Below are 138,767 nucleotides of genomic sequence, written 5' to 3'. Positions count from 1 at the left end.
ATCACTGCCATGATGGGCTGAGTTATTTTTCTCTTCCTGTGAAGAGACCTCTGAACTTAATTTGAATGTCTTCTGCACCCTAATGCTTAATCTTCAGACTACTGGTCTCACCTTTCCCTTTCCAGTACAGTCATGGACATTTAATTGTGTCATGCCTGACTGTGTGGGTGATAACAACTACTACAGCATTTTTAGGCTGCCTTGGATAGTGAAATCGCTTTAGAAATAAGGGAAATGGATTTATTCTCCTTTTAAGCATGGGGAAAATGAGGAGGTGCTCGGCCAGCTCGAGTCATCCCGGCTCGGAGCAGGGTGCAGGAGCAGGTCCGCTGAGGGGCTGAGCCGTGGCACGGCCCGTAGGATGTTGAATGTCTCCAAAGCCAGTAAAACCTTTCCAGAAAAAGAGCAGATAAGCCCGTGTCACTCACAGCAGTGGCTCAGGGATGACCTAAAGCCTGAAAGGTCTTTGCAAAGGCCAGAGAACTAGGTTGGCCTCTGGGATCTCTCCTAAGAGCGAGTGCTTTCCTCCCGCTGCAGCTCAACGAGTTCTCATTCGTAAGCAAGTTGAAATCTGGTTACCCGCAGCCCCTTGAGCTCCTCTTTTCACGCGGGTTGGGTGCTGCTGGGTGGAGGAGAGCGGTCGCCTTGAAACACTGTTCTTGTTCTGGTGGGGACGTTGAAGTCGTGGAAGAAACTCAACCTCTCCTGAAGTTTCCTGACCAACTTAACAGGCAGGAAAAGTTCATCTACTGTAATAAAGATTCCAACTGTTTTGGTGCTTTGCCAGGGTGAATCTGCGGCTCTTGGGTTTCATCTGTTTCTGCCCAAGGTACTCGGTATCTTGAAAAAGCTGGGAAGGAAAGGGGCTGGAGGACCGAGAACAAGGAGGTGTGGGGCACCTAGGTCATGCAGAGGACCTTGTGATGGAGAATGAAGTCTGGAAGACTTCAAAGCAGTGGGTTATAAAGGATAAAACCATGCACTGTTATTTTACTTGAACTTGTAGCTGCCAGGGTATAATTCCCTTAACATTAATTCCTGGGGTAACCGGTCGGTGCCATCTGGGAGCTGTGCATCAGGAGGGGGACAGTCTGGAGGGGCTCACGCCTCTCCTGAGTGTGCCGTGTGGGCAGCAGGAATTCGAGAAATAGCGCTTGAAAAAACAGCCGTTTCCTGATACGTTCCAGGAATGTATCTGAATTTTGGTGCTTTGTCCTCAAAACAGAATTTGCACTTGATTTACTGCCCGGGATGTGTTTGATCACAGCTTGAAGCACAACATGGCATGTGGCAGCCGTTCCCGGCAGCGAGGGAGCCCGAAGCTGTTTTTCTTTATCTAGCTCCGTCTTAATAGTCTCTCTTCCAGCATTTTGCCCTTTTCCTTGTAATCAAGCAACCTCTCTAGAGCTTCCTTAAAGTTTGCAGAAGAGTCCAGGTTAGTAGCTATTGAAACTGTTTTTTTTTTTATCTGAAGCAGCAGAATTGTGCATTTCCTCGTGCCAACTGAGCGAGGTGTTCGCACAGGCAACCCGCCACAGGGAGGGAAAGCAGCTGGCCCAGAAGCCTTTGAGTCCTTCGCATTTTCCTGTGAAGTGGAGTGATGTGGAGAACCATCCACTGGGATCACAGACCGGCTTTCCACATCTGAAACAGCCACGGGTAATTCCAGCTGGATCAAAAAACACAGCCAGAGCTGCCGTTCTTCCAGACGCTGGGCGCTGCCGTGGCTTAATCTGCTTTTGTGCGGTACCTGCCCTTTCAGCTCCTTGCTGTGGGCTCCATGCGAAACACTTCGGCATCGCGTCGGCCAAAGAGGACATGCTGTGTTTCCTCATCTGTTTCCAGTAGCGTCAGAAATCGCTAAGAGCCACTTCACAGAGAGTCCTGACGGGAATTTTTAATTCCCCCTCTTTGCAGCACGCGATATTTTTGGCCTGCGTGACTCTATTATGATGCTAAGTAGTCCAAAAACGGCGCTCTTTCTGCTTTCGTCGCCTTACATCCAATACAGAGTGTCGTCTCTTTGCTCGCAGATCGTGAATGGGGTATGAAAGTCGTACCCCATATGACGTCATGTGCCACGGCGAAACGCTCTGCGGTTATCTGGGCTTCAAGGAGAATCTCGGGCAGCTCTGACAGGTCTTGGGTTTATGCAGTTCGACTAATTCTCTCGTCTTCTTCTTCCTCCACAAATATTTCCATCCGGGCGGGGAGTAAAACCCTCTTTCTAGGCTCTCTTGCTGTCGCAGGTGTAGCTGAACGAATTCTTCGCAAAAGAATTTATTTCAGAATTTTAAAAGAATTTATTCTTTGCGAAGAGCTTGGCCTGCAGGAGTTGGGCGAGCTGCAGGCAGGAGGCGGGCAGCATGCGGGGCGCACGCCGCTCGCTCGCGCGTTTCTGTCAGGCAGCCCGTGCCGCCGGGTTTGGAGGAGACAACACGTCGAGTCGTCCGTCGGTAGTTTGGCAGCATCACAGTTACTTTTAATCAGCTATTTAAAGACCTCGCGGCTGGTGGCCAACCTCCTGCCGCAGTTTCAGTGGAGCGGTTGACTCTTCTGCTTCCCATCGCGCCCGTATCTACTGCGCGGCGGCACGGCGTCGTCCCAGGCGTTTCGGCAGAGCTGTGCTGGGGGTCCTGGGGCTGTTAGGCACGCGCCTGGATCCGCTGGCGTTTCTGCACGGGCGCGGGGTTGTGCAAATCTTTGGGGAATGTCGACGTGCCCCGAGATCCCCACTGCCCGCAGAGCTGCCGCTGGCAAAACCCCTGGGCCGGGGAATTCGTTTTGTTTTAACTTGACGGGCTTTTTTATCGTTATTGTTATTACAACCCTTAATCACCCGGCAGTCTTTAGTTTTCCTCACCGGGGAGAACAAAAGGTATGCAGAGGGGCTCCTGACGGGAAAATGTAAGTCAGTTTGACACCGAGTTCCCTCTGCTCCTAGAAGGTCCCGTAGCAAAACCGGTTGCCGCAGCTGAAGCAAGAACGGCTTTGCTGCTGCTGCCGGAGTATTTTTTCCCCTGCCTTGCCATCAGAGCAACGATGCGCAGCTCCGTTAAAAAGCCAGGTCTGGATCCCAAACTGGGGTGTCCCTCTGAATCCCCAGCTTGGAAACTGCTGGCGTCGGTGACTTGCCTGATGTTATAGCTAATAACGCACCATCTCCATGCTGTAAAACCAGAGCCCGCGTCTGTTACTCGTAGGCTTGTAGTCAGGCTACCTGAGCCGTTGCCATCAAGCCCCTAACAGTAATTTCCCTGAGGTCTGCTCAGGCAGCAGGTGAGGGCTCTTTTCAGCTGGCAACTGTGGCAGTGTGCTGCAGCTACTCCCTGGGAGATGGGGTTTTTTTTAAAAAAAAAAAAAAAAAAAAGGCTTTTCTATAAAAGTGGAGGAGCCAGCATGCATGTGGGACTATGCTGTAATCCAGGCAACACCTACTGAAGGTCCAGACCCAAGCTTGGTATTTAAACAGCTCATACTCCATCTTAAGGTATGTTGGCGGTATCTTTACATTTTTGAGGACCAGCCCTAATTTTTTCATGTTGGGGTTGCTATGTTAAGCAACGTGACTGCGGTTTTGCTGCAGCTGAAAAGCTTAATTTCTTTCCCCAAAACAAAAAATGAAGTCCTGTTTCTCTGATCCCGGGCTATTTGGCAGTGTGCGCGATATCACTGTATTCACAGGAGACATCATTACCAGAAATACGAGCGGGTTATTATTACTCATGCTCAGCCTGGGTTTTGATGGGTCTCTCCAGGATCCACTTCTATTCACTGTTTATTTTCATTAGTGGTTTGGATGACATAACAGATGATGCAGTCCCAAAACTTGTGAGCAATAGGAGCTGGAAGAGGTTGCGAGCGCTCCGGAAGGCAGGTTTGCGACTCGGGTTGACCTCGGCTCATTGCGTGGCTGCTCTGCACGAGATGAAATGCGGTATAAAGGGTAGCAAAGCCTTTCTCTTAGTAGGGCAAAGTCAACTCTACGAAACGGGGAATAAGTGACCTTGGCAGAAGCGTGTGCTCAAAGTATTTGGGGTCCATCGTGGATGGCAATAACAACGTGGCTCAGCAATGCAGTGCAGCTGCTGGGAGAAAAAGCAAATACCGTTCTCAGAGGGCAGGAGGGGTGTTGTACGGCAACTCGTTACTCTCTTTGGTTCGCCACGGGGTACACCGAGGCCGGGTTTGGGGGAAAAGCGGGTGCCCGTCAAGACAGTGGGACACAGGGATGTGCTACCTACGGATGCCGTAGGGTCTCCAAATGCGTTCGTGGGGGCTGGTCTGGGGGGGCGTCCCCCAGCTTTGGGGCAGGGGCTGGGACCGGGTAGACTCCGGAGACCTTGCAGCTCTGGCACTCGTGGTTGCCCGCTCCTCATGCCACCGAGGCGCCTGGCTCACAGCTCGGCGATAAACACATTTGTGCCGTTAGTATTTACAGCCCGGTGTCTAGATAAAAGCAGATATTTATATACTTGCAGTAAACTAAGGTCTTTATCTGGTTGCTGTTTAAGCCAGTGAAGAAAGAAGGTTTGGTGTTTTCAAGCCTTTAAGGGTTTTATTTAGAAAATAAACCTGAATCTCTTTGAATCTCTCTCTGAGGTAAATGAAATGCTAAATTGCTTCAGAATGTTTGAGTTTTGCTGCCTTAAGAAAAAGTATCTTTAAGGTAAGCTAGATTGAGCTTTGCTTTGGCAAAGCTAAGCCCTGATTTTTTCCCCCCCGCTATCAAAATCATAACCAGCTTATATTTGTTAGTGAGAAAACAAAATCAAAACTTCCTCCGAATTTCTGCAGGGATGGGTAGCCTGGACAGGTCACGTACATTTTTATTAAACTCAAACCCAGGTAACGTAGGTTTTTCAAAAACAAACCTCTCTTAGACTTTGTCCTAATGCTTGTAACCTTCCTGGACAACCCGGCTGCATCACTCAGATACATGGCATGAGGACTCCAAGGTGGCCAACAGCGTCCTGGCCTGTATCAGCACTAGTGTGGCCAGCAGGAGCAGGGCAGGGATCGTGCCCCTGTACTCGGCGCTGGTGAGGCAGCACCTCGAATCCTGTGTTCAGTTTTGGGCCCCTCAGTCCAAGAAGGACGCTGAGGTGCTGGAGCGTGTCCAGAGAAGGGCAACGGAGCCAGGGAGGTGTCTGGAGCACAAGTCTGATGAGGAGCGGCTGAGGGAGCTGGGGGTGTTCAGTCTGGAGAAGAGGAGGCTGAGGGGAGCCCTCATCGCTCTCTACAACTACCTGAAAGGGGGTTGTGGTGAGGTGGGGGTTGGCCTCCTCTCCCAAGTAACTAGTGATAGGACAAGAGGAAATGGCCTCAAGTTGCACCAGGGGAGGTTTAGATTGGATATTAGGAAAAATTTCTTCACTGAGAGGGTGGTCAGGCATTGGAACAGGCTGCCCAGGGAGGTGGTGGAGTCACCACCTCTGGAAGTGTTCAAAAAACATGTCGATGTGGCGCTTCGGGACATGGTTTAGGGGACACGGTGGAGTTGGATTAATGGTTGGACTTGATGATCTTGAAGGTCCTTTCCAACCTTAGTGATTCTGTGACTCGCCCCGCTTGTGCAGTAGATCTCAACTGGTGATTTCGGGTTGTGGTTGCAGTCCTCTGGGAGCCTTGGAGCTCCTCTGCAGACTTCAATAAGAAGGATGCCGATGGAAAATTGTGAAGGTCCACAAACTGAAAAATGGTTGCAAGCTTTTATTTTAGACTCTAGATCCATATTCAGATTTTTTAAAAAAATGATTTAACTGCATTGCTGGCATAGGAAAGCAGTAATTCCATGAGGTGGGCGGCGGGCTTCTCTCAGAGTAAGACAGCTTTTGGTGTGTTTCTTAGCTTTAGCCTGTTAGAGAAGGTCTCATTTCATCATGGCAGGATTGACCCTATTATTAGCAAAGTCTGTCTTCGTTAAGTTTCTGCTAGAATAAAATAGTGTCTGACCCCATAACAGATTCCCTTCCAGTGAACTACTGGCAAAGACCCTTGAAGGCTCTCTTTTGAATAATTTCTTGGCAGAGCTCTGGGTAACGAGATTTCCATTGAATAAGCTGTTAGCAGAGCACCTTTTAACTCAATTCAGATAGTTAGAGAGGAGCCCCGGGAACCGGGAGTCTCTGGTTTGGTCTCTGGTGGTGTCCCTGGGTGAGCGCCGGAGGTCTGTCCTCACTGCGGGGTGGGGATATCCTTGCCTCCGCGCTCAAGCTCAGGCGGGGCCTGGAAATTCCCCCAAAGTCGCCAAATCGCTTTATTGGGTGCGATGACGTGACTATTGAAGACAAACATTTATTTGCACAGGATCTGAATAATGGTTCCAGGTTTACTGTTTGATACGTGAAGTGAGGTGAGCTTGAGTATAAAATTTTGGGGTCACATCTCTGTGTAACTTCTTTAAGACTGCTCTTTGCTGTATTTCTGGAGATACTCAGTCTTATTTCTTCATTTGTGTCGTTTCTGAAAAGGTGGTAACCAGCGTCCAGGCATTGCAGGCAAAATGTACCTCGTTCTCCTCCCAACTGTCATTTGCCTGTTATTGCAGCTTTCCATCCAAGCTTGGGATTATGAGTGGTCGCCTTTCATGCTACAAGTCTTTATAACGGGATTAAGCGGATAAGGACGTGTAGAAAATGATTAGCGCTCTCCTGGGAGCCATTAATGGTTTGTAAAGGCCCTTACAGGAGCAACATCTACCGAGTTATGGTGCGCAGGAAGAAGCTTGCGCTTCCTTTAACACTAATTTTAGAGAGGCCGTGGCTCTTTGGGTAATAAGTATTGATCCCTCAGAGACCTTCTGAGAACTGTCAAGCGTATAGATTTAATCAGGAGCGGGATTCTGGCCGTAGTGCGGATAATACATCGAAAATCACACATTTCATTAACAAATGTATTTTTTTTGATGAACACAGGCAGGCGAGACGAAAAGTCTCTGTTCCCCTTCCCTCTGATCCTACACCGCCCGCCGCGCTGCAGCACCAAGAGCAGCATCTGCCAGACGACACGTTTTTGCGAGAAAATGCCTTGGGCGAGGTGCTGAGCCCCTCTCCAGCCATGTTGAGACAAGGCGTGGTGGCTGCGTTGGGGTCTTCCCAGGCCGGAGCGTCGTCTGATGCCGAGGTCTGCAGCCGGCTCGGGGCTCCCTGCCGCACGCGAGACACGTAGGAGCGCGGCGCGGGAGCGAGCTCCTCCGCAAAGGCTTTATTCACCGTCTCGAATGCCGCGGTGGCGAGCTCGTTCTCTGAAGGCACCGGCCATCCTGCTCTGCTGTAGATAAGAGCTGCGGGACCAGCTCCCCCGAAGGAAAACCCTCCTCTTGCTCCGAGGGTTTGGCGTTTCGCACCAGCCGCTCTGCGAGCGCCGAGACCTGCGTGCAATCCTGTTCGCGTCGCGGCCGACGGGCGTCCGGCTCGGCCCGAGTCCCTTTGTGGAGCCCGTCGGAAAGCCGTGTGTCTCTGACCCGTTCCCGTGCCAGCTGGGAATTGCTGCCGCGGTCAGCCGGCAGGACAGGGACCCCCGTTGCTCCCCACCCTGACGCCTTCAGCAGGCTCGACGTTGTGCCCGCTTCAAACAGCGTTACCGTGCAGAGCTCCTGTCGCCTCCTGAAGGGAAGGCTGATTATTCCAACTGCATTCCGGTATCGTCCCAGTTTACACTTTTTTACACTTTTTTAAACAAAGCAACTGTCTGCTTTACAGTGAAGGACGGCTGCACGGGCAAATAAACGCGCGCGTAACTTGGTGAAGAATGCTCTGGTTTAAAAGTCCGAAGAGCTGCCTTATTGGAAACGCTAAACTCCAGTGCAAGGCATGGGAAGAGCGAAGGTGGCTGGTGGTGAGCAGATAGCAGTAAATATCGTCCCTCCAGGTTGGGTCCCTGATGCTGAAAGTAGCAGCTCCTTGGGGAAATTCCGGGCTGCAGGATAGCATGGCTAGCAGCCAAAGTAGCCCTTGTTTCTTCAGATGCTTCCTAATTATGTTCTGGCTATTAATCTGTCCTCCTGGGTTAAAGTTCTTCTGTTAAATAACAAATTAAGGTGAAGTATCTTGAGGTAGAGTCGTGGGGTTGGTGTGATTTGAAATCGGGTGTCATCCAGCCCATTTGAAGTGGAAATGGGCTGGTTTGTGACTGAGGCATAATGAAAGCTTTGGATCTCTTTTTAATTGATCCTAAAGCTGTATGGGCTGCCTTGTTCTCCAGTGCACTGATTAAGGGTGATTATGGAATTAGCTGAAAAAAATAAAAGATACAGAGGGATGTCTTTGCCATCCAGAGATATTCTTGTGTTCCTCAGTTCCAGGCTTTAATCCTCAGAATGATTCATCCCCGTTACTATTTTTCATAAAGCTATTGACATTGCATTGTTATTTGCACAAATAAATCTGTTCATGGCAGCAGCATCCAGCTCCTCATTCGCCCTGAGCTCCTTTTGAGTGCAGCAGGGAAAGGCAGCCTTCCCCATCCATCAGCTGTGCCCAAGCAGGAGAAGGTCTCCTCCTTTGGTGAACTTAGGACTGAGCTTTTTGGGAATCATCGTGTCAAAGCTGGTGCATCAAACTCATGCTTGAAATTAAAGACGTGCTGGAGCTGAGGACCTTGAGGACCGGGGGAGATGACAGCAAGTGTGTCCACCTGCCTGTCCATGCTAAATATGAGTTCATCCACTTATTATCAAAGGATCTAAAAAGCTCCTGGGAAAAAGTGGGGTTGAGTTCAGGCCATAACTTGACCGCCTTCGGGCACCCCTGTCCTAAATCCCTCCTCCGAAGGGCCCTGGAAATGACAGGGATTTTTGATAAATGGGGATCTGTTTAGCCTTGAGGGTTTTGTGGGGTCAGGGGGACCTTGCTGAGATGTGAACTTGCTGTTCTTGGGAGCTCTCATCTCGAACCCCAGCGTGGCTGGGGGTGCTTTTGTCTCTTACGGGCGGCATGCCGAGTCTTTGCCACGGGGACGATGCTAATTCCTTTTGTCTGCTGGGCTCTTCACACCCCATTAGATTATAAAATATTTGGGGCTGTGGCTGTCATCTCCTTTTCTATACTATGTGCAGCAGGAACTGGATCTTGGTGGTGCTTCCTAGGCACCACCGTAACAAATGTGCTCAACGTGAGGCTATGACGCGACTTCTGTTTAATTTGGGAGTGGCTGAGGTGGTTAGGAAGGAGCGATTGGAATATCACGCAGCTTCGCAGCGAGCCCGGGTGCCGGGGTGCCCTCCGCTCTGCAGCAGCCACCCCTGCAGTGGTGGACAGAGCACGCGGCTTGTGTCGACATTCCCATTCCTGGTTCCCCTGTAGCCTACTGCAAGAAAAAACCACCTCGCCACACTTCAGGAGAACCTGTCTGAGTGCAATTTTCTCTAAACACATAATTTTCCACTGGGCCAATTGCACCTATTTTCTAATATGCAGCTGTGACACCGTAATGACTTGTAAAGCAGCGTCCTGGGTGCCCTCCTATCTACACGAGAGCAGTCACGGCATCTCACCGCTCCGCTTCATCCCTCCCTGACCCAACGACACCCTGCTTTTATCAGGCACGAGAGCCTCGCCGCAACTGGGTGTCAAAATCGGACGCTGTAGTCCATTAGCGACTGCCCAAAAGCTGGGCTCTACCTTCCAGAGTGGCTGAGCCCTCTGGTCGGTCGTTTTTATTAGTTTGAGATGCGACCTGGGAGACTCGTGAGCACAAAGACAGACGTTTTCCCTTGGGTTGAAAGCGTGGATGGAATTTAAAGCAGGTGAGGAAGGAAGCCATAAAAGATCTCGCCGTTATTCACCTTTATTGGGCGACACGCATGATGTGGAAGGGAGAGGAGGAAAATGCATCACCGGTAATTGAGACAAGCTGCATGGAGAGAGGAACCCACAGAGGCCGATAGGGATTCACGTGCTCACCTGGATTCAAAAAGCACATAAATAAAACCACCAGCAGAGGAACAAAATTAAAAATAATAAAATGGAGGGAAAGGAAATTAAAAATAGTAAAATGGAGGGAAAGGATTTACACATTTCTGCTTAGAAAATTAGCATTAAAGATATTCTGGACAAGCAAGTGTGATGTCTGGTATGTTTAGCAGTAGCTTCGTAGAGCGGTTCCCGGATCCTGTCTGTGCTGCGGGACGTATCCTCGTAGATTTACCAAGCGGAGTTACTGAGGAAATCACAGCAATCAAGAGCTGAAGAGCTGGCCCTGAAAATCCTACTTCTACTTCCTCGCCCCTCCAGTTCGGCCCCTAGAAGAAGAGGGAACAAGTCGGCTTCTCTGTAGCCCCGGGGTCAAGCTGACGCTGGCGCACGCTCGTCTTTCCGGGCTGCCCACTGCCAAGGCTCCTCGTTTCTCTTTTTCTTCGTCGTCGATGGGAGTCGGACGCGTGTGGCTCGAGCCAAACCAGGGCGAGGGGTCAGCGCGGTGCCTGCGTGCAAACGCGTCGGCGCGCGCCGGGCGCGCGGTGGGGAGCGGTTCCGTTTCCCCGCTACCTCCACCTCCCCCTGCTCTTCCCTTCCCTGGTCGAAATCTTCTGCTGAAGGAAATGCGGGGGCAGCTTGGGGGAGGTGGGGAGAGATGGGTTTTAATAATAGGCCAATTGAAGGTTTCGCATGTTCTGCCTAATCCTTTGCTTGCCCTTGTCCCGTATCGCCCCGGCGAACGCAAGCGCTCGGTTTAATTAGCGGGCAGTAGGTAGCGCAAAGGAGGAGCAGCAACAGCGAGCTCTGCCCGAGCCTCCCCGCTCCCCTCGGGTCACTCCCGCCTGCCAGGCCAGGCTGGAGCTGTGTTTGAACTTTGGAGAACGTATTGGGAGACAAGATAAAATGCAGGGCTGCTATCCGGTGCGGCTTTTAGCTTCGGCTGCAAAGCCGTGCGCGCTGGGAAGCTGTAACACGGGCGCGGTTGGATATCTCGGTGGTGTGGCACGTGCGGACGTTCGTGGTCGTCCCCTTCTGCAGGAGTTTCATTTTGCAGGATCTAACCCAGGACTGTATTGCTATAACAAAGGCAGTTGTTATATATTATAACGTATATGCAATATATAACATTATAATATAAATATAATTATTAGTATATATTTATTTATTATTTATATACTTATATATACTTATATATACTTATATATTATTATATATTATTATAATATTATTATAATGTTATATATTGCATATATGTTATGCAATATATAATATTATAATAATATATAATATAGTAATATAAGTGATAATAATATATAATAATTATATATATTGCATATATAATCCGGGAGCCAAGCGAGGTATGGGAGCAGTCCAGAATTTCTCTTTATGGACCCCTGATTTCGGGGTGGAGGGGAAAGCAGGAGAAGGGGGAGATCGGTCCACGCAGGGTGCGCTGCTCCTTATGCCACCCTGAGGGGTAAATAACAAATAGGGGTATTGAGTTTTCCTGAGAGAAGGGACTCTCAAAGCCTGCAACCTGTGGTGGTCGCTTTTGATAACCGCTCTTTAGCCTACCTCCAGAGTGTCCCCCACCGTAGTGTCTCATCGAGATGGTGGAGTCGCCATCTCTGGAAGTGTTCAAAAAATGTGTGGATGTGGCACTTCAAGACATGGTTTAGGGGACATGGTGGCGCTGGATCAATGGTTGTACTTGATGATCTTGAAGGTCCTTTCCAACCTAGTGATTCTGTGATTCTGTGATTCTGTGATCAGCTTTGGCCCAAGGTATGGTGCGGCTCATCGAAGTGTGACCTTTAGCTGGCCTGTCGCAGCCAGTGGGCTGTTTCTCAGCTTCGCTTTCCAGTAAAGCCGGTTTCTCATGGTGTAGCTTTGTGATTCTCTCTGTCCTTGCAGTAGGCAATGACCTAGGTCAAAGCAAGTCATTGCGTTTTTCCTCACGATGAACGACCCGCTTTCTCTCCAGAAAATGACTTGTAAACCTCTTCTAAGTGGAGTTGTCTCCTTTTAAATGAGCCTATAGTTTAAGATAGCTTTGTAATGAAACTTTTTAGAACTTCAGTTCATAACGGTCTTTTTAAAAAAAAACCTAAACCCAAAACCCAAACCAAACTCCCTCCTATGCTGTGTAACTACTACTACTTAGTTGCCTCTTAGTATGTTTTGATGCTGTGGACCACAGGAGGTTTAATCTAACGGGGCAAAACAAAGCTCGAAAAATGTCCCTAAATGCGTGAGTGCGAGACCTCATCTCCAGAGCTGTTATCCCCAGTGAACAGTGTGGCCGATCTCCTGGCCCTAGATGCGCGCTGCACGCGCACAGAAAGCACGTGTGAAGATTGCGGGTCACGGTAGGCTCAGGCAGTTGAAGAAGGGTTTGTATCCCGAAAATCCCACTCTCCTTCGGAAACCGTGAAAAGGCCGTTGAAGGCAGCAGACAGTGCTCTGGCTCCGGGTTGTTTGGGTGTAGCGGGATAATTCCTGGTTGCCAGCAGAAGCTGGCGATTTCTTCTCGGTTTCGAGGCAAACTTTCACCATCTCTTTGTGTCGTGCGGCACGACTTTCCTCTCCGAGTAACAAGAGATTATTTGCTGGATGTCATATCTAAGCCTTGATGAGATCTAAAGTGAATCTTCAACAAATTAAATATTTTCCAAGAGCACAGAGCTACTTGCAAAACTGAATAGTCAAAACAGCCCTGGTTTTGCTGCCTGCAAAGCTGTTGACTCCCAGGATGTCAGTCCCCCGCCTAAATTATTTCCACTAGGCAGTAATAAGCTTACTTGCTGCTTAGAAATCCAGGAACGTTAATAAACGATATTAAAGATGAATCACCCTGGGGTGGATGTCCCTCCCAGAGGCACCCAAGTGTGACTTTGTTCCTTAGAGCCGACGTGGCTTCAGCATCTGGCCGTTGGTTTTTGGTATCTCCTTTTTCCTGTGAAAGTCCTTACAAGCTGTATTCCGGCCACTTCTTGGTCTTCCTGGCACAAGCTGAACAGATTAAATTATTTGTGTCTGGGTGGCTCTTGCGTAAGATTTGCAGGATCAGACCTCAGATATCCTATCTCTTCTCTTCTGGCGTATCCATGCCAGGGCAGCTTGTGCAGGAGATATTCTGGGTGGGTTAACAAGGTGACAAATTAAAATAAAGGAATCGATGTACTGTATACATGTCGGAGGATCAACCTCTTCCTCTGTGTGCTTGTACATACAGATTAGGTGTGTGACAATAAATCAATGCACTCGACTCCTGCGGAGCTGCTGGAGGTATCTCAGGACCGCAGGGGTAAAGCAGAGGTTTTATCGCTCTTTCATCGGTGAGCATGGCGAATGATCGATTAGCCGGTGAAACGGTCAGGACAGCTTTTGACAATCAGGTCTTCGGCTTCCTAAGCCTCCCCGAACTGCGCGGGGGCTGCGGGGCGCTCCAGCCGGGGGCAGCTCGTCCCTCCCCAGCGCCGCAGGACCGGGGGCTTTTATCCCTCCGAGGAGACGGCTCATCCCTTCAGCATCGTCTGCGCCACGGCTGCGGCGTCCCTCCCGTTCCGTCGAATCTTGGGCATGCTGCAATTATTGAGATGGAACGACTCTCGGCCACCTCGGCAAACAGCACTGATTTGGAATGAATCACAATTTTAATTTGACAGAAAGCGATCCCGCTTCGCGCGCTGTGATTTCTCCTCTCCCCACCCACACACGGAGCCTGCTGCAGGGTGTCTGGGGGAAATGAGACGTGCAGCCTGCCCTGCCTGGTAAAAGCCTATTTAAGTGATCAGCCGTAGACTTGGTTGGAATATTAGGCAGTAAAACAGGTTTTCTAGAAAATGAGATTGCCCCCGGCACTGGTAAATCCATTCAAAGATTCAAGGAAGTCGGGCGGATATGGTGATATTTGGGAGGCAGGAGGTATTTTTCCTTCTTAATAATTCATATACTGAGAGACTATAAATTAAATAGTTTTCAAACACGGGACCCGATCCTGCTCTTGTCCTCGTTTTGTACCCGTTTCAGTCTCACTTATTTCATGGGTTTTGGTAGCGGCGGAGAAAGCTCGGATGTGAATTCTGAAATAACATTAAAATCCAAGCATCTTCCCTGGTTTCTGGCAGGGTCCACGCACATGGGAAGGGGCCGGCTCCGCTCCATCAAAACCTGATGTTTTTGGGGGGGGGGAACACATGAGCGTTTCGCCCAGGCGGTGATGAGGACGACGCTTTTGTCCTCGGCCATCTCTCGGGAAGGATCCCGCATCCCGGCGGGGCCTGTAAAACGCCGGCGATGGAGCTCCGTCCGGGCTGGCCACTTTAAGGGAACGCCGCTCTCTGCGAATGAAGCGATGGGGGAGACCTGTGCAATGTCCAAATTGGTGCAAATTGACCAACCTGATCTCCTTCTATGACCAGGTGACCCGCCTAGTGGATGAGGGAAAGACTGTGGGCGTTGTCTACCTGGACTTTAGTAAAGCCTTTGACAGCGTCTCCCACAGCATTCTCCTGGAGAAACTGGCGGCTCGTGGCTCCTCCGCCAGCTCTCTCAGTACTCTTGGGTGGATCCCATCAGGCCCCATAGACTTGTGGGTGTCCAGGTGGTTTAGCATGTCCTTCACTGCTTCCTCCTGGATTATGAGGAGTACATTGTGCTCTCCATCCCCGTCTTCCAGCTCAGGGGGCTGAATACCCTGTGGATACCTGGACTGGCTATTAAAAACTGAGGCGAAGAAGGCATTAAGTACCTCAGCCTTGTCCTCGTCCTTGGAGACAATGTTCCCCGCCATATCCAGTAGGAGATGGAGGTTCTCCTTGCCTCTCTTTTTGTTGTTAATATATTTGTAAAAACATTTTTTATTATCCTTTACGACTGTGGCCAGACTGAGCTCTAGCTGGGCTTTTGCCTTTCTAATTTTGTCCCTGCTTGACCTAACGAGATCCTTGTACTCTTTGTGAGTTGCCTGCCCCTTCTTCCAGAGGTGATAAACTCTCCTCTTTTCCCTGAGTCCCAGCAAAATCTCCCTGTTCAGCCAGGCCGGTCGCCTTCCCCGCCAGCTCTTCTTACGGCACATGGGGACCGCCTGCTCCTGCGCCTTTAAGATTTTCTTCTTGGAAGGCTGTCCAGCCTTCCTGGACACCTTTGTCCTTCAGGACTGTCTCCCAAGGGACTCTCTCAACCAGTGACCTGAACAGGCCAAAGTCTGCCCTCCGGAAGTCCATGATAGCAGTTTTGCTGACCCCTCTCCTTACTTCCCTCACAACCGAGAATTCTATCATGTCGTGGTCGCTAAGCCCAAGACGGCCTCCGACCACCACATCTCTCACCAGTCCTTCTCTGTTTGTAAACAGCAGGTCCAGTAAGGCACCTCCCCTGGTGGGCTCACTCACCAGCTGCATCAGGAAGTTATCCTCCACGCACTCCAGGAACCTCCTCGACTGTTTCCTCTCTGCTGTGTTATACTTCCAGCAGATGTCCGGTAGGTTGAAGTTGCCCACGAGAACAAGGGCCAGCGAATGCGAGACCTCCGCCAGTCGCTTATAGAATGTCTCATCTGTGTCTTCATCCTGGTTGGGTGGCCTGTAACAGACTCCCAGCAGGATGTCTGCCTCATTGGCCTTCCCCCTCACCCTTACCCACAAACACTCTACTTGGTCTTCACAATCTTTGAACCCCACCGCCTCTCCTTCCCTGCCTATCCCTTCGGAAGAGCTTATAGCCATCCATTGCAGCACTCCAGTCATGAGAAGCATCCCACCATGTTTCTGTGATGGCAACTACGTCATAGCTGTCGCGCTGCACAATGGCTTCCAGCTCCTCCTGTTTGACCTCATCGCTCTCTACAACTGCCTGAAAGGGGGTTGTGGCGACGAGGGTGTTGGCCTCTTCTCCCAAGTAACTAGTGATAGGATGAGAGGAAATGGCCTCAAGTTGTGCCAGGGGAGGTTTAGATTGGACATTAGGAAAAATTTCTTCACTGAGAGAGTGGTCAGGCATTGGAACAGGCTGCCCAGGGAGGTGGTGGAGTCGCCATCACTGGAAGTGTTCAAAAAACGTGTGGACGTGGCGCTTCGGGACATGGTTTAGGGGACACGGTGGCGCTGGATTAATGGTTGGACTTGATGATCTTGAAGGTCCTTTCCAACCTAGTGATTCTGTGATTCTGTGATTCTGTGATTCTGTGATGTGTAGGTTTAATAAATGAAGCTTTGGGAATGCTGCCGCCGCTCGTCCCCCCTCATGTACATTCCCGCTTTCCCCGGCATTACAGAACAAACAGGCTGCAAAGCAAATCAGGGGTTGAGCGTTCTGTGCGGGGCTCGAAGAGCCGAGCCCCCGCGTCGGCATCGGCGTCAGGCGAGCCTCCGGGATATGCAGGGCACTTCTGTTCCTTTCACCCAGTATTTTCTCCGGAATCGGGGATGGAGGAAGGTTTCCAGCGGTGCCGAGCCGGGACGCGTGCGCGGGCGGCAGGAGCTGGGCGCAGGAGGAGGTGTCACAGGCCGCCCGGCGCTGGAGCCTGGCACAGCGGGAAAAGTGGCTGTGCTCGGGCCTGACCCCCGTCTTGCCCTCCCTTAAGGTCAGGAGGAGCTTCGCCGGCTTCAGCGGAGCGCAGGCGTGGCACCCCCCGCGCTTCGAGCGCGGGCTGACGCGGGAGCAAAACTGGCAGAGCACGCGGCCCGGTTTTCGGGAAGCGCCGAAGGTAACTCCGGCTTCAGCCGAAATCCGCGGGAGCCACGGGAGTTTGCGGGGTAGGAAACACAGCCTCCGTGCCGCCTGCCTTCCAGGAGTGCCGAGAGGCTGCCGTCAGCAAACCGTCGTGGCGGCGGCGGCGGGGCGCGCGCCCAGTGTCAGCCCGGTGCGATCTGAAGAGCGAAGGCAGAGAACCTGGGAAATGGAGACGCGTAAGGGAAGCACTGACAGATGCTTAACTGAAATATTCTCAGGCCCCGACGGCAGGATAACTTGGTATATCTGACTTCATTTTTAGAGTTCGGTCGATCGTCGCGAAGAGGGAGGCTTGAATCTTCGTTCGGAAGGAACCCGCGAGCCCGGGTTTCCCGTTGTGCCGCGTTACAGCCACTTTCAATGCGATTCTCGTTTCTGATTAAAAGAATTTGATGTGTTTCTGCAGCCGGCAGGAGGTTGAAGCGGTTTGTATGATGCGAAATGTAATAAATGTTTCCGAAGGCAGGGAAAAATATTTAGCAAATCTAAACTAGAGTCAAGTCCCGTCTCTCTTAATTTGACTAAACAAGGCGGCAGATAAGGCTTTGGTTTTTGCAGAGCAGGAATTTCAATTACTCGCAGGAAGTTTTCAGATTAAGAAGCAGGAGGCTAACAATGAAAATCATTTCCTTAGGTTTCAAGTTCTGCAGCGTGATGAGCCGGGATTTAGAAGCGATTAAACGATAAGCAACCGCGTAGTCCCCGCCGGCGCCCGTGCGCTCCCGCTATTCACGGCCACAAATGCCGGGAGAGCGGGACGCCGTCCTTGCCCAGCAGCCGGCTGCCACCACGTCGGTGCCTCGCGTTCCCCGCCCGGTTTGGTGTTGGTCCCTGCCAGGATTTCGGCGAGGGCCCGTGGCAGCAGAGAGAAATTTTAAAGGGAAAGACTGGGAAGTGCAACCGCAGCCTGCGAAGGTCTTGGCTCCCGCAAACCCGCTGCGCCGCGTGGGCAAATGCACGGAGCGACCGTGGGGCTGCTAAGGCAGGTCCGTGATGGGGATGGGACTATGGGAAGGCAAATGCAAGAAGCCTACAGGCAGGATAATACTGGGGTTATTTTTTTATTTTTCCTACAGCATACACGCTTCCATTCTTGAGACCTCTCGGCATTCCCGAGGCTCTGCTCTGGGTTGTCCCAATTTCCTTACAGCCTTCCTGATGTACAGTGGCAGACGCAGTTCAAGCCACCGTCTCCTGCGAGAGAAGCAGGGTGCTTACCTTCAGTTGTGTACCTAAAAGCAGATTTCTTCTGGGGGTTTTTTTTGGTACCACTGGACCTAAGGACCCAGCCCCAGGAGAGAGGCAGCCAACAGCCTGCTGCCCCCTCGGCGCGGTGAGGAGGTGCCATCCCCGGGTGTGCCGGCACCCAGAGCCTCCTGGCCTCACCTGGACGTCTCGGACGCTTTGATCTTTGCAGGGAAAACCCAAAGGCATAAGATGCCAGAGGTGGCTGCGGCACCAGCCTCCGTTCGTTAGTACGAGCTCAGCCCAGGGAAAGCTGCCGATGCCGCAGACCCTTGGCGGAGGCTTGATCCCAGCCTACTTCCGACCAGGGAGCTCATATGGCGAGTTTTTGGCCTGCGACTACGTTAATAAAGGGGCTAAAATAAGCCTCAGATATTGCTCCAATAAGCTAAACATGAGCCATCCTATTTAAGGGGGGGAAAAAAAAAATCTCTCTTGAAGTTGAAATGGAAACGGGACTATTAGATAAAAGCTACGGTGACGGGGTATTTGAGGAACGCGGATTATTGGATCCGACAGTCCCAATGAGCCTGCGCTCGGTCCCGCTGGCCTTTCAGCAGCCTTTCGGCGGGATGAGGCGGCGCGAAGGGATGGAGGCGGGGGGGAGGCGGGGGGCCAGCAGCCCCCCTCCAGCCGCTTTATTGTCGGCCTCAGCAAAATCAGCAGGAGGTCGCTTTTAGGCATAACACTTGTGCATAAAGCCCAAGGATAGAAAGATCATGGCCAAATTTAATAAAGCTACTAGCGTTTTCGGCGTTGTTTTATTTATTTTCTATTACAGTTTTTATCACCCTCTGATGCGGCAGCAGCTATTCTGTGGCTGCTTTCAATCTCCTTCCATCAGGCGGCTGCATTGATAACCAGGGTTTTTTTGAAGCACGGCTCTTTTTCCGGGTTTGAATTATTTGGATTTTATTAAATAAATGCGCATTTGTGTGGAAGGGAAAACTTTGCTCCTTATCAGGATCATCGGTCTCGGTGAAATGACTTGTAACGGCTGTTCCACGCAGCAAAATCTGATACAAGCACAAACATCACTCGCCGTGGAAACAAAAGTGACTGCGAGGTGGCTCCGAGAGCTGTCTTTCTAGATGTTTCTTGCCCTAACTCCATATCCCCCCGGGATTTCGCCAGCCGCTTCGTTTCGAGCCGCCGAGGAAGCGCCGTGCCCGCGCGCACGCGAGCCTCCCCGGAGCGGCACCTCTGGCTCCGGGTACCGCGCAGCTCCCCGGCTAACGCCGGCGGGGTTAGTGGTTTGCCCCGGCTCCCGGAGGCTGGGGCTGGGCGAAACACCGTTTTAGAACGTCGCAAGGCAAAGTCGAATTTAGGCGCTGGCGGAGGAGAGCGTTCGCGCTTGGGGCTGGAGGTTCAACCCGGTTCCGCGCCGGGGTGCTCGCTCCGCGTCCCGCCGCAGCAGGTACCGCTGCCAGCGCAGCGGGAGGGGTCCGGGCTGCTCTGCCCACGTGCCGGGCTGTCATCGGGGTTCTCGGGGGGGGTTTGCTCCCCCATTTGCCAAGTCCGCGGCTTCTCCGTGCGTTTTAAAAAAAATACATCGATGAAGGAAGAACGGTCATCCCGCGCTGGAAGAGCTGCAACTAAAAACCAGTTTCTCTGTTGAGGGAGCCGCCGCATCTTTAGATAACCCTTGGAGACCACCGAATTAAATATAATTCCTGGACCAGGGCTGGCATCTTGCAGAGGTGAGCCAGCCACGACCTTGGCAGTGATACTGGCCGGGGTGCAGAAAGAACTACCCCGGAGCAGCGGCGGGACTGCTCGAAGGGACCCGCTCGCTCGGCCGGGGGTGGCGGCGCGGGGTGTCGTGTGGCATCCGTACGCGGCCCTGAAACCTGCCTGCGGAGGAGCCGCTCTTCCTCGGCTTTCTTGGGCCTTCGCTCGCCTTCCTGCAGGAGTTTTAAGAAAACCCGCGGTCACCATAGCAACCGCCGGCTCTGTGCCACGTATGACTTCCCGCGGCATGTGCGGGGACCGGGTGCCTTCAAACGGGGGTGCGGGGCTCAGCACCCCGGTAACGGCTGAAGCACCGCTCGCCCTTACCCCCCCGAGCCTTGCGAACCGGCCAGCGCCGCCGGAGGGGATGCGCTCGACCCGCGCGTCTGCTCCCTTCGGCCGTCGATGCGGCGAAGGCTTGGGTGCCCGCGGGGAGCGGAGGTGCGGGTTCTCACCGTTAACGCGCTTCACGCACCCAACGCCCGTCCTCGGGCTGTCGCTGCCCTTCTCCCTTCGGTGGTCTCGGGCGAGGCGGGGGAATTAATTGCTATTAACTGTTTCTGAATTCTCCCCGTCGACGCCCGGCAGAGCTGAGGACGTGTCGTAGCGGAGCAGCGGCTCAGGCGCACGTCGGCACGTGAAGGTCTTACCTCTCCGGTGAAGGCCGGCCGCTGGCCGAGCGCATCCGGCCGGGGGCTTTTCCTTTGAAAAGTCCCGCTGCCCTACTTCAGAAAACGGTGACGTACGATTGCGCGAGCCACCGGGCACGTCAGTTTGTCAACGGGAAAAAAGGTCAAACCCAAATATAATTATTTTTTTAATGGCTCCTTTCCATAGAAATCTTGCTCCTAGTTATGGTGAAGATCTGTTTAAAAGGGACAGAGAAGAAAAAGCAAAGAGCAGCCACGCGGGTGGCGGGCTCCCTTCGAAGTCTGGCTGCTCCCGTCGCTGCGAGATCGTTTTGAACATGGTGACGGGCCAGCTTGTATCTGCCGGGGGAGCCCCGGGTACCCGAGGCCGCGCTGACCCGGCCGGCGCAGGCGGACGCCGCAGCTTAGAGAAACGTGCTGCCCGAGCTCAGCGTCGCAGGTACCGCGGCTTAAAGAGGTTGACTGTAGCCAGGGAAAATCTGGGACAACGTCGGGAAAAGCACGCGTTCGGGTGCGGGGTGGTTTTTTGTGGTATGCCAAAATGCAATTTCTTTTTCTGTGGGAAGTTTAAGCGTTGTTTTTCCTCCCCCTGTATCTTTCTTCTTAATCGTTTTATCACGTGTTAACTTTACCTGAAACCCCTTTTTTAACTTAAGCCCTCCTCCTCCTCCTCCTCCCACGCTCGATGGAAGCCCGTGGGTCACCCACGCTGGTTAGTGGCACCCGAGCCAAGGGAGAACCCGCGGACGGACGCCGATCCCGGCTGTCTGAATTGGCAGCTCCTGCGCCGTCCGGCGGGACGTGGGTATCTAATTCGCTCAGACTCCTCCTCCTCTTTGCAAATCCCAGCCTGGCTGCTCCCGGTAAGCCTGTCCCACGCCGGGCTGAGCCGTGCTGGCAGGCACTGGGCTCAGCAGAATAAATTATCCTGGCTCGTCTGCCCGTTGCCTGCTCTTCGCAGGGCTTTCCTGTCGCTGGGGAGAGGGGGGAGTCGCGCTCGCGTAACCGCGTCGCGTTTGGCCTCGCTGATTATGTCATTATACCCACAGCAAATACGACGAAATATTAAGCGATCCTGCAAAGTCAGAGGTTGCGAGGGCTGGCAGCAGGAGCCGAGCGGCTCCGACGCCGTGAACGGCGGGCGCGGGAGCGGGGGGGGCCAGCCAGCCCTGCTAAGGAGCGATTCGGGGCGCGCGAGCCGAGGGAGATGCCTCCTGCGTAACGGAACGGGCTCGCTGTGCCATCGGGAGGCACGCGGCCGCGGGGAGTCGCGGGGACCCCGCAACGGGGACCCCCCGTCGCTCTCCCCTCCGCCTCGCGGCGGCCCTGCTTTGCCTTCGCTTCGCAGTTACCAGCCCTCGGGACCCCCGAGGACCCTCCTTTTCAAAACGCACGAATAAGCAAAACCTGCAAGGATAGCGATAATTAGAATGTTATTATCGTCGAGGGTGACTAGAAGTAGAAAAAAACGGCGTCTTGGTCATCGACCTCCCGCTTTTGAGTTCATATTAAATCCCGGAGGCCAGCTCAGCAACGCACCGCCGCGCCTATTCGGTGCGTCCCACGGGCACGGCCCCGAGCTACGGTCGCAGGTAAGGAGGAAGGAAGGGGCAAGAAACATCCACTGGTGGATTGGGGTAGAAGAAATCACCACGAGATAAGGGAATTTCTTCCAAGAAGATGGTTTCGTGGTCGTGGGGTGGCCACGCGGGTGCTGGGGAGCGGGACAGGATGGTGGTCCTGCTGCGGGGGTGAGGTGCAGGGGCTGTGAGCTGCCGAATGTCTAATCTAAAGCACGAAGGGTTCGGGCTGGACGGCAGGGAACTTCCCCAAATCCAGCAGAACTGGCCCTTTAATCGGCTCGAGAGATTCCCCGGCTGGATACCAAAGCCATCTCCTCCTTTTGGTGAGGGTGGTACAAGAAGAAAAAGGGGAAGGAAAAAAAAAAAAAAAAAAAAGGCACATGATGTGAATTTATTTGCATCTCCCAACAATAATCCAGTCATTCCGCCTGGGGAATGCGTGTCCTGCTTAATGCCCCTTTATGCAGGTTTATTAACGAAGCCCAAGGGTTTATTTATTTATTTACAGATCTATTTTGGAAAACGAGAGGCAGAAAATGCCTTTCCTTTTTTTTTTTTTTTTTTTTTTAAATTTATTTTATTTTATGATGTTTTATTTCATAAGCAGTGGACTGGCCGAGCCCGCCGGGCGTCGGGAGGACGCCAGCTCCCCGAGCTCTAGCCGTGCCGCTGCAGGGAGCCACGGGAGCTCGGCCCCGGCAACTGCACTTCCTACGGCGATAAGTGGATGTAGTCGGAGCTGAGCGCGTCTGTCCCGCCTTTATCGCCCGGTTTTGCCCATTCTGGCTCAGAAAGGCACATGCAACAGCCCTTGATGCCGGTCCTGGTCAGGCTCTGAGCCCTGGCTCTTTGACGCCCAGAATTTAGGAATTTACTGAACGTAACTAACGCCAGGTAATAGTCAAGACGCCGGCTGCATACTGAAATGTTTTGGACTCCCGGGCAGAAAACTGCACCGAAATGTTTTTCCTCTTTTGTATAAATTACATCCGGAAAACGCAGAATTGATAGGATTTTTAAATAGGTGCCTTATTTCAACTTCGCTCGCTAGAAACGATGCTGTTGCACAGAGTAATTACATAATAAATTTGTTAGAGGAATATAAAACCATAAAAGCAGCGGTAATGGTTTGCAGTTTAATAGCTGAATTGTAAATGAATTTTCCTTTCGCGGCTTTAATGTAGCAGGCTGCCACAATTAAGAGAACATTCTTTGGGGTGCCTTGAATTTTTTGTTGTTGTGAAGTTCAGTGTCATTAACTCTCTGGTTTAAAGAAGCCTGTAGTTAACCACTGCCAGCCGTAAAAAACAACTTTTGACTTCTGCGATCAACAGAATATTGTCCTGGATAAGGTGTTTTTAGCCCATTTAGCACCTATGTTTTCTTTTAGTAGCTAGCACGGAGTCGTACCGTGCGCCGAGCTTACGATCTCCGTCTCCTTTCCGCGGTGTCGTCGCTCGCGCCATGTGCGGCGTCTTCTGCCGTGGTGGTGGAAAGCGAGGAGGACTGAGCCCGGAGACCCTGCTCGTAGCGTTTAGTTTATCTTTCGTATTTATTTATTGGATAAAAGCAGGTATAAACGGAGCTGCGTGGGCAGCGCGGCGCTGCGCGGGCCCCCGCAGCCCTGGAGCTCTCTGGGCAGGGGGGTTCCCCGCTTTTGCTCCGAGGATGCCCCGTCCGGCGCCGGAGCCCCGTTACCTCCCCTCGCGGGAGCCCGTCCCCCCGCAGCGCCGATCGCTGCCTCCTCCCCTTCTCACCCGCGGGATCTCGCGTCTCCGTCGAAAGCGGCTCCAGCTTCCTCGCCGACAGTCGCGTTCAAGCGGGGGGCCCGGGCAGGCTGGCCCTTCACGCCGCCTTTTCGGCGACGGAGTCCCCGGCACCAGCTTCCCTTGGTTTGTCTCACCGGCTTCCTCTGCCGCTCCGCGCCTTCGCCTCATTACAGCTTTCCTCATGGATGCCGGCGTCGCCTCGGTGCCCTGCGCTCGAAGGAGATGCCGTGAAATACCGTATCCGATGCGCTTGCGAGCAACATTGGGGCAATTTAAATTTTTGGTAATTAGCGATGGCACGTAATTACGTTGTCAATAACGCCTGCCGTCTCTGTAGAGGAGCAGGGAAGTGTTGCACCGCGCTGCATTGCAAATGCACATCGACGCAGGCAACCCTAATCTGATTGAGGTGGGCGATAATTAAAAGACGGGGTCGCATGGAAGGGCCAGGGAAGCTGATGGAGATCAGACGCCGCTCCGAGGGGCAGCTCCGCATCCCCTCCTCCTGGCGGAGAACCCAGTTTTAGGGGAATGCAGCAGACAGTCCACGTCCTCATGCAGTTTTCTCTCTCGTGCGTCCCTATTGCTGTAACTTGAGTCTCAACTTCAGGGGTGTTTTTGTTCATCACCCCTTAAGAGCTGGTACTTTGCTTGAGCTCCAGTCTGCAGGCGCAATGTGTAGAGCCCTGCCCCACTTCCAGCAGGGATTTGACCTTATTCACAGAATCACAGAATCACTAAGGTTGGAAAGGACCTTCAAGATCATCAAGTCCAACCATTAATCCAGAACCCCCATGTCCCCTAAACCATGTCCTGAAGCGCCACATCCACACGTTTTTTGAACACTTCCAGAGATGGCGACTCCACCACCTCCCTGGGCAGCCTGTGCCAATGCTTGACCACCCTCTCGGTGAAGAAATTTTTCCTCATATCCAGTCTAAACCTTCCCTGGCACAACTTGAGGCCATTTCCTCTCGTCCTGTCACTGGTTACTTGGGAGAAGAGACCAGCACCCTCGTCGCCACAACCCCCTTTCAGGCAGTTGTAGGGAGCGATGAGGTAACGCTCTCCTCACGCGCGCGGGTGGGAGATGACTGCAGCCCCGCTGTGCCCGAGGTTTGGGAGAACAGGCTGGAAACCGTCCTCTGCCTCCTTCCACCCCCCTAAAAAACACCGTTTATCTGGCCTTTTGCCACAGAACCCTCTCCGGCGCTTTGCCCGGGGCACGGAAGAGCTGTCGGGTGCCGCGTGCCCAAGGAGAACCGGCAGTAAATGGTCTTGGTGAACCGGGACGCGATTCCCACCGCGGAGCCACCGCTGTCCCGCCGGGAATCGGCCGGGGGAGGCAGCACCGTCGTGTGCAGCGCTGGGTGCCGCTTTCCGGAGCGTTTGTCGGCGCGAAGGGGGAGCAGGGGAGGGGGACGGAAAACACGAGAACCCCTTGTAAACCCTAAAGGCACGGCGAGCGTCGAAATCTGAGCTCCCCAGTGAAAGCTGGAGGCCGTGCCCCAGGACTTCAGGCGGCGAAAAAGCTTCTACGAGGATGTTTCTGACGCGCTTGAAATCCCTGACTCGATTTCAAATATCCCGTACGAACGCACCCCGCGCCGGCTCGTGCCGTTCAGGGGATACGCGGCAACTTCCTCAGTTTTTCTCGGCAGACTGCTGAATCGTGTTGATCTTTCCCCCCTCCACCCCAGTGCTTGTTCTTGACCTTGAAATTCGCCACCCGCCATCTCGCCGCTCTTACGTGACCGAGGCCGCTCGAACTCATCACACGTCCCTGTTTGTGTTTGCTGGGGATGGAGGCAATTCCTGCGAGCCCGGGCCAGTACAGCGCCCGGCAGCGGCGCATCTCAGCCTTCTTCTCTAGCACGTGCTTCCACAATATAAATATTTAAGTATAATAAACAATTATGATCAAGTTTCTTGGGTGACTGCACACAGCGAGTGAATTTAAAATTCATTTCTCGTGGGTATTCAGGCTTCAAATTCACTTTCTGTGAACGTTCATGCTAATAAAACTCCATTGCACAGAAAGAGAACACAGGAGAGATGCAAATATGACAAGGGCAAATTTGCTTAGGAGTTCAAATGAATATTCACCAACTTTTTATTATTTTTAAGTATTCGTGCCTATTTGCTATAAAAAGATTATTTTAGCTCTCCAAGCTCAGTGAAGCACGTATTTCTGAGGTATCATATATATATATATTTCCCCGAACTAATGGAAAGTTTTGTTACTAGCGAGTAAGGAGTACATTTAAAACGTACTTTATCATCAGGAAAAGCCTCTACTAAACCCCCATGAGTTACCACCATCCTGAGGAACAGCGATTGCTATTTTCCTCTGGTTTTCTTTGCTCGTTTTTCACCTAGTGCTGCCCTCGGTTACGAGGATGCCGGAGACGCTGCCTCTTCACCCAAGCTCAGCTCACGTTCGGGGGGACCCGGGGGTCACCGGCTCTCCTTTTTGCCTGGGGCGGAGGCAGCGCTGGTTTGACACCTCGCTTTGATTCCCGTCCCGGCATCGGACGAGGTGCAAATTCGCAATAATGACTATTGTCATGAACAGCGTCTGGACGTTGTACCCGAGAACAGGATAATGGCCGCTTTATTTCCTTCGTCAGAAAAGATAATGTTTATTTAAAAAAATGTAATTTAATGTAAGTGAAATTAGGGTAATTGCTAATTATGTGACTGCAAATGAGGCAGATCTTTATCTCGAGGCGAGCTGGTCTGGTGCAGCTTACGAACTGTTCGTTTTAGTGGGGTGTCACCAGAAGGCAAGCAAACCAGCCGAACTGCCCGGAGTCGCTTCCCGTGCTTGGCCGGACCTTTTGGAGAGCGAAGGGCGTGAGGGATGGAGCATCGCCCCTTCTCACATTTAACCTAGGGACATGACTGAGGAAATTACAAAGGGTACCGTGGTTTTTCCCCCTTGTCCCATTGTCTTGCGCCGTGATGCAGCTCCCCGCGCCCCGGCTCACAGCTTCTCCATCAGGTTTGAGGTCCCAGCTACGTTCAAGCTTAGCGACCACCCTTGGGCCTCTGGCGGTACCGCAAACTGCGCTCAACGCCTGACACAGTTTTGGGAGGTTTTATTTTTCTGTGCGCACTGGAAGGAAGTTAATAACACAAAAGCTGCCCTGGAGCCGAGCAGCGCGTGTGGAACTCACTGACTTTATGGGATAAAGATACTGCCCGCGCACAAGCCGCAGTGCGTGGGTGCTGGGAGGACTGAATGCACTTGAAGAGCCCCGTAGATACGTATCTCTGTATCCATAAACCCGACTGACAGCCAGCAAGCACAGGAGCTTGGCAGTCGTCCCGCTCTGTTTAATCGCCATCGATAGGCTTCAGGTGCATCACCTCCTTGAGATCCCTGTGCCGCCAATCCCGCCGGCTTAGCGGTTTGAGTCTTGTCCTGAAGACCTTTGGGGTGACGAACGCACTGGTACCCACAGACCCTCACGGATGCGCTGGAGCTCGATAACGTGCATGGATTTTTCCGAAGGAATCCATCCAGCTGTGCTTTTTAGAAACTATTATTTGTTTAGCATTTTGCATCCGTTTTTTTTTCTTCAGGCAGATCTACGTATCTGCCCTGGCATTCTCCGAGACCACCCGTAGCGTTCCCCCTCTGATGAGAACACCGGCTTCCCCCTGAAATCCCTCTTCTCCACCAAGCCTTCCTCTGAAGGCATCTCCCCCTGCTCCAGTGCCCCGGAGTTTGGGAAAACTTCCCCGCCTTCACAAAAAAGCTATTAATATCAAAAACATTAATATATTAATAACTCTCACCTGAGCCAGCTGGAGGGGTAGGTAACGCTCTGCTTGGCGCGCCGGCGGGGGACCGGTGCCACCCGCCTAGGAGCACGGATTGCCCCCAGCGGCAGCTGGGAATCAGACGGAGGGACCCGGCTCCGGCTGCGGCAGCTCACGGCTGGTCAGCCTTATCTCCCGATTTCCCTAAAAGCGCAGGAACCGATAAGCAGCCTTGGCAGCCTGGGGATGCCCCCGGACGCGGGCCGTCCGGCGGATGGGGAGCGCTCGGCAGCAGGGGATGCCGCGGACGGGGAGGTGCGGGGACACGGGCGCCTGGCTGCGTGATGATCCCCCGAGGAAACGGGAGAAAACGCAGGGATAATGGGAGTCATCGTAGGTGATTTTAACTGTCATATATCAGTAGCCGAGCAAAATGCCCAAGTGAGTTGACAGCACCTCCATTTGATCTCTGCCGCGGACTGACTTAGAGCCAGCATTTTTCAAAGGCTGCTAATCGCCTCGGTATTGATTTTATACTAAGATACTTTGTCACGCTTGTGTGTTTGCCGTGTTGGTTTTTTGTTATTATTTTTTTCTTATTTTTTTAAAGTAATCTATGTCAGAAGCTAACTGGACTGTATTAGAAGCAGCATGTCCTTCCGTGCCTGGGTGTTCCATTAGGGTAAGTCAACCTCCCGCAGATTTCATGACAAACTCCTGCTTAGACCAAGCGTGTGTGCTAGTGCGATACCTAAAGAGCGCGTGTGTCGGAGGGGGTTACCGTTTTTTGGTTTTGTCCGCTGCACTGAAGGAGGAAATATGCTGAGCCGCTTTGCCTGGCGCGAGCAGCCGTGCCCCCGCGCTTCCAGCTTTGCATTCCCTGCTTTTTAACCCTAATCTCTGCACCTCTGCCTCGCGCACAGCGGAGCACTCCAAAAATCGCCCATCACAGGAGGATTAGCCCTCCGCCCCAGCGCGGCACTGCGTGAGCGTACGAGTAACGCTGCGGTTTCGTAGGCAAGAGAGGAAGGAATTGACCTCTATTTTGCGGGAAAGGCTTGCTGTCTTTTATAGGCTGCAGCAGGTTGTCAGGAGCCCGGCCCCCGGGTGCAGGAGGTGCCCTTTTCCACTCGGTCACAGCCCGTCTGTGCCTCAGTTTCCCCATCCTGTGAAACGAGGTCTGCGGTATTTTCCCACCTCACCAAAGCAATAGGGTACCTGTGCGTTATCGGATACGACGGTACCGCTCCGTCCTGGAAAAGTGTTATTTTTCACACAGCAGACGACTCCAGCCAACCTGCCTTATGAACAGTTAAGGAGATGGACGCCAATACGCTCCAAGCCCCAAATGCATAGAATCGATGAATACATACCGAAGCCTTAAAACGTGACTATAGATCATGGGGTGTGTGTGTGTGTGTGTGTATATATATATATATGCATATTGCTCCAGTCTTCCAGCTGCCTTCTCAACGCTGAGGGGTATATTTTTAGATCTTTCATAGTTTAGTGGGGAATGTAATTGTACGTTTGTAATCTTAGGCAATACAGGATTAGTCTACCCCGCTGCTAGCGTCTTGAAAAAGAAGAAAAAAAAAGAAGAAAAAAAGCGCTAGTTTTATTGTTCCACGCTCCCCAGACTCTTTTGTCGTGAAAGTGGCTGGTTTTTCAGTGGGGCAATCCTCAAACTAGGTGTGCCACCGGTGCCGCTGACAAAAGAAGGGAGGACGGTGACGCTTACAACCGGAGCACGCTTTCTCTCGCTCGGAATGAAAAGGAGGGATGCTTTGCCTTGGGTAGCCCTGTAAGAATAAATTAAGTTTCACTCGTGTCTAGATTGCGCTGTACGGTCCCCGAAACACCTGCGGGAATTTTGCGGGTGCTGATGCGCGCCCGTCGCGGCAGGCGGCCGTGGGGACGGTGCGCTGCGCACGCTAAGCCCCCTCTACTCCCACCCCGGAGCTCCCTCTTTCTGCATTAATCTTAAGGCTATTTGAGAGGCCTGAGCCACACTCGAGATCTTATCTTTTACTTATTTCACAAATATTATAGTCAAAAATTACATTTCTCTCCAACATCTTCCTTTTCCAGGACGCGGCAGCTGACTCTTCCCACGTGCTCTGCCCTGCAGACCGCGTCTCCAGTTTTGTTTGCTGGGGAGGGAGGAAAGGGCTGTTTCTCCCGCTGGTTTTGCCGGTGGTATTTTTTTGCCACCGTTGGAACGGGTGGGTACAAATGCTTATTCCTGCCTCCCGCCCAATTTAGGACAGCGGTCTTGTCCGTAATCTGCCGGGCTAAAGCGTCCTAGAGGGTCGTGAAAATTCAAAGGCGACCGAATTTCACCGTGCCGCTTGCGAACGTCGAATCTTCATGGGAATTGACTTCCCAGGACAAAGAAACTGTCAGGGGAATGCTGATGCGGTACGAATGACAGGGTGCGTTGACCCACCCCGGCGCGCCATCGCCGTCGCCGAAGGAAACGCAGAGGCAACCCGTAATCACCTTTCCTGCATCTGTCCCACTAACACCTAATTTAAGTGTATATTTGTCTGCTGATTGATCACACGATTGTTTTCACGGCAGCTGTTAACCTGCTATCTAAGTGCTTCAGAATCTCCCTACTCCTGTCAGTCTTTATACGATCCTTATAACAGCGTCTGAACAGCCGGTAAATCAGGTCTGCAAAGCAAATGTCTCTGCCGCGCGTGCGCGTTTGGGTCCGCGCTCGCCCTCCTTGCCTCCGCGCTCGCCCTCCTTGCCTCCGCAAGCGCCTTCCCACGGCGCTACCGAGCTGGTTTGTAATCCCCAGCCGCGCTCGCGGGTCCCCACCGCTTGCCGGTGTCCCCCCCACCCGCGGCTGCCAGAGGTCCCGTGCCGCGCCGAGCCGCCGCCGAGCACCCACGCGGCGAGCGCAGCCCCAGCCGGGCAGCTCAGCCCCGAAAGCGGCCCGAGGGGCCAGCGCCGGAGCTCGGGGCGTCCTTCGGCATCCTCCTGCATCCTCCCCTGGGGAACGACGGGCCGAGCGCAACGGCTGCGGACCGTTTCGGACCAAGCGCGACCTCGCACTTGGTTGAGGCTAAAAGCAGCTCCCTAGGGATAGCTCGGCCCAAACTACAACGAAAACAGTTTTGGCAGCAGAGGATAAGCAGGCAGCTCTGCTCAGGGGGATGCACCTCGGGGGCTCGCCCCGTCTCCTAGCGAGACCTACAGCACCCGCGTAGGAGCAAGCCAGCAACCCCGCTCCCGGGAGGGGAGAGCTGGGCTGGGGACCACCACACATCGGCGGCACCGATGCCCCAAAGCTAAATTATCACAGCACCATCATGGCTATCGCTTCCGCACGCCGCGAGAGGCAGCGCTCCGCGCACGGTCTGCGGCCAGGGGTGCGTCAAAGCGGGAGGGTGGCCCAGCTTTATGTCAAGGTGTACGTATCGCCCTGTGAGGTGGAGATGAGGTCACCTTGGAAATAGCCGCAGCACGTCAACCGTGTTTGACCGCGCGAGTTTTAACGGCTTAATTCCCCTTCCGGCTGCGCGGGCTCCCCCCAGCCAGGCGGGAGATGCGCGACATTTATATCCGTCAGATGACAGACGTGGTTCATCGATGGGCAGACACCCCCCCAAATCTGCACCGAGCCCAGTTTTACGCTACGCAGAGACCCTGAAGCTCCTGGGTAACTGCACTTACAGTTTTATAAAACCAAACAACGATCGCCTGCCCACAACAGTCAAGAAAGCAGACAGGATTTTTCCTGTTAAACGTTAAAGTTTTGGGTGCCTCGCAGCGGGAGCTCATCGCAGGCACCGTGAAGGGCTGGCTGCCGCCGTCTTCCCCATATACGTGGAAATATAGGCTGAACGTACACAGACTCGTTAAACAAACGTCGGGTTTAAGAGAGCCGCGTAGAGGCTGGTGCCGCGGACGCGCTCGGCTGTGAAACGCCGTGGAAGCCATTTGTTTGCAAGGGGTCTCGAAATCTGCTTCCGATTAACGTAAAATGGGTTTACTGGAGAAAAATGTCTGGGATCACGTTTTTCTCTCAATTATCCCTTCTCAGTGGGATTCCTTGAGGTTTGCACCGAGGAACTGAGATGTGTCTAAGCTGGGGGGGTTTGGATCTGGGGTTTGTTTTGATCCATTAAGCCTGTACCTCACCGCGGTGATGTAATTCCCCCGCTCCGAGGCACTTCATAAACATTAATGGGTTTGTTTTCGCGGTCCCGAGGGATGCGCGGCACGGGAAGGTCGCCGGGAGCCTCTCACCCGCACAGAAACGGAGACGGGGCAACGCGTCGCTGCAGCATCGCGGGGAAAAACGGGACAGCCACCCAAATTTTCAACCTGCCCGTCCTTAGCTCTGTTTAATCCCGTTTTAATAACGTAATACGTTAAAGCGCTAGCATGTCAGCTACGGCGCGGCAGCAACGCGTCGGCAAGGTTTGCGTTAAGACGCTGCTATATGCCCCAGCTGAGGAAGAGCAGAGCTGCTGCTCAGTATTTTAAGAGCGAGAAGGGGGGTCAAGTGCAGTTATAAATACACAAATAAAAACGTGACCTTTGCAGAGGGGGGGAAAAAAATTGTAGACATGAGCAACTGTTGTAACCGGGATGGACGTCACTTCGCGGAGATGTGCTACAAGGGGCTGTCGGACGCGGGGCACGCTGCGCTTTTTCTGGTGGTCGCGGCTAAAGGTTGCCGGTCTCGCGGACCGCGTTTTCTTGCCGTGCCGCCTTTGCGGACCAGCGTCCCCGGTGACATTTGGAAGGGGCCAAGCGGCCGCGGTTTGCACTGCAGCGTGCCAGGGCGTGACAAAAAATCCCGCCCTTGGCCATCTTCTTTCCCCATCACAGAAGGTCGGTTTTAGAGGATGCGCTGAAAGAAGCCGGGGATACTCGCAGCCTTTTCAGCCGGGAATTGTTACCGTCAGCAGAGACACATGGAGGAGATGAGAAAATAATGTAAATATACCGACGGAGGGCGATTTTTTTTGGTGGAAGTGAGACACAAGCAGATAAAAAGCCATCAGCAGAATTTACGTAAGCCTTCGCCATCTCAGAGGTCATCATTCTGCAGGGTGACACATTGAAATTCATTTTTATTAAATTCTGGCTGATTATTTAATTGGAGAAGAAAGGACTTAATTGAATCAAGTCAAAGGGCCGTATTAGTTTACGTTTATCCTTAACACAAAAGGCTTTTCCCATTTAGTTACACTGGTTCCTGTGCATATTGTACATATTAAACTATAAAAAGTAGTAATCTGAAGAGCAAATTAAAGCGTTCAGAAGGCCCGAACGGTACGCGTGTGCTACTCAGCCCTTTTTCAGCTCCTAAACCTCCTCGTAGTCCCTTTACTGCACTCCTTAGGTTGAAGCAAGGGCAAAGATGATGGGTAGTATTCTCAAACCTTCCCCCATCCATGTTTATACCATCTATATATTCTTGAGAAACAGCCTGCCCGGATGTGACGCTGCTAGTAGAACACGTTGCCCAAAATTTAGGGGTTTTTTTAGGTTTTTCAAGGCCACCCTTGCACCGCCTGAAAGGATGCTGGGCGCAGTTAAGGCTGAGTAGAGCCCTGAAGCCTGCTGGCATTGACTCGGGTGTCCCGCGTGTCCTTAGGAAACACTCCCGACCGCCCTGCGCCTCGGCCGCGCGGCCGGGGACTCCCACCCATTAGGGACGCAGACTTGCTGCGTAGCTGTCAGGCTCTCGGTAAAAGCTAGAATTAAAAGAAAAAAAAAAAAAAAGGCAATTTTAGGAAATAATACGTTTCTAATTTTGGCTACTTAATTAGCTTCGAATTTAATTTTTTTGTTAATTCAAAACTCGCAGGAGAAAGGGCACGAGGCCCAATTCACTTCTTCATTTCAATTCGTTCACGCTTCGTTGCATGCCAGCGCTGAGGATTTCAGGACAGGCTTGGCCATCCGAACGGGAACCGGCACGACCCGGAACACTCGGCAGGTAGCGCACCCGGGGCGCGCACCCAGCTGGGTTCTCAGCCCTTCCTTCCTGAAGGCAGCTTGGCTGCCGGAGCGACGACGGGGACCTTCCCGTGGCTTTGTGGCTTCCCCTTACCTCGGAAGCAGGGTGACGGCACAGGCGGATTTTGGGCTGGCAACGCGCAGGGGTGCGCACGTGCGGCGCCGGGCGCGGGACGGCCTCGGCATCGCTGTGAGCGCGGGGCGGCAGCGCCGCGGGGTACACCACACCGCTTTGATTGCGGGCAGCAATTAAAACCCCCGCGTTGGGAACCCCTTCGCTGCCCCGCGCTCGTCCCGCTGCCTGCCAGCCCCGAGCTCTGCCGGCTGATCTCTCGGGATTGCCGCGACGTCGCGCGCTCTTTCCAAGCGGAAGCTCGGAGAGATCAAATCCCGCTTCGAGAGATCGAAATCAATTTTAAACGGACCCAGCTGTTCCCTAGCAAGGAGGGGAGGAGGTATGGGGAAGGGGAGAAAAATCTTTCAAGATGTCTTCAGGGTTGTCTCAAAAGGACTTGGAGTAATAAGGAAGATTTTTTAAAGCGAGGTTATTAATTTATGGATGAGTGCACGGCCAACCTTAAGAAACGTGTTTTTTAAATAGCACACGCGCTAATGCAGAAATTCTCCTGCACCGGTAAATTAAAAAGATTCCAGCGCTGCCTGTATAGCAACTCAACTAGTCTATTATTAAGGTTAGATTGAGTGAGAAGCGTAATTTGGACTTTGCTTCAGCAGCTGAATGTGTTCTTGGAAGGCTCAAATCAGTTTTAACCTGATTTTTTATGATAAAAATAATGTGCCTGCGCTTTAAAGCTGAGTTCCTTTCTGCTGAAGCTTACGTTTTATTCAAGTGCAATGACTAGGCTTTGCATATACGGCACTGCGATTGCACATTCGGGTTATCTGGTTACATACATAATTCTCTCATTTGCAAGCGCCGTTTGCAGCGAATACTCATGTAAATTAGGCATGAAACCGGGCATTTATCTTGATTAGAATTCAGTTTCTCTATATCCTTAAAGAATTTTATCTTGTTCAGGGAGGGCTGCGTAGACGATGAAGAAAGAATTTCAAAAATTGCATTTATTCTCCTTGGGGGTTGTTTGTCCGCCGTTTGGGAAGTCGTTAAAGAAAAGAGCCCTTTCCAGCGGTACTCCCTGGCCCAGCGCTAGTGGTTGGGCTGCAGACACTGCTGGGCACTCTCGGTCGAAAATAACTTTCCCTTGAAGAAACCACCGGACCATTTATCTGAAAACTAGATTGCTTTACAAAATCCTTTTAGAGATTACAAGGTCTAGACGCCCCTCGACAAGGACTCGGTCCTTTTCGCTCTGGGCGAGCTGGCTGTAGGCACGACCCGGATCAGCTCTGAGGGATCCAGGCGGATCTCGGTCTTGCTTGTCGGCGGACTGACGCGGCAGATTCGCCCGATTTCTGTTCCGGAACGCTGCCTGGGGCCGCCGCGTGCCAAAGCCCTCTGCTTCTGCAGAGCCGCGTCCCAGTGCTCCCCGGGGACCGTCACTGCGCCGGCCGGCGACGGGCTTCTGCTTTATCTCACGTCAGGCCTCTCGGAGGGCTGCAAAGATGACTCTGGGAGAAGGGAAGCCCTTTTCTACCGCTTTTGCTGTATTTTGGCGAAGGTCTCGGCCATGCCAGTGGTGACGCAGAGGAGCGGCCTGAAGTTCAAGGAACTGCCCCGAATTCTCGGCTTGCTCAGCCAAAAACCTGAGTTTAGGCAAATATCGGAGGGTTTAGCAGATCGTACAGACACGGGCAGGACAGTTTCTCCCCGGGGCTGTGATTTTCTCTGGCTTTTCCCTCGGCGAGAGCCCTTCCTCGCTGGCGCTGGCTGCCCGCTGGGCTCCCCGCACCCCGCTCCCGTGTCCGCAGGGCCCCGCGGGCTCCCACCCGCCGCCGTGGGGGGTCCGTGCCCAGTTCCTAAACTCCTTTGTGAACTTTTCAGGCGGCTCAGGTGCAAACAGGCAGCGCTGCTGCCCGCCGCGTCGGGACGCGGGGACGGTTCGGGGAGGCGCAGCCGTGCCGGCCGCGCGTTCCGCAGCGGCACCATTCCATGTCGGTGGGGATGAAGTTGGCCTGCGCGGCCGCCGCGGTGAGGACCGCAGCTCTGCGGCTTGCTGCGGCCCAGGCCCTGGCAAGCGTGCCAGCGGAGCCCTCGGAGGCGTCGATAAGGCACGGGGAGCCATCCGCGCTCCCTCTAGCAGTCGCCAGTGATGAGACCGAATAATTCTCGATTTTTCACCCTGGGTTCGTGCCACATGAACCGCCGGCGCTAAGCACTCTTGCATTCACCATCGCTACAGCAGTGACAGCACACAGGTTGCTCTTCCCCCCCCCCCCCAAAAAAAACCTTCCGGGGGGGGGGGGAATTTTTGGAGCCCATTTTACCTCCACCTGCTTTTGGGTATGGCCACGCGCCGGGCAGAACCTGAGCCCAATTAGCAGAAAGGCACTTAATTAGCGGCATTCTCGGCACACCGCGGGCACTGCAGCACTCGCCGCACCCGCCCCAAACTTCCCGGGGGGAGGGGTTGGGGGTCTCGCTATAAACGCAGCGCTGCCGCGGCAGAGCTGCCCCCCCTCCCCGCCCGTAGGAGGGACCCGCCTCCGCGGCAGACGCTGAGCGCCGCGCAGCGCCGCGGATGCCCTCGGCCGAGCCGCGCTCGCCTCCGTCGCGGCCCTGCCCGGGCTGCCGGGGGGGGCAACAGGTAGGGGGCACCTCCCCCCGCACCCCCTTGTATTGCTCCGTCCCCTTCGCTCCCCACTTGCGTAGCTCCCTTCGCACCCCCCCGTCCCCTTTGCCCGCCGCTTGCAGAGCCCCCCTCGCACAGCCCCGCTCCCCTCCGCACCCCCCTCGCGCCCCCCCTCACAGCCCGCTCGCGCAGCTCCCCCTCAGGCAGCCCCTTCCCCGCCCCACTGCCCCCCCCCCCCCCCCCCCGCGCTCGGCACAGCCCCCTGCCCGCCCCCTTCCCCCCCCCCCCCGGCGGCGGTGCCTTGCGGCTCCCGCTCTCTCACCTCTCTCCTCTTCCTCCCTCCCCCCCAGGCCAAAATCCTGCACATGATGGACGACAACAAGCAGCTGGCGCTGCGCATCGACGGGGCGCTGCAGGCGGCGGGCCAGGAGGTGACGGCGCTGCGCGCCGAGCTGGCCGCCACCGGCCGCCGCCTGGCCGAGCTGGGCAGCGACCCGGCCATGGAGCACGGCCCGCACAGCGCGCAAGGTGGGTGCCGCCGGCCGCGACCCCCGCCGGCCCGGCGGGGGTGATGGGGGGGCAGGGGGTGTCGCCTGGGGGCCGCCTCCCTTCCGAATTATTTGTGGTGGGGTGGGGGGGGTTGGCTCCGGAGCGAAGCCGCCGAGGGGCCGGCGCGTCCCGTCGGAACCGGCTCCGCCGGTCGCGGGTTCCCCCTTCGGTCCGTAGCAGCCTCCTGCTTCCCTGCTCCGACCTCCCCCGGCCGCCAGCCCGGGGCGGGATCACCCCCGCATCCCCCGCGCCTGGCTGAGCTCGCCCCGCTGGCCCCGCACCCGGTACCCCCGGCTCCCGCCTCCGCTTTGGCGCCGGGACAGGGAAGCAGCCATGTTACGGCCGCGGGCCCGGGGCGGGGTGGGGGGCAGACCCCCGAGCGGCCGGTACCCTCGGCACGGCGTTCACGAAGTCTTGGGGCCAGCGGCTCGCGCAGCCCCGATGCGATGCATACGTCCCCCTCCCTCTGCGCTCGACCCCCTCGAAACTTGGCAGCAGGCCTGGGAGGCCGGGGGTGGAAAACGGGGTGCGGGGGGAGCGGGAAGCGATTTCCGCTCTTGGCTTTGCGCGAAGGTTGAACCAGCGGGGTCCGAAGTTCTGCGGCGCTCTTGACCGGGGTCCGGCTCTTGCATGGCTGAAATTCGCTGTTTCCGGCTAATCGAAGTAAGTGCTGCCATCGCCGTTGCTTTAGAAACATCGAAATACCAATATATCCATCTTCACCAAATAATCGTAGGCTTGCGTGACCATCCACCCTGGTGTCGGGGCAAACGTTGTGCCTTTCCGGTAACTGAACTGAATTTACACCTGCGTGTTAAAAACGTCGGTAACTGTTGCTTACCCGTTACTGACTGTGAGCGTTTCTTGGTATGCCGGTTAGGCGTGGTTTAACAGCCGTGTTCTGGTTAAGCTGTGGCTTTTTAAAGGTAGCGTAGCTCTTGGTGGGCATCGCTGCTCCTGGCAGGCTGCCGTTGCACCGCTGGTGTCTCATGGGTCGTGGCATTAATGCAGATTGATTTAGAGGGATTAATTTGTGCGTTTGTTCCATCCAGCTTGCTGTATTTTGCTGTTTCGGTAGCAGGGGGTGTGCTGTGTGAATTCCACTTCTTCAATGAACTTAATCCATCCTCCGGTGGGTTTGCCGTGCGGCAGGAGCCGGACCCAGCAGAGCGGTAGCCGCAGGTATGCGGTGAGTCAAGTTACATGTGCGGTGAGGTATCTTCAGCATTTCTGTGCCTGTTGGTATAATCTGAACCTGGACCCTGCCGCGTAGCGCATCCAGGCTACCGTGGCACTTTCTTTCTATAAAAATCTGCTGAAAGGGCAGAAGGAGGATGCCTTCATCTTCCCCCGCTGGGGCCGGGGGATCAGGAATGCAGCTGGTGACATGCTGCGGAGGGCATCAGCGTGAGTGTGGAAGTGCAGCCTTGCAGCTAGAAAAACAGGCAAAATCCTTTGGCTGCTTGTGCACACGCGCCTTTCTGCGGGTACACTGTGGCTCGTTCCTTCTCCCGGAGATTTTTGGAGACACACGTGTGTCTTTGCAGAGGGGCAGTGCCTTTCTTCCCACAGCATGCCCCAGCAAGGGAGGGATGTGCGTGCAGTTCTCGAAGAGCCAGGATTTCTTTTTCTGTTTTCCTCAGAGGTTTTTTTAATCCAAGCGGTGGAAGAACTCCCCTTTGGGTTCCTTTACTGTCGTCGTGCTGGAAAACAGTTGGTGCACTGTAACGGTGCTGAAGAATTGTGCTCCGTTCCCCAAAGCGTGCGTGTTTCTGATTAATAACTATGATTACATGTGCTTTGGCGTTGTGGGGTCCCTGTGACCGGTGGCGAAGAGCGGTCCCATCTTCGCCTGGGTGCGGGAGTGGTACCTTCAGCCGCTGCTGAAGGGTTCGTTCAGTCTTCCCATGCTTTAAGCTGGCAAATTTGGCTCGGCGTGCCAGCATCTAGGAGCTAGGAGAGAGGATGTTCCTCTGAAGAGGTGTGACTCGCTGGCCTTGTAGCCATAAATGTGTTTTTATCTTCCCTACGAGTTTAAGAGGCTATTATTTAAAACATATGTGGCCATGTGCCACTGGTGGTGTAGCAGAAGCCAAGCAGTTAAGTGTAAAATTGTGCCTGGAGTGCATTGTGCTTATTGAGGAGAAGGGGACTCGGCAAAACCCGCCAGTGAAACTCGCTCTCTGTTCTGGGCTTCCTCCCTAAGCTTCGTACTATTGTTCATATACTGCCATAAACGCGCTCCTGCATCGCTCTGCGTTTGTACAGGCAGGCCCGAGATATCTGTAGGGAGCCTTATGCTTTTCCTCGAGGATTTTGAGACTGCATTCAGCAGGGTGGGGTGAAAAAGAGTATCTCTGAATATCTCCGCTGTCATGTGCCTTGTAAGTAGGAGGGCCGCCAAGCTGCCTGGTTAAGGCAAATACGTTAAAAGGAAGGCAGCAGGCTGGTGAATTGGGTGGGCAGCCATGTACCTGCAAGTGCAATCCTGGGGTATGCTGGTGGTGCTCGGGTGGCTGACGGGTGCGTGGCAGGGATCTGCTCCAGTCCTGGGAGAGGAGCACGTTGGCAAAAGCGTCGGATCCCTTTGCTTGTCGTGGGAAGGAGCTCGGTGATCTCGTTGCTGCAGGCAGGTGCTCCAGGTCAACCCCGAGTCGCGTGAAAGGCGAAATGTGTGCCTTTGTGCTACGCCCAGCCAGTAATTAATACGGAGTTTGCAAACTGTGTTCTTCATATAATTACAGTGCAGCTTGAGGCAGCTCGAGGTAATAACTCTGCCCCTTTTGCGCACATTGAGACTTTTCTCCGCTGTAATGCACTATTTTTGCAGTGGTGAGCTATGCTTCAAAAACCAAAACAGGAAGAATTCAGCAAAGAGGGAGAGCGGGACTGGGTGGTGGGTGTGCGTAGGTAAGTAGGAATGGAGCTTGCCTATTGTTACAGCCCTTAGTGTGAGTGTTAATCATTCCAACCTCTCAGTCCTGACAGTCATTTTTAAACGGTGAGTTTGCTGGAAGAAGTATTTTGGCTGCAGCCTCCGTGTAAACCTGGACGCAGATCAGGGTGGAAATCAATACCTCGCGTCCCGGCGCTTAGCGCAGCAATTACAGCCAGCTCTCGGGATCATCCGTGGAGCCATGTGTCAGCACCCTCGTGTTTGAATTAGTATTGGTTGACTTAATTGCGAGCAAAAGGTGTGCCTGCACCCTGTGGTCCTGGGGGGGATGCGGGCAGAGCATCGCAGCAAGCGCTGTCGCAGCTTTGTGGTCCCCGGTTGTGCTGGGTGCGCCTCCGGGCTTTTGGCTCAGGGTCTCTGCTGAATCTGCATCTGTATCTTCAGTAGTTTGGATTTCCCTGTGGGTATTGCTTCTACTCAAAGTTGGGGTGCGAAAACTTGCCATGCTGAATCAGGTGGTTGGTTTGTTTAGCCTCTTGTGTTTTGCTTTAGTCTCCTCCCAGCATTAAATGGAAGACACCTTAATTAATGTTGGTAAAGTGCTTGAAGATGTTGTTAATGACACCTTGCTCAGCATTTGGCTTATCTCACTTCCTAATTCTGGGTGTCGGTGGCATGGGCTGGTCGCCGTGTCCCAGCTCGCGTTGCTTGGAGCTGGTGTGCGATGGTAAGAATGGTGGTGTTAGCAGGGGTGCTGCCAAAATTCCGCTGGGAAGGGAGCGGGAGCTATGCCCTGCTCCTGGAATAAAGGATTTCTCCTCTGCTGCGCAGTGCCCTCGGGCATACGCAGCGTAAGAAAGATTTCAGTCGTGACTTGGTAGTTGGTGATGCCAAAGGGCCAGGAGGACCTTTATGCCCATGACAGCCTAAAATAGAGTTTTCTCTATTTCTCTTTGATCCCTGTACACTTTCGTAGCTACAATGCAAAGACTTTGACTTTTGCCCCGGAGGCAATCAGTTACCTCTGTGCTGTTGCTGTTTTGCGAGTCGTCATCTCGGGCTGTTGAAAATGCTCCGTTTCCATCTTCTCAGAAATCTTCCCTGCTATTTGTTCTTCCAGAGTTTGAGAGCTGATATTGTGAAGGAACCTGAGGGATTTGGGTTCTGACTGACCTCAGTCCTGTCACGAATCAGGAGCATTTTTGCACTGAGCTTATAGCGAGATCAAGGTCTTGCTGTAGGCCGCCTAATAATTTCCTACTTTATCTCCATCCTGCATAGTTCATGGTGTGAAGGAGCGATTAGTTTCATGCTCTGAAACAATTGCATATGCTGAGAAGTAAATTTGTGCGTAGTAATATGCACATGGCTGTTTTGGACGCAGATAGCGCCTCGAGTCCCCATTTACATCTTAGTCTTTGAAGATACTAATTTAAAATATCCTTTCTGGAGTCTTTCTAGTCAAAGGCGTCATCTGGCATGGTGAGCATAATATTTAGATGATCATTCCTTTAAGGCCTGTGCAGGGGAGTTTTAGTGAAGCTCTGGAGGATGAGTAAGTTTTAAGTCCTTCAACTTCAGGGTTTACTTGATCCAGGGTTTCCGACTCCCTGGTCCGTAGCATAACCACGAAGACGTTTGGTGTTAGACTTGCAGCTGTGGAGAGCGAGGTATCAATAGGTCCTGGTCTTAAACGTGGGGAAGATGAAGGGTGGCTTTGTCTGTTGGATTCGGGCGCGCTCTCGATCGCCGGCGCGGCTGGGGAGCCTCCAAAAGGACGGCCTTTCCTCCCGTTACGTTTTCTTTGAGGAGTAAACCTGGTGTTCTCTGGCACCGGTGATGCAGGAAAAAAAAAGCTGCCAAAAGGGGCTTTGCAGTCGGGGAGGCTCATTGCCCAGCCTTTGAGGGCAGACGTCTCTCCCCGAGGGGTCCCTCCGTGCACCGAACAGGGCCCAAGTACGTCGCTATAAATCAGGCGCTGAACTTGGGCGCTGGCGCGATACATAGCAAGGCTTCACGCTCCAGCTTATTAAAATTCAATTCTCATAACTTCTTGTTGACAGCGAAGCGTGAGGTAAGAGCCTTCGGTGCTGACGCGGCAGCTTGCAGAACCGGCGCGCTCGTCGCGCGGAGCCGGGCTGCGGTTTCGTCTGCGCACGAAACCCTGGGGCATCGGTCGACCAAGGGGCCTCGTTTTTCAGGCTCCGTCTTCACCCGTGGGGTGCTGAAGGCTCAGGGCGTTGCTCCTCGTGGCTGCGAGCTTTGCAATCTATTCCCGCTTCAACTTTGCTTGAGTCTTCGTGGCTGACGCTTTCGGGTGTTGGGATGGATTTTGTGGAAGGAACACGTCTGGGGTCCTCAAGCTAGCCAGGTACGTATTTTGATGTTTGGAGGTGCCTGCTGTGTTAGCAGGAGGTGCAACGGGCTCTTTCCGACAAAGGGAGCAGGTCTGAGCTGACCCACCGGAGCGGATGCTGAACAAACGCTCTTGAAAGCGTTGGCCCAAGTCCTTTCCGCAGCCAGTTTGTTTGCAGCAGTCGCGGAGGGGAGGAAAAGCTCTTTGCGGCGTTTTGCTGACGCACCCCTGGCCGAGGGGGGTATCGGGGGCCTGGGGGTGCCTCCCCTGGGGTGAGAGGCTGAGCGGTGGCGACGGGCTGCACGCCAAGGGGACCGAAGGTGACGGAGGCTTTGCGGGAGGACGACGCGTCGCTGGGTAGGAGCAGCTTTGCGGAGGTATCGATTGTGATCCAGCGTGACACGGGCGGCGGCGGCTCCCAGGGGTGTCCTGGTACCCCGGAGCCCCTCAGCCGGGCTCTGGCTGCGCGGCGTCGGTAGTCTGATAAATTCCCTCTTTCTCTAATCGTACTGGTCCTCCTTCCCCGGCTCCCTGCGAGGAGCCGCCGGGATGGGGACGGCGCTGGCGATCTGCGGTGCGGGCGGGCTGCTCCCGGCTGCCAGCCAGGCTCGGTGGGGGTGGCTTTGGGGGCAGGTTCCTGGTTTTCTGTTGTGCCTGATGAAGTTACGTGTCTGTGAGATTGCAAAGACCTCTGAGCGCAGCAGAGGAGCTGCAGCAGGGAGCACCTGACGAGGAACGGGCTTCTGATGCCTCTGTGGTGCGGGAGCTGGAGCGGGCAGGGCTGTGTTTGCCCTGAGAAATGGAAAAAGCTCTCGAGTTTGGCTTTTTCAGACGTGTGGTCAGCTGCAGATTTTAAGTACCTGCAGCACCACAGCTAGAGTTTGCTTTCGGATCACTCGGGCAATGGGAAGGGAGCAAAGATGCCCACGGAAAGATGAAGGGGAGCCTGGTGCCACAGTAAAGGCATCGTGGATCTCTTTTGGGTGCCTGGGAGACTCAGTGCTGGGGAGAGGATCAACCTCGTCACTGATGAAGGAAAAGGGACCGAGCGATGCTCTGCTGCGGTGTGGTCCAGGGCTGGGCTGCATCCTGGTCTTGGAGAACTGCCTGTCTCTCTCGTTGCTTCAGCAAACCTTTTTTGGAAGCAGCATCTCTTCTGAGGGCATCTATAAATCCATTTCTTGCCCTTCTCGGTCCTTACAGAGTTGTTCTGCCTCGCATCTTTTCACGCCACTTCTCCCTCTAAATTAAAATTTCACAGGTTTTATACGCCGCGGCTGGGAGCTGAACCGTCGGGGTTATCTGACGGGGAGCTGGTGTGTCGCGGTCCTCGCTGCTGTCCTCGGGGACACGCTCCTCTGCCGCTCAGCCTCCGCTTTATCGTCCCGCTTTGCTGGGTGGCATCCAGAGGAGAATCCCAAACCTCTCCATTGCCTCCTCTCTGGTGAGAGCGTGTGTCATCCCTCAGCAGGGTGTTAAATTGCCTTTCTGCAGAAAATAGCATGTATTTGGGGGGAGACTAGTATTTGGTGTGAATACGTATGATGTGTGGGATGTAAAGAGAGCAGGCGAGCACAATGCCGTGCTGATGCCTATCTTCAGGCTTTTCTGTGGCTCCTTTTTGGAACAGCCATCAAACCCGGAGAGCTGACATTGCTGTGGAGAAGCGTTTTTTTTGTGGAGAAGATGAAACGGGGCTTGTGCCTCTGCTGCAGCAGATCGAGACCACTGACAACGTCTGCGGTTTGTAACCGAGAGCCTCTCGGAGACTTGAGTCTCTCTTTCCATTTGCCTTTTGACTCTTACAAAAACGTGGGATTTGCAGAAGTGGACGTGTCTTTCTGATAGTAACGACCCGTGCTGCCCGGCACGTGAACTTGCCAACCCGATCTCTTGGCCGCCTTGGCACGGGGGGGTTGCCGGCGGCGAGGGTACGCGAGCACGCACGCCGCTTAGGCGCAGAGACAGAATCGTGGAGGAGAGCTGGCAGCGCGCCCGCGCGCTTCTGCTCCGGCCTCTTATTTTTAAGCGAACCGTCCATCCTCCTCCTCTGGAAATCACCTGGGGAAAAATAGCGTGGGGTTACCGTTGGCCTTCACCGATGGCTGATCGGGAAGCCCCGTGCCGGGTCTTGCGCAGGCAAATTGCCGTAAGGAGCAGCTTCCCGTGCTCCCTTCGAACAGCAGAATTTCCTAAAATGCTTAGTTTGGCGTTTTGTGCATACCTAAACAAGAACAAGAGTTGCATACCCTTTAGGGATGTGTTAAATATCTTTGAGATTCTGCTTCTGGCACTTGGACTGGCTTGAGCAGCCTCTGCCCTCCCATCACAAAGCGGTATTTTTTTTTTCCAGGATATTTCTAATTGCGGTCAGATGCTGTTGCGGGCCGAAACGTGCCGTAGGCGCACAAGCATGGGAAGTGTTTGCCTGTTTTCCGGGGAGACGTGCTGTGTTGGGGGTGGAAAGCAAAGCAAATTGATTTGAGGAATAGATTGGAGGAACTTCGCTTTGATGTCTAGATTTAAACGGTCTAGACGCTCTCTTAAGTTGCAAGGGGGGGAAAGAACATCTTCGAAGGAACGGAAAGGACCGCTGTAAAGGCTTCGGTGGACTTGGAGCCGAACGACGTCATTTCGTGGCTTCCTGTGACAGCAGCGTGTTCGGAAAACAGATTCCTCGTCCCGTGATGGCAAATACTACCTCTGTGTGTGTGTTCCGCATTGTTGTTTCTAGCCTTAAAAGCACCTAATTATTTGCTCTCACGCTTGTCAATTATTGCGTTAGCTGCTCCGGCAAAACCTGTTTTATCCATCTGCAGATTCCGAAGGTTAATCCCTCGGACTTTTATATCCCCCGTAATCTGGAGTTGTTAAATGGCTTTGCCCAAATTTGTCATTATTTCTTTCCTGCCAAAGCGATGGCTCAGGCAGGAGGAGGGGAAGCGCTTCGGGCGGAGGCATCTGAATCTGCAAAGATCGTCGCCGTCATCCTTGGGAACGGCGCTCGTTTAAAGCTCGTTTGTTGTTCAAATGAGCTTTGGTTTCTCCACCCTTTGTGGTGGAGAGCGGCCCAAAGCGGACAGTTTGGGGGCAAGAGGCCTGATTAATGGAATTACTGAATTCCCACGAAAAGCAGCCGGAGCTGGTGGGGCTGAAGCTGTGCAGCTCCTGTGGGAAAAGCCATCAGGATGAAAAAACTCATCGTGGCGTGGGTCTATGGGAAACGGCAGAAAGGCCACCTATTTAGCAAAAAAGGCGTATTTTGGAGGAGCGAGTTGGAATATAAGCGAAAATGCTGTGGGGTTTGTTAATTATGGGGTACCCGGGCAGTTAGTGGGTGCGGGCTTGAGCGTGGATCCCTGTAAGTCCTGATGCTTTCGTACGCAGATGCGTTTGCTCGGCCACTGGAGCCGCGGGGAGGGGCAGTGGTGGGGACCAGCCTGGGGAGGGAGGGCGGCTGTGCGGCTCTCCACCGGCCGGTTCCGAGCGTCTCCGGCGGGTGGCCCCGGCCGTGCCCAGCGCCGTCTGCCGCGGTGTAGGGGCTGCCGAAGGAGCCGTCCTCGGAGGGACGTAGGAAAGGGACATTTTTGTGCGCCGTTCCTCCTGGGACGTGCATCGTTTCAAGGTATTTTGGTAAATGATCTCATTTAACACGTCTTCTGCACCCTGCTTGTCGCCGTGGTTTCTGAGCGCGTTCATTAGGGACCCGTTCCGTTTTGGGCGTAATGCCCCCGACGGGCGCGTTTGCTCTGCAGTGGCAGAACGTCTTTGATGCAGCGTTGCGCGGGTGGCAAGATTAATGGAAAGCACTTTACGAAATAGGCTTGAATACCTTGTAGGTTCCTTAAAGATTCTTTTCTTTTTCATTTAAATGGAACCGGATTCTCTTGGGCTGAGGTTTGTTTGATGCTGTTGTGGCTTGTGGGCTGTAGCGTTCCCGGGGTTGGGCTGCCGCGCGCCCGTAGCTCCTGGAAATAGCCCGACGCTAAATCGGGGTTTATGGTTGCGATTATTTGGTATTTGTTTTACTTTGGGGGGGGAAGTATGCATAAAACAAGCCACGAGAGCACTGCCCGTTAATTAGTCCAACAGTAATGTGGTAATGACCACCCTGCAGGATTAAAAACCCATACGCACGTAACGCGTTAACTCTGCTTGTTGGCAGCATTAAATGATCCAGAGAATATCAAATGAGCAGAGCTGGCTGGTGTGCCGGCGACAGCCTGTCAATACCGTGATGTCAGCACGCGCGCCTTTGACCTCATCGCGAGGGTTAGTCAAACCTGGCTTTGTGCGGTCGTGTTTTCCAGTAGATGAGAATATTGTGCCGGGAGAAATCAAGGGGATTCTCACTGGCCAGAGAGCCTTTGTGGATGGCCTTGGGAGCAATATTTGGGTAGGGATTTGCAGGGCTGCAGCCCAGTTCAGGGCCTTTATTAATGTGCTGTTATAGGTGGCTCTTGGACGCGTGGGATTTGGTGCCGCTGCCGAGGTTCACTTCCCTTAATTTCCAAGGGTTGCTTCCACCCCTTGGTACCGTCCTTACGCCGGGAGGTGGTTACCAGCTCTGGGAGAACGTGGGTGACCCGATCCAGTTCTTTGCCACAGCCTGAGCCAAGCCCATGGGGCTGAAATGTCTGGTGAGGTATTTTGGCACCTGTGTGGTTGCAGGGACCTGCCCCTTGGTCAGGACGTGTGTGAGGGGCTTTGGCTGTTGAGTTGGTAGATACCTGCTGCAGGAACTCATGACCAGCGTCGTCTTGGGCCGGGTGCTTGAGGTTACCTTCAAAAATGTTGGTGATGGATCCTCCAGCGTATTCAGAGCTGGGAGCAGCTGAGCTTTTGGGTTGTCCTGGAGAAGGCAAATTATCTGAGCCTTGATGACTTGCTGTGATTTATGCCGATTCCTTTTAGTTGCAGCTGTATGTAAGGATTCCACATTGGGGGATATTCTGCTTAACCGCAGTTCTTGCGAGGTAGCTCTCACTTGCCAGTTCATTTTTGGTTGTTACTGCCAATGCGAGTACAATCTTCTGCATCTTTCCTGGGCTTGTGTCAGCAAATGAGCATCAATATCTTTGTGACAATCTGGTGAGGAGAGAGGAAGTGGAAAAATTGGAGTGATGCTCTGAAGATAATTTTGTTCATGCTTTTTTTTTCCTATATTAAGGGTCAAAGATGCCTGTCGAACCAAGTGTCTTGAGTAGGAAGGGTGAGTTGGGTATTGCTGGCTACAGGTGGATGGCATGAATGGACACGGTGCTGGAGATAACTGGTAGGAAATTATTAAACATACTCTAGTTCCTCTAGGGCATGTCTTCAGTGTATCTTGTATTTCTTTAAGTGGGTGTACACAATTCAGAGGCTAACACCATTAATTAGACCAACAAGACAGACTAATAAAGAAGTGTAATGTCTGTGGTAAACTGGGTTTATCCCTGATTAGCAGAGCTGCTCTGATCTCATTGCAAATCTGTGTATATGCCATTAGGAGAGCAGTATTAAGTTGGTAAATAACACTGCCAAAAAGTTTTCGTTGTTTGCTCTGTTGAAAATGGTTTAAAAAAAAAAAGGAAAATAAACCAGCATGGAACTTTGACTTATAGGAAATCTTTGTGCTTTTATCCTATTAGTCTGGAATAAAGGAAAGATAAGGGTGGAGGGAGGAGGCGTAGGGTACCACAGGCGCTACAGCTGAGACTCGAACTGAGTCAAGGAGGACATCAGGTGCCTCTCCGTAACTCATCCCCTCGCCCCGTGACTTTCGCATCCTCACGCGAGTGCTGCGCAAAACACCGTATTTCTATCAGTGTGCTCACGCTGGGTGAATATTGTCCTGGGCAACTTACAGCCAACTCTGCCGGAATTTCATCCGAAACTTTGCCGGGTAGAGCAGCAGGCCGCGTGCGTGCTCTGCAGGCACCTCCGTCGCGTAGCAGCAGAGGAGGGGCGCGCGGGAAGCCGTGTTATGCACCGGCGAGTTGTTCTGGGTGTTGTTAAAAGTACTATCAAGATGAGGTGCTGGTCAGGCGCCGAACTCCGTAAAGGGGCGTACGGTGTCTGTCTGCGTGACAAGTGCCGTCGCCGACGAAGAATCCTAATGAGGAGCCGTTGCCGGTGCGTCATCCTGCCAGGCTGGGATCTGCGCACGGCAGCTTCCTTCCTACCCTTTTATTCAGGCAAGCAAGAACTTGCTTTCTTAGCTATTTCTCGTGTTATAAATGATGGCTAGCAGGGAAGGTTAGCTACTTTCTGATGAACTCATGAATTTTATTTTTTTATATTTATGTTTTTTCATTTATTTTTATGGGGAAAATCGGTAGCGCAACCGGGAGATTTTCTGCTGTGGATGGTACCTGTGCTGGTGTTTTTGTCTTTGCTGCTCTTCGGCATTTCCTTTAGGCTTATTTGCATGAGGTGGAATTGCTAAGCAAATGTTCCCCGTGTTTTAACCTGTTGCACAGCTACGGTGTGCTGTTCTTTGTTAGCCTGTGACGGGAATGAAGGCAGGTAACCGGAGCGCCCGTTGTGCGGATGTGCTGGCCAACAGACAAAAACCAGCGAGGTCCTTATCAGCGCCTCGTTGATAAACAAAAGCCCTGGTGAGGACCCACCTCGCCTGCCTTAGTTGGCAATTAAATGCTCTTGAGGCTTTGGTTTGTTGTGAAAGTTAATTGTGAAGCACTCCAGCCTTGGCGGAGCTCCCATGCGGAGACTCGTCACGCCTCAGCTGAGCCCTCCGACAGGTACGGGTCTTGCCTGGGCTGGTTCCTGGGGCTCCCTGCGCAGTCGCAGGGGAGGGGCCGGTACCTCCGGAGGGCATTTCTTCCCGGATATTTTAGACACCCCCCTCAATGGGATGGTCCTCCAGAGATGCCGGTCTCTCCCCACCGACTGTAGCGTGAGGCGGGGCAGGAGGTGAGATGATCCCACCCATCATTAATGGGTGTTTAATCTCCTGGCTGCATCGCTGCTGAGGTACCGCTTGAGCTTAATTAAGGGTTGCGTTGGGTAAAGGCCGTCTTGCTTGTGTCAAATTACGTCTGGAACTGCCTGTAAGCAGAGTTGGTTCCTCAAAGGGTGTTCCTGGTGCTGCTTGTTGCCCAACACGTCTCCGTGACCTACTCAAGGAGGCGTCTCTTCTGTCAAGTCTCGGTGTCCTGGAGCAGCCACCGAGATCTTCTTGGGTCTTCAGGGTCGTGACCCATGCCCAGGACCCTTGCAGTTTTGGACTGATCCTCCAGGTCCTCCACGTGAAGGCGGTTCTGGCTTCAGAGCTGCCGGTGCTATCAGGTGAATGAACCCTCTTCTCCTCGTGCTTGGCCTTGCCCCTTTCATTAGCATTTCCATACTCACCACCGTAGGAGCTTTCGGCATTGCGGGTGCTCTGAGGGACGGGGAGTTCTGTCAGCCAGCCAAGCTGCTCAGCACAAGCCTGAAAGAAAAGCAGAAATAAAAGCTGCGCCACATGATTGCACAGGGACAAGGTTTGGGTTGGGTTTTTTTTGGTGTGTTTTTTAAGATGCTTTCTGATAGCACACAGCCGCTGGCCAGGAAGGAGCTGCGTAACCGTGGGATCTGGTGCGCTCCCGGATGGGCGGTCAGGTCGCAGACGTTGCGGTGCTGGACATCTGCAGTGGAGACGTGGGGTCTAAGGCTTGCCCTTGTGGGGCTGGTCTAGGCAGGTTGGTCCAAAGTTGATGCTAGCTGTGTATGTTGCTTTGCTCTTGAGCTTCCATCGCAGCCTCCTGGCTCTTACGACCACCAGGGGCTGTGGGGCAGGCGGGGGCTGCGGTGGAAAAGCATCACCGTGCATGAGGGATCGGCTTGATTCTCCTAAGGAGGGGCACAAAAACCCCCCACCAGTCTCAAGTATAACAAATAGAGCCTCCCCCATCTTGAGGTTCCATCCTCCATTTAAGAGAAATAAAAATACTGCCCCGTCGGTATTGCTTTGTACCTGAGCTTTTATGAAACAGAAGTAAATGTTACGGCTCTGGCAGCACAGATGAGAGGAGAAGGAGAAGCGATGTACGAAGTGAATTGCCCGGCACTTTTATGTTTTTCTGTCTTGGTCCTGGGGCATTCCTGTTGACCAGGCCAGAGCACAACGTGCCCTTACCTAACGCTCGCGTCGCTGGAGTATGATTCTGTCCTGCTGTCACGGGTGAGGATGCTGCATTTATGTCTCAATGAATTTCATCCCTCGGTTTACGTGTCCGGGTCCCCTGGGGAGTATGGCAAATCCAGTGTTACTGAGCACGATGGCACATTTGATTTATCAACTCTATTAATGATCTGGTTGAAAGGAGAAACAACACATTAATTAAATTCACAACCGATGATTAACTTGGTGTTGCGAGCGCCGGGCAGGACAGAGGTTTAGCACGGAGAGACCAGAAACGTAGGCAAGGGGCGGCAAACCGGCACGCGAAGGTTGCTGTGCTCGCAATAGCAGGCAAAAATGGCAAGAATGGGGGATTTGGTGAGAGGATGATGCTTACGATAAATGAGGATGTTGGGCTGTCTGGAGTCACCACCAGTTGTGGCCAAAAAGCAGTGTTGCTGCAGGTGTTGCAGGCTTATACTGGTGCAATGGGAAAGGGGGGGGTGATGGCTATCTATAGTAAGGCAGACAAATTAATATTAAAAACCCCACCAAACCTACAGGTCGTCAAGCATGAGTATTTTGGTGCTTCTGTGTTGACGGTATTAACATAAATTCAAGCCGACCTAAGTGTGCTGGGATAAAAACATTTACCCTTGGAAAATCCTTTGCCCGAATGTGATTTTCACCGTTGGCTTTGGGCTGTTCTGTGTTTTGCATTTCTTTTCTATGGGTTTTAGTAATGAAAACAAACAGCTTGGCTTCACCTTGGGTTGTACTTAACTTCATTTCCAGTTGTTTTCTCTTGTTCCCATGCATTAACACACTTTGTCCGTACTCTGAGCTGCAAGTAGGCAGGACGATGTACTCTTTTAGTTTGGATTTAAAACACTTGTTTTCTAGCACGTTGCAAAATCTCTGAAGTTGAGGTTGCCTAGTTTCTCTTGAAGGATCTACACATGCAAGTGTCCCTGCACAAGGGATGAAGCGCCCAGCCAGTTCTATGGGCCTTGGTGCATAGAGCCACTGCTCGGAGCTAAAGGCATCTGTAGTGGGCTGTGGGTCCCTGCTGGTGCGTGACCTGCTCCCCTCTGCTTTCTGGGTTGTGTTCCTGACCTCCCTAATTGTCTCCAGCTGAAACTCTCCCTTAAAAGTGAGCTCAGATGGAAAATATTTTTATGCAAAATGTTAACACATTTTTTGGGGGGGAAGCCTTTTTTTTTTTAAAGGTGGAGTAGGCTAGAGGTGGTGTATTACTTAAAGTAACCAAAGATGCTTTATTTTAGTAAAGATAGCTGTGGATTGTCTGTAAGGAGAAAAAATGCAGCAAACCCAGCTGTGAGTTATGGTGTGTTGAGCACTACAAGGAGAGGTTTAACCAAAAGCCTCTTTGTCTTCATCCAACCTCTAACATGGTGCAGGTTATTGGAGGGAGGAATTTGAGGACCTGTTTGCAAGGGGTGATGTTAATTATTTGGGGCTGGGCTAAATAAAATTAATTTTGGACACTAAGTGAATTAATTTGTCCTTCTCATAACCCCAACCCACACGAACAGTGCTCAGATTATTAAAGGGCCGTTTTAAAATGAAGAGGAATTTTGCCAGCTCACTGTATTTCTTCTTGGTCGGAAGAAGGATTTTATTTTAAAGATCAATTACCATTGTTCAGCCCCTGTTATGCCATCTCAAAGACACCCAGTGTTCTGGAGTGCTTTCATTTATCTTTAAAATGTCTTGCAATCGATAGTTTTCTTTTTTCTGTATTTTTTTTGTCCTTTTGCGCTACGTTTTCTTTTTGCGTTACACGCTGGGGTACAACTAGGAATGTGTGCTGCCGTTCCGCGTCCGAGCAGTGCCAGGACGGCGGAGAGCGTTAAAGCCCTCGGAAGGTAAATATTGCAAAGGATGCAACAGGGGGGGTCCTGGGGAGAAACCAAGCCAGCAGCATCGAGGGGACTTACCCAGCCCTGGGTGGGGGTGAGCTCTGCCCCTTGGCAGAGCGGGGCGGAGGGCTTGTAGGGTCTCACCGACCGTGGATGGGAAGGACCGGGTCCGACTTGGGATCGGAGAAGAGTCTGTTTGAGCAGGCACCCGCAGAGGTGTGAGGTTGGGCGCTCGCAGGGACGTGGGCAGAGGAGCCCGTTGGGTTTTGAGTTGAGCCCAGTTGAGCACTGGGCATTGCCATGGCACGAGGAGGTCCCTTACGCTCCTGAGAGCTCATCCGGCGGGACTAGAGGCACCGCTTCCTGCGGGGGAAACAAGAAACCCCTCAATTTCGCCTGCTCTGCTTCTGCTGAGGGGCCATAGAGCGTTGGTTGTGCGCTGAACGTTCCCGCTCCGCATCAGGACGGGAACAAACAACGCGGGTAAAAGCCCGGCTGCAGGATCCCTGCGGAGGTGGCGCAGCCTGTGCCGGTGACGATGGTTGAGCAGCGAAGCAAAGGGCTAAGCTCCGCTCTAGAGCGTGTCTTTTACCCGAGCGCGCAGGCTTGAGCAGTCGCGCAACGGGGAAGCGTGGCGTTGTCGGCCGCGCTGCGCGTGGGAGGGCGCGGGGATGGAGAGCTGGACCCCGAGCAGCGAGAGGCAGGCTCGATGTCGCCATACGGGGGGGCCGCGTCTGGTCAACGCGCGGCACAGAGGGACCGGGTGACGCTGAGGGAAACGATGAGGACGCTCTCCGCGTTGGGGCTGGAAGGCATCCCTCGTCCCGCCGGCCGCTACCCGCGGCAGCATCCCTGTCCCCCGCCTGTCTCCTCGAGCGCGGCGGCACGCACAGACCCGGGGCCGCTCCCGGTGAAGCGCTTTCTCCCGGTAACGCGGGTGCCTTCCTGGGAGCCGTCCTCCGGCGGACAGCCCCCGTGGGCGAGGGCTGCGTTCGCACCGCGTGTGGCCTGAGGAGCTCCCGGCCGGACCGGTGCTTCTTGTATTCCAGAAGTTTTTGCGTGCCGAAGGGTATGTGGGCAGGAGAGACGGGCTGGGGGGGTCGGGGCTCTAAGCAGCGGAGCCAGGGTCTTAAAAGGAGCTTTCGACAATTTTAACAGGAATTGTATCCATGGGATTGCAGCAGGCTTCAAATGTTCCTGCCATTTGACATGTCAGAAGAGATCGGCAGCTATTTTGGAAGACCAATTTAGATCATGCTTGTAGGGGTGTTTGTTTCCTAGTGTTTCTTGTTTTACTAATTGCAATTGTTTCCTGTCCTCTAATATCTTATACTTTTTAATAAGGTGTATAATTCATTATTGAAGTGGCAGCGTTCTGATAATCAGGAGTTATTTTTGTCAGTGCCGATTAGTTGGTAAGTACAGATTAATATGTGAAGATGTGATGTGGTCCCTTGGTTATTTCTGTTTTAAGCGGGTGACAAGGGCACTCGTTTCACGGTGTTCCCGGCAGCTTCCTCCCTTACGGCGAGAGGGTCTGAAAGGTCTGGATCCTGCTTCCCCTGCAAAAAGGGCAGAAGCCGTTGGCAGGGTTACGGCTTTTTTGGTTCATTTGCCGGCTGCTTGGTGAAGGGTGTGGTGGCCGAGGGGAGGGAGCGGGCACCCGCGGACTGTTATGACTCAAGCGCGGATATCTGTGGGGTGAGACATCGCGGCGTGCCCCGTCCCCTGCAAACTAGACTAAGAGAAACAGTTGACACCCTCCGTCGTAATTCGGTACATGTTTTTTGGGGTCGCAGCCTTCTGCCTTCTCCAGGATGATACGAACCATGCTGCTGGAAGAGGTTGTGTAGTTGGACCTGAGCTGTTGCATTATTTAAGACCGGATCTCCGGGAAGGGGGAGTAAACCAAATTTTTTTTGTCACTTGGTCGCCCCTACCAAGGAAACCACAGTGCTCTTCAGCGGCTCGTTGTTACTGTAGGCTGTTCCAGCCCTCCCTGGTTTAGCAGATGGCTCTGAACACAAATAAGCCTCAGGGATGCCTGTCGCTGCCTGTGACCATGGGGAGAGTAGAAAGCACATGGGAAATGAGCAGGGATGGGGAGATGCCTGACATTTTTCTTGAGCAAATAAATGTGGCATAGGGAAAGCCCGAGTAGGCTCTGTGCGTTGATCAGCGCTGTGAGCACGGCTTGGGCTCGCCCCTTGCGCCGCCCCGTGATGCCAAGGGGCTTCCTGATCCTTGGTGGTTCAAGGGTACCTGTGTTAGTCGATGGTCTCCGATGTATCTGCAAAGGGGTTGTAGGGCTTGCATGTGTTTCCAGAGCCCCTCCACCCGAGGGCGGGAGTTGAAGTCTTTGGGATGCTCTCCCTTGAGTTACTGGGGGTTGAATTTGGCGCTCGCCGTGTCTTTCACGTGGAGATCTGGCTGTGAGCGATGATGATGATGGCTGCACAGGCTTTGGAGATGAGTTTGCAGACTAGTGCAAGAAAAGGATTCACCAAAGTAGAAACAGAGGAGTTATACGTAAGGGTTTCCATGCGTCCCCTGCTTTTGAGCCTGTGGAAATAAAGTAGGGGCTCAGCAACTGGGAACGGAGGACAGGAGGGTCTGCCAGGCGGGCAGCGGTGGAGCAGAGAAGACCAATGTCTCCATCACCCCGCTGCGGTCCTGTAACGCAGCCTGGGATTTCCAGCCCCTCTTCGCTCGGGCTGCGGCGTTGGAGTCGGCACGTCGTGCAAGAAATGACTTGTGCTTTATGCACGGTCTTGCCGCTGCTGAAGAGGGGGGGGTCAGAGTGTAAGTCGGTTAAGCGGCTGGATTGCCCTGGTATGTTTGCCACGGGATAATGGAAAATTCCTGTGAGGGAGTCCGCTTGATCTGGGGCCAGAGGAAACAGGATGAAGTCTATTCCACCAGCGGAACGATGGAGGAGTACACTGTGCATCTTCCGGCGCCTGCTGCCAATGTTTTTACAGGCTTGAGATTTTATTTTGAAGAAGAAAAAGTTACCGCGTGCAAGGCCAACCTGCGGCCACTCCAGGCTTCTTGCCTGGCGTCCTCTCATGCTGCCTGTGTGCCATTGCTTCGTCTAATTTTGGAGGACTGCATGCACTAAGCCTGCAATAGAGTCATTTTCTGCTTCCCGAGATGATGGGAGGAATTCGGGGCCGCATGGGTCCCCCGCGGTTAGACCCTGCGGTCAGCGTTCCGACGCGGCATACCAAGCACGTCGAGTCTGCTGGCACCGCTGAGAGCCTTTCAGCGGCTGCAACAGGCTTTACTTCCTCTTGCTTTCCCAAAGTGGGTTTGGGTCCACATGCTGCTGCATGGAAATGTAAAAAATTTCCATCACAATTTGTGGAGTTAAAGGGTATCTTAGAAAACTAGTGCTTCGTAGAAGTCTTTGAAAGGAAGTTTTAGTATCTCTTAGGACTTTGTGGCATCTTTGTGTTACAAAACCATTTGTGCTCTAAGGCTTTAGACTGAAGAATTCAACTTGCAATTTTTAGACTGTTATCGTTAATAAAATGACTTTGCACTTTGATAGCCCCTTTCATTCAAGGATCTAAAATGCTTTAAAAATGCTAATGAATTAAGCTCCTTGATAGCTCTTGAGTGCAGCTCTTTGTACAGGATTTTCATCCAAAGCCTAGTGAAGTCAGTAGAAAGATGTCCGTACCATTAGCGTGGGCAAATCCCTTAATCTGTCTGTCCCTGCTTGTCTCCTCTGTAACCGGAGCTAATGGCATGGACATCTTCCCATGCCAGGAGCTCTCATCCTTTCCCCATTGGGATTCTTTTCTTTATTTTTCTGCCTGGTTCCACTGCTGAGGAGCACATGGGTGTAGCAGTACATTCAAGGCAAGGTGGGGGGGGACGGGACATAAAGATTTAGGGTTGCCTATCTTGTCTGCTGTTGTGCTCTGACTTAAGGTCGGAGACTTAAGAGGAGTCTGGGATGGAAATAACGAGGAATGATCCTGTAAGGGAAAGCCCCGTTAGGCCGGCGATGGCGCGATGTAGAGCAATCGCTCCGTGCTGTCGGCGTGCCGCTCAAGAGGCGGTGGTTTCCTCCAGGAAACCAGCGGCAGTGGGAAGAGCTCAACCGTCTCTCGTGGTTTCCAGTCCAAGACCATCCTGTGAGCTTTATTCCCTCAGCCACTGGAAGTTTGTTGGGGGTTTGCCGTGGACTTAAACATTCGGGGTCACGCTTTGGGGAAAGCATCCCCTTGTTCTGCGGGACGTAGCTGTGGACGCGAGCAGCGGAGCTGGGCTGTGGGGAAGAGTGCGTTGCTGCCGGTGGACGCTCTAGCTCCAGTTCAAGGCTGTGCACTGAACGGACGGGGGATTCTTCTTGCCGTATTAAAGATAAAAGCAGTTATGCCCCGGCAAAGCCGTAGGCGCAGGGGACTGTGAACGTCTTGACGCCCCTTTCCTCTTGCCGCCATACGATGGGTCATGTAATGTCCTTACGCCTGATCAGCTGTGACAATTGGTATTTTATGGATTCTCGCTCTTTGTCACCCTCTTACAATCTCCCCTTTCCCTTCATTAACTGTCTCTCAAAACCATCTCATTGCTGCTCTGATTTTTTTTTTTTCGGTGGATAAGCCTGTTACAGATAATCTGGTTTGCTGAATTCCCTTTTCTCTGGGCAATCTCCTTAACAGCCACCTCGGAGGATTTCATCGTGTTTGGTATCAGGATGTGGCTTCATATAAATATTCTCTTTCTCCACGGTTCTTCTGCTGATTAAGGTCTGTTTCTCCTAAATAAATTTTCTCATAAAATACCTCTGAGAGGGGGGAGCTTCACAGAGGCTTAGCGTATGTTCAGTACTTCTGAGCAAATTGCGTTGGCCAAGATGGTCAAAATTCACTGTTGGCTTTGGATGGGTCAACTTTGGTAGTGTGGGAGCCAAAAGAAAGGGAAGGAGAGAGATGAGGGAGAGGAAGGAGTTGTAATCCTTAAATGTGGCATCCCACGTACTGCAGGGTAGAGTCCTGTGTGATTGTGGGGGTATCCCCTTTGGGGTGCCCCACGGAGAAAAGAAGGTGGCCGAAAAGCACATCCCTTCTCCTTTTATCCGTTTCCCTGCTATGCAGCAATCAATAGCATCATTTTGTCACTTTCAGAATTTTGTCAGACTTCACGTAACCTGATAAGGACGTTTGCCACTGCTGCTCCTTTTGAAAAAGCTCTTTTTCAGCACTTTAAAAAAAAAAAACAAACCCCAAACCCTCTCCCTTTTTATATGTGCTTCAAGCATGCTTTTTCTTCTCCCTGCCCAAATTTGCGCTGGATGGAGGGTCAGGAGATTACGGTTCTGTTCCTGGCGTTGCCAGCAAGTTGCTGAATGATCTTCTGCAATTCATTTGATCTTTCTGTACCTCGTTCTCACAAATAAGGATGCTGGTAATAACTTTCTATTGTTAAAGCTCTGGTAATAACTTTCCATTGTTAAAGCTCTTAAAGCTCTTGTATAGGAAGTGCTATAAGGGAGTTATAATAATTATTGTAATCATTTGGAAGCGAAGGCGCTGGAAATAAAAGTTTCTGCAACATAGGACCTTAGTTCTTGTTGAAGGGAATTATTAGAATACTATTGGCTGGAATGACCAATAAAATGTGAATAAGGCAACCGCTTCTATTGAATTTATAGTCGATGGGGAGCGAGATGATGGAAAGATGTGAGAAATGGCTGGAAGGTGTAGTTTTCCATTTGAGCTGTCCTGGGAAAAAAGTGTCTGCTGATTTTTTTTTTTTGGTCTTGTCTAGCATCTATACACCATGTGGGTTCCTTGTACACATAAGCAATGAGCTGCTTTGGCCATTATTTAAAAAAAAAAAACCCTAAACCAAACAAAAACCCATGACAAAACAAACAAACCTGCTCCCCACACACACCCAGTGACATTTCCCCCACCACTGCTCCTTGTGGGGCTGCGGCTGCACAGGCTGATCTTGTGCAAGCAGGCGGCTTTAAGCAGTAAAGGCAATATAGTGCTGACCGTGGTTGTCCATACGGTACCTAGATATGGCAGTTATAGGTGCATTGGGGTAATGGAGAAATAGGTAAGCTTGCTCTATAGGTTTTTCATCTCCTGGCTCCCACCCTGTCCCGTATTGCCTCTAACTTAGAGCTTGCTAAAAATAGGTCTTGGAGAAGACTTGGAGCTGTTGAGATGAAGACAGAGCAAGACCATAAATCACTTGACAGCTCATTTCCTTATAGCAAATATCTTGCCCTTATGACTATATGTTTAGATTAAGGAAGGAATAAAATGTAGCAAGGACTCGGTTCGGTTACTGCGTGTTTCAGTCGTATGACTTTTTCCTTTAATAAACAACAGCGTAAGTAGATAGGAGTGGGACAAATCCTGTAGGAAAGGCCCAAGCTGGACATCAGTCTCTGTCTTTTAAACATCTCAGATTTCGGGTTTTTGAGTGCTGGTGTGTCTTCATTGTCACTGACGCTGTTCTCTGCAAGCCTTCGAGCCCCGTTCCCACAGCCAGCGGGAACCTTGCCAGAAATTCCAGCCGGGATGGGATCAAGACCTTGACAGTCGTTTCCTTTCCTTTCTTTATGCGTGCAAGGATCTCTAGAGCTCCTTGCAAGCATCGCTTAATCTGAGGCGCTCTCGTTAGGCACGTCAGAAGTGTTACTCGGTCGCCGTGTTAGTTTTATTCCCTTGGGGTATTTGCTTTATGCTCTGTCTGGGGATGAGACGCCAGCAGCCATGGCTGGGGCTGGTTTTTTGAAAGCCATGGGCAGCTTTCAGGAGACCTCCATGTCCACCTCCGTCCTCTGCAAAAGCCACGTTTTGGAGGGGTCTGGTGGAGGTTACCCGTATTTTGATGCGTGTCTAAGTTCCTCTAGCGCTACATCCCACGTAGCCTAAGCTGCAGTTGCCGTCGTTCATCGCCGCCGCGAAGGGACCGGCCAGACGAAAGCAGGTCGTATCAAAGCTCTACGGCGCAACTAAGAGTCACGCGATCGAGCCTGTAATAGCAAACTTCATCTTCTGTTGCGACGATACGTGTTTTGGATGAGTGAAATTAGAGCCTTGTCGTGCTGGATGCAGCTTCTGATCATCAGAGCCCTTATCTGAAAAGTCGCGCTGTTTTTCACAATCCCACAAATATTTTGGTGGTGTTATGCCCAGCTGAGTAGTTGCATCACTTAGTGGCAGCTCGGGAGATACGAGTCCTGCTTCCAGATCTGACAATAACCCGTGATAAGATCACGGACAAGGCTCTTCTTTCACCTGAGCTGCTGTTTCCCGACCTTAACGTCTTCGCAAGAAAAACGCAACATGACAGCCCGGGGTTACAGCATTGCCTTAGACTTGTGCTATCTATCTACATTGCACAACAACAAGAAAAAGGAGTTATCGGTGTCCCAGGAGGCAGAGAACAAATTTAGGTCCCGATCTTGCATATGCTTATGCAGCTAATTAGCTTTACTCAATGGAGCCCATTGAGCCCATAGCGCTTGTCCTTCATCTGTTCGGGGCTGCGTGTGTGAATGCTTATTGAAACGCCAAGTCGGTTGGCGTATTGTTGCACGTACGAGATTTCTTATGTTCTTGTTTGAAGCGAGGAACAGTCTCTCCATTATATAAACCTTTTTTTTTAATGTAATACAGTTATTGATGTGAAATTACAGGCCCAGGTAAATTTATGCTTTTCAATTCCCGGGTCTGAAATTGCTGAGCTCTGCTCTTTTGGGTCAGGAAATGTTTAGCAATAGTTGTCATCGTGCGGGGGGGTTGATGTGGCTCCAGACGTGGGTGTCGTGCCAGCTCTGGGACTTAGAGTAATAGACAAGTAATGACTGATGACCCGACTGTTGGCGGGTGGTTGTGTATCAGGACCTTTCTGTCTTAACAATTAATCTGCTTGTTGATGAACGCTTGACCAGATCCTGCAGCCCTGCCGGGATCTCTCTTGTCACTTCGGTCGTTCAGCAGCAAAAATGGCAACGAGACTTTTGATACGTTTCGAACTAGAACTTTACTGATGCTGTTTAAGGATATAGGAGTACGTAAAAATGAGCAAATCCTGTATGCAGTGGGAGAATACGAATGCTAAGCGTGCTGTCCAGACGCGCTCAGTGCGCAGAGCCCGCCGGGGACCTCCCCACCCCGCTGGGTCTTCCCGGGCACTAAGCACAGGTCGGTGCATGAGCTGCTTTTACTTCGCTTCTACATTAAAACTACCTTGTGATGGCTGTGACAGAGCTTAAAAACCAGAATTTACATAATGATTCTGTGTTAATGATATTAACATAACGATACTAACAATAGCTTGGTAAGGGCAGATCTGCAGAGATTGCTTTTTCCATCTGACCTTGAGTGTTGACGTTGGACTGGTTTGGCATCGCATTTTTTTCCCCACGTTTGAACTTGCAAGGTTCTTTAATACTCGGCTCGATGTTTCTGTTTTGCTGTTTCAGTTCCTGATTATTTCCCGTGACTGTAACGCGCAGCGATACCCTGTGCCAGGTCACTTCCAGGACTTGGACGTGAATTGGATTCGGTAGCTGGAAGGCGCTGAGCCTCCAAAATGTTTGTACATGATTCAGTTGCTGGAAGACAAAGGCTCATCCTTGGCTGCGGAGCGTCGTACACGCGACTCCTTGTGCTCCCAGGCACGGTAAGAAGAGAAATGTGGAGGCAGGTTGTTCCCAGGATAGTCCTGCCTAAAATTTCCCGCCTGCATGGCTAATCTTGAGTTTTGTCTCCTTTCCCAGCCAGATTCTCTCTCTGAATCTTTATCAGATGCTAATTAGCATTTGTTCCCACCCAGCACCGGGATGTTTGTTAAGGTTTTTGAGAAAGCATTGCAGTTCTGGCGCGGTTGCAACCCTGCCGGGGAAATCTCCTGTAACCCCTCGATGCTCCCCCGTGTGCCAGTCCGCAGGAGCCCGGTGCCCCCCAGTTACTGAGTTTCAGCCGTGCTCAGCTCGGGCATCTCGTGACGGGTGAAAGTTTGGGATAAATAGGACCACGGCGGGATCTGCGGCGCGGGTGCGCCTTCCGGCTCGCTGCCCGCTGGAGACGCGGTCCCGCAGGGCCCGGCGCGTCACCGGCGTCGGCCGGAGACCCATTTCAAGCCGTGGTTCGCGACTCCCATGTCAGCTGCTGCCTGCCGGGTCGGTGCCGCGGATGCCGTCACGCGCGTGCTCGCTGTCGCGCCCTGCGCGTTCTTAGTTGCATGCCTGGGATTCTTGCTTCCAGCTCCGCGGCAATAAATGAGCCATTTGCATAACGAATGGGTTCAAAATCTGCATCCCCGCAGTGTCTTCAGCCTTGCCCTTCAGAAGGGTCTGTTTGCCGGGAGACGGTGGCATAACTCAAAAAGCTTAAATTCCTCTGGGGGATGGGAGTTTGGAGGTGCAATACTCGGGTTATTTTTCAGCCGGTTCCATGGGAGCGCAGCACCACGTGGGCTTTTGGAGCAGGCAGAGAAAATGCAGCTTATTGCTCTGTGTTACAGCCGGGGAGGGTGGGTGGAGCGCAGCGGGCAGAAATGGGGGGAAAAACCCCGATTCCTGCTGGTCACTTGCTATAGAAGTAACTTCATTGCTTCGTGCCTTTTTTTCATGTGGAGTTGCTGGGGGTTGTTTTTGCTCCGAGATGAGGAACCTCCATTTCTGGGTGCTGCTATCCTTCACTGTAATAAAGAAAACACACGAGCAGGTTTAATTTCCTACCCGTATTTCCTTGAGACCCTCTGGAAAAAAAAAAGGGGGTGGGTAAAAGGACGTTCAGGCCATTCCACACTCTCCCTTCTGCTTTTCCTCATGGCTGTTGCCATCCTGGCAGCGGCTTCGGCTCCGTTGGGGTGAACGTTCCTCTAGCGCGCCGTTGTCCCCCTCCTGCGGCGACGGTGTCCCCCCCCACCAGGACAGCCCCATCGGGAGGACGTGCGGGCTCGGGGTCAAGTCCTCCCCTTTTTGGCCAAAGCCCTTTTGGTTTTTGTCTGGTCTGCTGGGGTTTCAGGAGCAAAATAACATGCTGAGATTTGGTGCTTGGGAGGTGTCAGTCCCCTCTGATCCAAAAAAGAGGCGCACAGCTTGCTCTAATAACCCCGGCAAGGCAAGAGCTCTCCTCTTGTGCCCATGGACCCTTTTGGGGTGACCCCATCTGTGGCCGCAGGGCCACCAAGTCCTCCACCTGAAATGAGGGCATCTCCCAGACATAGTGAGGTACTTCTCCCCCTCCCCACCTTGAGATTGTAGAGCAGAAAATGGGGCGAAGAACCCCCAAAATGAGCCCCGCCTCCCCCAGAGGGGCTGCAGCCCTTGGTTCCTGTGCACAGGGAGCTTTTTGCCGTGTTCACGCTGCCGAGAAGCCCTGCGGCTCAGTGGGTGATGGGCTGCCTAGCCGCTCCTAATATAAAAAAGGAGGATGAATAATGAGCAGCGATAACTCTCCTGCAAGTGTGTGCATCCCACTCGTTCCGATAAGACGTCTCTCCCTTTCAAGTCCCTTAAAATGCTATCTGTGTTTCCAGGACTTGCCACAAAAATTCTGCGAGGCACCGGTTTCTGTTTGTTTTCCTTTAAACCACTTTCAGATTTCTCTTTGAGTTTGTTGAACTCGTAGCAAGCTTCGTTTGAGGAGGAGGAGATGAGTGGAGTCGAGTGCTTAATGGAAAACAAATGGGAATCCAAATCAGTCCAAACCCCATAATCCCTGCCCCACACAAGGGAGCTCCACTTAAGAATAAAAGTAGAGTTAAAAAAATAGGTTGAGTTTAATTGCTTTGGATGCCCTGTCACAGCAGAAGCACGAAGAGGCGATAAGATGCAATTTCAAGCTCGGCAGCGGTGGGCTGGCCACGCTGGCGCGCCGGGAGACGGCTACTTTATCCCCAGCACATCTCTGCTGAGTTAAGATGAAAGTTCCTGAGAGCGGTAAGAGGCTGGGAGAAGGTCACTCGCCGCTTCCCCCGGCTCGGATTTGCCTCTGTGCCGCGTGCCTTGCCGATGCTGCCGGGGCATCCCCGTTCTCCACAGGCTCTCATCCCCCATCGCTGCGGGACAAAACGCTCGGCGATGGAAATAGATGGTGCTGGGGGGCGGCGGGGACCCCTCCTCACTGCCCGCGGGGGTGAACGAAGCTGGGGGAGCTGGGCTGGAGCGTGCCGTGCCGCGCGGGCGGAGGTCATGTCGCACCCGGGGTCTGGCGTTGGCGCGGCTCTCTGCAGCGAACCCCTTCTGAAGGGCGTTCAAAACGCCTGGTCGCCTTCTGCGGAGCCGCTCCCGGCAGCGCCGCGATGCTAAAGGCTGCCCGGGCCGGTGGGAAGGGAGCGTGGCGCTGCCGCCAGCGCCCGCGGGCACCCCGGCCGGACGGCGGTCCTGCCTCCCGAGCTGGGAAACGCCGCAGCAGCGGGAAGGGCTGCGGGAACGCGACCAGGGCCGGCGGCTCTGCTCCTTCTCCCTGCACAAATCCTGATTTTTTTTTTTTTTTTAATTCGTTATTTTCCCCCTCTGGAGTCGGGAGGTTGTGCCTGGCTCGGCCAGATAAAGGACTGACGTGAGGGAGGACAGAGGAGGGGAAGAAGATGAATCTCCGGCATTCTCTATTCCGTATGCAGAGAACATCAAACGTGCTAATGGAAAGGCCTCTTTATATTTTCCATCAAAGCAGTTGTTCAGATTTGGCAGGCTGATTTCTTATCGGTAAAATATTTATGAATGAGGCAGCTGTGGGGTACTGCTTGAGGAGGGCAGCAAGTAAATGCTCCCTCCCTCTTCCGTAAATACGTTGGGTTTTTTCCACTTGGTCCTTTTTCTTCCCTTTATTTGTGTTACTACTGTTAGAGGAACTTGTAGACGAGTTGGGATAGGGTTTGCAAACCTCGGGTACTGAGATGGATTTATTTTTTGCTTTGCTTAAGTCAGGAAAAAAAGAGGGAGAGAGTGATAAACCGGACCTCGAGGAGACAGATGGGCTGGGTGGGGACAGCAGTGGGGGCTGCACCCTGACTTTTCCCTGCGAGTGCTTCTGCTTTTAACCCGAAAACCTCTTGGCTTATTTCTGCAGCTAATAATTCATCAAGGGTGGTTTTCTCTTAAAGCGATTTTGCACTGACCTAAATGAGGTTTATCTTTTATTTTCCTCTAGTAATTAGACCCACCCACACGTAGGGAGCGCAAAACGATTTATGAAGGTGTTTTGATCCCAGTTTATTAATTCCTAATCCTGACTTCTTTCTCATTTTTTGCGTTGTTACGTGGTGAGTAAGGGAGTTGAGAAAGCAGGGATGAAGAGCTAATATTGAATTTCCCGTGAAACGTCAGGTGCTTGGAAATAACGGGCTGGCAGCGGGGAAAGCCGCAGCCCTCCTGATCGTCCGAGGGGACGGGAAGAGCGGCAGACGGCTGATGCGTGAACCGCTGCATCCAGCCTCGTGGGCGAGCGATGCTCTTCACTGTCACCAGCAGGAACTGCTTTTCCTCCTGGCTTTTTCCAGCAGGTGATAAATCCGGCGCCGTTAGGATGCGTCGGTGCTGTGGCGCTGGGGTGGTTCTCTGCAATTTCAAGAAGCTGTCCTGAACCTTGCAGTTCTGACCAGGCGTGTATGTGGATCAGCCCAAAACACCAGGAGCAGCTGTCCGAGCTCGCTTCTGTTTCACAAAGCGCGTCCCGGCCCGAAAGAGCGTGAAGTTCCTGACCCGCGGTTTCTGAAACGGAACCGCGGGCTGCTTGCGGCCGAGGGCTGCGCGTCTCCTGGCTGGCGCTCGCCGCTGTGTAAGTGGAAAGTCCTGGCGAGTCTCCCGAGGGGCCGCGAAGCCTTCGCCTCTGCGTGGCGGCGGGGGGAAACGTAGCGACGTTTTGTGTGTGTTTGTTTCTATTATTTCTCTGTATTTCAATATTACGGTGCCTCATAGCAGACTTTCTTATTAGACCCTCATCTTGATTTAGCACCTGGTCAGACACCATGTAATCACTCCCCTCTCTCCCAGTACCTCCCAGTAAGAGGAGTTAAGCAGCTCCCGCTGTCCTTAACGACCACGGTACTCCTTTGGTGTCCTTGGTCCTGCTAAAAAAATGCCCTTGGTGATGCTCTTCCAGGGACGGGGCGCCGAAGGGGTAGCACAGCACCGGTGGCCATGCCATTCCCCGCCGGCCGGTGTGCCACAAAGCCTGTTGCCGCAGCCGCCCGCTCGGCGGCACGTCCCCTCTGCCGGCGCCGAGAGCCTCCCCCCGTCGAGCCGCCGGTGGCTGGTGCTTGGCGGAGAAGGGGCGAAGCTCTGCGCGCTCGGCACGGTGCGAACGCTCTGCTCCTGGCGCGGCTTCAGCGGCGCGCTGGAAGGAGACGGGCTATTAATCCTCCTGGCACCCCCTTTGGATACCGTCGTATTTCAGTCCTGTTAAGCCATCGGGCTGTTGTTTATGGGCTTCGTGCCGAGAGGAAGAGCCGTGCTGAGCTTGCAGAATGCCCCGTGCGAAGCCTTGTGTGGCCGAGCGTCGCTGACTGCTCGGGAGGAACCACGCCGCCGTGCCGGTCTGCTCGCTTGAGGGGAATACCTCTTTGTCAGCGGCTTGCCCCCGTTTCCCCTTCCTTTCTGCGCCGAGAAGTGGCTACCGCAGCCAGCGGGGTCCCCCCTGCCTCCTTTCTCCCGGCCGTTGTCTCGCCGCTCATCCTTCGCAGAGGGAGACTGAATTTGGTTTTTGCGGGGTCGTGGGTTAGCGTGTTGGTGAACCTGCGTGCCGCTTTCCTCCCGCGCTCGCGTCGCTTGCGTCTGGTTAAAACGCAGGGCGTAAGGGCGTTGGTGAACGTGGGGAGAAATATTTAAGGCAGCCAAACGTAGTCCCTGAATTGATGCATTCTTCTGAGCCAAAGCCTTCGCTTTCGCGGTGGCGTAGCTCGTTAACCGAGGCTAATCAGAAGGTCTGTCCACCAGACAGCGGCAGGCTCGTGCTGGCAGGAGCTACGAGCTGGCCTCCCAGTGCCGTGGGCTGAGACGCAGCGTGACAGCCCCTCGTATTCCCTGCAAATTTTAGGACGTGAGCTGATCAAAGGGCACCCGCCCGGGCTGCGTGACCTGCCGCAGGTAACCCTGGCCCCGGGCCCCGCTCTCGCTGCAGCGATGGAGACGCGGTCGACTGAAGCTGCTCCACGCCACCGCCCGGCTCCCGAGGCAGCTTCGGCGTGGGAGCGTGACCGCGGGGCTCGGGGCGCCCTGCGGAGGCGGGAAGCGGGACGGATCCCTGCCGGCAGCACCGGCCTCAGTAGCCGCTTCCCCAGCCTGTGCTTTGTTAGTTGGGTTTTGCGTCTTCCAGGCGGCATTCCGAAAACCCAGGGCTTTCTCGCGGCCGTCTTGTTCGCCTGTGTTTTCCTTGGCCCCCGGGGAGGAAAAATACGTTTCTGTTTCTCTGCCAGGTTCCAGCGCCGGGGGAACCGGGGCATGGCGGTGCTGGGACCGGGGGTAGGTGGAGGGCACTATGCTGTCCGTTAGCGTCACCAGCCATAAAAATTACATTTAGATGGAAAAACAGGTTTCAGGTAGGTTTTCAGGTAGCGAGTCTTTGCTCGCTGGCACCGAGCAGCAGAAATACTCAAGCAATACCTTTGTCTCAGCATCTTGCAGCGAGTTTGCTGGATGCAGATGGGCCAACGGAAGCAGCGGCTCGTGGAAGGGAGGAGAGGAGACTCCCCGCCATGGTCCTGCACCGTCAACTTGTGGCCGCCTCTGCGGGCGGCTGCGTGGCTGCGGCTCGAGCTGCCGGCCACGCTCCGTTTTCTGTGCGGGGAGCGTTCTTCCTTCCCCCTCCACGGGCTGCGGTTCCCCGGTGTGAGAACGTGCCATTTCTCCAGCATACCTGAGGAGCCAGGAAATGATATCTCATCCTAGAGGAACGGCAGCCATGGGACCTCCAAAGGGAGGAGAGATGGAGAGACTAGGGCAAGAAATTAAAGTGGTCATTTATTTCCATTTTCCATGTCTGCCCCCCCAGCCTGAAAAAGCTGCCACATTCCTGGGGATCCCTTTATTCTACAGCTTTGAGCTTGGGTTTTTTTAAGAGCCAGCAGATGCTGCCAGCTCCCATCACCTCACCAGAGCTCCGCTGTCCAAGGGCCAGCGTCAAAGGAGCCGGCGCGCTCGTGATTGCGTCCCGTTACACCCTCCAGCAGCGGCTGTACTTTACAACCGCCCAGGCAAGCTGACAGGTAACCAATGAGATGCATATTCCAGAGACAACCTCCTGCCTCCCGGGAAGCCAGGACCCTTTTCGGTGCCGGAGCCAGGTCTCATTGTGGCTGGGTGCTTCCCGGGGAACAGCTGGGACCATTGTCTGCCCGGCTGCCCCTCCGCCGCGGAGCGTGAGGCCATGGCGCAGCGAGGTTTGCTCTTTTGTTCCCTTCTAATCCCATTGTCCGTGGGGTGTGGAAAGCTGTGAAATGCCTGTGCGCCTGGTGGCTCGATGTAGACGGGAAGAAGAGTCTCCCAGAGGCACGGGGACGGCTGAGCCGGAGAGAAGGGGGGTGAGCCGGGAGTCTGGGGAGGGACGGGGGGAGAATCTGGCTAAATAATTTCATCATCGCAGCTAGGTATTGCGTCATCGCAGCTAGGTATTGCGCCTCGGCACGGTCCCGTGGTGTATTAATTCATGCCTTGTTTTGCTGGCAGGCTCCAGCCTGCGGTCTCATCACTAGCACCCTTAAATAGGTTTAACGCAGGGTACATGCTGCTGTGTCTTGGGCACCAAAGGAAAAGGAATTGGGCTGATTTTGGAGCGGCATCTTCCCCCCATCCCTCATCGTTGCTCATTCATTGTGTTATATTGTTTGTCCTGACAAAGCAGGGAGAGATGGAAATATGTGGGTATTTTATCTTTTCAGGCTCGTGCCTGGGGCAGGGTGGGAGGGTCAGGCTGGACGTGGAGGGGTGACGGGTACGTTGGGACTGGGAGGGATTTGGAGTTGGCCGGGGTGGAGCGTGGCGCTGGGGATAACTTGGTGGGTTGGGGTTATCTGCCGGTTTGTTGCCGAGTTAGCCCTGGGCTTTGTCTCTGCTTCTCTCTCTTCTCGCAAAAATCAAAGCAATGGCAAACTTGGCCAGCTCTGGTCCGGAGGCAGGTGCTGGTAAATCCAAGGTGAGCTGTAAGCAGCGTCTCCATCCTGCGCGCCTGGGGGGCAATAGCGGCTGCGGCGTCGCGCTTCTGCCAGCAATTGGGATGTCATCGTAGCAGCCCGGATAATCGTCACCGCGCACTCGGGTGGTTTTAAGCGGGTTTTGGTCTTGCTGCCGAGGGCTGGGGGTGCAAGTTCAGGGCTGCAGCACGGCGGTGCGAATGGAGTCTGTGGACAAGCGGAGTCTTTCCACCATTACGGTGAATTTTGCCTTCTGCTGTCATCTTCTGGCTCTGGTGGATGTGGCAGCCAGAGGGACCCCAGGAGCACGTTGGGGTTGCCTTCGAGTCCTCTGGCTCCTGAAGGTGACAGCTGCTAAATCCCCTGGTGTGCAGAGCGCAGAGCTGTCCTCCGTGGACCAGGGGAAGAGGAGGGTCTGAAGCTGGCGGGGAGGAAGGGCATGGCAGTGGGAAGGAGATGGGGTCCCCCGGGCGAAGGCAAGAGCCGCCAGCAAAGCTGCCAGGTCTCAAGGGGTGGAGGAACGTCCCAGCGTGGTCAATAAAACCTCAAGTGATGGCTGGATCTGTCTGGGGACGCTCCCCAGAGCGCCCGGCCGCGTGCTGCGGCATCTGGAGAGCCATGAAGAGCCACGTCCAGGCTTGGCTGCAGCTTGGGTTGAATATTGCTCAGTGCCTTTGAGACCAACCCGTGTGGCCGTAAGGAAGGAAATGGGGCGCGGACCCGGGATTCCCCTCGGCGTGCCTGGGCTTGCTGACCTGGGATGACGTTGCCCGCTGCCGGCCCTCGCGGCGCGGCTTTGCTCGCAGCCCCTTCGCAGCTCGCGGTTCTGCAGCTCAGCTCGCCGTGAAAGGCTGCGGTCAAAACCCCGCGGTGCCCGCGCCCGTTCCCCCCCGACGGCGCGCCTTGTGCCCCCCGAGGGTTTCCCGCAAGCTAAATCGGCAGAGCGAAAGACGTTTCTAACAGCATTTTGGGGCTAAAAAGCTAATCCCTCGCTCCCAGCCTGGCGTAGCTGTTGGACGCCAACGCCGCGCGAACAGCTGGGAGGCACCTTACGGCGCGGGGGCTGCTTGAAACCTGGTCTGGACGCGGCGCGCGGCGGTGGGCGAAGTCTTTCTCTCGCGCTTCTGCGCAGCGCTTTGCTCCCCGCCAGCACCACTTAAGTGACAATAGCAGGTAAGGGCTCAAGCAGGGCACGGGGAGGCTTCCCGGCGCTGCCGCCGGCCACTTAAGCAACCGCGCCCGAACCGGCAGATGCCACCTCCCCTGCTTGACGGCCTTGGCCGTCCCCGCCGGCGGCGCGTGGGTCGAGAGGAGCGGCAGGGATCGCGGCAGGAGCCCTTCTCAATATTTAAAGACTGCTGATGGGCAAGTCAGGCTGGGATGTTAGGGAAAAAAAGGCGCGTCTAGACATAGCCGGAAGTGGGAGGGCCGCTTTCCCTTGGTGCATGAGGTGTGGCAGGAGAAAACACGCTGCTCTGTTCATATTTTCCTTTATTTTCCAATCAAAAAGTTGGGGTTTTTTCCCCTATCCTGCAGTCCGGCTGACGATGCTGGGGGAAGTGCACCGTGGCGTGGGAAAAACTGGCCGGTGGCTCTAGATGCCTCCAAATGTCCGTCCTCACCCGCGCTGGGAGCGGTGGGACGTCCTCCCCAGCGCCTCAGAAGTGAGAGGTTTTGCTGCGTTGTCAGAGTAGTTCACCAAGAAGTGGCAGGAAGACTTGCGAAAGAACTCGGGAGACGGGGCTTCTAGAAAAACGCATTGATGGGAAGAGAGAATCATTAGTCAGGAGTTAAAATAAATGGTTTTTCCTGTAAGCCTAACTTCCAGGCGCGAAGGCAGGCTGTCGCGTCTTCTGCGACTCTCGCAGCGGCCAGCGTTCCGAAATAAAGCTCTCGCGGTGGCCGTATCGTTCGGGATGGCTGCGATTCAGATTAGGTATGTAGAGGAGAGAGGGGCGGCTGCCGAAAGCCTGGCGTAAAAGGCGCTGCGGGGCGTTGTCTAAAATTGCTGTAAAACATAAGGATAAAAGAAACGGAGCTCACTTTTTCTCCCAAGGACCGTAACATCCTTTTAGGCTTAATTCTGGTGGATGTTTTCTGTCCTCTCTGGGCTGCACTGTTATGGTTTCATCTGATAGAGCGCAGGTTTGTGGATTTAGAGACGTGTGTGAGGTCCGGGTGCTCTCGCTCTCTGGTTTTGGTGGGGGAGCAACAGGCAGGCAGGATTTTAGCATATATATTAAACGATGAGCGGTGTCCTGCTTGGGTGACCGCTGCCTGCCCCAGGCGGCCCTTTGCTGCGGTTACCTGTTCAGATATCCAGCTTTTTCCCATTTCTCCCTCCTCCGTGTTCAGGCCATCCTTGTCTCGCCATGCTATCGGGGCAGGGAGCTAAATTAATTTACGTATCCGTGTCTCCTGTCAATTGTGTCAGGAAAGCAATTTCTCGGAGAAGTCGCTGTCTCCCTTCGCCAACCTTTTATTTCTTCTGTGGATGGAGTGTTTCTTCTTTAATATCCTCCGTAATCTTTGTTTCAGCCGCTGCTTATTCTCTTGCGTGTATAAAAAAAACAATGCCTATAATCTCCCCATGTTTCCTCAAGTGCTTCCCCGCTCTTTAACCCATGAGGGGCTGCTCGTGGCTCCTCTCGAGCATGGCAACGGCCCGTGCCGCGTACTTCTTCGGAAGGGCACCATGAAAAGTTAAGCATGTTCCCTTATTTTTAGAACAGTTTTAGTGCGTCATTGCGCTTTGTCTCGAAGCAAAACGCCTACTGTCCAAGAGCGTCTCGCCACCCCGTGCCCTCTTCTCGCACCGCTTTCCAGTGACGTAAAGCTTTTACCCATCTTCTACGTCTTGCTCTTACCCATCTCCCAGTCCCTTGGAGCTACTGAAGTGACGGGAAATCAGCCGTTGGTGTTGGACCCGGTTCCAAGCCGGGACGACTGAGCGGCTGTAGCGGGGCCGCGCTGTGCGCGCGCGCGTGTGGTTTACGCTAGCTGTTCAGGGGTGCTGCGAACCCGGTGGCACCGCTGCCTGGAAAGCTGGTGGGCCGTGCAGAACTGCGTCTTTACCTTTCAGACCGCCCGTTTCCTAGTCAACGCTTTCTGTTCTCTTTCTTGGTCTTTCCTCTCCACGTTAGACCATCTATCGCAGTACTCCAGTACCAAGTTGAAAGGTGTCTTAGAAACGCCGAAGAAAGAAGGTGTAATGGATCATACTCGGTTTCTGGTAGAGAAATGGTTAAGACCGTGTCTCTCTCCTTTTTTTTTTTTAATGAAGAAATTATTGGCTCTTGATTAAAATATCAAAGCGATAAGGTTTTGTTGCTCCAGTGGCCATCCACAGGACCCAAACTCTTCCTGGAGCTGTGTTGGCCCTTTTTGCCCTCTGCATGCCACACATTCCTCGTGTCCAGATGAGCTGGGGTCTGGGAAGTCTCATTAGTTCCTCATGACCCCCCCACAGCTTTTTTCCATTTTCCCATGCGTCCGTCCTTAGAGGAATTCCCCTTTCCTCTCCGAATCCTGTGTTCAGCTTTCAGTTTAGGAGAAGATGCCCTGGCAGAGGGCAATCGAAAGAATTTTGATGACTTTAATGGAATTAGAGGAGCTGACAGGGAGTTTCCTGGGTTGCTGATGGGAATGGGCTGCTGTCTTCTTGTTCAGCATGTTGATTAAACCCCCACCTGGTAATCACCACATGTTACCTGGCTTTTGTAGGCACCCCGCTATGGTTCTCCAACGGCAAACTTATAAACAGGCAAGAGTACAGGGAGGGAAGCTGTGCCTAAAAATGCCCACACTGGGGTTTTTTTATGAATAGTGTTTGAGGTTAAGTTGACATAGTGGAGATCACTAAGCAGATCAACACGGAAAGCAATGAGGATTTGTCCTTGAAAAGCTCCGCAGGCAGTTGGTGAGGAAAGGGGAGATGCATTGACTTGGACAGTTAGTTATAGAAAACAGATGTGCAAGTTAGGGAGCACGAGTGATAAATCTGAACCCATATGGCAGCGCTCTCCCGAGCCTTTAGAGTCACAGCCGGCCGTGAATGGCTCTCAGTTTCTCTTCTGAAAGAAGAACTCGCCATCTTTTGTAAAACACGAAGACGGTTTTGTTTGTGTCGTCGTCATGTCCCCCCGTCCAAGCTCCCCTCTTCTTTGAGGGAGCAACCTCCACCCTACAGATGTTCCTCGTGCGCCAGGTAGGGAAGGAAGAGCAGGGATGTGTATCGTTGGGACGGGTTGATGGTTTTCCCTTTGCAAATGCCAGGACTGAAGGCACAAACAAGTAGTGCAGGATCCGTGCTGGTGTATGTAGCTGCTGGGGGCTGGCACTGAAGTGGGTGGCTTTCAGCAGCACCCATAGTTGGGTTGGATTTTCAGCAGTTGCAAAGTCTAGTTTCTTGCAAAAAAAGAGGCTTCTTGAGTTGCTGTCTCAGCGCCCGCGGTGGCTTCTCTGCAAGGCTGGTGGTGCTCCCTCCCCGCTGAAACAGGCAGGACCCCTGAAGCGATGGACATCTTGGAGGTCCCTTCAAGGAGGACCTGTGTTCTGCTGGTTTGGATCTGGGCTCTTTTTCCCTTTTTTTCCCCTTTTCTCAAGCTTATAAAGAGAGATAACTTCCAAGCTAACTATGGACATGTTATTGTTCTCATACCCGCCTGAAAACCGCTTTTCAAGCATGTTGGGGCTTAGTGGGCTCTGTAACCTCCTCTGTGTTGGAAAGCCTCTTTTGCAGTTCCTCCGCCTCCTCTCAGCCTGTGGCATCTCCTCCCCCTCGGCTCTTCTAAAGCCCTTTGTATGGGAATCTAATGGGTTTTACCGGTTATTGTCTTAAGTGTGCGGTCTATGAAAGTAGAGTCCTTTCCCCACAAAATCATAAGGAGATTAAAAACAAAGCCCAGGTTTATGGGAAACAGAGAATTAATACGTTTATAACCTGAAGGAAGACTGTAAAAACGTATCAATAGCCAGCGTTTTAAACTCCACATTCCAGTTTAACCCGATGATTACCATTCAAGAGCGTGGCTTTTTCTGTTCTGGCATGTAGTTTGTGGAGATGCAGATCCCCTGGTTTTGGTCATTATTTTGGTCTTGCTGCTCATGTCCCGGCAAGCTGACGTTCCCGTCACAGTGGGGCTGGGCTGTTGTTTTATTTCCATCTCCTTTTTGACGTATTGCTGTACCCTAAATAAATTTCTTACCGGTCCCATTTGCAGTCCTGTGGAGTAAACGGGTTTCTGGAGGAGGACTGCTTTGTTAATGCTGGCAAACTTGACGATGCAGCCATGCACAAACGGCCATAACTAAGGAATGGAAGTGCTGTGAAGTAATTAAGGAATCTGGTGACCTTCGTAGCCTGGCTAAAGTCTGTGTCCTCTTCCAGTGCTTGCTGGGAGTCCTGGTTTGGAAGGAAAACCACAAAGCACTTATTGAGGCCACAGGTAGGAGGAGTGGTGGGGAATTGAGGTCCCGGGCAGAGTTCTGGCTTGCCAAGGTTCCTGGTTATCCTGTGGCGGCACCGCCCAGGGTCGAACGCTGGCTTGGAAGCACATGTGGGGTCATCCAGGGACTCGTGGAGCAGCGGGTCCCTGCTCTCCTCAACTGCCGGTGAGCTGCTCCCTGCCCTGGGCGCACCGAGGCTTGTGGCTTGTTTTGTGGCTTTTGCCGGTGGGAAGGTTTTGGCATGGAGCGAACAGGACCATGAAGGTTGGCCTCCCACCCTATGTAGTTTTGGGGTTTTTTTTAAATCTATATATGCGTTGTTCCGTTGCAAGTCTAATATGCTGCCACTGCTGCACTGGCCAGAATTTTCCTTGTCTACTCCTGCTCCTCTCCCGTCTCCCCGTGTTGAGCTGGCCTCTTGCATCTTAGCCCAAAGACTGCGAGTTGTTTGGAGAGGAGCCATCCGTTCGTCCTGCTCGTGCCCCGCTCGGGTGCGTAATGCTCCTACCTTGCACGTGGGCCCGTGATCCTCTGGGAAGATCCCACCCCATGATCCTCTGGGAAAATCCCACCCGTGGTCCTTTGAGCTGCTCGTAGGACTAGATGAGGAACGCATGTGCATGGCACTTGTGAACGAAGGTGTGTTAACCTCGGCAGCAATGGCAGCTATGACACATTACCTGTTAAAATGACCTCAGTAATTATAACAGGAGAGCCAAACGAGGATAACAGGCTGTCTAATAGCATAGGGGAGGCTGTAACTTACTGATTGGAAGACCTTTAGAAACTCGCAGGGTGACGGACTTGCCTCTGGAAGAGACTGGGACAACTCGTTGTTAAACTTGGTGAAACCCCGTTAACTAACACATTTTTAAAGACAATTTAGTGCTCACTTCAGCTAAAAAGTGGTAGCGTCTTCAAGAACTGGTTAACCCTGGCTTTTTCAGATACGTTTCTGGTATTGCTGGGTCTTCTCAAGGTTTGAAGTGGGATTTTGTCACGTGGGGGAAGACTCTTCTCCTGTGCTTTGTTTGAGTTAAGCAGGCTTAAGGCCGACCTTGAAATATCCCAAGAACCCAGAAGACCCGGGAGCTCAAATTCCCCCAGCATCTTCAGAAACCCCAGCTGCCGTGCCTCCGGCCGAGGGCACGTTTAGATGTTTTGCGGACGGCCCTTTCGGCTTCGGTTTGTCCGTGGCGGCGGTTCGCGTCGGGGCAGGGCCGACTCGCCGCGTCCGCGGAGCTCAGGGCGCTCTCGTCGTGAAGGCAGCCGAGGAGGAGAGCCGGGCGGGCGCGGCGACGCGTGGCGGCGCTCCCCAGCCTTTAGGGGAGGAACTGCTGGTGGCCGACGTCCTGGTTGGTGCCACGTAAGCTCAGTTTTGCGCAGGGTTGGAGCGGCGTCCTTGGCAAGAGGTCTACAGGGTTTGGTGGGCTCATCCCTCGAGGCAGTACCTTTGCTAGCTCCTGCCTCCAGCGCACAGAGCCCGCTTGCTTTTAAGCTTTCTTTTGCAGTGGGAATGGTAGAAAAACGTGTGTTGCCGAGCGCGGTTTGTTACTGATTGGAGCGGGGGCAATTAAGAGACTCCCGCTGCTTTCGCGGGAGGTTTTTCCGCATAAGGAGGCTTGAAGCGGAGGGGAGGACCATCAGAGCGTATAAACAGTGCAGGGGATGGGGTCTGGAGGGGTCTCGCAGCCTCGTTGAAGCCCCGGATACTTCTCGCCGGCTGGCGCGGGGGCCAGCAAGGAGCACGTGCGTCTCGGCGAGGCGTCGCATCGGCTTCTCTCCGGGGAGGGTGCCCTCCCCTCTTGCAAGGGGTGGTGAGGGTGGGGCCGGACCCCTCCTCGCTGGGCTTCGTCTTAGGGGGTTTTCTCCACTGCAAATTCCTCAGAAGTTCCTTATTCCCAGACTTCTTGTTCTTAAATCTGCCTGTATCCCACGGAAGTCCTTTTGCTTTTCTGGTGGAAAATGATTTCTGCCTAGGAGGAGGCTGAAGCTGCGAGAGGATCGTTTGCACGGAAGCGGGGAGTCCCGTAGCATAGCAATGGTCCGTATGGATAACTTTATGGCATTGCTTCCTCCTCCTCCATCCCATGCTCTGGGTTAGGTATTGGCGTTGGCCACGGGCTTGGACCTTGGCCACCGGGACCTTGCTTGGTTCCCAGCTAGGAAAGAGTTTCCTGTGTTTCCTGGCCAGAGTTCATGAGAGCGAAATGTAAGAATTTGGGATGGGTTTGTAGGAAGTTAATTCGATCCCTTGGCAAGAGAAGCGGGGTAATCCAGTTCTCGTATGGGTTTTTTTTTAGATCTGTGTAATTTTGTCTTGAAAGGAGAGCGGCAGCAAAGGAGCTTGGTTCTCGGTGCATTAACATGTCCCTTATTGTCCGATGTCTTTAACGTTGCTCTTTAAACACGATATTCTGCAGCGGCCCTTAGAGACCCCAAATCCCGTTTGGACAACGTAAGCCTGGATGAAGCTGAATGTTTCTAATTCAGTAACGTGGCTGGGAGAAGGCTGGTGCGAAAATGCTGGAGAAGAGAGTAAAACGCGAAACCTCTCACTCGTGCTACGATATCCCCTTCTCTCTCAGGCAGGATTACTTGCTGGAATTTCAAATCGTATGTATTATTTAGTAGTAACGTGGGTGGTGGTTTGAGTGCTCCTGCGATGCCGACAGACTCTTGGGAAAGGCGGCAAAGCCACGTCACGGGAGGAAGGCTTGTGCGTGATGATACGGTCCCACGAAATCAGCGGGAGCTGGTGGCGGTGGGGTGGGAAGAGCTGGAGGAGGCTGGTGGCGAGGCAGCAGTCGCCGCTCCTGGTTAATTAAACTGAGGATTTACTTTTCTTTTAGGAAGGGGACGGAGAGGTGGGGGTCACACTTGGGGAGTGCTCAAAGCTCATCTTCGAAACTGAGGATGGCTCCGTGGTGTATCACAGGGCACAGGAGCATCCCGTTTATTCCCTGAGGCTTTCCTCTTCCCGCTTCGACCCGTGCCAGAAGCAGCTCTGCCCAAGCCCCCGGAGCCGGCAGAGCAGCGCCGGCGCGCGGGAAGGCAGAACAGGGTCTGCGCTCGGCGCCGGCCGCTCCAGCGGGCTGAGACCGGGGCAGGTCTCTGGGCTGTGCAGGCAGAGCAGGAGGGGACCGCGGGGAAGGGCTCGGTGGCCGCAGCGGTGGCCAGCCCAGCCCCAGGGTATTGGGTACTGGCACGCTAAGCCTCTTGTGCGCTCGAAGCTGTTTATTTTGCTGCTGGAGGATTTTGTGATGGGTTCGGCATGTTGTGAGTGGAAGCAACCAGAGAACATCGTGGTCTGAAATGCCCTCCTACCTGTGTTAGTTATATGCTTATTAAAAATATCTAAATATATATATTATTCTCAGCATATGTTCTAGTAAATGCGTGTGTATTTACTCACGTGGAGCGGAGGTGTTTGTCCTCCAGTGCCCTGGGACGCAAAGCCCAGGTCCGAGGCCAGGTCAGCACAAAGCGGGAAGACAAAAAGCTTTCCGGAAGGCTGGCTCACATCCACTACAATATTACTAAACACCATAATCCTGTGAGCCTTCGCTTCATAATACGATAATGAGCTATTAAAGACTAAGGCAGGGTACTTTGGGGAGGGAGAGTGAGGTTTTGGGTCTTTTTTTTTTTCTTCCCCCCCCTTTTCTCGCTTAACTTCTGAAACTGCTGCAGCATCTTGTGAATGGAGAATAACCATTTTACAGGCTATAAAAATGCCAGTTTCTGAATATTGCGCGCCTCTTCCAGACGGGACGAGCTGCTTTACTCTGCTCCCCGAGACACCAGGTTGCCCCACAGCACGTGGGTCCTCTCCAAGAACCCCCACGTGGTATTAGCCAAGACACAGCCGCCGCTGTTGGCGTGGGCGACGGGAGCAGCGTTCCCTGGGCCGCACGTGCTCCGCGGTCAGTGAAAAACGTCGGGAGCGTCTTGCAGCCGCCTCTGTGTCTCGGGTCGAGGGCTCTGCGTCTGTCTTAGAAATCCTGGTGAGGAAGCCGTGTCCTGCAAAGTGCCAGGGCTGCTGAGGGGGAGGGAGCTGGTTCTTGCTTGCTTGGAAATAAAGCAAGAATGAAGGAAAACAAAAAAAAAAAAGGAATGTGCCAGCTGTTATTTGCAAACTGGTTAACTTTGGGCTTGGGAGCACTGGGCAGCTCAGGGCTGTGTTCAAAGGCAGATACTCGCGTAACGTAACAGGCGGGAAGCCTGGGTGCTATCTTACTGCAAAACACCCTGGTTTTTACCTACCTTTTCCCCCATCAAAAATAAACACCGTGCGAAGGTGGGTCTGTTGCTGGCTTTTGTTTTGTTGGGGTGTTTGGAAGCCCTCTGGGTGGGGATGCGGCTGTGTCCCTTGGCACTGCCTCCTCCAGCCCTAAGCCGCAGCAAATTTGGGGCACCGCTCCCCAAATCCTGTTGTCCGGCGGCGCTAGGACATGTGTTATTAACTACCAGTGGCAACTTGGAAGCTGGTAAAGATCTTTTTATTCTTTTACAAGCACAAGAATTACCACCTAGAGATGTTTTCCTGTAGCTTAAGTGCTCTGCTTCTCCTTTGGATATACAGAATATATACGTTTGTCCTCAGTTGCTTGAATATCATCTGCAGAAAGCAGGATTTCTGCCAGCACACCGAATACCGAAGCACAGCCTTTGAAGAGCTGTTTAAAGCGTTTTTCTTCACCCCCTAATTGTCAGTGCAAAAGCTGACGAAGGGGCGGAAGAAGAGATTTGGATTGATTTGCTCCAGCGCTTGTTAATTAAATGTTGTTCTGCAGGACCCCTCCAACTCCGCTATCTGGGAGAAGACAGCGCGCCGTCACGCCGCGACGGCTCGGGGCAGAGGTTCGCGGCGGGGGACCGCGCCGTCGGCCGTCGCGGCGGGTACCTGTACCGGGAGATGTGGGAAACACGAGGGGTTTGTCCTCGCTCTGCTGGGTTTAGGCTGTTGCGTGCAGGCGCGTCGTGCCGTCGGTACGCTCTTCCCATGCGATTCGCGTGCTGCTCTTGGAGGGGGGGAGTTTCCGATGGAAGGCGATGGGCGAACGACGAAGGCGTTGACCCGAGTCTGGCTGCGAAGCGACCAGCGGCAGCTGGCGAAAAGCGAGGAGTTGTTTCCAAGTCTAAAAATAATAATTACGGTGATACCCATGTGAATCTGAACCCGTATTAAAAACAGCAGTTTCCAGGTAAATCCGCGCAGCCTGTGTCGCTGGGGTTAGAGCAACGGTGCATGGATGCAGGAACGGCAGCGCCGGGTGGGGATGGATGGGCACGTGGGAGGGAGAAGGAGAAGCAAACCCGGCGTTTGTCAGCGGCAGGGCTGTGGGAAGGGTGCTGCCGGGTGCCGTGGCCGAAACGCTCGTGCTTCGTGATGCGGGGAGCACAGCAGGAAGGGGTTTTATCCAGATGTGCAGCCGCCGTCTCCCCGGGCGGCACATCTGGGGGCAGGGGTTAACGCAGAGCATGGAGCTCATCTCCGGCCCCCTCGTGTTGGGTGGCCGCGAGGTCCCCTTTGTGGTCGCGTGGGCTCTGCCGTCGTCCTCCTCCCGAGCCCGTCACCCGGGCACACGCCACCGAAAAGCTGCCTGGGGCACGGCGGAGCTGGGCGAAGGGTGGGAGGGTCCGTGCTGAGGGGGCCGGGAGGTTTGCGGAAGGCGAGGTGGGGATGAAGATACGATGCTCAGGCTGGGACGGGACAAGCGCTTCCCCACCGTGCCAGCGTCTCTTCTAATTTTTGTCGTCTTTGCTGGAATACCTGTATTTTCTGTTTTGTGCCCCCCCGGCTCCCCCGGGGCTCGGCAGGCGACGCGTAAAGGGCTCCCTGCTGGGCTTGGCTGATGGAAGTCTCGACAGCGCTGGGATGTCTCTGCCATGGCTGCTGCCGAGAGCGTTTCCTTCCAGCTTCTCCGGGCTCCGCTTCCCACGGCAGCAGCTCTGCAGACGCAAAGCCGCTTGCTGGCCACCACCTTCAGGTCGTGCCTGCGGCGGTCCCATCACCAGCACCTTGCCCATCGCCGCGGGGGACCGTTGCCATCCAGGTGGCACGTTCAGTGCTGATTCCAGCTGAAAACGAGCATAAATACGTTTTTCTCTTTGGGTTTCAAAAATGTGGTCTTTTACATTATAGCTCGCAAATGAGCAGATCACGGTTCCTCCGTGGTAATGTATTTCTATCAATTTATTTCTCATTAAAGATTTTATGCGCTGCAATAAAGTCAATAGTGAGAAAACAGTGGAGCTTTATAACCTGTTAAATCAGGCCTCTGCCTATACGTACGGCCGCCTTAGGCTGTTGTCGGGGGTTTAGAGCGAAACGAAATCAATCCAACGTTCCCCCCGTCCTGCGACTGCGCGATGCTCGATACAAAAGGGGGGAAAATCGTTGTATTTCAGTGACTCTTACCGAAGAGTTCGGCGAGCGGGAGAGGGATCGATCTCCGGATGACCTGTGTTACGGACAGCTTTTTTTTTTTTCCTGCTTGCTTTCTGTGCACGTGAAAAGGAAGAGAGGTTTGGGTTTGTCATGTGGAGGGAGCGTATAGTGAAAATCTCTTTAATTAACAGTGGATTAACGCTGGAGCCGGGCTTTAGATGGAACAGCAGACGGCTGCGCCTTGTTTGCGGGGCAGCCAGGCGGGCTGTTCGTTACTGTTTGTGAGGGATTCGCATCCCCCCGGCTTGGGCAGGAGGGTGAAGAGGGTGAGATATAACCGCTCCGAGCAGCGCAGGGGGCTCGCCCTCCACCCCGTCCCTTTCCAGCACCGGGCTCGCCCCTTGCGGCATTTGCTCCGCTTGGCTAACGGGAATTTATTCCCCCTATTTTTATTCCGAACAAAACCGGTTGATTCATTGATCTCATTTATCGCCGGCTCCCAAGCTCCCTCGTGTCTCCCGCTTTCGGGGAGGGCTGCGCCGAGTCTCGCCGTCGGGGCTCGCGGGGCGCGCCCCGAGCGATGCTGCGGGAGGGAAGGTGGTGCTTTGTGCCGGTGCCGAAGGTCCCCGGCCGCGTCCCCACCCCGCCATCGATTCGGCTCTCGCCGCGGTCCTGCTTTGCTCTAAGTGCAAAGGAAGGGAGAAAAATCAATTCCCATCAGCTGAACGGTGCCCTTTGATTTATTGCTGGCAGAGGAGGAAATTCTTTATCGCTTTCTCCTGGAAGGGATCACGTTGCCGTTTGGTATTAGGGAGCGATGCCGTAACAGCCCCCTTCCTCCGAACCCTGGTGTTTTGATAACCGTTACCATCCTGAGGACGTTCGCTCTCCTGCTCTTACTGCGAGGGCTCTCTTTTCCTAAGTAATTGCAGGTATTTAATTATTCCTTTTAATTCTGAGCCACGAGACCGCGCAGCCGCTGCCCCTGCAGAAGCAAAGCCTGCAGAGGGACTTGATTTTGGTTTGAGACACCGAGACGACAGTAACACGCTGGATGGAGCCGGCTCGCAGCCATCCCCAAAGGTCCCCCGCTGACGTACCTGCGCGTGGTACTCGGTGGCGTTTCCGCAATTAGCTCCGTGCGTGAGGTCTTCTCGTAGCGGCAAAGCCGTCTAGACCCCATGCAGGCGAATGCCTCGCGTGCGTGGTGGTGCCGCGACAGCGGTCTGGGGGCATCTGGACTGCGGATATTTGCTTTTAGCTTGTTGCCCGTGCAGTTTCCCCCGTGCCACGTTGTCGTGAAGTTATTCCCCCCTCTTGTCACTGACACGGGAGGGTGGTGCACGTGGGCTGGTTGCGGTGGCTCGGCCTCTGTTCCGCTCTTGGGAGAGGAGAGCAAGAGCTTTGGGTGGCACGGTCAGAGCCGCAGGTGAATCTTGAGGGCACATCCCCAAAATGCACCTGGGAGCAAAAGCTTGACAGTTCTTTATTTATTTTTTTTTTACGCAAAGAAGTTTCCCATAGCAGCACCTGGCAGTGGAAGTCAGCGTGCGCAGCTCGCTTGCTCGTGCATGCTTGGCATGAATTTGGGGTGGGAGAGGATGAACGCCTCCAAGTAATACTTGGCGTTCAGCGATACTTGATAGAAGCGTGCGTGTCCCTGCGTGTGTCTCTAGTACCGGGGGGGCACCGGCTCAGCAAAGCCCTGTCTTCAAGGGGCTGTTGAGACTCTCCCTGGACCCCCGCTTGCTAGGTTGAGTCTCAGAAGGGTTTGGGTGGGCAGGACCTTTGAAGGTCCTCTCCTGCCACGAGCAGGGATGTCAACTCGACCAGGTTGCTCAGAGCCCCGGTCGTTGGAGAGGAGCTGGAGGCTCTGGCGTCTTCTCTGAAGATGCTCCCTGCCGCCGCAGCCCCCTCGGCACCGCCGGCGTCCCTCCCCTCGCCTTTCGCTGGCTCCCCCTCTCCTTTGGGGCCGTTTAGTGTAAGATCGCGGAGCGGCGTGGTCGGTCAGCCCTGCTGAGGCCACCGTGAACTACGCAGTCAAGAGAGGCGTCGAGCCAGTAAATCGTAGGGACGCAAGAAATGGCATCTGAAAGAGGAAAATTAGCTGTAGCTGGCGTGGGTGTATTTCTGTGAGTGGTTTAAAGCTGGGACGGCCCTTGCAGGCCTCTGGGCGCAGAAGTGGCCTCCCGGGCGCGCCGCGAACCGGGGCAGTCGCTAATCCGGTCTGCGGGTGGCTGGCAGAGGTCCAGCTCTTCTCCGTGGCTCACGGTACACGATGGCTTCGGCGTCGCGTTCCCCCAGCAGTTCAGGAGTCCGTTCTTGCACCTGAGTGGGGTTACCTGCAAATAGAAAACGGCCCCGCTGCGCGGAGCAGAGGGCATCGTCTTGGTCCTCCTCGCCTTCCGGCACCGGCCGCCTCTCCCGCCGGTGTGAATGGTCGCGCCGCCGCGAAGGACGGGCGTAAATGCCTCGGTTTACGCCCGTTGAAGGTTTCCCTCTTCGCTCGCCTTCCGGCTGGGGTCCAGAGCAGCCGTGGGAGGCGGGCGCAGCAGAAGCGAGACTTGACGGCGCTTGCCTTGCAGGGGACGATCGGACTCGGAACGGCTGCAGGGCCGTGTTGTCGTTAGCCGTAACCGCTAAAGCAGGTTAGTGGCCAAACGAGCACCTCGTTTGTAGGTGGCAAGCGTCAGCCGACGCGCTGACGACGCGAACGGCGCGAAGCTTGCGTTTCTGCGGAAAGAAACCCGCTCGCTTTTGGGGTCTGAGGCCGCTTCTGGTCCCGGTCCCGCCGGTCGGAGGCTGGCGGCGGGCGGTGGGTGGCCGCTGCTTGGTCTGCCGAAGCCCCTCCGCGGGAGCGCCCGGCGAGCGCCGTGTGCCGACGTTGCTGCGGTCAGTACCGCTTCTGCGGGGCGACCCACGTGCAGGTGGTTTTGTACGTGGGCGATACCTGGAGTGTGATTTAGGGAAGGTGGAGAAAATGCAGGCGGGCTCAATACCACCTAGCGTCAAAATCAGCTTGTCTCCCCTTCCAGTTACTCCGGTAGCGTTTATTTGTGCGGCTCGCTAGGACATCAAGGTTTTGCATCCTCCACAATCCATCAGTTTAATTCCCTCTTCAAAGCAGTGACCATGAGTCTTAAAAAAAAGAAAAAAGACAGCAGCCTGATGGGCAGCAGGGAGCTTGTTTGCAGCCTCGGGCAATGCAGCTGCGGGCATGAAGTTCTCCTGGAGGAGAACCGCCTGGGGTGGTCGTGCCCCACTGGCAGTCCTGGGTCTTTTGGGTAAATCCCGTATATCTCTTTTAATTTTATTTTTCCTTTCAGTTTTGCACAGATAAAGTTCAGAGCTTTGTGAATAAAGAGAGTTTCTTTATATACCAACTGTGGGCTGGTTTTGTGTAGCTGGTGATGTCGACCCTGGGTGGGCTTGGATGAAGCTCCCGATTTCTAGCACCTGCCTTGAGTGCCTCTGCTGGGGTCTTCTCTTCCTCCGTTAGCAGGTAGCGGGGAAAGTGGGAACGTCTGAAGGGAAGGGTGGGGATTGGAAGACCCCTGGGGCAGAGGGTGCTGCCCGCAGCTACGGAGGCGAGCAGAGCCAGTTGAGTGCTCCTGACCTCCCTGGGCTGGCCGCGGTGGAGAAACGCTCCGTTACTGATGGCCGGAGGTCGGCTCGAGGTAGGTTTGTGTCAAAACCCGGCTGTTTTGAGCGCGCCATATGAGATTTTTTTAATAGAGTTACCAGTGAAGGTAGGTGAAACGCGGGGGTGGTGACCCTGTGGGGCTTGAGCGTCAGTCTGGGTTATGGGGCTGTGGAGCACGTGGTGAGAAGTCAGAGACTGGTGTTAGGTTGGGCCGGATGCTGGTTTTAAGGTGAAGGGAGCTCAATTTAAACCGTTGCGGTTGATTTAATCTGGGTTTCTTTTGAGCGATTTCATGTGACTTTGGGTCTAGAGGAGTGCTGTATTGTGGTCTCTGTCGTTTCGCTGGTGCTTTCGCTCCCCGTTGGTGAGACGTGCCAACGCCTGCTGCGGTAACCATGCAGCAAATTCAAAAAAACCCCCAAATTTAAGGGGGAATAAAGCCAAGAGGCTCCACTGGGCTTGTGCGGAGATTGGCCAAGGACCAGAAGGTATCAAATGTGCTGCAGAGCAAGTTTCTTTCTGCGGGATTTTACAACGTGAGGCGACTGCAGAGCGAAGCAGCGTTGCTAAAGACGATGATTCTGCCTGCGGCACGGACAGCCTTTCCGCGAGGGCAGCCCCGTCGGGGCTCTGGCAGTTCTCCGGCGTGCGGGGCTCGAGCCAGGCTGTGAGCCTTCTTGCAGCGTTAATTACTCTGGAAGCAAAAGGTTAACTGGAAGTTTTGTGGGTTGCAGAAGGTGCTGGGGAGAGTGAAGGCTTTTAATTTGGTGTCGTCATGTAGACGCAACAGAAAAATGTCTTTTTGCAGGAACGGTTGCTGAAAATGGCTGGGTGTGCTGGATCCAAGGAGATGCAGGACCTGGGAGCTCCACTGCTTTCTGGAAGCCAAAATAAAAGCAAACCTCTGTAGTGCCAGTATTGATTTTTGCTAGTGTATCCTGGAATTAAAAAAAAAAAAAAAGGATGGAGATGTGTCAAAAAGTCATACTTCACATTTCCTTCCAGTCTGAGAGAGCAAAGCATGTCCTTTGCTATGATATAGCTGCTTTTTTAATCTCTTTTTTTTTTTTTGTTCCAAGGAAGTGTTTCTAACCGGTAGGCTTGCGGTTATAGCTCTGCAATAACTCAGCAAACATGAGATTTCTGCCACAAATCTTCAAAGAGCAGCTGGAATCAATAGATAGTGTTTGTTTATTTTGATACAGCAAAGCAAGGGGGAAAGAAAGAGCCGGGCAGCTAAGGGAAAAACCAGAGCTTCAGAGGATCTTGTTTATATAGAGTTGTTGGGCTTGGTTTAAAAAAAAAAAAAAAAAACAAAAAAAAAAACAAAACCAAAACCCATACAAAAAAACCCCCCACAAAACAAACCAACAAAAACAACCCACGGAAAAAAACCAAAAAACCACCCAAAATGTGAAGGCTGATCAGGTTGGATTCAGATTTCCAGCGCGGGTTCAAAACGTGCACGATGCTCCCGAGCGCAAAGACCGCCTTCCAGCCGCGGCTCCAAGGGATGGTTGGCGCTTCCCTTGCCGGCGCTCCCCACGGAATATTTCAGCTCTTGCGCCCTGGCTGCCGTCCCCACCTGCCAGCTCCGTTTCGGCTGCGAGCTGGGGTCCCGCGAAGCCGGCCCCGGCGCTGAGCACGCTGGAGGAAATTAAAAAAAAAAAAGAGGGTTGGAAACCTCGGGGACCTGCGACATCTTATTTTCACCGGGCTGGTGACTACCTTGTGCAAAATGCTGCTTAAAATCTGCCCCCGCTCGCGTGGTGCGGGAGGAGCCGCCGTGGCTTCGCGGCCACGTCCCCGCCACGCGTCCCCCCCGCGGAGGGCGGGCAGAACCTCTCCGCGTCCTTCGCCGTCGTTAAAAGCGGAGGTTTTGGATGCCTTCGGAAGAGCCGCCCCGTGGAAGCGCATCTCCTCGTTCCCGCGGCCGCAGCCCTGCGGCGGTGCCGGCTTGCGCGGCGGCGAGGAGCGCCTGCGTTCCGCTTCCGCGCGGCCGGGGCGGGCAAGCAGAAACGGCGGCCAGGCAAAGCGCGTTTGGCAGGATCCGAGCCGGACGCGCTCGGGCACGTTCCTTCCCCGCGTTATCGGAGAATTAAACTGGCTCGAGGGTGGGGGAAAGAGCCGGGAGGGCCCGCGCCCCTGGGAGCGCAGCTTGCCGCTCTCCTCGCGCGCCCAGAAAGGTAAAAAAACGCCCCAGATTCGGAGCGATGGCGTCGGTGCCGGCAGGGACGGGCAGTACCTGCCGTGGGACTCGCGGTACCCGCGGTGCCGGCCGCCTCCCAACGCTGCGGCGCGCTGCCGGGGTGGGAAGCAGCAGGAGCGGGTGCCAGCCGGCTCTGCCCCAAAGTGGGGGTCCCCTGCCCCGTATATTGCAGTGCTGGAGAGGTGCAAACGGGGGAGACCCTCCTTGCTCCCCAAATCAGCTCCAGGCTGCCAGTAAAGGAATAAAGCTGAGCCGTCGGCTCCGTGTCCGCGAGACTTTTCCTGAATCACCCTGTCCTTAGCCCAAACAGCTTTGGGGGAGGTGGACGTACTCAATTTAAAACGATGCATTTTTTCCCCTCAAACCGGCCTTGGCACCGTTTTTTCTCCCCCTTTTATTCTCAGTCCTCTACAGCATCTCCCTTTCTCGCGCCCTTGGCTGGAGCAGAGCTTTTCCAAAAAAATAAAAAAAGGATCCCCAGGCGAGCCGGAGCCCTTGGGACGAGTCGCACGAGGAGCGCCCGAACGCGGGGGGAGCGAGCGGCAGGCATGAGCGACGCGCTCTGGGTTGTCGGAGCAGGGCCAGAGGTAGCTGTAATTAGGGTAATGAATTAGGGTAATGCCGTCAACTGAACCGGGAGGAGAAGGAAAGAGGGCGAGGGCTGAGCTGGAAACGAAAGGTGGGACCAGGTGGCTGTGGGAATTGCCGATGGGATTTGGGAGCTGCCCAGCTGCGGGTCGGCGGTTGCTGCCTGGGTATGGGGCTGCTGGGGGGTTCTCTTGGAAAAAACGGGGTCGGCGAGCTGGTGTTGGGTGTGCGTGTCGCCTGGGGGTGGCTTTTCCCTCGCTGGGACTCCGGGCAGCCACCGGAGCTGCTGTTCCTCATAGCAATAGCCCCCGGTGCGAGTTTGGGGCAGTTTTGGGTGGGAGCGTGTGCTGTCCCAGCCATCGGAGCAGGGCACGGCCAGGAAGCAGGACGAAAAAAATTAAACAAGATGTCAAGGGGAACAAAAACCAAAACGCCTATTAAGCGTGCCGGGGCGGCGTGGTGGCCGCGGCTCTCCTAGCGCGGCTCTTCCCACGCGCGCGCAGGGCAACCTCCGCTCTCGGGCTGGGAATGCGTCTCGATTTGCGGCTCCTCTAGACCCAGCTCAGAGGAGAGCGTGAGCCGGGGTCTTACCCGGCCGCCGCGGTAATCCAGCGATTCCCGGGCGGGGAGCCGCTCCACCCGAGGGCCGGGAGCGTCGCTCCGGCTGCGCGGGCGATGCTGGCGTGGCTTGGCTGGCCTGCGGGGGGCAGAGGAGCAGCCAAACAAGCCCGTTCCTCTCCCTCGTCTTTCCTGAAGGAAGCGCGTTTGATGTGCGGATCGCTGCGGGCGGGAGGGGAATGCTTGTGGAACCACGAATGTCTGTTTTTGGTGTTTTAAGGGAGTCTTGTCATTTAAAGGGTGTCCTAGGCAAACGAACTGAGCCGTAAGCTGACAAGGGCCGGGTTTAAACCCGGTGTTGCTGCTCGCAGGCAGCAGGCTTGATCTCAGCCTAAAGCTGTAGAAAGGCAGAAACCGGGGAAGCCTTGGGACCTGGCAGGGGCTGCCCGGCTGGGCTCGGCACACCCCGTTTTGGGGCTGGAGGGCTTTTCCTCTTCCTCCGTCGGGGATCCAACATCTGCTTTTAAACCGTGCCCTGGTGCAGCTCAATTTTTCTCCTTTCTTTTTCCCCCCACGGTGTTTTATCCCGGCTCAGAAGAGGGGCCGGGACACTGCCGGCGGAGGCGGCGGCAGCAGCTCCTCGAAGCCCCGTCCTCGCGTCCAGCTGCCCGGGCGCCCTTTGCGGGTGGGCTTTATTCGGCTGGGCGCTCTCGAGGTGGTCTTCGGCGGCGGCAAGCGTGGGGGTGTCGGCTTGGCGGTTGGCCGTGATGATCTCGGAGGTCTCTTCCAGCCTGAGCGGTTCTGTGATCCTGGGAAGCTTTCTGCGCGCTTGCTTACGTCAGGAGGCGAAGCCTCCGGCGTTTACCTCGCGCTGGATAAAACACTCCTTTCAGATGCGCTTGGCGAACAAGCGAGCGAGGCGGAAATACAGATCGTGCCTGCCGATGGCGATGCCGTTGCCAAGGAATGTATAAACCGCTATTCACCGGGAGGGAGTTTCCTCTCTTCCGTGTGAGATGTTTGAGCTGAAAAAACGCGGGAACGCCCAGCTTTTTGGGAACGCTGCTTCTCGGTTGGAATTCTGGTGCAGTGCTTTTTTTGAGGGGGATAACCCTGCTGGGCTGAAGGAGGGCCCGAGTCAGCCGAGCCCTCGCCGACGCTGATCCGTGGCGGGGTCCTCGGCATTTCACGCGGCAGAGGTGGAGGCCAAGGGGTCCGTGGCGCGGACACAGGTGAGGTCGGTGCTTGTGTCCGTAGCGCCCCGGCCGCTCTGGGAAGAGCCGCCGCGTCTTGCGAGGGGATTTTTTTTTTTTTTTTGGAGCTTAACGCGGTTGGACGGCACGTTCCCCCCGCTGCCCGCGTCCTCCCCGGGCTTCTTGTTTCTGGGATGTTGAACGTCTCGTGGCGCCGAGGATCGCGACGCTCCCCGTCCTCACGTGGCTCCCGCCGCGGAGCGGCGATGCCGCCGCGCCGAGGGCGGGCTTTGGTCCCGCGGGCGGGCGCGGCCAAGGCGCCGCGTGCGTCGGGGTCCGCGGTAAGGCGGAGCGGCCACTTCGGGGTCAGCCGCGCTGGAGGGGGACGCGGCGGCCGGGGCTGAGCATCCCGGCTGCCCCGCGGTTCCCCGAAGCCGCTGGGGCCGGGGCCACGGCTTTCCAGCTGGAAACGGGGTTTGGCTTGGAAGTTACTGTTTGCGGCTTCGGGGACAGATAAGAGGGAGAACTGAGGCTTGGGGAGGTGACTGGGAACGTTCACGCGTCTTGCAAACACTGTGGTTTTGGCGTATGCTTGCTCCCCTGCCCCCCTTGTTTTGGGTGTTAATTAAAAACATGTTTTTGATTTCGAATTAAACAATCGGAATCAAAAAGGCCTCCGCGTGCACGAGCGCCCTGGACCGCGTGGAATCGCTCTTGGAGCCCCTCCAGCAGGCGGAGAGGGCCCGGGAAGCGCAGCCCCCGCGGCGCGGCGCAGCGCTTGCGTCGCGGGGGGCCGTGGGAAGGTGCGCGCGAGCGAGCCACGTCCTGAAGCGGGCTGCAAAATCCGCCGCGACCGAGCCCGTATTACACGTGGCTTACGCCGGCTTATGAAATTCCCCCCCCCCGGCGCGGCGGAGGCGCGTATCGCCATCGTGCCGGTGGCACGCGTTTCTCCCCGGATGGCGTAAAGCTCGGCTGAAGGAGCTGTTACAGGAGCAAGGAGTAGCTCTTCTGCAGGAGAGGAGGGGGGAGCAAACGATTTTCAGCCCTTGGGGGGCCTGAGCCTCCCCGCCGTCAGCCTGGCAGCCTCCCTCGTGCTTCCCTTGCTGCGTACGGCTGAGCAGAAAAGGGCTGTAACGGTTAAGACGGTGCGTATGGGAGAACTTCGCCTCTCGCTTGAGTTGCCCTAACGACGCTGGAGGGCTGGTGGGGAAGGTAATGGGCTTTGTGGCGGCTACGGGAGACGCCGTCCGTGGACGGTCGGGCTTCCGGCTGGGAGCCGGGGTGATTCTCTGAGTTCTGGATAACGCGCAGCTGCTTGGTAGCAGATTTTTGGCAGGAACGACAGAGCTCGGCCGGGCTGCTTCGGCTCACGGGGTTTGCCGCTGGCTTCTCGGGCACCCCTCATCCCGCCTCGTGCGCGCACCGGGAGCGGTACCCGCGCTGAAGGGGTGCTGCCGAGGGCTCAGCGTTTGGCTTATCTTTGTACCCCGCTGTTGCTTCTTCAGAGCAGGCCTTGTTATTCGTTTCCCAAAACCCCCCCTTGGATCCCTAAAAACTGGGCTTTCGATTCGCATCGGCACGCCGACGTACCCTGCTCGTCGCTGAGGCTGGCGGGGATGTTCAGGACCGCGGCATCATTACGTACTTACCTGTTTGGCCAAAAAAAAAAAAGATTGTATTAGTGTTAGGATAATATTCTTGGAAAACATGGTTGGTTGCAGCCTCTGCCAAAAAGCTGCTTTCTGTCTGAAAGTGCATCTTGCGTTCGGGGCCGTGAGTGCCCGGGAACGTGGTGCTTCACCGTTTGCAACAGGTTGCGGTTCCTCTGTGTTTTTCCTGTATCTTTCCTCAAAAATCCGGTGTACTCAAAAGCCGGGTGGCAGGTAAAAGACACGGGCTATGGGCATTTGTACTCTCGTGATTTTTTTTTTTTTTTTTTAGCCGGTGTCATGGTTTTGCAGGACAGGGGCTGGGGTAGGGGTGTTGGCGGCTGACCGTAGCTTTAACGGTGGTACGGCGGCGTGTTCTGCGGGCGGCAGCCCCGAAATGCCGTCCCGCGGCAGGCACGCAGGGATGGAGGATAAATCGGAGGCGACAAGCCCGGAGCCGGTGACCCGGCAGGGCTGTGCCCAGGCTGTGCCGCTTTTTCTCCTGGATTTGGGGTGCGGCAGCATCTCCTCCCAGCGCTTCGTGAGCGACTGCCGCTTCCGTTGGCGCGGGTGCAAACCGGCGCGCGCCGCGCTGGCAGGAGCCGGTGGTGTGGGTGCGAGGAAGACCCCTCCCTGGGCTCGAGGGGGGCTGGGGGTGCTGTTCGGTGTCCGGCTGGGCGAGGGGCGATGCCCCCGAGCTGTCCCTGGGAGCCTTGCGGGGGTGAGTGCGGGGCCGCACGCGGCAGCGGCGCGGTCCGTGCGCGGCGGCGCCCGGGGCGCCCGTGCAACTGTACGGCGAGCGCGATGCCCCCCTCGTATCGCCTGTGGATTTCTCTGGCCTCCCTTCGCCCTGCGCCTCGTGCCGCCGGCACGGCCAGACCTCCTCCTCCGCTCCGCGTGGCTCTCGCGGTCTGGTTCTCCCTCCCGACGCTGCGGTGGTGGAGCAGAGACGCGGGAAGCGGCTGGAGCAGATGCTGCTTGTTTGGTCCTCGGGTCACGGCAGTCCTTAAAATATGGATATTCCCTCAGGGGCTCCCCTTTTTCTCCCCGAAACACAATTCCCCGGGGCACTTGGGGAGACTCCTGCGTGTAAATCCGCTCGCGTTACTCTTAAGGGGCGTTTAAGGCTCAGAAATCCCCTCGAAGGTCAAACTGGGACCCGGTGGTATCGGCTCGGCCCAAATGGCAAGGGCCGCTAAGGAGGGCAGGAAGGAGCCCGCTCCCAAAGAGATGCAATTTCCAGGGAAAAGCTGGCTTTGGGACAAACCCTGTTCCGCACCTGGTCACAGTCTCTCCTCCAGTCGAGGAGTCGCGGGGTGGTGCTGGCCCTTCCCCAACCAGGCTTAAGGAGACGACTTGCTCCAGGTAGCTTTATTTGTCACCCCGGAGCTATACAGAAAAAAAAAATTAAAAAAAAAAAAAGTAACGTTTTAGTAATTGGAGATAATTTTCCAGCAGCAGAATAGCCGCGGTTGCAATTCCCGAGGGTGACTTAACTGAAATAACTAGGTTAAGCATCCCAGCGAGCACCCAGTCCTAGCCTGTGCGTAGCGGTGGAGGCGGGGGAGAGTTTCCTGTGGGCTCCTTCTCCCTGGAGATGCTGCTCGTGATGCCGCGGAGCTGAACGTGGCTCCCCAGGGATGTCTCCGGAGGGCAGCCTGCGTTTGCGGCCGGCTGGGACCGCAGCCTCCCCCCGGGGTGCTGCTGGCGGGGCCGGCTCAGTTATTTCCAGGAAGGAAGGGATTTTACAACATTTTTAACCTTGCAGGTGGGCTGGGCTGGTACTTACAGGTGCTTTTCCCCATACAAATAACCACGGTGCCGGGACACCCAACTTCCAGGTGTCTGTGCCCAAAAGTCCCAGCGTGCAGGTCCTGCCCCGCGTTTCTGGGGCTGCGTTTTGCCCCTCTGTGCTGCGCTTAGGGCTGCCGGTGCCTGGAAGAGCCGCTCCCTCGGCGAGTTCCTCTTGGAGCCCTGCTTCCCTTCCCGGCTGGACTCTCGGATCGCGTAATATCTCCCCGCCACGAATCTCTGCTTTAATTTTTATTTGTAAATAGCGTCGAGCCAAAGCCTCTCCGCCCGGATCAGCCCCTCTTATCGGAGGGATTATAACTGGCTCACTAAACGGTGTAATCCCCGTGCAACCCCCAGCCCTCTTCCAGGAGGATTTTGCCAGTGGCTGAAGAACAGAGGAAAATCTCTGGCCATAGGATTAATTGGTATAAAATCAAGTTTGTATTTGACTCTGTTTTTTAAAGCAAAAAAAAACCCACAAAAATACTCTGTGTGTCTAAATACAAGTGACTATCTCTGCTTGTCGCCTCTTAAATGATCCCGTGGTGGCTCCTGCGGAGCCTGATTTATGGGCGCAGCAACGTGGAGGTACGGAAAAGTGCGCGAATTTGGAACTCGGGGTGTCCAAAACGTCTGCCCTTGGGGCACCGCTGCGGGTCTGCGATTCACTTTTTTTTTTTTTAGAGGAAGATATTTTTGCGGCTAGAGGCCGTGTCTTGCCGTGGATGCTCTGGGGCACATCTGCCGCGCCGCTGCCCGCGCCGAGCCCGGTCCCTGCTTTGCTCCGGGACAGGACGTGCTGCTGGTCTGCAGCTCTCCCGGGCGGGTATATTTGTGCCTGGGCCGGTCCGGCAGCCCAGGGAAATGATTTTTACTTCCAAATTTATGGTTTTTGCTTGTGTTTTAACTCTGGAAGCCGAGTGCGGCGTTTGCCAGCGGTTTCCTCTTTGCTCGCCGAGCTGCCGGTGTTGAATGCGAGTGGGCAAGCTGGGTTACTAAAGAGGTTTTGGTTTCCTCGTTGACCATTCCCTCTTTTTTTTTCTCCGATAAAAGGCAGTCGATAGCAGCAAGCGGCACCGAAGAGCTGTGCGTTGCGCGATTTGATCCGTGTCTCGGGAACCGGCTGGGATTATAGGTTGTCTTTTGCACTTTGAATTTTAATAGCATTAACGACGGCGTAGTCATGTTATTTTAAAATCCCTTCTACAGTTGCCTTTGTAACGCAGAAGCAGACACCGCTTGGGTTGTGTGTGGTTTTTTTTTCCTCCTCCCTCGCCTGCAGAAATCGCAACCAGAACTCCGAGACAGATTTTGAAGGTTAAAACTTCCCAGATTGTTTCCCTCTCAGTTGTCATTTCGGGACGGTTTTGTTTTCTTTCAGATTGCATCAAATATTTGTAATCCTGCAGGGACTGTGGGGCGAGGGGGACTCTCGCTCCAAAAAAAAAAAAAAAAAAGGGGATTTTTTTAATCCTTTCTGCAGCGTAGCTGGGGGCAAAGTGGTGAAAAGAGCAGTTACCGAACGCGGCTAAACTTGGCAGAGGTCGGGGCCGTGCTCTGCCTCTCCCCGTGCCTGTTAATTGGGTGTTTGAAGCAACCTGAGCCTCTTATATCTGAGATTACTGAGCCGTCAGATGGAGACCCTTTCACCCAGCCTGATTTTTCGGTTGGTTTGTTGGGTTTTTTTTTTTCTCTGGCCTCGCGGGCGGCCCCGGGGAGAGGAGACTTGGCCGCCGTCCTGTCCCAGCACGCACACGGCACGAACCAGCTGCAGTGTTAAAAACCTCCCTGTCTTGCTAAGGAGAGAAAAAAAAAAGGAGCTTTGAACAGTTTGGAGTCGTTGAAATCTTTTGGGCGTGCTCCGTGTTGGGGGGGGTGAGTGTCCGGTGTGGAAGTGACCGGTTATTGCTTTAATTTTTCCCATTTTAAACCCAACCCTGGAGCTGTCACGGGGTGGCGAGCGTGTCTCCGGCTGCCGGGGTCCTCTCGGCGCTCCGAGGCACCCGTAAAAACTCCCGCTCGCCGTGCGGAGGGGTCGGGGCGCGGCGACCCAACCCGGGGTCTAGGGCGGCCGGATCCCCGCACGCGGGCGCGCCGTGCCCGACGCGTCTCGCCGACGGAGCCGGGTACCCGTTTCCCACGCGCCGTTGCCGGCACCGAGTTAGCTGCGTTGCGTTGGCTCCTTCCGTGGCTTATTTTTCCCCTCCCAATCCCCAAGCTGCTTTGGCCGTGGTTTTTGTTATTGCTGGCCTGACTTTTTTTTTCAGTACACGACTATTTTTGCTGGGGCGGTGCCCGGCGCCGGGCACAGCGGGTCCTGTGAGGGCAGCGTAGCCAAGGGGCAGGACGTCGAAGCCTTCGTGCGAATAAATAGCAGGAAACGGTGTCTCTCGTGTCTTGCTCAAGACGTGCGTCGAAAACCCGTACTCGAGTTATTATTCTTGGTCCCCTTTAGTTTTGAGCCGATACAAATGCTTCTCGCGTACCCGCCTCCTAGGGTCGCTTATTACCGTGTTCGTTTTCTCGCTCCAGCTATTTGAAAAATCCCAGTTCAGGTTATAAAGTATATTTGGGAGAGAGAAGGGTTCCTGTTGGCTTTGCTTTCTGAGCCTGTGCAGTACACGGGGAAAAGTGCCGGAGCCTTTTCTAGACCGAGGGAGAGTTGTGAACTTCTATCGATAAGCGGAACGCTGAGATTTTCCCGAGTCCGTCTGAGTTAAGAAACTGAAGTTTTGGGGCGTGGGTGGAGAACCTAAACCCGATAAAGACGCTGAGACTTGGGATGAAGTAACGAAAATGGTCCGCTCGCGTTGCTGTCTCGCCCCGGTGCTCTCCCTCCTCTTGCCCCTTCGCTCCCTGCGTGACCTCCTCGCCCACCTCTCTTCCGTGGGCTGCGGGAGGTGCCGGGACCCCTCCCCACACGGGACCCGTTAAAAATAGAAAGGGCATCAAAGGATGGAAATAAAAAATAGGAGGGTTGTTTTTTTTTTCCCCCCGCTTGGCCGGGGGGATCCTTCTCCGGGATGCAGTTTTCCAGCCCAGCAGTATCGGTGCTGAGCTCATTCCGCGGGGATCCAGCTCCGGGCTCAACCCCCGTGTCCTCAGCCTGATGCTGCCAGAGCCTGGGCTCTTGCTACTGAGTTTGGCATCTTTCTTCTGTGGCTTCTGAGCTCCTTTTTGGTTTATTTGTTGGGGTTTTTTTTAATATTTTTTATTTTATTTTATTTTCCAAGCCTTGAGTTTGCTGGATTTGAGAGTGGCTGCCCGCTGGCTCCGAGCGCTGCGGCGTGAGCTAAGATTAATAAAAGGCTGTCACTTTTATTAACTTTGCAACCTAGTGCATTATTTAATTCCAGGCAGGCACCAAGTGCAGCCCTCCAAGCTTTAAATGGCTTTTTCTGCCTTCCTGCGTGCGTATAAAATAGATGTGCAACACTGCCATCGAGTAATACTGCGGTATTTGGGAAAAAAAGCACATTTTTGGTAGCAGTCAGGGTTTGGCTCTCCATTGTCAGCCTGCTGGTGTGGATTTGGGTGCATTTTCCGTGTTGTTGCAGTGAGGCGTGCCGCGATATTTAGTGTGGTGGTAAAGTTTTGGTGGGGGAAAAAAAAAAAGGTTGAAAACCTTTAGGTGTTTATTTTTGTCCTACACCTCCTGGCAGGGAGAGACAAACTTTGCTGCAAAGGAAGCTTTAATAAACATAATCTGGAAGTTCAACAAGTGGCACCTGAATAAAACCTATCTCCCTCGCTGCTTAGGCCCTTGGAAAGGCCTTCAGGGGTTTGGGTTTTTTAATTATTTAACAAAAAAAAAAAGGAGGGGGGAAAAAGCTTTTGGAAACGGGGCTCTGAGTCACTCACAGCGATGGGTTGTAGACGGAGGAGCGGAGATGCACCGGGGCTGCTGAGGAGCATCCCGCTTCCATGGGGCTTATAATAAGCATCCGGCTTATTGCGTGGGCTCAGCCTGCGAATTCGCGCCCGCCACGGCAGGCGCGAGGCTTTTAAATCGGCGTTAGCCCCTTAAACGTCAGAATTGGGGCCAGTTTTCCTGCTGTCGGCTCGTGACTTGCCGCTGAATTCGTGGGCTGCTTTGGCAGGGTGCAAGCCGCTCGGCGCCGCGCTGCCCGTCTCCTTGCTGCAGTGCGGTTATTGTTATCTATTATATATTGTTCTCGGTAGAATTATTCTACCACCAACCTGTAGATAAGGGCTGTGACTAAATGAATTGGAGCTCTTTCTTGAAGGTTAAAGTGCTGCTTTGCAAGTTGGCGAGTAAGGCAGGGAGATGCTTTTTCTCCTTGGCCTCCGCAAAAACCCACATGGGCTTGAGCCCTGACCTGGCAATTTTGTCGAGTGTTACTCAGAAAAGGTGAATATTGTATTAAAATACAATGTTCGTCCCCGGAACTGGTGGCTCTTCCAGAGCCCTCTCTTATTAAGATGCCCACCCAGGCATCAGCTCTTGGGTTCAACAAAACGTCGGTTCAAAAGTGTTGGGTTCAACAAAACGTCGGTTCAAAAGTGTTGGGTTCAACAAAACGTCGGTTCAAAAGTGTTGGGTTCAACAAAACGTCGGTTCAAAAACATGTAGACGTGGCACTTCGGGACATGGTTTAGGGGCATGGTGGTGTTGGGTTAAACAGTTTGACTTGGTGACCTTAGAGGTCTTTTCCAACCTTAATGATTCTGTGATTCTTGGGTGGGATCCTGCAGCACCAGAGGAGGAGGTACAGGGATTTGAAGTCACAAATTTGGGAAGGCTGCTCATAGGCATCCCCGGCAGTGTTCCCATAGGATGCGGGTCGCAGCTGGGAGACAACGGCATCTTTGGGCGCTCCTGAAAAATGAAGCGGCAGCTTGTAACGCGCCTCGGAGCAGCACGCAGGCGTGTAACTTTGGTGAAGAGTGCCCGGTTCTCGGTAGCACCATCATGGCGATGCTGGTCCTGCAGACTGGGTTAAGCCCAGCCTTGGTGTTGTCGTCTTCTGCGGATATGAAACAGATACCTAATGGCAGCAATTATGGCCAAGGAACGTGCCGCTGATCCGTCCGGAGACTCCCCTCCCCAGGGTTCGGCTGAGAGGATTAGGAGAGAAAATCCAGTAGGAAAACATACGGGAAAATGTAACTGTTGGCTTTTCTGCCCAGAAGTTAGTTTTTCACTTGGCAACCGCAGCAACAGTGCGTTCGGTACCGGCTTTGCCGCCAAGGAGCGGGTCGGCGATTGGAAGGCTGCCGTGGGGCACGTCGGGTGGGTGATATTAGGCCGTATATCCCTGGAGGCTTCCCCGCAAGTCCCCGAGTCGTTTCCCCGTTGCCATTTATAACTCGGCTAGAAGGGGTTGGTCACGTAAATGAACCCAAGCGGCTCGCGGGGGCTGCGCGAGCCTCCGTCGCGCCGGGCGGCCGCGCAGGATGCGGGCATTGGTTTTTCTGCGGGTCCTTTTGTCGGTGGACCGCGCTGGTTAACAAAACACGGCTGCCACGGGTTTTTAGAAGCTGTTAGCATGAACCATTAACTCTTCCTTTTAATTATTCAGGTTGCCTCTTTTAAATTTCTTTTTTAAGTGGAGCTAATAGGCTTTGCGGAGGCGGCTTCCCACTGCCACGGTTCCTCCCCAGAGGAGCTCTGTTCGTGCGTGGCCAGCCGAGCCCTTTTCTTCATTATCCCTTATCTTCCTCTAGCCGATTAATTGCGTTCAATTGATTAATAAATATTCTGTTGATACGCGCAGCGGACGGGAGGGGAGCGGGACGCGTCTGGGCGCATGGGGTCATCGATCCGTGCAGCCTCCCCAGGCTTTCCTGACCTGCCTTGCAAAGCCCAGCCTTTCCAGCCAGGCTTTACTCCTTTCTCTTTTTCTTTTTTTTTTTTTGGCAATTCCTGCAAGCAACCAAAAATGGTGCTGTTAGCGTCGTTTTGGGTCTTGACCCACACGTACAAGCGCCGTTGCTTTCTGCCGTCGCAGCCGAAGAGCCTTTGGGACGTCGGGCGCGGTCAGCGGCCCAGTGGCCAAGAAGGCGCCGGCGTGATGCGCCTTTCCAGCTCCGCCGGCGCCTTGCATCCGCTCCCAAATCCATCCCCGAGGGCTGTACGCGGCCCCAAAAACCTTGGGGAGCTCCTTGTTCCTTGCGGCCGGGGACGGGAGCGGGATGCGGCTGGCCTGTGCCCACCCTCCCCTCCGCGCGAAGCCCCGTCCCGTGCCCCGCGAGCGGCGGGTTTGGGGTGAAAAGAAATGGGGTTTGGGTAAACGTTCTTCATGGCTGTAGGTGCAGCCGGTTGCGTGGGCAGCAGCTTGGCTGGCGGCAGGCATCATAAGAAGATGCTTTTCTATACCAGATTCCTCAATCTGCGTATGTATATTTATTTTGCCGGAGTGGTTAATGAAAAGGGATCGTTAGAATCGCTTATTTGAAATTCTCTGGAAGCTGAAGCGCAGCTTCAAAACAATTAAAAAAAAAAAAGGCAGTAACATCTGGTTAGTAAAGATTGCCTTTGGATTCGGAGGCGAGTTGCCTACCTTCAACCCCGTTAAAATCATGCGTGTCGCTGAGGATGCAAAGTGATTTTCAGAAATGGGAGCCCATCTTTACGTACGGATAAATGATTAACTTTCCCTGGTAGGCTTCCTTTTTTTTTTCCCCCCTCTCTCCCCGTTATTTCTGTGCGTGCAGCCCGTTCCCTGCCGGCAGCTCCCCGCTCGGGCGGGCTGAGCTGGGTGGCCCTGGGGACACGGTGGCCCGTGGTGGCCTTGGCGTGAGGCTCCTGGCTGCGCCGCGGCTGAGCCGCGGCTGAGCCGCGGCTTCGTGCGTGGCAGCGCTGCAAAACTCGACGAGCGAATGTTGGCCGAAGCTTGAGACCCACCACGCAGCTCTGCCCCGTTGCGGGTTTTGTAGCCGTTTAATAAAAAATTCAAATTTGTAATAATTTGACTTTTTCTTCTCCTCTTCCACCATAAAGTGGCGGGTGGCAGAGGCACAACCTCAATGTATAGCGGCTTAATTACATGTTGCTAATTAGAGATTGCCAGTCGAGCAGGCTGTTTGAGCAGCCCAGGCTGCCGCTTTATCGCCTGTTTTACAAGAGTTGTGTCATTTCTTTGTCATCGTATATGGTAATATATTGGCTGCAGCACGGCGTAGGATGAGCTTCGATGAATAGTGTAAAACCCGGAATAACGCTGAATCTATATTGCGTGCGCTTTTCCCCCCCCAGCGTTATTTTAAAAAGGAAAATATCGATTCCGGTGGGGTTCAGCGGTTCGGAGTCCACGTTCGCCGGATCGATGCCGCGTCCTGACCGGCTGCCGGCGCCGTCCCTCGCCTCCCCGCGCGCTCGTTAGCGCTGACGAAGCCGGTGAGGGCGGGAAGGAGTCGGTGGCGTTTGCCTCTGGATCCAGAGCTGAGGTTTGGGAGTGATGTGACTGTAAGCTGGCCTGAAGCTCAGGAATGAGGATTTTGGGGTTTCCCTTCTAACCGCTCTCCGTGGCAGAGGTGCTCGTCGCCCGGGATGGAGCAGGACGGGCTGCGTTGGGGTTTAGGTGCTGGGAAACATCCCTTCCCAGAACACATTCCCCCCAGTTACTGGTTTTGACTGCTAATTAGGAAGGATAATTCCTAATTATTTCTTTTTTAACCAAATTCCCCCTCTTCTGATCTGTAGCGTTTATTTTTGCGGGCCATTTTCTTAGTCTCATTACAGCCTTTTTGGCATTTGAATGAAAATATCGTGAGGAAGCCAGAAGCTGTTAGGCGGCAAACGCCTGCGATAACAGCCGTAATTCTGATGAGAAAATAAACACGAGAGAAATAACTGCCGTGAGTTCAGGAAACCGTACCGAATGAGATGGGAACCGGCACCGCGGCGTTTGCCCTTTACTCGTTTCTTCTTCACCTCTGTATGTTGTGAACGGCTTTTGCAACGCTTATTTTTAAGAAGGGGAAAGTCGCGGTGTACAGCCTGGGTAGGGAGATTTAAAAAAAAAAAAAAAAAAAAACAAACAAACAAAAAAACCCCAAAAAAACCTTTGGCTTTTTCTCCCCGTTGAGGCTCCAATTAATCAGTGCAAAAAAACTCTCGGTGATTTTTTTGGGAGCTTAAAATACGCCGGCAGCGCTGGAGGAGGTGCCAAGCTCCGGAATGAAAATGACTCTTACCACCCCGGGTTTTGGAGCCAGAGCTACGTGAATGAATCCTTCGCCTCACACGTTAACATTTTGCAACCTCGCCACCGTCGATTTTTAACTGGGTAAAAGCAGACGGCAGCTTCCCGAAGCGCCTCCGAAATTCCCAGCCGAGCACTCTCCTGGCTGACAGCGCCAATTTGTCACGAGTGAGATGTTTGACAAAAATGTGTCATTTCGGAGACAAGTTTTCCTTGAAAGAAAAAAAAACGGGGGGAAAGAAATCAGCTCTGTTCTGAAACATCTCCTCAGTTCTTGGTTTTTTCTTTTTTTGTGAGAGATAGGGAGGGGATTTCCATGGGTGACGGGGGAATGTTTGAGCAAGTTTTCCTGGAAGCAGGTGGCATTTTGGTGCGGGAGACCTTGCACGAGGCCTCGTGATCTTTCTGTTCCGCTCGACGGGGAGGTGGTTTTTCTGGACAGCTCTGTTCTCCCGCGCAAACGTGGCTCTGCAGGGAGCAGCTCCCGTCTCCAGGTCGGTCGATGCATCGCTGACCTTCTGCAGAGATGCTTCTCGCGGGGCGCGGGTTATCCCGCAATCCCTGCGGGTGCTTCTGCCTTCAGGGCAACCGTAGATGTCGACATCCACGTGCTCCAGCTGTATTTAATCAGCCAACTGCCGTTAAGGGTTTTGGTGGGAACGCTGCTGGTTGTGGGTGGCGACGCTGAAGTTCAAAGTGCCTTTTGACCCCGGCTTGACTCTCCATGACGAGGCTCTGGTAGCATCTGCCCTTGTAGGGAATGGTTGGGAAATTTTGGGGGTGACCAGATGGGTGACCACCCGTTCCTGGCTTGCTCCAGATGGGATCCCCGAGCCCGGGAAGCCAGGGATGGGCACAGGCTGCAGGCTTGTCCTCTGGTGGAGGCTGTCTGGTTTGGATCAGCCCCTCTTGCCACGTCTGTGGTGACCTTCCGTGCCTGTCGTGGGTGGGAACGCTCCCCCATGCCCCGTCCCTGCGGCAGGGCCTTGGCTAGGGAGGGCTGAAGGAGGCCGGCAGGTCCCCGCTGCGATTTGGGATGAAGGGCCATCCTGACACGCGGCAGCCGCGTGGAAATCCCGATCGCAGATCCTGGCTCCGTTACCGACCTGTCCTCCCCAGCCTCCGCACGCCGTGGGCTGCGACCCCAGGAAAGCCAGCTCTCCTCGGGGCTGACGCCTGCTCCCACGCCTTGTCTCCGAAAGGGACGCTGCGCGAGCAAAGCTCCCCGTCGCGTCGCACCACCGGCACGCGGTAGTGGGTAAAGCAAGGAGGGGAAACCCGGACGCCAGACCCAATTTAACTGCTGCCAAAAGCACGACTGCTGCCTGACATGGGGGCACGCTCGGCACCCGGAGCCCGGCCGCGCCGCACCAACCCGATGCGGACGTGCGCTGCCTTTTAATTAACCAGCCCCCTCTTTGCGCGCGCTTTCCAAAGGGGATTTTAACCGAGTAGGAAGGGGCAGGGGCCATCCCTGCAGGTGGCATCACTGGGTGAAAGGGGAGCGGTACCGCGCCGTCTCTGTACCCCTGCCGCATGCGTGCGTCGGGGATGAGGACGGGAACCGTGGTGTGGGTAACGCTGCGTGGCCCGCCATTAGTCAGCGGGAGCGAGGACGCGCGCCCAGCCGGGTAGAAGCGTGACGGGTCGGAGGAGGCTCCGAGGAGCTGCTCTTGGGGAGCTTGGGGCTTGTGTAACGCCCATGACGTGGAAAAGCTGCTCCCTTTTGCTTGGCTTTGGCGGCGGCGCCGCTCCGTGCCTTCCCGTGCCGCGCTGTGCCGCATCACACCAAGAGGCACGCGGTTACCTTTGCACCGTGCTCATTTGTCGAGTGGATGTAAATGGGCAGGTTCTCCCAAACCCAGCGGTGTTTCCCCGCTTGCGTGGGGTTCCTGTGGCTGCCACGGCGTCCCCGCCGCGTCAGGAGCCGAGTCGGCACGGGCGCGCTGGGGCTTGACCCCCGTGGAGGGGAGCCATGCAAACAGGGAGCGATGGGAGGTGATGACGTGGCCAAGAGTGGAGGTTTCACGGGCTTCGAGGAGCCACAGCTGGTGCTGGCAGGGGTTGGGGCAGCGGGTGCATCGCACGCCCCAGCAGCGATGCCGCAGGCGGTGCCGCTGCACGCACCGGACTGCCAGCAATGCCAACGGTGTCAGTGCTGGCCCGTTGCACGCACCGGGGCTTGTTGCAAAACAAAAGTGCCTCCCCTCCCCTTGCCAAGCCATTGGCGAGGAAGCAGCAGGGTAGGGAGGAGGGCAATGCCCGGCAGCAGCGCGTGGTGCTGGCACGGACCCGGTTTGTTGACCCGAGCCCGTCTGGTGTACGTGACGGCCGGGGCTGCGTCTCTTCCGAGCCGGGGGCAGCTCGCTCCTCCCACGCTTACGCTTTGTCACCACTTCCCAGAAATCTAAAAGCCGGTGTGCACAGGGCGTGCCTCAGTTTCCCCACGCCTAAGATGCGGCCGCTGTAGGGCGGGGGAGCTGGGTTTGCAGTGGCTGGCGGAGGCTTCACGTGCCGGGCACTGTCGGAAAGCAGAATATGGTGATTTATATTTTTTTTTCCTCATCTCAGACTGTGTTTTCTGAACTTGGTGCGAGCCTTGTCCTCCTGGGCAGAGCGAGAGGCGCGTGCAGGCAGCCAGCTGGGAGCCACTTGGAAGCGTGTCCCCGCTCTGGGGCAGCGGCCGCCCAGCGGCCCAACGGCTGGGCAGCGTTCATCCTCGCTAGCCCAGGTAGCCACAGAGAGACTGGCACAAATTCCTAAGCCCGTAGCGCGTCTGCCCCCTTCCTCATCTCTTCAGTGGGGTGAATAAACCGAAAAAGGTGTCCCCCGTGGAGGGCGTGGACGTGTGTGGCCTGGGCGGCGGGACGAAGGCAGGTTAACGGTGCAGCGTGTACCACAGGGAGGAAAAAAGCAATAGCCAAGTGACCCAAAAAAGCCGAGTTTCGGAGAGTTTGGTTTCTCTGGTGTATGTTTGTGCAGCCGTTATCACAGAAACGCGCGTGGCCCCTGCTTTCTCGCTGGGTTCTGCTGCATCCCCGCTCGTCCCCTCCTGCGCTCTGCCCTTCCTCGCTGCAGGGCCATGCGCGGCGGTTTGCGGGGGACCGGGGGGGCGGTCGGCGATGGTGCTACCGCTGCGGTGGGGGTCATGCCTCATCCGCCTGCCTGGGCGAAAGAAGGAACAACTGCGTTAAAAAAAAAAAAAAAAAAAAAAAATAAGAAAACATTGCATCTGCGCCCTGGGCAAGGACGAGCCATAGCTGCGGGCCGGGGCCGCTTTGCCCTCCCCGGGCCTCGGTTTCCCCGCTGCGCTGCCGGCCGGAGCTGAGCGCGGGGGCCGAGCGGGGCGTCGCGGGCGTTACCGGCCGGCGGGGCGGGCGGCAGCGATGGCCGGCGAGCCAGCAGTCATTTCCGCCGGCGGCCGGGCTCCCGGTTCCTGCGCAGGCCTTCGCTCCGGGGCGGCGGGGAGAGCTCTCCCGCCTGCTGCGGGCCGCCGTCCCGCACGCCTCGGCCGGGCGGCGGGCAGAGCCACTCCTCTGCCGCCGTGACATCAGGCCGGGGAAGCGCGGCGACCGGCGAGGGGTCAAATTCCCGGCGCAGGTAGCGCCCGCCCGCTGTACTTCCGCGGCGCGGCGCTGCGGAGGAGGAGCCCGGCCGGGGACCCCCGCGCCCGGGGACCCCCGCGCCCGCCATGAGGTCGGAGCAGGAGGAGAGCGAGCCGGGGACGCGCCGCTGCGGGCACGGCTGTGCGCCGCGCGCGGCCCATTGTTCGGGTGCGTGGGAGCGGCGAGGGGCGGCCCGGGACCACGCTCGGGGCGGGGGGCCGTGCCCCTGCTTAGCCCACGCAGGTGAGGGGGGTCCCCGGGGGGTCCCGCCGCCTCGCCCGGCGGCGCGGGGGGGGATGCAGCCCGCGGTGCGTCTCTTTCCCCTGCTTGCTTTGTGCTGGTGCGGCTCGCTTCCTCCCGGCAGGAGCAAAACAACGCCGGCGGCCGGCGAGCGCGCCTCGAAGCTCGCCGGGGCCGCGCAGGAGGGTGGCTGTGGGTTGCCGTGCCCCCCCCCTCACCGAGGGCCGAGCTCGGGGCAGGGGCGAGGGGCTTCGGCCCCTCCGCGGCGGCGGGGAGGGCGGGCGGCGGGTCCATTTTGTCTCCCGGAGAAGTTGGAGCGCGCCGGGAGCTCGCGAAGGGCCGGCCGCTTCTAAACCGTGGGTGCTTTCGAAAGCCTTTGCGCCCTCCAGCTCGCCCCCGACCTCCCCCCCGCCCCCTCCCGCCGCCGTGCACCAGCGCCTTATATCAGCTTTTATTTCTTGGCGTTGCGGTGAGACGCCCGCCAGCGTGCGGCTGGGGCAGCTGAGCCCTGATCCTTTTTTTGAGGGGGGGGCCGCGCTGGGATGCGGCGGGTGACCTTGTGGGCATGGGGTCCCTGCGCGTCCCGCTCGATGGCTGCAAGCGGGGTGGGTGCAAGCGCCGGGCGACCGTGCGCGGTCGGAGCGTGCGGCTCGGGGTCGCGGCCTGGGGCCGCCGCAACCGTACTGGAGCACGGAGGCCGAGCTGGTGTCAAACTCGGGAAATACTCAAAAATGGTGTTTGCACGGATTCGTGCCCGTGGGGTGAAAGGTTTAACCCAAATGTACTCAGGAGCGTCTGTCCCCGTGTCTGGGCGCAACAGCTCGCTCGTGTGCCGCGTCGCAGCAGTAGCAAGGGACGAAATCTAAGGCTTCCATCTTTAAAAGATGGATGTATGGAGCCAAAAGTCATTTTATTAGCCTGAGAGGCTCTGCAGCCCGTGGCTGAGAGCCCCAGCATCCACCTGGGAGTGAGCGGCGGTGGCCGGCAGCTCCCCCGAGGCCGTGGAGCGCCGCGGCGCGGCGGGAGACGCGGTGCCCGGGGATGGAGCTGGGGTGCAGCGGGACTTGGCTGAAGGTGCGGCGGATGAACGCCGGGCCCTTGGGCTTATCCCCTCGAGGAGACGATGCCGCGCAGGGCTTCGGTTTTGGGCCGCTGCGAGTCCGTCGTGGCGTGCACGTGTGGGAGGGGGAGGTTGGACGTGTCGGCTTTGCGCCGTCAGGTGTCGGGCGGCGGCAGTGACTGAGTTTTTTTAGGAATCCGAGCGTGTCTGGAGCTAAGCAAATGCTCTATCGAGGGCGGCCCGCGCTCCGTGGAGCTGGCCGCTCTCACGCGCCGGCGTGCGCTGGCTGGTCTCCCTGCTCCGACCCCCGGCCGTCACCCAGCCCTGCGGCTGGCGACTTGCGCTTTTCCTCCAAATCACTTCTTGCAAGGACGCGCCGAGAGGCGACAACCGTCCGTCGCGCCGGCCACTTGGGGAGGAGCGTTTGGCCGGACCTTTCAGCAAGAGACGTGGGTCCCGAGCTGGGGAGCGACTTAATGACCAAAGGTGATGAGATGGTCTTCAGAATGCCCGCTCAGCTCATCCCTAGGGCTTGAGTCGTGGTTTTCTTCTGATCGTGTACTTTATCCTATGACCCTTCTGTTTCCCATCCCACGCCAGAGGTGCGTGTACACGTATGTTTACATATGTGTGCGTGTATATATATTCCGGGACGAAGGGTTGCGCCGACCCCGGTCTGTCGGGTGATGCTGTTAGCACAGAGATATTGCGTTTTCCTATCTTCCTCTTTTTTTTCCCCATTTGCATCTCTGGGCAGGCCCCGTGAAACCACCCGCTGGGGCGATCCGCCGCTGACTGTAAGCCCCGGTCCGCCAGCGATCCCCGCAGTCGCCTCTGCCCGCTCTTGGCCGTCTGTCGACGTGCCGCTGCCGCAACCCAGCGCGCGCTTGCGTCTCCCGGCCATTTTCCTGCCGATATCCTGGAGGAAAAACCCCCTCGTCCTGGATAAAACCCCACTTTGACGCGTGCCTAGCAAAGCAAAAACTATTTTGCCGGTAAACTTGCGAAAAGCGGCACAAAACGCAGTTTTCACCCAAGATGCCGATTCCACCACCGTAAACCTTGTTGTTTATACTGCATTAATTTTTAATATGTGCTCTCCGAAGACAAACACGTGTACGGAGATAGTGTCAGCTGAATTACATGGGAGGGAAAAAAGGCTTTTAAATGGCAGTTTCTAAATGGATGCCTGCTCCAAGGCCAGTATGAGGCTCCGCCGCTGCGTGGCTGGTGGATCTGCTCCCGAGAGGAGTCGAGATGGGATTTGCAGGAGCAGGAGTGGAAACTTCAGCCCCACGTGATGTCTGGAGGTGCCCACCGTAATTAAAAAATAATAATAATCCTATTTACGTTGTCTGTTAAAGCTAATCAGTGCTTAAAGCATAAAGGATGCAGAATCTGACAGTGTCGTGGAAGTTTAATGCTATCAACTGAAATATAATTAACAGCCAATTATTTCAGCGTGAATGGTAGTTTTCATCAATTAGTCCGGGAAATGTTTAAATTGCATTAATTTGATCGCTGCCCATTCGTGGCAGATTTGGAAGGGGCTGGTACATTGTCCGTGTGGGGCCGCTCCGTCGTGGCTTCCGACAGAGGCGCGGACGCAGCCCGCCCGCAGGGCAGCGTACGGAGCTCCCCGCCGAGCCGCCTGCGTGCCGAAGAAATAGAGGCTGAAATGAGGATCCGGAATAATTGGCCCCTTTTTCCCGGTTATTGGAACTTTTCTGTAACAACTGCGAAAAGCTGCCTGCAAGTAGCACTTTTGGGATGGTTTTTTTTAGGTGCTTGAACTTGGTGTAGCAGCAGGGATTTATTTTATTTTTTTCCTCCTTGCCTTGTTTTAAAACGAAGTTAAAATTTCCCTTTCAAGCCGAGTCGTTGCCTTAATGCAATGTAAGCAAATAAAACGGGCTTTCTCCGCAGGACCGCCAGGAGCTGGAGGTGCCGGTTAGGATGGGTTGGAAGCTGGGAGGAGAGCGCCGGCGGGCAGATGCTCGGCGCCGGAGCGGGGAACCGGCTTTGGGGAGAGAAGGGAGTTGGTGGGGTTGCTGGCGGATCGGCGCTGGGGGGCACTGGGAGCCCAGGGAAAGGGCTGTCGGAGCAGGGTGGAAATCCTGTATGCAAATGGGGGTAATTACAGGTGCGAGGCGGCGCATGGGATGGCTGCTTGGCAATTTGTATGGGGATCTCTCTCAAAAAAAAAAAAATTATGCTTTGCAGTATAGATCTATTGCAAAAAAGCTCTATATTGCGAAAATAAATACATATTGCAAAGCACTATTCTTTTTTTTGTGTATCTCTATCTTAAACTCTGTGTGTGTGTGTATATACACATGTATAAAAGCAAGAACCTAAGGTATCTGGCTGATCCCGAGTTCAATAATTCAGGTTTCTCCGTAGACTTTGGCTTGTAGCCGCAGCCGTGCAGCCGGTGCCGCATCCTCCTTCCCCCATTGCACCTATAGCTTCTTATAGACCTCGGATTTGAATCTTGCGGTAGTTTCTGCCTGTATCGGGAGCCGAGTGCTAAGCTGGGGATTAAATTGCCTTGCTGCGTGCTGTGGAGGAGGAATGCTTTTGAGGGGTTTTTTGACGTTTTTCTAACCGGGACCAGAGGGGAACGGTGCGGTTTCGGGGAAGCTGCGTCGTGCAGCGCTTTATAGAAAGGAGCTTTGTGAGCAACAGCAGCAAATCTGCTCTCGGGCCATGTCTGGGGACCCCTCCGGGATTCGGTGCTGCAGAAATCCCGCCGGCTGGCCCTGGGCTCGGGTCGCCGCCGCGTGGGGATTTTCCTGAGTTCCCACCAAAACGCTGCAATCTGCAGAAATCCGCCGGGATCGGTCGCCCTCGTGCAGCCTGCCCGGGCTGGATCCCACTCTTGCGCGGTAGATGCCGCGCCGTGCCCGGTGCCTCGCGTGCCCCGCGCAGTTTGCCGAGGGCTGGAAGGGAAAGGCTGCGTTTCTGCAGCCCCGGGGGAAGGTGCCGCCGGCCTCGGCCGCCTCGCTGTTCCTGCTTTCTGCGCGGAGAAAGGAGAACGCGCTTTGGACTGCACCGAAACCCCCAGCCCGGAGCTCGACTGTTCCTCGTTAGTGACTTTATTGCTAAATAATTTACAGAATGGGGCCTTGCCAGTTTTCGGACGGGAAGCATTTCAAGTATGCAAACCAGATTTTATGCCTTCCTGGCGCAGCTGCTGGCCGGGCCGGGGGAGCCGCCTCTCCCCTCCTCGTGCCCGGGGACACCGCGAGCTGCCGGAGGGACCTTCACCAAAATAGGGGGGAAAAACCCCTTTTTCGTGCCCAGCTGGTGTCCCTCAGGCTAGCTGGTACTCAGCGGTGCGGAGGAAAGCACGCAGCTGCGGCTGCTTGAAGAGGGGGCATTTTTTTTAATTATTATTTCTATTTTATTTCCGTTTTATTTTTCCAGGAACCGTAACGCATGTGCCGAGGGATTTTTTTTTTTTTTTTTTTTTTTTTTTCCCCATTCCCCATGCCCAGAGGCAGGGTGCAAACCCGAGAAACCAATAAGCCCCTTCGGATGACTAAGGGGTCTTCGCGTGCCCTCAAAGCGGAGGGAACGGCAAAATCCAGCTGTCGGCGCGCTGGCACGGGCCACGTTGGGTCACGGTGCCTGGCTGGTACGGAGGATCGCAGCGGCGTGTGCGCGGCCAAAAAGTGCTTTGCGGGAAGAGGGTCGCGAGGGGAGGCGAGGGCGATGGGCGCAACGGGGGAATACCAGAAAAGCTCTTTATCGCGCTAAGCGCCGGGCGCGGCCGTAGGAAACGACGTCGCCGGAGCTTTCCTCCGGCGCCCGCTGCGGAGGGGACCTGGGCCGCGGTGTGCCGGCACGCTCCGGCGATGCGGCCGCTTTGAGGGGCGTTGCGGTGGCCGGGCGTAGATCTGAAAAATTCCAGCTTCGGGTCTGCTGCGGGCGAAGGCGCCGTCCTCCCCTTTCCGGTCTCAGAGGGTTTTGTTGAGTTGTGTCGAGTGTGCCCTGACCCTGCGGACGGCTGGAGGCAGAGCCGAGGCGCTGGTGGGCGCTGGCCACGCGGGCGCCCAGTCAGTGAGTGGTTTGGACGGGGAGGTGGTTCTTGGGTGGTGGTCTACTACTACTACTACTTATAACAATAATAATAGTTATTATTATTATTATTATTATTATTATTATTATTATTATTAACAACTGTTATCAGCAAACTGTTATTAAATTATTATTAAATTTTTATTATATATAATACATAATGATAATAATTAACATTTATTTTTCATTCTGTAATGCAAAAACTAGAAACCAGTAGCCAGCGGAGGTGCCCCACCTCCCTACCCGGTGCCTCCTCATCATGCCCCTTCCTCCTCTTCCTCGTCCCCCTTCTCCCTTCCTGGGGCGCTGCGCCCACCGCCGCAGGCTTTGGGCTGCGCGAAGCAGTTTTAGCGAGCGGGGGGCGGAGGTGCCGCCGGCGGGGTTTGCGTTTGCCGCGGGGCTGTGCCGGGAGCCGTCGGTCACTTCCTCGCATTGTGTCTCCTCTTCCTCCAGCACTGCTGCGGGAGGAGGTGGCCCAGCTGCAGGAGGAGGTTCACCTGCTCCGGCAAATGAAGGAAATGCTGACGAAAGAGCTGGAGGAGACGCACGGCAGCAAGTCGCCCGAGGTGCTGTCGGCCACCGAGCTGAAGGTGCAGCTGGCGCAGAAGGAGCAGGAGCTGGCGCGCGCCAAGGAGGCTCTGCAGGGTAAGGGCGCGCGTCCCTCTTCCCCCGCGCCGCTCCCCGGGGCCCGGCGGCTCGAAGCGGTTCATTAACGGGGAAAGGAGCAGCCGTCCCTCTCGCGCGGGCGGCGCGGCCGACGGCGGCGCGGCGCTCCCCGGGAGCCCGTCGTGTCCTGCCCCAGCAGCACAGAGCCGGGTGCGGCCGCAGGCCGGGAGAGGAGTTTTGGGGGCGTTTGCGGCACTGTGAAGTAATTCCTCCGCGGCAAGCTCGCGAGCGGAGCCCAGAGAGCAGCCGAAACGCAGCGGGACGCGCTCGCGGGCTGGGGGCGGGTTGGAGTCGAACCCCTCGGACTCCGGTGGGAGGGAAGCAGCGACTTTCCTGGCGAGAGCCGGCGTTACGGGCAGCGCCGCGGGCAGCAGAGGCTGGGTCCCCAGGCGACGCGCGGGGTCTCCTCTCCTCGCGCGTCGAGCCGGGTGTTCTCCCATGGCGGTTGGGGCCGGGCTCTCCCTCCCTCGCTGGGGCTGCGCGGCGAGCTCGCTGCGCGCGCCGGGACTGGGGTGCGCGGGGCGAAACGCGCTTTTGCAGCTTTTCCTCCCCAAAACCAAGCCGGCAGTAAATCCGGGCAGGAGGGTTTGTTGGAGCCAGGGGAGTGCCTCAACCCCTGGCAGCGCCGCGGCTCTAAACATCATCTCAAATCCCCGACGTACCGCGTGTAGCTTCCGCTTGTCCGCTCGCGTTTGCGGATTATGAAGACAGGCTGTCAAAAGTTTTCAGGCTCAGAGGCTGAGCGGTGGCGGGGCAGGGGAGAGCCCCAGCCCACTGCGTCTGCCCCCCGGTCCGGGGTGCCGAGATGCTCGGGGAGGGTACGGAATTGGGCTGAGTCTGTATTTGGGTGGAGGGTTTTGGAAAAAGAAACTACCCCAGTCTACGTGCGTTGTTTTCGCGCGCTCAGATTTGCAGAAGCAGCCCTACAAATTAGTAGCAGCCAAAATACCTTAAAAAGCTCAGCCCCCCCCCGCCCGGCACCGGCACAGCCTCTGGCAGCGGGAAATGCTCTGGGTTTATACAGCTATAATTGGAGAAGCAAAACTTTAATTAAAGAATATTTGCTCTGTGTGGATAGGGAGGGCGAAGCACTGATAAATGCAAAATACAGAAAAACAGCTCTCTTAAAACTATTGGGGAAGAAAAAAAGGTCGTTTAAGAAGCTGCGGTGAGGTCAGCGGAGGACAGTACAGAGAAAAAGCGAGTCTGGCTTGAGAATCGCGAGTATGGGAAGGAATATAATATCGGGGTTTTGCTGGGCTGGTACTGGCCGTTCCGCGAGCCGCTGGGATGGGTTTTCCAGGACTTCTCTGCAGGCGTGATGGCTCGGAAGAGGGAAGCTCAGCTTGTGCTTGGGAAGGCGCAGAGCAAGAATCCTGTTCGAATCAATGCCACCTCCCTCCCCTGCAACACTGGAAACCTTTCGCGCCGTTTGGAAAAGCTCGCCGCGCTGGATGCGGCCCCGCGCAGCAGAGCGGGCTTAGCACGGCGGCAGATACGGGGAGGGGTCATGTGGAAACGAGATCGGCAGCTGGAAGGGGGGAAAAAAAAAAATCCTTTTTTTTTCCGTGAAAAGTTGTTCGTAGAGAAACGTGGCCAAAAGGGGAGGAAAACCGGCAATAACTGGTGAACGGTTCTGCCAGGAAAAGCGCACGGGCCGCTGGAGGCGCTCGGGGCGATACCGGGTCTGTATCAGGGAGATGCCGGATGAGGCAGCGCGAGGCGCTCGGGCAAACCAGGACGTGCAGTCCTGGAGCTGAGGGTTCGGCGCCGGCTGCATCCCGCAGCCAGAGCCTGTCTCCCGAGACCCCTTCCCTGCCTTGGGTCGCGTGTAACGTCGTTAGCAGATAAATTATCTGGAAATCTGTTGTCGTTGCTGACTCTGAGCCTGGAGGCTCGAGGCAGCTGCTTCAGATAGATACCGGCTCACCAGGTATCACCTCGCACGGCCGCGCAGCGCCTGGTTTGCGGTGGTCTGGATGGAGGAGCGTGGATTCATGGTCTCTCCTCTGCGACGCGTTGCCAGCCCTTTCCAACAGCGTTTAGCACGGGGGCGAAGCCGGCGAAAAGCCCGTGCCGCGTGGTCCGCGTGCCGCGCTAAGGAGCCCTCGCCGCGGAGGGAGGGAGCGGGGATCCGGAGCAGCGCAGGATGCCCTGCGGGAGCAGCTCGAGCAGCCTCAGTACCCCTGGCAGCATGTCCTTTATGCATCTTTTTTGCACCTTTTTCTGGGCCAATTCTTTCTCTTGCACTTTTTTAAAAATAATTAAAATAACCGATGTAAACGCGAATAAAACCCCGCGGTGCTACGTCCCGCCGCCCTCTCCTCCTGTGCTAGCACTGGGACTCGGGATCACGCTTCCAGTCTTGACGCAGTTATTTTTTTCCTCGGCCCGGGCTGGAAAGGGATGGATGCGGTCTGGATTTCTGGTGTGGAAATCCCCGACGGGAGAAGTCGCAGACAGCTCTATTACCGCTGGGTCCTGCTGCGGGAAGGGACCGTGCCCGAGCGCCTGCAGGACTCGAGGAGCCTCTTGGCCGGGTGACATCTGTGAGCGTGTGGGCTAATGGCAGAAACCGCGTTTCTGGGAAGGATATCCGATACGCTGGAGCTTGCCTGCGGGATTATCACGCAGAGAGCAAACCTGGTTTCTGTTTCCTTTCCGAGTGCCAAGGTGGAGACCTCGGGCTGGCGTTCCCCGCTGCTTGGGACGGCGTGAACCGACCTCGCGTCGGCTCCGCCGAGGGATGGCTGCCTGCTCCCCTCCCTCCCGAACCCGCGGGTTGGAGCCGTGCCCGCCTGGGGACGGCGTTTGGGCTGGGACAAGCCCCCCGCAGAAACCTTCGGCTGGCTGCAGCAAAGGAGGGGGTGGCAGAGGAACGGGCGTCCGGGGCGGAGAGGTGTCCCAGCCGTGGACCTGGCCACGGAAGAAGCCCTCTCCGCCGAAGGAACGTGGGGCTCTGCACAGAAAACCCGCCGTGCGGCTTTGGGGTCCCACCTTAACCCCCAGCAGAAGTCGCTGACCGCCTTGTCGCGACCAGGGCGGGGGTTCGGAAAGCCCCAGCCTCGCAGCGGGGCGTTCCCAGGTAAATCCCCCCCGGCAAATGCCTCCTCTAATTATTTCCTGAAATTCAGCATTGCGCTTGAATTTCCTGCCGGCACGCTACCTCCGCATGCCCGGGAGCGAGTGCTGGCTCTGCCCGACGCCGTGTAACGTTGACGTCTTCAATGGGAAGATCTTTTCCGCAGACGGTGGCGGCCGCGCCCGGGGAGCACGCGCGCCTGTCGAATTACACGGCGAGGAGCGGCGCGGCGATTCCCGCGCAGGGCTGACCGATGTCGTGGGTTAGTCACAGTGACGATACTGAATTTCATGGCTGGGATGGAGAAACGGGAGAATTAAGCGAATGTTAATGGGACAGAGGACGGGTTTATGCGTTCCTCTCGCGCGGGGCGTGGCCGAGGCTTGAGCGTTAGCAAATACGTAAGTCAGTAAGCAATAAAGTCGGCTCCAGTTCCCTTCCCGGCATGAAAATCGGCACCGCGCGGGGTGAGAGAAGCGCTCGCGAGCGGAGGGAGGGTCGGAGGTGGGCTGCGTCCGCTGCCAGCGCCCCGGCGTGCGCGTGGGCTCTGCCGCCTCTTCCCGGGCGCAGGAAGCCGGACCGAGCTGCCATTTCTGCCGTCCCCACTTCTCCATCTTTTCCGTAGGGCTTTTCCATCCAACGTCACGTTACCGAGGTAGCCCAAGTAATGGTCTGTGTGCCCTCCAAGCAACGCCGGGCTAGGCGGCGCGACCACCGCAGCCTCGTTTTCCCTTAATTTGATAAGGGGGGGACAGTCCTCGCAGCAGCCCCCGTGTTGGGGAGCAGAATGCCCGGGTGTAGCACGCGGTAGCGAACGCCCACCCGGGCGTTGTTGGTCGTCGAGGCCGTGGGCTGGGGGCACCTCTGGTGGTGGCATCGCTGGGAGGCTGCGGCAGCGCTGCCGCCCCAGGCGGGGCCGTGCCCCCCGGCTTGGTGCGCCAGAGCAATTAGATTCCGACTCGTTAGGTGAAGCTGGAAAGGGCAGGCGTTGGGGGTGGATTTTTAACTGTTTTGGCCAGGAGAGGAGCCCAGGTGGTCCCGTTCCTGCTCGGCATCCATCCTCCTCCTCCTCAGCATCCATCCTCCTCCTCCTCAGCATCCATCCTCCTCCTCGCGCAGGAGCGCGTGGCAGGAGCTGGGAGCGCGAGCTGACCCGGTGCAGGGTTAACGACGAGAACCGGGGGTTCACGCCGCTGCTCCTCACCCGTCCCTCCATCGCTCGCTGCCGAGGCCGGAGGGGGGCTGGCGGCTCCCCCTCGACTTCTGCCTGGCGCTTTGGGCGGGAGGGGAGAACAAACGCGGCAAAGAAGCCGGGAGAAACGCTTCCCACGCATGGCACGCTTTAGGATTTCTCGCTCCTCCTGTTGTCTTGGGTTTGTGGCCAGGCTGGAGGTTTTTTCCAGGGGCCACCGTGCCGATGGGCCGGAGAAGAGTTTATTTAGCTATTGCTGGGGCGTTGGGATACCCAAACCTGTCCCTGCATCCTCAGGTGAAAGAAAAAAACTGTTTCCCCTCCTGGGACGGCCCCAAGGGCTGTGGACAGCCTGCGTTATTCCTCCTCGGCTGCCCCTGCTGTCGCGCCGTGGGTCGCGATGGCTCGTTTTCCCTGACCGAGTAATTAGCCGGGCTTGTTTGCTAAGGACGTATTAAGCCGCCGCAGCGAGCGGTGCGTGGTCCAGGAATTGCTGGCAGCCCAGACTACTCGCTTCTGCGTAACCTTTTATTTTTCTTCTGCCTCTTACAATTAATTTGCTATTAACGGGGTTTGGAATGAGGTTCTCGGATGACTGATAAATCTTCTTTAAGCTTAGGAGCGAGTCGGTTTTGGAGGAGGGAGAGCGGTCGCAATAGAGGAGGAAGAAAAGTGCGTTAGTCTTGGCAAAGCTCTCGAACGCGAGCTGAAACAAACGGTAAATTGTCCTGTTCGGTTAATGGGAAAAAACCTGCTCTTGCAATAACCCCGAGTCCGTTGTCGTCTCGCAGTACCGTTTGGCAGGAATATTGGTAACTATTCAACCTTGGGAGATGGTGTGTTCTCTTCCCCTAATAGTACTTCTGAGCAATTCTGAGCAATTTTTTTTTTTTTTCTTTTGGTGAGCATTGAAGTGCGTTCCGTAAATCTTTAAGGCCCCTGAATGCTGCCGCTAATTAAAGCAGGTTGTTTGCTATAGGCGACCCGCTATTTAATTAAACTCATTGGGAGCCTTTTGTCGCCTCCGGCATCAGAGAGCGCAAATGAGACTTAAACTTTTAGAAGAGCCTCGCAGTATCCTTGAGGAAATTTAAAAAAAAAATTATATAGACGTGTGTGTGTGTGACAAAGCGTCCAAGGGCTTGGAAGCAGAGGGGTTTTCAGCAGCGTGTTGTCCTGCAGGGATGGGGCTGAGACCGACCCAGCCCGGGAAGGGTGATAAGGGGCAGAAATTGCCTCTCTAGACCCCAAAGCACGTAAGGTCCCCTCGAGCCGCAGCCAGCGCAATCGGTAACTCTGGGTACCGGCCTCTGCGGGGTCCGGGTCTCTCCCTGGTACGGCTCGGTCAATTTATCATTAATTTTTCTTTTTCATCGAATTTTTAGTTCGCGTGAAGTAACCGGGCAGCGAGGAGGTGGTTGTTAAATACACACGGGCGACGGGAAAGTGCTCTTTGAATAACCTAGATGTGGTTTGGTTGAGACTTATTTTTTATAGTGGGGTTCTGTAGTAGTTTCCCAAGCTGGAAAAAAAAAAATAAGGCAAGTCCTGGCGTTGGAAGGGGCTGAGGTGTCCCGGCAGCCATCACGTTCGTTGAAGTGGGCGAGGAAAAATCACAGGCACTCCCCATCATGGGACGGCGTGAATCGCTGCGGCATTTGTTAGGCGGTTTGTTGGTTTTCTGGGTTTTGCTTTATCTCCGACACTTAATGGCGGAATAGTCAGTCCAAAGAGTTTCATCTCCTGGTTTTTAACAGATAAAAATCTCTGTTGCCCCAAACACCTCTCTCCTCTTCCGCTTTTTGGTCTCTTGATATTTTTCCCCCCCACCTCCTTCTCTGCTCACCTGCAAGCCCTCTCCCTTCCTGGCTCCATCCCAAGCGCTTGTTTCATTGCGCGTCTTCCCGGCCGGCGCGTAGGGCAGCACCTGAGCGCAGAAACGCCTTCCAGCCCGAGTAAACCTCCCCGTGGCTGGACCCACGCCGGTGCTGTCGTCTTCTAGTGGCTCTTGTAACGCAGACCGCTCCCGGTGGCTTTGGGCTGGGTTTTTCTGGTGGGCTTGGGGGGTTTTACGGTTAATTTTTTTTTTTTTTAATATAGAGGAATGACTTGCGAGGCTCAGCCGCTCGCGACGCGGGGAGCGTCGGAGTGGCAGAGGTTGTTCGGTGCCGTCCCGCTCCCTCGAGAGCAGCCGCTTCCTGAGGACGGAAAAGCGCCTGGCGTCTTTCCTGTAACGAAAAGCAAGATTTTAATTCTGATCCCTAGGTGGGGTGTTACTTTGGTGAGGTGGGGCGTATCTGGAGCAGGGAGCCACAGGGCATTTCTGCAGCGCTGCCAAGGACCAAGGCTGGGCAAAGCCTACGTGCGGAAGTCGTTGGAGTCCTTGGTCCTACGTGACGTTCCTCTAACGCTCCGTAGTTTTCCCGGATTTCCAGCAAGCTGTGGCCACGCCGGTGGCCAGCGAGCATCGCTCGCTGGCATGTGGGAGAGGGAAAACACAAAGGTCTTGGTTTCGTCTCGGGGCTGGCATCCCGTGGGGCTCCCGCTCCGTCCCCTCGTCCCCGCGCAGCGTCGTTGAGCTGGAAGGGAGCCGTGCCCACGGCTCGTGGGAGCGCCGCAGGAATCCACCTCGCTACTAAAAATAAAGCCGTTGTGGTTTGTTTATCCTGGAAAGGGAGCAGCAGGTTTTCCTGCACCGGGCCCTGAGGCTGCGGCAGCGGTTTTGCTCCCAAATCCCCTTTTCTAGGGGCCGAGCTGCCCCACGGAGGGTGGGCGATGAATAGGAGCTGCGGCAGAGCTGCGCTGGGCGTTTTGGGGGGCTGCTGGGTGCGTGCAGGGGGTGAACTGGGCGTCTGCTCCCGGCCCAGCCCCCTTAAAAAATAAAAGCGGTGGAGGCGAGGGGGCTGCCGTGCCGCCGGTGCTCGAGCCGTCGTTTCTCCCACAGCCATGAAAGCCGACCGCAAGCGCTTGAAGGTGGAGAAGACGGACCTGGTGAGCCAGATGCAGCAGCTGTACGCCACGCTGGAGAGCCGCGAGGAGCAGCTCCGCGACTTCATCAGGAACTACGAGCAGCACAGGAAAGTGAGCGTGCGGGAGCCCGGCACCGCGGTGTCGCAGTGCGCGGTGGGGGCTGGCGGCGGCGTGAGCCCGAAAATGGGTTTTGTGGTCGGGCAACAAGCCCACCAAAGCTCCAGCCGGCCTCTTGCAAGCGGCTGGACCGCAGCAGCTGAAGGACAATTAGGTGCCGGAGGGAATCGGGCCAGCGAGCCAGGCTTGGGAAACTCGGTGTCCTGGGAAGCAGGACAACTGTATGAGGTTTAATAAGGCCAAGTGCCGGGTCCTGCACTTCGGCCACAACAATCCCAAGCAATGCTACAGGCTTGGGGAGGAGTGGCTGGAGAGCAGCCCGGCGGAAAGGGACCTGGGGGTGCTGGTTGACAGCCGGCTGAACATGAGCCGGCAGTGTGCCCAGGTGGCCAAGAAGGCCAACAGCGTCCTGGCCTGTATCAGGAATAGTGTGGCCAGCAGGAGTAGGGAAGTGATTGTGCCCCTGTACTCGGCACTGGTGAGGCCGCACCTTGAATACTGTGTTCAGTGTTGGGCCCCTCACTACAAGAAGGATGTTGAGGTGCTGGAGCGTGTCCAGAGAAGGGCAACGAAGCTGGTGAGGGGTCTGGAGCACAAGTCTTATTATGAGGAGCAGCTGAGGGAACTGGGGTTGTTCAGTCTGGAGAAGAGGAGGCTGAGAGGAGACCTTATCGCTCTCTACAACTACCTGAAAGGGGGTTGTGGCGGCGAGGGTGTTGGTCTCTTCTCCCAAGTAACTACTGATAGGACGAGAGGAAATGGCCTCAAGTTGTGCCAGGGGAGGTTTAGATTGGATATTAGGAAAAATTTCTTCACTGAGAGGGTGGTCAGGCATTGGCACAGGCTGCCCAGGGAGGTGGTGGAGTCGCCATCTCTGGAAGTGTTCAAAAAACGTGTGGATGTGGCGCTTCAGGACGTGGTTTAGGGGACATGGTGGCGCTGGATTAATGGTTGGACTTGATGATCTTAAAGGTCCTTTCCAACCTTGTGATTCTGTGACACGGTGGGCATCTCTTTTCGGGGAACTGGCCACACGCCACGGCTCCTCGCTGCCATCCCCGCCGGCGCAGGGCTCTTGTGCCGGCCCTTCGGCACCACGGCAGTCGGGTGTCCCCGGGAGGGTCGCGGGAGAGGGGCTTCTAGTAGCGCGTGGGGTTCCCTTTCCCGACGGCCGCCCCGTGTCCCGGCAGGAGAGCGAGGATGCGGTGAAAGCCCTGGCGAAGGAGAAGGACCTCCTGGAGCGGGAGAAGTGGGAGCTGCGGCGGCAAGCCAAGGAGGCGACGGACCACGCCAGCGCCCTCCGCTCCCAGCTCGACCTGAAGGACAACCGCATGAAGGAGCTGGAGGCCGAGCTGGCCATGGTGAGCTCGCTGACGCGGCGGGCGCGACGCGAGGGTCGGCCCTGCGCCGCTGCTGCGGGCGCTCAGCGATTCCGTCGCTGAAAAGGAGCCGGATACGCTTGGGGCGGCGAGCAGCGCGATTCGGGTATTGGCTTGCCGAGGCGGGGGCGGGTTGGGTGCGGTGCGGTGCCGCTCCGGGGGATGTCGATGAGTTTTTTCCCCCACCGCCACCACCTTGGTGTCCTTCCCCAGGCCAAGCAGTCCCTCGCCACGCTGACCAAGGACGTCCCCAAGCGCCACTCCTTGGCCATGCCGGGCGAGACGGTGCTGAACGGCAACCAGGAGTGGGTGATGCAGGCCGACCTCCCGCTGACGGCCGCCATCCGGCAGAGCCAGCAGACCCTCTACCACTCGCACCCCCAACACTCGGCGGACCGGCAAGGTGGGCACCCCGCGCGGATCGGGGCACCGGCAAGGTATCGGGGCACGGGGCTAAACCCATTTTGGGGAGCTGCTTTATTCTGGGAGTATTATTTATAAAAATACACCCTATTTCCAGTAGAGGTAAAAAAAAAAAGGAGGGGGCAAAAACCCTCACAAATGGGATTTTGGAAGCGCTTTGCTGCGGGGTCAGGTTCACTGGCGTGACGTTGACCCCCCCGGTGCCCCCCCTGCCTTCCAGCGGTCAGAGTGAGTCCCTGTCATTCCCGGCAGCCGTCCATCATCTCCGACGCCTCCGCGGCCGAGGGCGACCGGTCGTCCACGCCGAGCGACATCAACTCGCCCCGGCACCGAACGCACTCGCTCTGCAACGTAAGGCACTACGCGCCGGGGCGTTTGCTTCCCCGCCGTGCGGCTCTGGCTGGGGAGACGGGCTGTGGGGCTGCCGCGGGGCCTCCGCTTCCCGAAACCGTGTCGGTTTTGGGGTGGGGACGGGTTGGGGGTTTGCTGACCTGGAGGGCTGCTTTCCTGAGGGTTTATCCCAGCCCCGCAGCCTCCTGGCTGCCAGGACAAGCCGCTTCTTGCGGCGGAGGGGGGGTCCCGGGCTGCGCTGGGGCCGAATCGGTTGGATCCGTCTCGTTGTGCCGCAGGGGGACAGTCCTGGACCGGTACAGAAGAACTTGCACAACCCAATCGTACAGGTAGGGCACGAAACGCCGTGTGAATCCCGCTCGTGAGACCCGGTCCTGTGCTGGCGAGCGATTTTGGGGGCTCGGAGGCACCGATTAGGGTTGTTTTGTGGTTTTTTTTTTTTTACAAAAAAAAAAAAAAAAAAGCAGAAGCCATCCAGAATTGGAAGTCTGGGATTGCTCAGAGTTCCGTGAATTCCCTCAAAATCCAGGTAACACCCGAAGCAGTGGCTGTGCTCGGGGCCTATCGCAGTCTGGATTTTTTTGTAAGGCACAGCCTAGATGAGGTTATTCTTCTGCGTTTGACCCTGAAACGGTGGGGCGTTTGAGCAAGCCGCGGCTAGACCCTTGCTCTGACCTTCCTGATGTTCCTGGAGCCGCAATCCTGAACCAGTTGGAATAGGGAGCCGAAAGCCCAGAAATGCGGGGAGGGGCCCCAACGGCAGATGCTTCAGGAGTTTGGCTGGGTTTCTTTTTTGGTCTGGAACTTTAACGTTGCTTTGGGCATGGACCCAAATATTCTTGGGGACCCGGACCCTGCGGTCTGTTGTCCCCGGGGTGGGGGGGGGTGAATGAAAAGTTTGGTGGCCAAACCCGTGTCCTCTCCCCCCACAGTCTCTAGAGGACCTGGAAGACCAAAAACGGAAAAAGAAGAAAGAGAAGATGGGCTTCGGTTCCATCTCCAGGGTGTTCGCCCGGGGCAAGCAGCGCAAGTCCCTCGACCCCGGCCTCTTCGACGGTACGGCCCCCGACTACTACATCGAGGAGGACGCGGACTGGTGACCCCCCCGTGCCGGTGCGCGCCGGGCGCCTCACCCCGGCCTCGCCGTCGCCGATGTACATACCCCCGCCCCGGCCCCGCCTGTGGACGTGTTACCTGTCGTCTTGGGAGCGATGCAGCTGTGTCGTAACTTCAGTTTTTTTCCCTTTTTTTTGTGTGTTTTTTTTCCTTCCGTACCGGTAACTCCTCCATCGTCGCTGCGGTTTGTCGGTTTGGGTTGGTTTTTTGTTTTGTTTTTTTTGTTGGTAGATTTTTTCCTGTTTTGTTTTATTTCCTCCTTCTTTTGACAAAACTTGAAACTTGAAGGACCGCTGTGTCTCTGTAAATACCAGAAATCTTGTGCACTTTGTGCTTGTGACGTCTCTTGTCCGAAACCCGCTGTTTTCCGGAGCCCGGCCCGTGGGATGTCCTCGCTTGGGGACGAAGGACCTGCCCAGCTGAGGGACCTTAGAGCGAAAACACACACTTAGAAAGAAAGAAAGAAGAAAAAAAAAAAAGAGAGAAATCTCTCATTCGCTGTGATGTCTTCCTGGCCGAACCCCGCGGAGGCGGCACGGGCAGGTCGTAAGGCCCGCCGGTCTGGAAATAAGTGTTTTAACGTTCCTTTTTAGTTGTTTTAATTTATTTGCACAAACCCAGAGGAGCTATTCTAACTAAATTATTGCAGAAGTTTGGGGATTTTTATATTTTTCCATGTCGGTTGGGATGGGGCGGGGAGGAGGAAGGGTGTGTTTGTACTGTACTGTCCTGGGAAGCTGCGGCCGGGGCGGGGGGCTGGAGCCGTGGACCCCTTCCCCGGGCTCCCGCGGCTGCAGATGCCCCGGGAGCACTTAACGCCTTGGAAAACGCAAACAGAAATATGTGCCGGGAAATCAGGCCGCAGGGAGAAGCCGGTGGGAGCTTTGCCCCGCCGTCTTTCCCCGCATTTGGGGGGCTCGCCCTTTGCTTCGAGAAAAATTTGGGGGGATGCGGCATGAGCTGGGAGCAGGGGAAAGGCGATATCCCGAGATATCCCCGAATCCCGAGACGTGCCCAGCCAGGGCCGGCCGCCCTGCTCCCGTTCGGGGTGTTATCGCTGTCGGGGCGGGGGGGTGGGCAGGGAAATCGGTACGAGTACCCGCTGGGGAGGTTTTTCTGGTGCCGGGGTGGTTTTTAAGCGCAGGTGGAGCTTGTGCTTCCAAACCCCCTGGAAATGCCCCCAAACCAGCCCCCGGCGTGGCGGCCGCTTCCCCCCTCCGCTAACACGCACCGCGCTCTGCTTACGCCAAGATAAGTACCTTATGCTTTAATGCTTACGATATAATTTTAAGCTCTTAAAAAAAAAATGTATTAAGATTTATTTAATGATGCTATCATAGTGTATTATTTTTCTTAATTCCGATCCGCGCGCCCTGGTTGAAAAAGGGGTATTTTGTCTTAAATCACCGAACTAAACCGCCGATGCCCTCGCGCTGCGTGTTCCTGCTAACGGGATGATGCGGAGAGGCCGCAGGGGTGGCAGGGCAGGGTTCACCCCGTGGCATCTTTCTCTGCAGAGAAGCATTTTTATACGTTTTGTTGTTTTTTGGGGGTAGGTTTGGGGTTTTTTTTTTTTTGTTCTCCTTGCGTTTTTATAATTTAAACTATAAACCAGCGGAACAGATGAGCAATCTCCTTGTTACCGAGTAGTTTCCTTTGCATTTCAGCTGTTTTGTAAATTAGGAAATAATTCTAAAAATTACTAAGAGGATGATTTATTTAAAAGAGAGCTTCGATAAATAGCATATGAATTATGGGTAACATTAGATTTAACTTTTCCCCACGTGAGTGGGGGAGAATCCTTGAAGGCATGGATGCAAATATAAAATTATAAAAGATCTAAATAAAGCTTATTTTAAAGTACGGGTGAACTCCACGTGATTTAATTGCTTGCCTGACGGAGACGCGGGGCTGATGCCACGCGGGTGCAGGGGGGGTGACCATCACCCCTCCCCTGGCTGCTGTGCCGATCGGGGGTCCCTGGGGCGATGGGGGGGTGCAGGAGGAGGCTGCACCCCTGGACCGGCTTTTCCCACGACCCGCTTGCACCCGGACGCAGCGCTGCGGGCGGGCGGCCGGGACCGTCGGTGCATCCATATAAAAGGGGGATTTAAGGTAAGTAAAAATGTGGGAGGGCAGGGGACAGCCAGGAGGTGTGACACTAAGGGCCGAGAAGAGCGGGTGCGACGGAGAAACGAGAAGCTTCTGCGCTTTAAAGCTCACTAGCGGAGAAGTTACTAATAATCGTTTATGGGTGGAAAAGTTGTTCGTCAGCGTTTGTCGCTTGTAGGGTTGTGCCGGCACCTCCGGCGGGGCGGAGGCGTGGGGGGGGGGGGCCACGGGGTCCTGCGGGGACGGCGTCCCCCAGACCCGCTCCCGCGGCCGGAGCGCCTCGAGGTACTTGAGCTGCAGTTGTCCGGGGGGGCGGGGTGAAAAAAGCCTGTTTGGGGCAAGACCTGCCATGATTTTCTGTTTTTCGAGACGACGGCGTAGATGAAGAGGTGTACCCTTTCTCTGTGTTTTTTTAACAGAAACATCCCTCTGGGGGGGTGAGCAGCCGCGGAGCAGGTAAGGGCTGCCACAGGGGCTTGTCCGCTCCAGCCGTGGTGTTAAAAGCCGCCGGTGCCCTTCGGCAGCCGGGCGCGTGGCAGAGCCGCGGGTGCGACGCCGGTCCCGGCGCGGCTTCCGCCGCTCGCCGGTCGGAGCAGGCGGCTGTGCCGTGGGGATCGCGCCAGGGGTCCTGGGCCATCGCCCAACCCTGGGGAGCGGGAAACGCGTGACGGCTTCGGCACCAGAGCCCGTCGCAGCGGGGGGCGAGCAGAGGGGGCTCGTTCCCTGCGGTCCACGAGTGACGTCCTGGGCTGAGGGGTGTCTCTTCGGTGGCTCTGTCGTCCCCCCGCCCCGGCCTGCGCTTCCCTGGCAGCGGAGGCCGGGCATGCCGGGGCCTGTCCCCGCTGCGTCGCTGCTGCATGGCTGCTGCTGCCACATCCCCTTCGCGCGTCGCCCTCGCCGCGGCGTGCTGAGGTGCTGCCATCGTGTGAGCGGTCCCCGAGCCGCGTCCGGGCCTGGGGCTGGGAGCGTTGCAGCCGCCCGGGGAAACACAGGGGCCACGGCGGCCACCTCGGTGACCCTTGCGCCCACCGTGAATCCCCGCCGCCACGTGGCCGGCTGACTTCTGATGGCCAAAGTCAACAAATCCTCCCTGCAGAGCTGCTGGCTGAAAACAAGAGCCACCCGTGCCGTAGAGAGGCAGAAAGCAGCCTGAGGAACGCGACGCCGGGCCGCCTGTAGGCCGAGCCGCTTGTAGGCCGGGCCCGGGACGTGTTGACTTTGGCCTGACTCGCGGTGTTTGCGCACTTTGCCCCGATAACGTCGTTGCGCGGACGGAGTCACAAGCGCGTTTCCCTGGCGAGGACTTTAGACAGAGGGTGGAAAATAACCCTATGTCCGCTGCGCGCTGGGGCACGAGGTGCTGCGCCGGGACGGCCACGGTGCCCTCCGTGCTCCTTTACTGGCCCATACGCCAGCAGCGCCGGTCCTGGCGCCGTTGCAGCCGAAGCCGCGTTCACCCATCGCGCCACGGACACGTGCTAATAACCCGTAGACGACCAGGAGCAGTTCGAGAGGTTGCAGCAGGGAAGCAGGGGCAGGTCCCAAGGAGGTTTCCTGCTCCGGCACTGACTCACCCCATCGCTTTAGGCAGCTGATCTCAGCTCCCTGGGCTGTGTTTTCTTTTTTTTTTTTTGCATTAAGAGCTAAACTTGTATAGACTTGCTGAGCCAGCCACCAGGATGGTGGGTGGCTTTTGAGACATGGTGGGTCACAGACCGTGGGCGATGGGGCCGTCTCCCCGAACGCTGGTGTCGAGGGCCGCCACCGAGGCTGCTTGGGATCACTGAAAATTTGGAAACGTCCCCGTCTTCTATTCACCGATTTTCAGTGTTTTCCCTGAAGGTGTTTCCTGCACTGGCTGCCGTGTCTGTACGGAGCCGATGCTGGAAATGCCGTTGAGCCCTTGCCTGCGCAGCCCAGGGGATGTGCCGGTGCCTGAAAGCGTCCCTCGCTGCGGGCATCCCACGTGCCCGTTGGGACGTCCCGCTCCGCCGAGCGAGCGTTGTCGCTGCAACTGTCCTCGGCTTCAGCCCCACTCCTCGGCTTCCCGCTGCCCCGCACGGATGCAGCCACAAGCACCGGCGCAGACTGTGTCGCTCAGCTCCATCCGACCGGGACGCTGGAGCGGCAATCAGGCCCCATCTCCAGGTAAAAAGGTTTCCTTGGAGTTTTATCATGGCTGGTGAGTGATTTCCCAGCTTTTTCCCGTTCTCAGGCGCAAGCCGTTGCTCACTGTCTGTTCCAAATTCTGCAAAACTACGTGAAACCTCTGCTGGGCTCTCCTCGCTATCCAGCCACGCGACGCCACCGCAGCTCTGCTCTTCCAGCCCTGCTATCTGCAAGCCCTGGATCGCGTTTTCCCAAGCCCTCTCGTGTCCGGATCAAGCTGCTCGCTTCCCGAGGGTGCCATCTGGGACACAGAAGCCCCGAGGAAAACGCAGAAGTTCCTCGACCCCCTCCTGTGCATCGCATCGGCAGCAAAGGGGTGAGTTTCTTGCGTCCAGCCAAGCTGCGCTTTGGCAAGGCAGGACTAAGCCAGGGTGAGATGCAGAAGCCTCCAGGTTGGCACTAGGAGGAAGTAGCGGGTTATTTATTATTCTTATTATTAATACAGCAGCTTTACTTGTGCTGTTTTCCAGGTTGCGGACGTGCTTGAAACGGCAGATGGTGACCTGGCGCGGCGGTTAGACTGGTTGTACCGGAACCGCCGTCCTCTGCGCCACGTCCCGGCAGCCCCCAGGGATGCCTGCTGCCCGCACCACGTCTGAAGCCCCGTCCCGGCGTGAAGGGCAGGGCAGGGGCAGAGCCAACACCTCGCCGGGGAGATGCCGGCAGGTTGCATCCTTCCACCCAGGATTGTGCCAAGCAGGAACGTGCGAAAAGCCTCCCTGGCTGCTGCTTTTCCTCATTTTTTCCATTTGCACGGCAGGTTCCCAGCCCGCAGCCTCGGCAGGGGCTCTCCAAATCGGGTTATACGTAGCAAGGCCTGGGGAAGAAAAGATACCAGTATAGACCAGTGCATGTGGGCTGGGAACTGGGATCTGAGGGTGAAGCCCTCAGCTGGGCAAGGGAGCACATCCCGGCGCCGGGCGGGGTGGACTCTCATCCCAGGGGCAAAGCCAGGGCTCTGCCGCGCTCTGTGTGCCTGTGGGAAGGTTAGCCTGGGCTGGAGCGTGGGGCCAGGAATTCGGGGCCAGGCTCCGGCGGGGAGTGAGCGCCTGCGGCACGGCCGCCAAAGCCGGCTTGCCGGCGCAGATGGCTGCGGCGTGGCTGCTCCCCAGGCAGATGGTGCGCCTGGCAAATATTGTGCTGGTGTTTACCCACGCATTGGCAGCCGCAGCAAGCGAGGAGCCGGGCGCTTTGGTTGAGCATTACTGATGCCTAATTAATGCAGCCACAGCAGGATCATGTAACGGGTGCTCAGGATGCCCCGGGATGCCCTGTTTTGTTCTGCTGTGCTGGTTGCTGGTGCAGCTTCACAGGCCTTGTGCCCAAATTCACCTTCCCCGCTGCCAGCCGCTGGCGACCTGCCTCCCGCGGAGGGGTGCCGGTGCCCGGGACAAGACTCCCCCAGCCCGGGGAGGGCGAATCAAATCTTCCCCCATCCCAAACGGCTGCGCTGTGGAGTGAGGGGGTGGCTCAGGGGTGTGGGACTGGGGAGACCGAGTAGAAACCCATGCGTCCTCCCCAGCCCCAGATGCATGTCGCTTCTGGTGCTAATTAACTGTAAATGATAACTCTCTGTATTAACACAGGTATGCGATGGGGTGGCTCTGCTGACCGGACTCAAACGGATGGGCTGCTCCTCTTTCAGGACAAGCTGTCTGGCTGCAGCCCTCCGGGAGCGGTGTGTCGCCCAGAGTCAGCGGTTTTGGCTCACTGTCGGAAAGGTTGGGAGGAATCCCGGGACGTGGCTGTGCGCTGGGCTGGGCTTTGGAGCAGCCATTTCCACATACGTGTTGGAGCACCCTCCTTTGAGCAGGAGAAAGCAGGGGGAAACTGCCGGGAAGCAATTTCTGCCAGTAAGGTAACATGAGTCCCTGGCATCTCTGCAAACACCAGGGCATGAAATCCCCTGTTGAAAGGCCCTTCTGTTGCCTGCTGATGGCTCCTGGTGGGGCTCCTATTTCCTCCTTGGTCTCCCTGTGCAAGCAAAGTCTTTATCCCACATACTTGGCTGGATAAACACCTCGGAGAGGTACCAGACCTCCTCGGACCGGGCGGCGAGTATTTGCAAGGGGAGGATGTGAGCTGCTCGTAGATAAATACCCACGCCAGGGTGGCTGCTAATAGCTAGAAAGGCAAATGAGCCTAAAAAACGCATGTAAATGCATTAGCCCGCAGCGAAGCGCCAGGCAGAGAAGGCAGGGGCAATTAGCAGCCGTCCCGGCGCCGCCCTTCGAGGGGTGCAAGAGAGCCCCCTTAATTTTAGGCTGGGCGAGCCAGTCTGAGTCAGCATCACGAGGGGAGAGGAGAAAGAAATCAGCTCCGAAGGGAACAGCTGAGGGAAGGGAGGGCTTAAATGGCTCAAGCGGGCCCACGCGGAAACGTGCCGCTGCGGAAGGGGCCGTTTCTGGCTGATATTCTGCTTGGGAGAGCTGGAACGCGAGGAGCTGCTCTATGAATGTCCCCTCTGTGCTCGCCGCCTCCAGGGCCCCTCTGCAGGACGGGGACCTTGCTCCGGCTGGGCTCTGCCCGCGCAGGATCGGCGACAGTCACCGTGTGAAGTGCGTTTTTGCCCCCTCGCTTTCCCGCAGCTAACCTGCAGAGAAAACAATTCCCCGCTACGGCTACCGGCTGCTGGAGCTGCTGGAGACGGCAGGTTCGTGTTTGAAAGGTGCTGTGGGGAGGGGAAGGAGCGGGAGGAATTTGGCTGAGCGGGTGGCTGAGCCTGAAAACGCAAAACAATCCATGCAAGGAGGGGAAAAAAACCCTATATGCAGATCTATTTAATATGTGGTTTTTTTATTTTTATAAGCACGGCTCTCAAATTTGGCCTTTGATTAGAGAAGGGAGGTCTCGTGAGAGGGAAGGGCAGTGCTGGTGTGCACAGGGAGGAGGAGCCAGGGCAGGTGAGTCAGTGGAAAATACCAGCGGCTCCGAGCGGGATTGTGCTGGTAGGGAGCGACGCGGGAAACAGGGTTTCCACCCGGCATCCCGAGCACCGGTGCCCCCGAGGCAGGGCTGCGGCGCGCTGACTCACGCGAGGGGACCTGAGAAGTCGCGTTGGGTTCATGATGGCTTTTGCCTTTGCGTGGACTCGCAGGGCTGAAGGGACAGGAAAAACTGCAGCAGCTGGTCCAGCAAGTGTAGCGATGCTGCTTTTTTACTCGTGGTCAGGAGAAACCCACGCTGGGTGTCATCCCCAACAGAATTTGAGTCCGTGGTGATGGTCCGTATTAAGGCTCGGTGTGAGAAGGGCCTGCAAAAACCCAAGTCCCTGAGCACTGCTGGGATGGCAGCTGGGGAGAGGTGACGCCGGATGCGGCATTAGTTGCAGAAGGGTTTGCCGAAACCGCTGCTTAGTGCTCCCGGTTTGGTAATTGTCATACGTACGCTGCATGGACACATGGTTTAGTCGTGCCAGAGGTGCGCACGGAAACACACAGAGGTCCTGCGGCTGTTAATTGCTCGTTAGTAACGTCTTACCAAAGAGGGGGCGGGAGGTCCCTGTGGCTCGGCCTGAAAACCACGGGACTCTGGCTACGAGGCCAAGGCACGCGGCCGGTAGCCCGGGTGAGGGCCGTACCCGGCACAGCTCTTCCCGGCAAGCGGGTGGCTAGCTGGGAGCGTGTAGGGAGGGCGGCAACCCGATAAAAGCGCGAGCCTGGCTTTGTGGGGACGTTGGCTTTGCCCCGTGGAAGGGAGCGACAAGGCTGAGCAGTTGTGGTCCCTCCAAACGGGACTTCTGCAAACCGTGCTGGGAACTGCCGGGTCGGGGGAAGGCTTTGCTCGCCCGTGCGAGCCGGTTTCGTAGCGCGGATCCCTCGCAAGCTGGTTTCTCAACTCAAAATGAGGGCGACGCCGGCGGGAGTGCCTCACAGACCCGGCTCGGAGCGGGCGACACGACCCGCAGCCCCGGCCGTGGCCCACGCCTGGTGCCGGGCGGGGGGAAAACACAACTTTTATATATCGCGTGGTGCAAGTAGGTGCTGCGGGAGCCGCCCGTGGGCCCCCTCACGCCCGGGCGCACAAGGGACGCGGTTTGCCCGGGTGACCCCGTAGCAACGTCCCTTTCCTGACTGAAGCTCGTCGTTGCTGCCCGTCCCCGCCCGGCCCGGGGGTCTCGCCGGGTTTTGAGGGGTCTCTCCCCGCGCTGAGGGGTCTCTCCCCCCGCTCCCGGCCCTCCCCATACTGCCGGTTTCCAGCGCCGGCGAGCGCTGCCCCGGGCCGCCCCGGGGCCGGGCCCTGCAAGCACCGCCCCGGGAGGGGAGGGCAGGGCCGGGCGGCCCGGGAGGAACCCGCCGCCGCCGGGAGGTACGTGGGGCCGGGCCGGGGGCGGCGGGACCCCCGGGGCGGGCCGGGCTCGGTGCCGCCGTGCCCGGAGCCAGGGCAAGGCCCGGGCCCAGGGCCGGGCTGGACTCGGGCCCCCTCCGCGCTAAGCCCTGGGCCCCCAGCGCCGGGACAGCGCTGCCGGGGCTGGGACCCTGCTGGCGTGGGGGGCCGTGGGGTCTCTGAGGGGAGCTCGGGGCCCCCGGCCGGAGCTCGGCCCCAGCTCGGATGGGGCTTGAAGGCGGGGAGGCTGCGGGGGAAACCTCCCCGCGCCGAGGTGCGGGCGAGCAGGCGCGAGAGGGCCGGGGTGTCGGGGTTTGGGGAGCGGCGGTGGCAGGGGGCCTGTCCCTACTGTCACCCGTGGGTGATGCCAGGGCTTGGGGCACCTCATCAGCCCCCGCGGGTCTCAGGGCAGCCTTCCCAAGCGTGAGGGAAGGAGCAGCTGTCCTTTTGGGGAGGATCAGCTCGCTGTCAAGCGAAGCGGAGGGCGCGAGGCGAGCCCCATGCCGAACCCACCGGCGTCTCTGCGGCCACGGGCAGCAGCGAGGCAGAGCAGTCACGTGTGGCAAGCCCACAGCTCAACAACGTCAGGCCCCGCGATGGTGCAAGGTACGGTGTGTGTGTGCCTGTGTTTGGAAAGCAAACACAAAGCGAAGGAAACCGGTGCAGGGCAGGTCCGTGCCGGGCGGCGTATGAGCTGAACGCCGCTCCATGGGCTTTTGGTGTCGTTACTGCAGAGGAAAGAGCAGCTCGGAGCTTAAAAGGGCTCCGGCAAATCAGCGAACATCGCCCAAGCATTGCTTTAGAGAGAAATCCCACTGTGAACGCGAGTCGGCCGCTGCAGCGGGTGTTTTGCAGCTGCTGAAGCCAGCGTGCGTGGTTTGTCGCCCGAGGTGTGCGCAGCCTCCTGCGCCGGGGTTTTGGAACGTGGGCTGTGATGCTCACGATTGCTTTAGGAAGCTCCTATCTCTGCTAGCTGCAATGATTAATTCCTGCATTGTCTCGATAGGCTTGGGAAGAGCCACCCTATCCTTGGGTTTGGCAGGCAAGGTCGGGTAGGAAACCCCGTCCGGTGGGTGTTTCTTGGGACTATGAGTTCGGTAGCCCAGTGCCAGCAGCCGGGAGGGGAGAGAAGCCCGCACTAAGCGCGGCCTCAGTCACAGCACCTCGCCAGGCCTTGAGCGCGGGGATGCCTAACTGCTGGGGGGGGGGGGGGCAGTTACCGACTTCTGCTGACAGCTTTGCCTGGCTGTTTTTTCGTTACAAGCCAGCTTCGCGCGTTTGTGTGCGTCGGGTGTGATCCCAGCGCGCCTTGCCCGTATTGGCCTGAAAACGGGCTGTCTCAGGCATCGCGGCACACCCAGCGCTGGTGCGATAGCAGGAGGTTGAGGTGCCTTGCGGCTGCGGAGGTTGCACATGAGGGAAACCGCTGCCGAAGCCCCCCGGGTCTGGGGGAGCCGCCCCCAAACCCAGTTGTTGGCAAAGATATTTGCTTTCTGCCAGATGACGTGATGGGGGCGAGCGTCTCTGCGCCCAGCATAGCAGGGTCTGTGGGCGAGCGTGGCCGTGCGAGCAGAAATGGGCAGTTCTGTGAGCACGTCCCGTGTGAGGAGCCGGGCTGCCTTCGCCTTTGCATGCTGGAGCCTGGGTGAGATGAAGCCGCACCAGGAAGTGCGGTCCCGGCTTTCAACGAACGCGCTGCGGCTGCCGGTGGGCTTTCAGGCTTCGTAAAGCTTCTCCGGTGCGGACCTCAGCCGCGGCTCAGTGGGACACAGCAGCGTTGCATCCCTCTACGATGTAGCCGGGCATCCTGCAGCCATCCAGGGCCCTGGAGGACTCGGCGTGATGGCCAGAAAGGGAAACCTCCCAGGTGGCAGCGAGGAAGACGTGGGTGTGGGGATGGTGAACCCAACCCTCAACCGAAATGACTTGGAAGTATGTGAGATGCCTTTGATTTTATCAGTGGGTAATTACACGGGTGGGAAAAATCCTTAGGAAGGGAAGTGCCTGGGGAAGGAAGAATGTTTGGCTGTCGGTGCCCCGAAGATAGCTGAGCATCGGTGACGCTCAGCATAGCTCGGCGCCGCAGCGGTGCTGTAAGGCGCTGCCCGCAGCCACGCTCCCATGGAGATCCCGGGAGGCCGGGGCCAGGCAGGGCTGTCTGCTGGTGCGCCCGGCCGGATCCCTCCGGCCGCCCAGGTACGTGTCTGTCTCCTGAACGCCGTCCAATGCGTTTCTCATTCCTGGTGTATTTCTTAGGTAGAAGTTGCTGTCGAGGCTCTGCCGAAGCAGCTGAATATCCTGTGTGAGCGGTGCAGGTAGCGTGCAGCGGCGTAATCCCCCAGCCAGCCTCCCTCCCTATCAAAATACCTGCACCCGAGCGGCTAAACACTGGTGCTTTGTGCCTGGCTGCGTCGCTTGGCTGCCCGGCCGGCTCCGTCCCTCCCCCTGCATCGCCCGTCTCTCCCTTTGTGCCCCGTTGGCTCCTCGCTGCTGCCCGCAGCAGCTTTTGTCTGTCTTGCTCGTCGGAGAAGGCCGTTTGGAAAGCATGGGGAGAGGCAAGGCTGTGTTGGGGCGCAGCGAGATGAAGGAGGTCGCTGGAAATCCAGGACGAGGATGAGGAAGGCGGCATTGGCGAGGCCGATGGCAGCGTGGCATCTCGGGTTAGTGGCTTGCAGCGAGGGGACATAAGGCTCCGGAGGCTCCCGTGGTGTGACAGGAGTTGCTTAAAGCGCTTCAGGAGGGCTGGGAAGCACTCCGAGGCAGCGGGAATGCAGATTCGGCTTTGGAAGACATCAGAAGGGCGGACGGATAATGTCTACCAGCGCTGAAAGGCTCCCAAGGAGCCTGTGTTACCTGGCACAGAGATGGGGTCACAGACCAGAAGCCGTGGGAAGGCTGCTAGGAGGAATGGCTTTATGTCCGGTAGGAAACAGCAGATTAGGAAAATAATAAAAACCGAAAAAAACAAGCACAACGGTGCAAAGCGGAGTCAAAAGGAAAGCAGGAAGGAGACAGAGTGCTGGGATTTTCCCAGGCCCAGGCGCGCAGGGACATGGCGAGGGCTCGCCGACCTCTGGCACTGCTGCGAGTTTGTGCCGGCGCCGTCTCAGTGGCTGCAGCAGCATTATTCCCTGGAATAAGTGGCAATGTCCTTTTATAAAAAAATCAAACACGCTCTTGGTCCCAGTCGGTTACTGGTTTGCAGCAAGCACTGCTCTGCTGGCCGTAACGAAGTTAAGAGTCTGGAGGGCAGTATCCCATACCTCGACGGCAAAGGTCAAGCTCTAGCGGCTGCCGCGTAGTGACAATGAAGGCTCAGGGGACACGGTTAATGCGGCTTGCGTTGTCTGCGCCAGTTCCGAAGCTGGTGGCGACTTGATCGCCCGCCTGTGTCCGGAGTTACGAACGATTCAGTGGTGGTGGCAGCTGCCTTCAGCCGTGGAAGAGCTGGGTGCAGTGTTGTGCAAATGAGGTGTTTTGCCAGCCCCATCGCTGCTATTCTGCAGCCGTCAGCGTGGCTGCGGTGGCCGCGGTGGCCGGCCGGGCGGATTGCGGCATCCTGAGCCCAGGAGCGGGGCAGGCAGCCTTTGCTTTCCCATGACGCCCTTGTTTTGCAGGAAGCTGTGGCGCTGCTTTTTTTTTTTTTTCTTTTAAGAAAACCCTTGCTGCTCGCCCGATGCTGTCTGCATGAGCGCGCTTGAGGAGGAATTGTTAAAAATACAAATACAATAAAAAAAAGTGGCGAAATTGCACCACGCAGGGAACGCAAAGAGCGATGAACGTGGGTGCGTTCCCACGTGCTCTGGGCAGGAAGCATAAGCGGCAAGAAGTGGAAAAGCCCCGATGGTCTGCATGGGGCTGTCCCTCCGGCTCTTGGTGTTCCCTGGTGAGATGCTCTAAAGTGGGCTTGGTGTTTGTCCAAGCGCATGGGAATGGGCCAAATGGGCAGCAATGCGGATTTTCCCAGCCTGGCTGGATATCTCTGGGTGTTTCCCCGACGAGTTCCACGCATCCCCTGAGCTGCATCTGGCCAGAAATGTCCCTGCTGCTGGGGCAGGTGTGAGCAGCGTGAAGGGCCGCAAAAAAGAGAAGGAAATACTGCCCGAGTCTTGCCCTGCCGGTGTTCTGACTCCACGTGGAGTTTTGTGTTGCTGCTGGGTTGAGTTGTTGTGCAAGGAGGGCTCCGCGCAAGGTTCCTGCCACTGCAGGAATGAGCTCAGGAGGATGTGCTGCGGTCACCCATTAGCAGGGAAGATGATTAATGAGAAGGTCGTCTGGGCGTAAGCGGGAAGATGAAGGCGGCGCCTTGCGTGCCGGCTAATGTGGGGCTGGCCGTCCCCTGGAGCTGGGGCCGGGCGGAGGAGTGAATCCCAGCCCGGTGCAGCTTTACCCCCGTCTCTGATCGTCTTGGGGCTCACCCGACCCAGGGCTGGGACCAAACCCCCGGGGACTTCCAGCTCCACCTCCTGAAGGGCGTAAAGCTGTGTGGACGTGCCCGCGCACGAGCGACCGATCTCCGGTGTAGAGGACTGCTGTTGAAAGGAGCTGGAGGATGTTGTGGCTGTAACTTGGGAAGAGAGCTGGAAGGGGTAGGTGCTGAACTGCCGCCAGCCCTGGCAGCAGCTTGGGAAGAGGGAGAGCTGTGGCTCCGGTAATCTGATTTCAGCTAACTCGCGGCGGGCTCTAGGCTCTTTGGATGTTTGGAGAATACAATTAATGTGGGGTTTTTCCCCCCCCAAAAAAAAAAATTTGCAGAAAATTAGTCTCATGTTTTACAACTGGAGTTGCATGTCAGCTTTTGGAGGCAGGCTCCAAGGGGATGTTTTGCTCCGCAACGGCATGCCGCGAGCCAGGTGTTGTGCTCCGACTCCTCAGGAGCAAGAAAGCCCTGGAGCTCGGTGCGAGTGAGCTCATCCCATGCCCTGTGACTGCATTGGGGCTTGACCCGTTCCTCGAGCTGCAGACTTGTTTCTCATGATCCCATGACAAAGGTGTTGTTGCTGGAGCGTGAGCGGGAAGGTGATGCCGTGGGAGGGGAAAAATCCAAAGGTTGCGGAGGGCAGAGGAGCATGGGTGCCGCTGTGGGCAACCATGGGTGTCGTGCTTCCTCGTGAGTCACCCTGACGGGGCTGGCGTTCCACCGGGAGCATGGCGATGCAGAGCACAATCCGGGGCTGACGCCATCAGCGGGGAGTCTGCGTCCCCGCCGTGGCACGGGTGCTGCGGTGGGCTGGTGTCTCCCGCAGCGGGGCAGATGCTATCTGCCGCTGCCCTGCCCGCGTGCCCCTGCCAAAAGCCTTTGGGGCGCATCCAGGTGCGCTGGTGCGCGGCGCTCGAGAAGGGGCTTATCCTGAGCCCTCCGGTGCCGAATTAACAGACCCAAGAGAAGTCGCGAAGCGTCCCACGGTGCTGGCAGCCTGCAGGGAGCTGGTGAGGGGTGCGGGAAGCCCAGCCGAGCACAGCGGAGGTGCGGGTGCCCCCGGCTTTGCAGCTGCGCCGGTGGAGTTTAATGATTCGGAGATCCTGGCGTAAATCATTGCCAGCGCAGGGCCGCAGGCGTGTGTGGGATGGGGACGAAGGTAGGACTGGCTGCAGGGAAGACCCCATGCCGCGGGTGGGGGGAAGAGGATGCGGGCAGGCAGGGGCTGGAGGGCTCGGCCACCGCTCATCTGCCTGACGGAGGGTTGAGGTTGCCAGCGGGAGCCATGGTGCCAGCAAGCTGCGGGGCAAGAAGAGGGCGGGCTCGTGTGACAGTGTAAGGACGGTGAGTAAGGGTGGGGTGCTTGGGGCTTTGCACAGTAGGAGAGCGCTCTGGAGCCGTTCCGGTAAACAAATCGGGGGAAATCACGGAGGAAAAATCCCTCGAGGATGACGAAACCGGTGTAGAGCAGGGCATTTCTCCGCGGCCGGATCGGGCAGGACGGCGCCACACGTGTGTGCGCCGGCTGGTCTGCTCGGGACGGCCGTGGTAGACGCCGCCTTGGAGGTACCGGCCGCAGCGAGATTTTTGGGATGACTTGGTGGTTGGTTTGGGGCTTCCCTGAACCCTCCAGTTGCAGCACCCTGTCACCGTGCTGGCTGCTGTCTGTCTTGGCAGGGACGCTCCAGACAGTGCCAGGGATGCCGGACCCGAGACAGGTAGCAGCAGCTCCCTTCCCCAGCTGCTGACGTCAGGGCACCGGGCTTACTGCGAAAGCAGCGAAAGCAGTGCGCTCTGGAGAGCTGAAAGAAGAGATAATTCAATGGAGAGACCGAGTTGTATGTCAAGCCTCCTGCTTTAATCTGATTTGCCTGGGCTGCAGGGCAGCACAGCGAGGGATCTGCGTAAAATTTTCAGGCACGGAGATGTAGTAGAAGCTTAAATCCCGCCCGTTCCTAGGAATGAGGTGCCCAAGGGAAGCCAGAGACACGGGGAATGTGCACAGGGGTTAGCCACCACGAGTAAATGTTACTGGCCCTGCGTGTTTTCCGTGCCTGCCGCGCAATTTCCCTGTCCCAAACCCGTCGCAGCAGTTTGCAGGCGAGACGTCGGCTGGCCGTTTGCGAACCGCCTTGCCAAGTAGCATGGGGATGGGCGCTCCTTTGGAGAAACGAGTAAGGGAAAAGCCAACAGCCACCCATACGGCCAAGTTTGGGAGACCCGAAATCAGAAGCAGGGGTGCTGATAAATCAGAGCCGTGGTGGTCCTCGCCACAGGGCATCTGCTGGCGTGGCCGGGAGCAGGCCTTGGTGTGGCAGAGGGTGGACGAGGGAAGAGGACGTGTGATGCAACTGGCCTCGTGCACGATTTTATGAGCAGTGCGGTGGGTTTGCATTTGCTCTCTGGAGCAGAGGGGCCCGTTCAGGAAGCGTGGGACGGAGGCGGTCGCTCCCCCGCTGGCAGGGGCAAGGCAGGACAGGCAAGGTGCGGGCAGGCAAGCAGAGAGCAAAGACCTTGTGTAGGAGGGCAGAAGCCGCTCCTGGGACTGGTGCGCACAGGTTCAGAAGCGCTGGGGTAAGACGGGCCACTGTGGAGCTGCGGTTGCTCTCGAGGACGTTGGTGAGGACCTTTTGGATGTAGCACGTGCTCTGTCCTCAGCAGCTGCCTGCTAGGACCGAATTGAAGCCGGGGGCAGGTTAGGGGGGCAGGAATGCCTTCCCCAAGGGGCGGACGGCGCTGCACAGCAGCAGCGTGGCACCAGCTCTGGCAGCGGGGCTGGGCATGGCGCTGAGCCGTGCTGCGGGGAACGGCAGACTTGCCCCTGCCTGCCTGCCAGCGGCTCCCGTCAGGCAGGGCTCAGCAGCTCGCGTTCCCCCAATAACCCCGGACAGACAGCGGGAGCGAAGACTTTGCCTCGTCCGGATCCACACGAACGCCGACAACCCCGACACGGGGCCAGGGCTGCACCTGATGGGTCTGGGATGTCCCTCGGTGGGCCTCCGGAGCGGTGCCGCGGCACAGGCAGCGAGTGGGCTGTGATGGGGAAGTTTGCTCTGCAGCTTTCTCCTCCCCAGGCTTGCGTGCGTGTCTTTCTCTGCAAGCAGCTGGGGCTGGTGTGTTTTCTGGGAATGCTGGTTTATTCTGGCCCTTGACCCCGCGAACGAGGCTTGCGCTAAACAAGGAAACGCGAAGCTTGGGGCCATCGACCTGGAGGGCCGTGCTGAAGCGTGAGGGCATAAACGGAGACAGGACGCGGCCGCAGCGCGTCCAAGGGCGACTTGTAGCACAAACAAGCATGGAGAAGCCGGGGCTGGGGTGGAAAGGGCAATACCCTGGCACGTTCGCGTAGCTGCGTGTGGGTTTTGGCACACGCATGAAACTGGGGGGCGGCTGCGAGGCTCGCTGGGGTGGAAACGGGGGAGCTTTGCTGCAGGCACCTGAGTTACTTGCCCGTGGTTTGCAGGAGGGGGTTGCACTCGCAGCTTCGCCTTGGCGAGCTGAGGTCGGGCAGGCGAGTGGCCAGGAGATGTGGTTCCACATGTTTATTTTTGGAAAGCGAGCGTATCTGGTCCGGGTGACTCAAAGAATGCAGACGTTCGGTCGGGGCTGCGGCGGCGGAGGAGTTCCCCCCCGTGGCCCGGCTGGTCGGGACGGGCAGCGCTCGGACGGCCCCGAGCGGGACACAGCGAGGGGACTCGCCGCCAGCGTGTGTTACTCGGGGGTGGGCGCGCGCTGGCCAGAAGCGAGGCCGGGGCTGTGCCGAGGGCTTGATTTTGGAGCAGCCCCTTGCAGGCAGCAGTCGGGGGAAGCCGCAGGGTCGGCCTGGCTGGGAGAGCGACGGTTTTGCTTTCTCTTCTCTGGGCAGGGAGGCGTTGCGGGGCAGGCAGCCAGCGCTGCAAGCTGCCCTGCTCCATCTCGAACGGGGGCGAACGGGAAGTTGCGCCGCTGGAGATTTGTTTCCGAGCGGTTTTGGGCTCGTTTGCATTGACAAGGGCTGTTTGTCTCCAGCAGCGCTGCTCCATAAAGTGCGGAGTGTTTCCCGAAGCAGCGATCTTTTTCTTGGTGCTGTGAAGAGACCGTGATAGCGCTCCTAAGGATGCTCAGTCTAAGTCCTTAGCAGGTGTTAGTAATGTGCTTCTCTTCAAAGGCTGGTGGATAACGGAGCCGAGAAAGCCGCAAAGGGTCGCGATGCGAGGATCCTGCTGCCGACCGCCGTGTGACGTCCTGGCACGCTGTCCGCAGGCACGGCGAAACGAGATTGCCAGCGGTAGCGGAACAAAAGGATGTTATCGTGGCCACCAAGATGGCAGCTGCGTAGCCTTTGCATCCTGCCGTGCGCTAACCATCGCTTTCCGTCTCTTCCCCAGAGCTCGCCGCCTGCCGTGGGAGGGGACCGCACGCATGCAAGGAGGCCTGCACCCCCGCCGATCCGAGCCGTGCTGTAAGGTGGGGGTGGCCCGGCCGGCCAGCCAGCAGCAGGAGCGATGGCCCAGTCTCGGGCCAATGGCTCGCACTACGCCCTGACGGCGATTGGGCTGGGGATGCTCGTCCTCGGCATCATCATGGCCGTCTGGAACCTCGTCCCCGGCTTCGGCCCCGCCGACAAACCCACCGCCCATGCCGGGAACAGCAGCAAGCCCGACCGCGGCACCGGAGGCATTTTGAAGAGCAAGACCTTCTCGGTGGCCTACGTGTTGGTGGGGGCGGGCGTGCTGCTGCTGCTGCTCTCCATCTGCTTGAATATCCGTGAGAAGAAGAGGCAAAGCGAGGATATCACTGGCGTGCAGCACCAGGTATCTGCCGAACCCTCGCACCAGGAGGACAGGTGAGCCTTTTTGGGGAGAAAGGCGCGGGGTCAAGCATAGGAATGAAATGCGGAGCTTTTAATCTTCCACAAGGAGGGTAAGGCAGCGTGTGCTGAAGTGGAGGCCAGCACGTCTCTCAGTTTAGGGTTCGGATATGTTAGGGAGATCAGGAAGGAGCGGCTCCAGCTGTATTGGTGGCACTGCGGGTGAAAGGCGACGTCTGTGTGTAAGGTAGGGTCTAGATGGAGCCGTGGCCAAGCCAGCGCTGCCAAGACGGGCCTGGCTTTGTCAGGCCGCAAGCAGCGCAGGCTGAGAGGTACCACTGGCAGCGGTGGTTAATGGTTAACGCAGAAGAGTGGGACCGCTGCCGCAAGCCAGGCAAGCTGGGCAAGGGGCTACGGAGGGAGAGGAGCAGGAGATGTAGGATGTGCTGTCTTGCTGGGTGCGGCCGGAGGTGCCAAGCAGCCATTGTCCTGCAGCAGCGCAAGCAGCGGCTGGAAACGGCGATTAGACCCGGTGAAAGTCTGCAGGGCTCTCGCGTTCGCTCGGGGAACTCCAGCGCGCAGAGCAAAGGCTGCAGGCGCGGTCTGAATAAACACCGGGTGCAGGAGACATCCCGGCCGTCTCGGTGGCGCGGGGAATCGGCACAGTCCCATCTCTCCAATCTCTCCTCCCTGCCCCCTGCCCCCTGTGCAGCTGCAATGATGTGTTGCTGATAGCCTTAATTTTTTCCCCTCCAGTCAAGAAGAGGACGAAGACGTGTCTTCCCAGTACTACGTCCCCAGCTACGAGGAGGTGATGAACACAGGCTACTCTGAGCCCAGAGACTCGGACAGGAACAACAGGATCAGCGTCTCCTTGCCCTCGTATGAGTCGCTGACGGGGCTCGACGAAAGCCCCCAGCCCCCGGGAGCCACTGGTGCGGAGTCCGGCCCGGAGCGGCCACCCAGCCGGCACAGCTCGCGCCTGAGCAAGCGCCTGAAGCCACTGAAGGTGC

At 55.8% G+C, this 138,767-nt stretch overlaps 2 protein-coding genes across 3 annotated transcripts in view; both read left to right on the top strand.

Annotated features, from left to right (window-relative positions):
• The first annotated feature begins 36,447 nt into the window (after window positions 1-36,447).
• On the top strand, window positions 36,448-121,994 carry KAZN (kazrin, periplakin interacting protein). 2 transcript variants are annotated; one of them, XM_082009426.1, is made up of 8 exons: window positions 36,448-36,625; window positions 109,096-109,287; window positions 116,527-116,663; window positions 117,860-118,030; window positions 118,262-118,451; window positions 118,692-118,822; window positions 119,101-119,151; window positions 119,755-121,994. In XM_082009426.1, the coding sequence occupies exons 1-8, from the start codon at window positions 36,463-36,465 to the stop codon at window positions 119,920-119,922; spliced, it is 1,203 nt and encodes a 400-aa protein (XP_081865552.1). In that variant the 5' UTR covers window positions 36,448-36,462; the 3' UTR covers window positions 119,923-121,994. The 2 variants fall into 2 exon arrangements, with proteins under 2 accessions (XP_081865552.1, XP_081865553.1); XM_082009427.1 differs by lacking the exon at window positions 36,448-36,625 and having other exon boundaries at window positions 108,746-109,287; window positions 119,755-121,991.
• Window positions 121,995-137,449: 15,455 nt separating this feature from the next.
• TMEM51 (transmembrane protein 51) overlaps window positions 137,450-138,767 on the top strand; it is a gene marked incomplete at both ends in the record, with an annotated part of 1,473 nt that continues 155 nt past the window's right edge. Inside the window, 2 exons of the mRNA XM_082009271.1 lie at window positions 137,450-137,790; window positions 138,511-138,767. The exon at window positions 138,511-138,767 is cut by the window's right edge and continues 155 nt beyond it. Coding sequence (XP_081865397.1) covers window positions 137,450-137,790; window positions 138,511-138,767 — 598 coding nt within the window. The remainder of the gene's footprint in view (window positions 137,791-138,510) is intronic.

Source organism: Phaethon aethereus, assembly GCF_964289735.1.
Source record: "Phaethon aethereus genome assembly, chromosome: 21".
NCBI lineage: Eukaryota > Metazoa > Chordata > Aves > Phaethontiformes > Phaethontidae > Phaethon > Phaethon aethereus.
This window is presented reverse-complemented; position numbering and strand designations above follow the sequence as displayed.

Coding starts and splice junctions, on each gene's coding strand:
- KAZN (XM_082009427.1), top strand. CDS start 108,837: ATGCAAAAACTAGAAACCAGTAGCCAGCGGAGGTGCCCCACCTCCCTA. Junction 116,664..117,859: donor ACTACGAGCAGCACAGGAAA/GTGAGCGTGCGG, acceptor GTGTCCCGGCAG/GAGAGCGAGGATGCGGTGAA. Junction 118,823..119,100: donor GAACGCACTCGCTCTGCAAC/GTAAGGCACTAC, acceptor GTTGTGCCGCAG/GGGGACAGTCCTGGACCGGT.